This window comes from Scardinius erythrophthalmus (genome assembly GCF_964197995.2).
Source record: "Scardinius erythrophthalmus genome assembly, chromosome: 9".
NCBI classification, from domain to species: Eukaryota; Metazoa; Chordata; class Actinopteri; order Cypriniformes; family Leuciscidae; genus Scardinius; species Scardinius erythrophthalmus.
The window spans coordinates 6,337,837-6,459,659 of NC_138229.1; the positions used below are offsets into that span (position 1 = coordinate 6,337,837).

Below are 121,823 nucleotides of genomic sequence, written 5' to 3' on the forward strand. Positions count from 1 at the left end.
AGTAAGGGTCTGAAATGAAGCGAGGCGCTCAGCTAAACTTCACAGTGAGACTCATTCAAAGTCGATGTGAGAGAATATAACGGTATTTCACTCACCGCCTGATAATGACTCTCTCCTGCCTGCCACGGTCCCACTGGAGAGTCATAACCTGAACTTGTTTTCCAGCTCTACAACTTGAAGTATCCAACATCCATTAAGCAGCAGCTCCGGTTAATGGATGCAGTGCTGCTGTGTGTGTGTGTGTGTGTGTGTGTGTGTGTGTGTGTGTTTTTGCTCCAATGCAGCCAGTGGAAATGAAGAACTTCCTTAACACTATATGAATTAACTTAGAAAATGCTTTTGCATATTTGCAATTTCATTTAAAGGAGTCATAATCTACATTCTGTGGTGTTTTATATTCCTTCCCTGTCCACTACACGTGGCTGTAACAGCCACCTTTAGCTATTTTTCAACCTGAAAAACATTAAAAGGGGAATTTAAGATTTTTGAATCACCCTCATGTTACCTGGTCATTTTTCTGTGGAACACAAAAGGAGAATTTCACAAATGTTCAAACAGATCTTTTTCATTAGCATCATCCCTATTGACTCGTCAAGAAAAACACCAAAAAATCACAATAAAAACAGTTCAATTGACTTGTGCGCTATATTTCAGGTCTGCTGAAGTCATATAGCTTTGGTGAGGAACACACCACAATTTACATCAATATTCACTGAAAATATTTCCCTTCCATTAAGCTGTTGACTTCTGTGAGTTGAATTTGTGAATCATTTAGAGTTGGTTCTTTTTAGTGAACTGGTTAATTTGGTTTAATAGTCGGTCCACTTAATTGAGGGAAAGATTATCAGTAAATTTCTTCACCACAGTGCAAAGATTAAATAAAGAAATTATATTAAAGAAATACACTATTTTTAGTACAAAAGTTTGGGGCTATTTGTAATGTTTCTGAAAGAAGTCCCTTTTGCTCACCAAGGCTGCATTTATTTGATTAAAAATACGATAAAAAAAAGCAGTGTTGTGAAATATTATTACAATTTAAATGAACTGTTTTGATATATTTTAAAATGTAATTTATTCCTGTGATCAAAGCTGAATTTTCAGCATCATTACTCCAGTCTTCAGTGTCACGTGATCCTTCAGAAATCATTCTAATATGCTGATTTGCTGCTCAAGAAACATTTCTTATTATTATCAATGTTAAAAACAGTTGTGCTGCTGAATATTTTTGTGAAAATCATGATGCATTTTTTTCAGGATAATTTTATAAATAGAAACTTCAAAATAACAGCATTTATTTGAAATATAAATATTTTACAACAATGTAAAAGTCGTTACTGTCATGTTTGATGATGAATGCTTGCTGAATAAAAGTATTCATTTACAGGTGAAGCTAAAAAAAATAGAATATCGTGCAAAAGTTCATTTATTTCTGTAATTCAACTTAAAAGGTGAAACTAATATATTATATAGACTAATTACATGCAAAGTGAGATATTTCAAGCCGTTATTTGTTATAATTTTGATGATTATGGCTTACAGCTCATGAAAACCCCAAATTCAAAATCTCAGAAAATTAGAATATTGTGAAAAGGTTCAGTATTGCAGGCTCAAACTCTAATCAGCTAATTAATCCAAAACACCTGCAAAGGGTTCCTGAGCCTTTAAATGGTCTCTCAGTCTGGTTCAGTAGAATTCACAATCATGGGGAAGACTGCTGACCTGACAGTTGTGCAGAAACCCATCACTGACACCCTCCACAAGGAGAGAAAACCTGAAAAGGTAATTGCAAAAGAAGTTGGATGTTCTCAAAGTGCTGTATCAAAGCACATTAATAGAAAGTTAAGTGGAAGGGAAAAAGTGTGGAAGAAAAAGGTGCACAAGCAGCAGGGATGACCACAGCCTGGAGAGGATTGTCAGGAAAAGGCCATTCAAATGCTCGACATGGGTTTCAAATACCGTATTCCTCTTGTCAAGCCGCTCCTGAACAACAAACAACGTCAGAAGCGTCTCACCTGGGCTTAAGAAAAAAAAAATAACTGGTCTGTTGCTCAGTGTCCAAAGTCCTCTTTTCTGATGAGAGCAAATTTTGCATCTCATTTGGAAACCAAGGTCCCAGAGTCTGGAGGAAGAATGGAGAGACACAATCCAAGATGCTTGAAGTCCAGTGTGAAGTTTCCACAGTCTGTGTTTGTTCGGGGAGCCATGTCATCGGCTGGTGTTGGGCCACTGTGCTTTATTAAGCCCAGAGTCAACGCAGCCGTCTACCAGGACATTTTAGAGCACTTCATGCTTCCTTCAGCAGACAAGCTTTATGGAGATGCTGACTTCATTTTCCAGCAGGACTGGGTCTTGCCCACACTGCCAAAAGTACCAAAACCTGGTTCAATGACCGGATTACTTGATTGGCCAGCAGACTCGCCTGACCTGAACCCCATAGAGAATCTACGCGGCATTGCCAAGAGAAAGATGAGAGACATGACACCGAACAATGCAGAAGAGCTGAAGGCCGCTATTGAAGCATCCTGGTCTTCTAGCATCCATGCCATGCCGCATTGAGGCAGTAATTCATGCAAAATGGGCCCAAACCAAGTACTGAGTACATATGCGTGATTATACTTTTCAGAGGGCTGCCATGTATTTAAAATCCTTTTTTTTTATTGATTTCATGTAATATTCTACATTCTAAAAAATGCTGGGTTGTTTTAACCCAATGTTGGGTCAAATATGGACTAACCCAACGTTGGGTTAAAAATGCAATTTAAAAATAGACAAACCCAGCCGTTGGATTACATTTTTAATGTAACCAATGCAATTTGTCCTTTTTTAAACTGCATTTTTGTCCATTTTTGATTTTGTCCAAAATGCAATTTGTCCATTTTTTTAACTGCATTTTTTAACCCAACGTTGGGTTAGTCCATATTTGACCCAACATTGGGTTAAAACAACCCAGCATTTTTTAGAGTGTAATTTTCTGAGATTTTGAATTTGGAGTTTTCATAAGTTATAAGCCATAATCATCAAAATTATATATTTAAATGCTTGAAATATCTCACTTTGCATGTAATGAGTCTAAATATTATGTTAGTTTCACCTTTTAAGTTGAATTACTGAAATAAATTAACTTTTACACAGTATTCTAATTTTTCGGGTTTCACCTGTAAAAAAAAAATAATTATAATAAAGTACTGTCCCCAAACTTTTGAATGGTAGTCTATATAATAAAGGAAAAAAAAAGGAAATTAATATTATGAAAGTCTAAATTAAACTGGTTCAATTACATAAAGAAAAAATAATTTTTTTGATTAAAACAAATAATATAGAAAGAACAATTTCATTTCATTTCATTTCATTTCATTCACTGTTTCCAAGTTTTGGAACATTGAATATGTGTTAATGTGAAAATGTGAGCTGTCATTGTCATGTTAATTATGTCACAAATAAAGTTATTTTGAATGACATGCAACAAAGTTTCAAAACATCTTTCAGATCTGGGTAGGGCACTTTGAGTTCTGAAAGTATGTCCACACACTTTATTATTTTAAAAGAAGAAAGGAAAATGCTGGTTTTCCATGATAAGTCACTTTTAAAGTGACTGCATGAGTTATGCGATGGAGGCGATGACAGGATTTGACATTTCTACGACAGCCGGGATGAATGAAAGCCTTCACAGGCCTAAATGAGACAGCTTTTTAATGAACACAGAGGCCTGGGATACTAGCTCGTTTATGAATGTGACAAAAAATCATGAAAGAGAAGCTGTCTGTGCATACTTCAACTACACCAGCCTTCCCCCAAACAGATATTCTGAACAAGCTGGCTTTTACAGTCTGACACCTTGCCAGGTTTCTCTCGCTCTCTCTCTTCTTCTCCGCAGCATCGCACATATGCTTTCCGAGCCGCACGGCACCATTTGAAGTGCTAAACTTAATCCGTCCATAATCCCTCACACAGAAAAATGTAATCAAAGCAAAAAAGAAATGATGAAACACCCATGTTGCAGAAGGGATGATAATGAAAGAAGAACTGTCTGCTGAGATCCATATAATTGTGCAACACAGTCTCCACCTCTGTAAGCAGCGTCCTCTGGTGATGCTCAAAAGCATTATGGACAAAACACTCCTCAGACGCTGACATTTCTGTGTGTTTAATCCCGTTTAATGAGGCTAAATTTAGCCAGTGTGTTCCACTGTGAAGGTGACTAGTCCCCACAGGAGGTCTTTAAAACATGCGAGGGACGAAATTCATGTCCCCTCTGTCATTTAGGGCTTATAGGCTGATGTTCATATTAGGCTTCCTCTTTTAATGCGAGGAAAAAACATTTCTAGCCTATAACAAGTATCATTGATTTTTACAACGGTCGTGCCAAAAGCTCATTCGGAGTGTGCGGAAGAAACGCTTTAATTATGACAACGGTAGGTGGAAGTGACTTTGCAACACTTCGTAAATATTGGCTGCGCACAATAACGCATTTACAATAACTATTTCACACCGTAAACACGGAAAAGAAGCAGGACGTATAAGGTGCTAAATGCTTTTGATATTCTGAAGTTTCACACAGCCGCAGCAGTTTGCCAGGAGAGTAAGGAGGAAGCAGATGGTGAACTGCATTTAGCAAACACCTCCCTCCAGCCCCGACCAGACACACGCTGTTTTTACTGGCACCTGTGTGTTTGCCACGCTGACGTAACGAGTTTCATCCATTCATTCATCAATCTGTCCGTCCAACATCTATTCCATCAATCTGTCCATCCTTTAATCCATACAGATATCTACCTACCCATATATAAAAACATACAAACCGTGCCGGGTAGATTACTTACAAATTGTAGTCCGTTACCCATTACAAATTACATGGCGAAAAATGTAATAGTAACGGAATCTATTAGATTACACATTTTAGGTACTGTATTTGGATTACTTTTTGATTCGTTTTAGATTACTTTTGACCTAACTCATTTATCACATGCAGTCTTAGAAAAAAAAGGTTCAATAGGTTTCTATATAGAGGTTCTCGACAAAATTTTAAAGAACCCTTTGTGCCGGAAGGAAGAAATATTTTAAATGATTGCATGATACTTTCATGTTCAACAGCTATTTCAAATATTTCTGTGATAAAGTATGTTTATGAGCTGTTTAATCATAAAATTTAAACAAAATAAAAAAAGAAATAAAACAAAATCAATTCTTTCAAACTAAACCAATAAAATTATCCCATGATGGGAACCCCTATAAGGTTCTAGCACCTGACAGAACCTTTTAGGTTCTATATATATAACCTTTTCTTTTAAGAGTATAGATTTAAATAGGATTATTTTGTACCATATTGATATAAAAATACAAAAGACAGTGCTGGGCAGATTACTTACAAATTGTAGTTTGTTAGCAATTACATGATGAAAAATGTAGTTAATAACAATGTATTAGATTACACATTTTAGGTAATGTATTCGGATTACTTTTTGATTAATTTTAGATTACTTTCGACCTAACTCATTTATCACATACAGTCTTTTAAAAAAAAGTTCTCAATAGAACCCTATTGACTCAATTTTAAAGAATCCTTTATGCCAAAAAGGTTCTAAGGAGAAATGTTTTAAAGTCCCCCTGTGGTGAAAATCAAGTTTTTAATGTTGTTCATATGTCTATGTGATGTTTTTAATATGCTTTAAAGGATAACTCGCGCTAAAATGCAACCTAGGTTTTTTGTTAATCTGCCCGAGGAAAACTTTCGTTTAAAAGCATAATTAGAATGGAAACAACACTTTTAAGTTTGACCGTATTTTTGGTTTCAGTCAAATTGCCTTTTGAATGGGAGTGCTTGGGGCACTTCTATGATAGCATCAAAAATCACTATTTTTAAAACACTAAAAAGGCTCGACACAACATGAAACTTAGCTTGAAGTCTCACCAGGGGCTCTACACATGAACTCCAGCATTGAGAACATTGTTTGTGTACACAGAGTTTACTAAAAAGAAAGATTTTGAACTACTCACTGTGTTTCCGTCAGCCAGCATTTTGTCAGTCAAAAATAGTCGATCTCCGAATGCGAATGAACTGACTCTGATTTTTAGTATTGTTTCTTATATGAGGATCCTTTTTCAAATGCAAGATCAATATTGATTTTCACTAATGACAAAACAACAAATTATCCATGAATTTATATGGAACTAAGCTTTAGGAGCTTTCCATCTTTACTCTCCTCCCTGTTACGGATATCGACTATTTTTGACGGACAAAATGCCGGCGGACGGAAACACAGTGAGTTGTTCAAAACCTTTCTTTTTAGTAAACTCTGTGTACACAAACAATGAACTCCATGCTGGAGTTCATGTGAAGAGTCTCTGGTGATACTTTGAGCAAAGTTTCATGTTGTGTCGAGCCTTCTTAATTTTTTAAAAATAGTGATTTTTGATGCTATCATAGAAGTGCCCCAAGCACTCCCATTCAAAAGGCAATTTGACTAAAACCGAAAATACGGTCAAACTTAAAAGTGGCGTTTCCATTCTAATTATGTTTTTAAAAGAAAGTTTGCCTCGGGCAGATTAACAAAAAAAACTAGGTTGCATTTTGGCGAGAGTTACCCTTTAAGACAAACCATGTACAAATTCATAAGTCAACAACATATTTTCTCCTTAAAACTGCAGTGGAGAAAAAAAAAAAAAAACAGTCTCAAAAATGCAGTTTGAAATCACTGGAGTTTCTGACATCACAAACTAGCCTACCTTGTAAACAATCACATCAATGTGCCAGCGGGCTTTAGCATATCATTAACAGTGAACTAGCAGGAGAGTCTCAAGAGAAGCCAGGTTATCCTGGTCTATTTATTTATTTATTTTTATAATTATTTTTTATTATATATTATGATGTTATGATGAACTATATGCCTTTCTCCACTGAAGTTTTGAGTTCAAAGCGTTTCTGATGATTGTTATAAGGGAGACTGATTTAAATAAGGTTATTTCATCCCGTATTGATATAAAAATACAAAAAGAAAGAAAATATATTTCATTCTTTGTTAACAACATGAAGTGCATTAAACATTACATATTACGACAGGGTTTCCCAAATTGGGGTTTGTGAAGGAGAAGGGGGTTTGTTGATGAAAGAGCTATAATTAACTAAATCATAATGTAAAATTAAAGAAAAAAGAAATTCTTTAAAAAAATAAAAAAATAAAAAAAAATTGTTTACCTCCATGTCACATGACCATTAACCGACATGTGAATGTGTTGTTTTGTTAAGTTATTAAATATTAAAGTAAATATTTTAGGTCAAAATGATTCAATTGTGCACACAAATGCATTTTTGGCAGCTGATTCTGAGCACACAACCATTTCACAAAACTAAAGCTGACTTTACCATGCTAAAGCAGTCGGTTTGGCATGCATGCGTGGATCAAATTGTAAATAAGAAATGATGTGAATTTGAGTGCACTGCATACAAAGTGTCAATTAATCAAAAACCCTTAAAAAAAACATGGTTTTCACAATAATATTGAGCAGCAAAGCTGTTTTCAACATTGATAATAGGAAATGTTTCATACCAAATTACAATATTTAAATAATTTCTGAAGGATCATGTGACACTGAAGACTGAAAATTCAGTCTTCTGAAAATTCAGCTTTGCATCAAAGGAAGAAATAACATCCGAAAATAATTATAATTTGCTATTTCCGTTTGTGCTGTATTTTTTTTATCCAGTAAGTGACCATAAGAGACTTCTTTAAAAAAAAAATTAATGGTAGTGTTTTTATATATTCCAGTCTCTCTCTGCAGAAATCAGTGTAGAGAGAATGTTTATTAATTTCCCCTTTGAGATCAATAAACTTCATCCATTAATCTTGCATAAAGGCTGCATTCAGCTAGACTTCGTTAAGACAGTCAGATAAACATGTCTATTTCAAGAAGAGTGAAAAGGTCTTAAAGGAGTCTGTTTCATGAAAAACATTCCCCGCTCCAACTGTCAGGGGTGTAATAATCTGGGGGCTTTAATCTGATAGAAAGATAAACATTCAATCTTTCTTTTGGAAAACAAACAAACAAACTAAACATTTGCCAAGAAAACAAAAAAGCAAATTAACTTCTCTGATTGCTTCTACAGAGACATAAACCACAGACAGAGTGCCATTCAAAGGATCCGGAGATGAAGGAAAGCAAGAAAGAGCTGAGATCATCGACACACATGGAGAGTGAACGGCGGATAACAGAGACTGACTGCAGTCTTATCACAGCCAGACACACTGTAAACAAATCCATCATATCCTGTTTAAGAAGAGCGGGAGTCGTACAGCATTACAGATGATGGGGACAATCTGTAGTAGATCCACACTCTTGACATTTCTCTTGCATAACGTTCTTCACCACCTGAAAGTTTCCCCCAAACACTTGACTTTGGGATGGACTTTGAGAATATGGAAAACACAATTTTCCTTGCTATTTTAAAGTAAGCATTCAATATATGTAAACACGGGACACGGTTAACCCTAATGATCTAAATAATTAATTGGTTTGAGTAGAGTAAACTTCAATTAAACAAATACGTTTTAACAAACAACTTTTTTGAGTAGTTAGAACTTTCTTTTTCGTTTGAAAGACACATTTTAAGTAATCAGAATTGTTACATTGTTTTGAGTTTTATAAATTTAGACAAACTTAAATTTAACTGAAAATGAGATGAGATTTCCCAGCATGCTTTGCCGTGACACTCGAAAGGGAGAGTAATTGCTATATCATATAATATAATTTATATAATATATAAAGTGTTATAAGGTTGTTTTTTTGTTTTTGTTTTGTTGCAAGATTAATGTTAAGTGCGATTTAATGTGCTCTAAGCAATGCCACGTGTTTTTTAGGCCAATCTCCTCACTATCCACTAGCTGCTTGTCCCCTGAACACACTGAAAAAAACGCGGCCTCTGCAGACACCCCAGGCTCCACAAACGGCAAGAAACAAACTGGGCTCACCCGCACCACGAAACATAACAAACTGTTCCAGCCAATAACCAGCAAGAAGGATTTGGGGGTGGGGTTTGGGGAGTTAGTGCGCGGATGAAGATGAGGGAAGGTCTAGCTAGCCTCCGTTTTGTTTGACAATACTTTAGACGTCATCAAGAAGTGACGTCACCCAACATCACTTAGAGCACCTTTAATGTTTTGCTATAATTTAGAGTAATAATATAATTGAAAGGTTTCTGGTAACACTTTATTTTGATGGTAACTTTTGAACATTCTGTTGACTATAAGTAACTTTGCAACTATTGTAGACTGTCTGCTTAATATTTGCTAACTCTTTATTGTGATGGTCCTCCAACAGACATTTACTGACTATAAGTAACCCGAACCCTACCAGTCTACTAATACTCTATTAATACTCTAATGAGAGCCAGTAGACATGTAGGTGCGACATTACTTAAAGTCAACAGAATGTGTTAAAGGGACCATCAAAATGAAGTGAAATCAAGTTTCTGTTACATGTGTGTGTGTGTGGGGGGGGGGGGGGCAAATATGTTAAATATATTTAAATGTTCTATATTGCCATAATCATTCAATTGCTATGCTGTCAAAATATTTACTAAATTACCTAGTTAAAGCTAGCCGTTCCACTACTAAAAATGTAGTATTTATTTAAGTTGAGGTTACATGATTACATGATTACGTGAAAAGTTAAATGTATGAATTAGCTTACTCAAATATTTAAAGTTAAGAGCAATTAAAATGTATAAGTACACATTAAATTAACTTAAACTGAATTTCTTAACTTAAAAAAATTAATGTAATTGATTACCAATTTTTTTTTTTTTTTACATTTTTTGCCAACTTATTCGAGTTTACAGTGTATAAATGAAGGATGGGAAAGTGTTATTACTGGATCGATGCAAAGAAAGCCAATTAAAACACTAATTAACAAAGAAGTATTAAAGGTACCGTGGCAAAAACTGATTGTTTTGTGAAAGTGATATTGAAAACTGCTATGTTAAACCTTGACTAACAATACACTAACAAATTCATCAATATACAATGTGTAATTAGAATTAATTAACGAATACTTACAAATTTAGATTATATTAAATACATTTTTATTTTATACTAAATAAATACTGTGTAATAAACATAAATAAACGTGTGTAATGTAAATAAATGCATACATATGTGAGTATACATATTCACATACATATAAACGTTCCATTTTAAAGAGGTCATTTAATACTTTTGTTTTTAATGGGCGAACTGTATTCTTGAACACCGGATTGACATATTTATTTTTGTAAATATCACATTTCTGACGTTAGAAATTTATTATAAGTTCATAATCATATTTTCCAGCAATTTAGTTTGAAAAAAAAAGTGTCTGGATTTTAATGAATCTAATACCCAGTCACAGTGTAAACAAAGTAGAATAATTCATGCTACTAATGTGAAGAACATTCTGCAGGAAAAATCACAATAGCGCATTAACAACAACAATAACAGCCTCAAAACTCACAAAGCCCCTCATTTTTAATAGCAAGCTATACAGCCAAATTGAGTAATACAACACATTAAACAGGCAATAATGCTTGCATGTTTTGTTCTAACTCTCATAACAAGTAAAAATGATCGATGATCTTCTGGAATGCATTTATAGACTGAATTCTGCTGAATTCTGGAGGTGAGATCAGAGGACGCATTTGTCATTTCCCCACAAACAGTGGCGTGTGAAACGCTCCATTTACAGCACAGATCAAGAGCAGCAGCCTCAGCATCCGTTTAAAGGTTAAAAAGAAGGAAAGAAAGAGAGAGAGAATGATGTCTGGGCCAAGGAAACTTTGTGAGGTCAGCAGTGTTGAAAATGGCAGTGTTATCAACAAGCGCACCATTGCTGGTGTTTGCAAAGGGCTGGAAGATAGAGGCTGAGGTTAAGCTCCGGCTCGCTGGCACACACACACACACACACACACACACACACACACACGTGCTGAGACTCCTTACTGTTTGCTGCTAATGTGCCTATGCACGAGCCATGGACCTTTCTAGAAAGTGTTTTAAACAAGAGGTGTGTTTCAATCCACACCCTGTACTTTAGTAGTAAATACACTGCCCAGGGAGCCATTTTTAGGACTGTCCCATGTCAAAATCCTTCCAGTGTACTGAAATACTCACTAAAAATACACACAATGTGCAACAAACAACCAAAAAAAAAACCACATGATGTAATAACAACCCTATTTAAAAAAATAAAACCTATTTAAAATGCTTTTCCCATTTCATTGTTGATTATAATTGTTGTTTTCTCACAAAGAAATATGTTTCTCTCTCTCTCTCTCTCTCTCTCTCTCTCTCTCTCTCTATATATATATATATATATATATATTTTTTTTTTTTGTGAGGAAAAATAATTTTATATAAGTTTTAATTTTTTTATATCGGATTTTTATTAGGCTACGCCATGTTTTTGTTTGTCTTTTAGGAGTTTAACATTTATGAAAAAATAATACTATTCTTTTCAATAACAATTTCTCCTTTAAACAAATGATTTAATAAAAACATTTTAAAAAAATTCAATCCTATTTCACTGTTGATTATAATTGTTATGTTTTGTCACAAAGGAACATATTTTTTAAATATATTTTTGGTATTTTTTCTGTGGCAAAGCATAATAATTGCAATCAACAAACAAATGGGAAAAGCATTTTAGATTATTATTTTATAAAAAAAAATAATCTGTTTTTATTACATTATGTTTTTGTTTGTCTTTTAGTAATTTTACATTTATAAATAAAAATTATAATTCTTTTCAATAACAATTTCTGTCAGTCTGTCAAGTCTTCAAAAACATTTGTATTGTATTTTTAATTTATAAATTAAAATGTTTTATGTAAAAAATACCTAAAAAAGTGTTTAACATAAAAATTTACATTTACAAATAAAAACACACACCAAAAACTTTCCAAGAACAATATTTTCTATCAGTGAATATATTCTTAGAAATAATTTGTAATATATTTATGTATATATATATATATATATATATATATATATATATATATATATATATATATATATATATATATATATATGTATATGCACACATTTTAATTTAAGGATTTTTAAATGCACTAACACATTGTGTAAGATATCCTTGCCATTAACATAAAAAGTCAAATTAAAGTTAATATTTTTAACAGCTGCAATGAAGCTATACGATGCACAAAATAATTTATGTTACAAAAACTTGTAACTGTGTTATCAGTACACCAGTGTTTAATGAATCAAGGCCCCTTTCTAGTGTCCAAATTTGTGTTCACATTATACTGATTCACAACATAAAGAATGAAGCGATGTAATGAGACACAGCAAACCTCATCAGTCGTCACAAAGACAGGAGGAAATTCAAATCAGAGGTTAATGTCCAGATGTCAGCTTATGCAATTCTCCTAGGACCCCGTCTTCAATGGGCAGACATTAGCATAGACCGCAGGGATCGAGACTGCTGACCAGTGTAGATGCGGTCTCAAACCCCAGGAGACTTGCCATCGGCAAAATGAATTGGTAACCAGAACGTAGGCTGAATCAATGCAGCAGGCACTAGCATTAGAGCAGTGCTAGAGGTTCAAAAATACAGAGAAGGAGAGAGAGAGACTTGATTAAATGGTCTGATTACAAACCACCTGCATACTAAAACACATCAGACGGATGAAATGATTAATGAGCCCATACCAAACACATTACCGGTCAATCAAATGACAGCTTGGGCGGAGGTTGCTTATGAGAATATTATCTGAAGAGAGTGTGAGTGGTGCTTGTCTGCAAAAGCACTAAAAGCACCTAACATGTTGCTAGGGTGTTGCTAGGTAGTTGCTAAGGTCAGGGTGCGAATTACACAACGGCCTTTAGTTGGGGGGGGGGGGGGTGCACATACAGTATGTATATAGACCTAACAATATAGTAATGAATGCAACTTTCACGTGCAATTGATTGACAGATAAACTGTGTACTCTTATTTCAGTGTTGTTGTTAAGTTGAGGATATTTTCAGTGCTTGTGTGCTTTGTACATTCAGATTTAACAGCATTAAAGAGGGAAAATGTTATCATTCAACTAAACTGTGTAGGGGTTTTCTTCCAGGAACAAACATGTCACAATATTGCTTACTTAAATAATTCCCGCCCAAGGCAAATGCAAAATAAAGGGGCAAGACCAGTTTGAGTTGCATTAGTATTGTGTTGAAACTCATGGTTATGGTAAGGGCCGGGACATTTCCCAAACGCGCTCAATCGGCTGACCAATCACAACACACTGGTCCAGCCAACCAATCAGAGCACATTGCACTTTTCGGAAGGAGGGGCTTCATAGAGACAGGAACTAAACTGAGCGTTACTGACAGACTGGGACGAAATATCCAGATGTAAAATATGTGAAAAATAATGGGGTTTTCTTGTTGTTGTTGTTTTGAAAAATCAAGCTTAAAAACCCATTCTAGTAGACTCCAAAAACAAAACCATTATTAAATCCTGAAAGGTTAGGGAACACAAAATGGAATCTTCTATGGAATTGCTGCGAAAATACCCTTTTTAGAACCTTTATTTTTAAGAGAGTAGCAACTATTAAATTCAGTAAAATTTTACATGCTGAAAATGCAGCTGGACAATGAAAGTGATTTGTATAAAAAATATGAATTGATAAATGATTGAATACAGCAATATTGCCATGTAATGTGATCCAAGATGCCACACAGAAAGTGACGTGTATAAGACAGACTGCTTTTTCCTATCAGGCTGAAAAGGAGGCGGGTGGCAAACGGTAGCAGGCTGTACAAAAAGCCTGATTCAATCATATAAATGGCTTTTCTTTTAATGAATTTGACTCAAATTAAAGGAATGGGTCTGTATGGGGTCTTTCACTGGCATATCTCTTTTAATTAGATGGAAGTTTAATAATCACTAAAGACTCCTTTGAGATATGTGTTAGATTCCTGCAAAACCATCTAACAACTCCAAGGTTAAGCCTACCTCCTCTGTGAATTTCAAATGAATATGGACACTGTTATGCTGACCTTGCTTAAAAATGAATAGAAAAAAAAATCTTACACAGTACATGGCAGTGCTTCAACTTATATCATCTGCTCTGTTGAATTTAAAGGGATCGTTCAACCAAAAATGAAAATTCTGTCATTAATTACTCACCCTCATGTCATTCCAAACCCATAAGACTTTAGTTCATCTTCAGAACACAAATAAAGAACTTTTTGATGATATCTGAGAGCTTTCTGTCCCTCCATATACGCAGCTACCACTTTGACGCTTCAAAAGGTTCATAAAGAGATCGTAAAACTAATCCATATGAAACGAGCGGTTTAGCCCAAATATTCTGAAGAGACACGATCGCTTTATATGATGAACAGATTAAATTTAGACTTTTATTCACACATAAAACATGAACATGAAACGCCATGCATGAAATGTGATGTTGAGGGACTTCATATTCATCACTGTAAGGGTATATATCAAAACAACTGATCATTTCATTTTAAGGGTTTGTTCATTTTAATTATATATATATAGCTGTTTTCAAAAACATTTACGAACCCCAAACTTTTGAACGGTATTGTATATTATATATATTAATGGATGTTTGGATGTAATGGATAAAAATATTAAAATGTACCAAATGACCCCGTTAAAATATCAAATGACAGTTTATGGATATGCTCTGGTGCCTTTTGTTTACAAGAGATGGGATGATATGATATGATATGATTCTGCTTTGTCCTACAGTGTTGATTCTGCCATTTAAACTGAAAATGAATTGCAAGCAGTCTGTTTGCAGAGTTGACTGCTCCTGACAAATTTCCCATCATGCACCACAAGGAGAAATGAAAAGAACAAAGCAACGCTAAATGCCTAAAAATGAATAACAAGGGAGAACAAAAAGATTGTGTGTGAGAGAAAGCTAGAAATTGATCGCAATCTTCTCCAAAATCACATTGTGCACTGTTCCTCGGAGATGTTCCAGTGTTCCTCGCCACTTAAACAACATCACACACTTCTGAAAGTTTTAATTCCTCTCACTTTCTTCTTCCCCATCGGAGGGGGTCATGAAGCTAAACACTCCTGTGACATCTGACAACTAAAAGATGAATTTCAAGACATTTCTCTTCAAAGGCCCATTCAACCGAGTCTCATTAATCAAGTTATGGCTTCAGAACTGACACTGGAATCAAAGCGACCCGAGTTAGTTTTTCGCTCTTTCTTTCGCTCTGCCATGTGCGCTCTAAAGAATAACCCCCCGCCGCCTGTGTGTCTGGTGTCTCGGGGAGCAGGTCAGGGGATTGATGCCCCTCTCCAGCCGAGCTTGTGTGATCTACTTTCTTCGCAGATACTGCCACATTGCAGGCGCTTTTCAAAGGGGCATTAACTGTTTTCCAAAAGCCGTACAATAGCATGGTGGGGCATCCAGCATTCCGCATGTCCATGTCATAACTGGGTGATGTAGCTATTCTCAGCGTGCATTAACACATCAAGAGCAAATGCAGGGAAAACAACGCAAATGTGTATGACAAGAATGGTACATTATTTGAAACTTGTGATACTTGTTGCATATTATCATCAAACACTGTCCCAATCTTACATTTAATTGTGATAATTCTGATGCCCCATTAGAAAAGGTTAAACAGAGAACAAAAAGAGACTTTGCTCGAGTCTCCAGCAACTGAGAAAAAGAATCGAGTAATCTCACATGTCTCCGGTAGTTTCAGAAAAGAGCTCATTGCCTCTGATAGATACTCCTTCCCAAGACTGTCAACTCTGTCTTATATATATATATATATCACCTACAAATTCCACAGAAATAGAACATTAAAATATTATTGACTGCCTTATTTTTTTTGCTATTAAAATAATAATAAAAATTGATGTTGTTGGGGGGGTATCTCATAACCAGCAACATGGGTTACGTAATCAGATTACATTTTCAAGTAGCCTAACGAGTAAAGTAACGCATTACTTTTAAATTTACTGCAAAATATCAGAGATACTTTTTCAAATAAGTAACGCAAGTTACTTTGTTTTCATATTTATTGACTGACAGCTCTGTCCTCATGTTGAGAGAAATCTTGAATAAGTGCAGGGGTGTTGTGTGCGCTGTGTAAACATGATGGATATTGTAGTTCTAGACTAAATGTGAGCAGGCTTTCACTCATCTCACTTGCACAAATACAGATTCAGTATTCCTCAAAATGAATAAAAACAATGAAATGCAAACTTAGAATATTACAAAAGCCTGCAATAATTACAAATGTTAAATAATACATAGGCTATATATCTTATTTAATTTCACTTTCTTAACCAATGTCTTTGCTGCTTACCTTCGATGATGACCATACTAATTAGCAAATATGACTTTGGATAAACATCATCACATATTTTGTTTTATTGCTGAAGTAGGAGTGTTGAACTTTTCTTCTGCGACCCAGAACGGCAGCACAGCTGAAAGGTTTGTTTGAGCTGCGCCCTCTACTGTACAGCTGTGAATTTGCACTTCCTTCAGCCTGAGGCTTAATCATTTCACTTATGGGCCCTGTCCCAAATGGCACCCTAAGCACTCTCAGTCTTCCTACGAGTCTGCACTTTCGTGACGTAACGCCACTTTGACTGTCGGGAAGAAGTCTGCAGTGGAGCTCGCATCAGTGGGGACTCTGCAAAAGTGTGATGCAAAAGCAAAGGGGGGCACTTAGCACCTTTCTGAAACCTAAAACGATAAATGAGACACTCTACGATCTCATGGACTTAACGGACACGTGCGCGCGGCAGCCATTGTAAGTCCAACAGACCAAAAGTGCATATGAGGTGTGCCATTTGGGACAGGGCCATGGTGTGAAAGAGCATTTATTTTTGCTAAAAATACAACTTTTTGTTTTTTTGTTATTAAAAACAAACAAGCAAGCCCGGCCCAGCCCAGCCCAGCCCAGGTGGGGAAAAAAGTAACCCAAAAGTAATGTAGTTTATTATTTTCCCAAAAATGTAACTAATACAATTAGTTAGTTTTTTAGGGAGTACTTTTAAAAAGTAACTTTACCCAACACTGAAATATTTTTTTATATAAAATTTGATATAAAATTCCTAAATTCCTTAGAAACAGAAAACTAAAATATTTATTTATTTGATTTAATATAAATGTAAAGAATATAAGCAGCCTCTGAGAACTAACATTTTCCTTATGAATGCCTTGTTTTTGCTCATCCAAGTTAGTGTCCCTAAAAAACCTCCCTGCAAAGCATTTCAATAAAACGCATAAATGCAAACTTCAATATGTATAATATAGAATATCAAATTATTCCATTTCGTTTTTTGGCAGTGACATCAATTCAAAAATGCCATGCACACCTTCTGAACATGCACACAACAGTCATAAATAAACAGCAAAGAAACATCCTGATGGGTGAAACCCAAAAAACAATTTGAAACCTGTGGTTTTGGGCATGCCGATGACAATCGAGCCACCCTGAGAAGTCAAGGCAAGGGAGTAATATTTCGTTTCGCATCAATGCTAGCACTCGGTTACTTCAAACAGCATTTTATTTGTTTGCCCAACGCCAGCCAGCCACACGGCATGCATTTATATTCCAATAAGAGGGAGGTGAGAGTTACACAGGCTGTTACGGTCTCCTTGTTCACCACAAAACATTACGAGCGCTGCAAAACCCTCACTGGTCAAAACACAATGTTCCGAAATGATAGTGCATAATGCTAAAGATGTGCTAAATGTAGATTATTGTGGGTTTTGAAAATACATTATTAAAAACATAGACATACAGGGTGACACTTCAATTAAAGTTTTCTGGGGCACAAATAAAGAGATTTGGGAGGCCAATTCGGGAACATTGTGTGTTTAACTGCTGATGAAATTTAAGAGCTAATTGGTGGCTAACTGCTTTCAAATGAGCCCCTTATGACCAGTTGTGTCTATTTGATTTCACAGGCATGTATGCACTCTTTTATGTGGTGGAGCTTTGGGGAATACGCAGCGCTCAGAACCTGATATGTTTCAAGAGCTTCCTCTCATCTCGTCGTGTTAATAGCCTGTCATATAACCCACACATCTAGCAGAAAACAAATGAATTTAATTCAAAACTCACTAAGATGCGTTTTCAGATAATGTTTTCTTACACCGTTATTAAATAGTTTTTTTGTTTTATGCTTAAACCTCACCTAATATTGGAAGATTTATGCTTAATATAAAACAATCTACCGATGAAGTAAGAAAAACACACTTTAAAATATATACTAATGTTCAGAAGTTTGGGGTCAGTAAGCTTTGTTTTGTTTTTTAAGAAATGTATTCTTCAGCAAGGAATAATTTAATAGATTGAAAAAGACATTTATAATTTTACAAATAAATATTTTTCTTTAAGCTTTCTATTCATCAAAGAATCATGAAAAACTAAAATATGAAGCAGCACAACTCAACAATTTCAAAATTTCATAATTTTAGAATGATTTCTGAAGGATCATGTGACACTGAAGTCTGGAGTAATGATGCTGAAAATTCAGCTTTGATACATTTCATTTTAAAATATCTTTCATTTTGATCTTTCTGATCAAAGAAATGAAGCCTTGGTGTACATAAGAGACTTATGTGTTTTGAAATTGTCTTGTTAACTTTGGAAACTGGGTAGAGGATTTAGTTCCCAGCATGCTTTGAAGATGACATGACGGTAAACAGTACATTGGCTCTATAAGCAATGACTGCGCTAATGCCAGTGACAAGTAACATCTTGTTCATTACATATACTGTATGCTAAATAATTTTTATTTAGTATGTTCTATGATAGCTGTGGATTTGAACTGAAATAAAAAAGATTTATTGGTTCCAGAGCTACAACTTTGGAGCGAGCAACTTAATTTTTTTGAGTAATCGACATAAAAATTTGTGTTTACGTTACAGATTATTAAGTTTCTCTAACTGAATAAAGTTTGTTGGTTTAAAAAAATAATCATTTAAAGTTGTCATAACTCAAAAAATTTATGCAAACTGTTGCATTATTTGCTTTGTTGAGCCAACATATTTTTAAGTCACAGTGTATGTAAAACATTTTGCTTTCGTATTTTTAAAAGGGATAGTTCACCCAAAAACTTTCTTACATCCGCTGAGCACAAAAGAAGTTATTGCGAAGAATATTTCATGCTCAGAAAACTTTGTAAACCCATTGACTTTTTGCATTTGGTAAAATATATTTTTTTGTGCATAATTTAAGGATATTTTACCACAAAACAAGACTAAATACTAAAAATATATATCTATTTTTGTTTTTTGCAATGAGCAGCAAAGAAATGTCTTGCAAAGACTGTCCAGAAGATCAACTACCTCAACCAATTGTACTATACCAATAATACCAGCAAGAAAACTATGAAAAACCTTCCACCATCAGTCACAGGTTTTACCTTAATTATCCAATAACATTCACAGCAGACGCGTAGGTGAAGTTAATCGTCCTGGGCAACGTTGTCATTCACAAGCCAATGTTCAAAACTTAACATCTTTCATTTCCTGTCAGGAAACTGCTAACAGCCAGTTCTGCCAGTTCTGTCTTTCTGTGGATTCTTGTGCACTCGGTAATATTATATGATATGATCATAATATAATAATATAAAGGTAGCTTTGAAGTAGAGCTCAAACAGTACACTCTCAGAAAAAAAGGTACAAAAGCTGTCACTGGGACAGTACCCTTCAAAAGGGTTCTAATATGTACCATTTAGGTACTAATATGTACACTTTTGGTACCAATATGTACCTTTGAGGGACTTAAATGCACTCTTTAGGTACAAAAGTGTAGCTTTTGAAAAGGTACCACCACAGTGACAGCTTTTGTATCTTTTTTTCTGAGAGTGTAGAGCGTTGGCGCTTGCAACGCCAAGGTCATGGGTTCGATTCCCAGAGAAAGCAAGAACTGGTAAAAATGTGTAGCTTGAAATGCAGTGTAAGTCGCTTTGGATAAAAGCGTCTGCCAAGTGTAAATGTAATGATGTGATGTTATGGTTTTACTCCGTGACTGGCTTGAATGATCCGTGTCTGTGAAGCTTGTTAGTTCACATTCAGCTCACTGTTAGCACCGCAGATGACTCAAGGTGACCCATGTGAACTTTCAAACGGCACGTAGAGATAATTGAAGTTCTCTCAACTGCACTGGCGAGTAGGATACTGTTTTAAGAACATCAATTGGATGTGATGCAGTCCACTGGACACAGGCGTACATGTACTGTGAATTTTGAACAAGAATACAAAGCTGTGAGCACAAGGGACGTTTTACTTGCCTTGCCAGGAAAAATATCACTGCCTTGCAGTTAACCAATTGCGGTATCTCAAGGAAATAGTGAGAACAATGAAGCCTTTCAGGATCAATAAACTGTCAAATGAATTTTCTCTAAATGTGTTTGATGTACTCCCATAATTCTGTATCTCTCCCTGTGACTCTAGTCCGTCAATACTTAATGATTTAATCTCAGTCTATTCTTGGCCTCTGACATGATAGCTGGGACATATTGGATTTGAAAGCAAAAGCCGCTAATATATAACTAGCGATAGACCAGAAAACAGCTTTACTTTATTTCAACTTAAAAATACTGAAGTGTTCAGAGGAAGAAAGCTATGAATTGCAATAAGAATGAAAAACATGTCTTTAATATCGCAACTACTCCTAGACAGCAAATGAAGACTTCACACTACAATACTGAAGTTTTCAGTATGAATGACATGTCTTTAATATCACATTTGCTTCTTTTGAAAAGCACTGAGATGAAACATATGTTTAAAAATTTCTGCGAAACCCCAAAAACTTACCTATACATGCAATTCACTGCCTTTTCCAGCTGAAATAAACCCTAGTGGCAGTAAAACACAAACAACTTCTATTCCTGTTCACACAAATTTTGATTACGGGACAGACTATCAAAAATATAGACTTATTTTTGCACGGTTCCTTGCACAATACTATGTTATGACCTCAAAAACTTTTTTTGTAGATTTGCAAACTACACTGTAAAAAAATTATTTTTCAAATTTGTAAATAAAACAAAGATTGCTGGAGAATTTTTTACAAGAAAATGCTATTTCAGTTCTTGCTACTTCAAAATTCAATGTTTAATTTAATGCGTTACTTGTTACTTGTTTAGTGTAATTTTGCAGAAATGTTGCCACATGCAAGTTTTTTTTCCCAATTAGACTAGGTTAGTCTCCTATAAACTTTCACATCCATTAAACAATTAAATCTTATCAAATCTCTCATCAAATGCTTCTAAAATTAAATGATCGATATAATCCCAAAATTTCAGTCGTCTCATTTGTCTCTATTTTTATTGGCAGTTGCTTGACACTTAAAAGTCACCATGAAATCAAAATGGACAATTTTTCATTTGTATGGAATATTGCATTTTTTTTTATTCATGTGCCCTCGTAAAAATAACTTCCCCTCCCTCTTGCAGCAACATCTCTCTCTTCTCTGATGACATGTTTACTGGCGCGAGGGCGGGGCCACCTGTCACTCACATGAGATCGACCAATAAAAAAAACTCAACCATCCAATCAACTCCCTGTGCACAAAACCAAGTCCTGCCCTACAATTTGTTCTTATTCTAGAAGTCGTTTCTCTCGGATATACGTCACAATAGGGAAGAAAAGACTATCGCAACATCCGTTTCATGCAGACTTTAAACGACACGTAACCGAGAACTCAATTAACTCTCCTGAGCGATGAAAGAGAAATAAAAAAAAACGTCCTCCAGACTGAGTAGCAAACACAGACGCACACACATCCAAATAACACCTTGAGCTTTAAATCCTCCCTTATGAGAGCAATCCTTCGGTCCGCAGACCACGAAAAAGGACAAGGCCGGTCGTCACACGCAACAAGTTGCGGACAACAGCGAGACGTCACCCTTGGTCACTGGAGCTTACGGTGCATGTGAAGGAGGTGCGTGTGAAGGAGGTGCGTGCTCGGCCCCCGGGGGAGATGGGAAGGAGGACTGTGTGTATGAACCCGAACACACACCTGCTATTTTTGTGCAGCACCTGCCTGGCCTGCCTGCTGCGCTGCTGTCTGTGTGCTGCAGAGATAACAGGGGGGCTATTCACGGCTAGTCAGTCGGAGAGAGTCAAGCCCTGTCTCACTTCTGTGTGTGTATGTGTGTGTGCGTCTTACCCTCTCATACACATCCAGACCTGCTCTGTTTACCCTCCCTTTATGCCCAACAAATACACACAGATACAGACAAATTCCTCATACAAATTCACTATAAATCCTTACTAGCAATTCCAGCTCAATCCATGTTTCTTTAGGTCCTTCTTTTGCACACACACACACACACACACACACACACACACACACTCTTCAGTCTGTCTGCTGCAGACTGCGGCCAGCTGATCTTAGAAAAGGAAGCAGTTGTGTGAAAATCGTATTACCGTTTCCAGTTTTGTGAATAACAATCACTCTAACAAAGCATCTCACAATCTGCAGGCAACCAACACGTAAAACAAAATGCACTGTAAAAATGAACTTTATAAAGAGTATGTTTTGCAAGAAAATACTGTTTCAGTCTACTTGTTTAATTCAATGTGTTACTGGCTGTTTCTTTGAAATTATTTCTGAAATTTAATGGCAATCTCTCAGTGAAAATTGTTTCAAAGTAAATCCTGCACCAATTATTTTTCAGTGTGGTTACAAAATACAGATCCAACTTATCATTCTTTCCATTTCTCTCTAGTATTGCTACTTGTTAGAGGGAAACATCACTATCACGACTGCTCATACTTTAGGTTAGTAATTTAATCTAACCCTGAGTCTTTTGTGTATCTTGACATAAATTAAATCTCCAATCATTTTGGTTATTGAGAAGAGGAGTGCTATTCATTTTCTTTGTGACCCGAGATATGATTTTCACTTGGTGAACGATAGAGGCTCTTTTGAATTGGTCACCTAGCAACCATCTTAAGCAACATGATAACTACTCTGAACACCTTAGTAACTGCATAGCAACACCTTGGCAACCACCCAGATCACTCTAGCATCGTGGTGGAGAGCTTTGCACAGGCAAGCAAATTTTTTTTACAAATCTAGTTGTTATTTACTGTGCACTGGAGTCAAACACAAACATTTTAGCTCATGTCATCTGAACAACATGCAGCGAGTGGACGTTTCCACTGTTATCTGTGATTGTTATCGGCTATCTAAATATTCTGTTCTCCCCTGGAAGTCTCTAGACTGTCCTTACATATGATTTATTTTTCAAAGTCATGGAACCTTTGGGCAAAATAAATAAATAATATAAATAAATCATGCAGTGCCTAAAAGGGCAAAGAAACACGTCAGCAAAAAGAAAAACAACAGGCAGTTAAAGGCCAGCTTGATTTTACAACACCTTGATGAAGGACATTTCAGTCTTTCTCAAGAAGATACTGTCTCACACATATCTATCTATCTATCCATCCATCCGTCCGTCTGTCTGTCTCTCCATCTGTCCGTCCGGCTGTCCTATCTGTCTATCTGTCTGTCTCTCCTGTCCTATCTGTCTATCTGTCTGTCTCTCTACCTCTATCTAAGTGTCATTCTATCTATCTATCTACAGTATCTATCTATCTATCTATCTATCTATCTATCTATCTATCTATCTATCTATCTATCTATCTATCTGTCAATCTATCTATCAATCAATCAATCAATCAATCAATCAATCTATCTATCTATCTATCTATCTATCTATCTATCTATCTATCTATCTATCTATCTATCTATCTATCTATCTGTCTGTCTGTCAATCTATCTGTCTATCTATCTATCTATCTATCTATCTATCTATCTATCTATCTATCTATCTATCTATCTATCTATCTGTCTGTCTGTCTGTCTGTCCGCCCTGTCTGTCTGTCTTTCCCGAATAATGTCAATATGTATTCTGATCCCTTGTCTGCATAGTTGGCACACAACTAAAACATTACAATAAATCATAATTAATCTATTATGTATTATGGACCAACAATACATACATTTTTACAGCCCTTTTACATTAATGCTAATTTAGAAAAATACATTGACTAAAATGTTCATTTATACAACTTGAAATGTTATTCAATTTTAATAAGTGTAAATGAAATGTAGAAATTAACATTAACCTAGATCAGTGGTTCTCAAACTTTTGTGGGCCAGCTATCCTTTTGTGGCTATCCATTATCCAGGTCATTTACAATTACAATAACTATTTTAAACATTGTCTTTAACTTTCTGGTCCGGCAAGTTTCATTTACATAGAAGCCTATGGAGGAGTGAGACAGCTCTCAGATTTCATCAAAAATATCTTAATTTGTTTTCCGAAGATGAACGAAAGTCTTACATTAGGGTGAGTAATTACTCAGAATTTTAATTTTTGGGTGAACTAAGTCAATACTTTTTTAATGGCTTGTCAACTTTCCATTCCTCCGTTGCGTGATTCTAGCCACCACCGGATTGTTGTCAGCGCGAAACACATTTCTGAGCATGTGAATGCTGATTCTTGTCAGCGCTGGATTCTAGTCAGTGCTTGAGCGCTGGTCTATGACTGGAAAAATAAAAGAGTTGTTGCAAAAGAAACGATACAAAGCTTACATGTCGCATTAAACTGCCAGATTTTAGAATGTTGTAGGCAATCATTTTGCAAGTAATTACGTTTAATCTTGTCTTGCCTGGATCTTTGGTGTAAACTCGTGAACGCCCCCCATGAACACCTGAACGCCCCCCTTTCAAAAATCTTGCTTCCACCGCCCCCCGTTGTTCTCTGAACGCCTCCGTTGAGAACCACTAACCTAGATGAATAAAAGCCATACAGTATTGTCTATTATTAGTTCAAGATACCTTATGCATTAACTGTAATGTTCACGTATTGACAGTTACTGTTAGCTCCATAAAACACACTGCAATAAACTTGACACCATTTGACATCATTAAAAAAATCTATTAAAAGTAAACATTCTGAAAGCTTCTTTGGTGAAGGTAGTCCTATGGTTCCAATGTAAACCATGTAATTCTGACAGCCTCACTGTACCACGGTACGACCACCACAATACCTTTTCAAAGGTTGCTCCCAGTTAAGTTTAAGTTATAAATGGTTGGTTTTCCTTGGAAACAAAGGAACCAATTCCTCTTAACTAAGCTTATAAATAATGCAAACCTCCTAGAGCAACAAACCCAGACAAACATCACATAGAACGTAAAGGACAAAGGCTGAATTCAGGTGGCGATTGCATTTCAGTCATGCATGTTTATCCCAAACCACGTGGTGAGATACCATAGATCCCCTATCCTCCAAGCCAAAATGTGAGAGCTTTATCTTCAGAAACTCTGTTGACATGCGAAACGTGCTTTACATAAGCCCGGCAGTGGAGAGGTTTGTTTATTACCAGCAAGAGCCGCAGAATTATGAAGCATCAGCGGGCCTGGAGTGTGCATGCATTCACAACAATAGAACGATGAACCAGTGAAACCACACCGCATCAGATCACTCACCCCGCACGTGAGCGAATTACAAACTAAACACTTTTGCAAGATATGGATCTTGCATGCATGAACTATGAGGCAGGCTACTGAAATCCAACAAAACATAAACGAGAAGAAAAAGAACCCTATCAGCCAGATACACCTGGTTAAAATCCCTAAAGACATCTGAACAGTCCAAAGCAATCCTGTATAAATAATTGGAATGAAAATTAAACATTACCCAAACAAAAACTAGATCTTTCAGACCACCAATATAATCTAAGATATTTTCCATGTGATTTTCTTTAAATGTCCAATGGCAAAACATTGTTTGAGTATAAGACATACAAAGATTTCAAAATAGCCAATAATAAGACTCCAAGAATCAAAAAAATCCTGGGAATCCTACAGTATCCTGTACAATATTCAAATAGAAAGTTTTATTACTCAAGGATTTATGACTTTTATGTAAATATTACTTGATTAACTAACTTAAAGGGATAGTTCACCCAAAAATGAAAATTCTGTCATTAATTACTCACCCTCAAGTCGTTCCAAACCTCTAAGACTCGTTCATCTTCGGAACATAAATGAAGAATTTTTAATGAAATCTGAGAGCTTTCTGTCCCTCCATTGACAGCTACGCAACTACCACTTTCAAGTTTATTTACAAAATATTCATCTCCAATGTGCATTACCTCAACACTGTCTGCTTTCACATCAACACACATGAGTCCTGGTGCTCTCATGAACGTGCATTGGAGATCAATATTTTGTAAAGAAAATGGTAAATTGTGGGGTTTTTTGCACACTCACATCACTTCATAATATTGTACTTAAATGATGTCTTTCCTGTCTTTCTGGAGCTTGAAAGTGGTAGTTGTGTGGGCCGTCAATGGAGGGACAGAAAGCTCTTCATTTGTTTTCCGAATATGAACGAAATTCTTATGGGTTTGGAACGATACGAGGGTGAGTAATTAATGACAATTTTATTTATTTTTTGCGTGATCTAAATCCTTTAAGGACTTATTTTGATATTTCAGAACACACAATTCCCAAAAGTACTATTGTAGAACAAATGCCCTTCATCAAAAATAATGTAAGTAAAATGTTCCACAAACTCGTTGCTTCCATGTGATTTCCTTTAACTGCCCAGTAGCATCACATAATTCCAGTACAACACAAACAAACATATAAAATAAAAATAAAAAAAATCCTGAAAGAATGACAGGTTATCCAGTTAGGATTCTTATGAATCCCATTAAGTTTGGTTCCAAATGTTAATGCTATTTCAAAAAAAAATTAATCCAGTGTTTTTTAACTAGGATGGTTATATTGGCTTGATGAACCTACAAGATCTAATGTGCATCATTGTCAGAAATTAACAAGAGCTCGGGGCAAGAAATGCCCGATAAAGTGACATAAAAAAGCTCCAAATATTTACAGTCTGCGGGCAAAAAAAATATGTAATTCAACCACTGTTTATGTATTTTTCATAATTCCTAATATTTTAGGCCAATGATTATGGGTTTAGTTAGTGCCTCATCAGACACTGTGAAGCGAAGTGTTTGTGATGGGAAAAGATTCAATCAGCAATTAAAACCCTGACAAAATGCCGCTGCTGTTCATTTTCTAAATAAAAAAAGTTAATTTCTGACTCTGCATTAAATCTATGCCACAGTGACTGGCCGGCTCACCTGGTAAGTTGGATATCGGTGTGTTTAAATCCTCAAGGTGATGCGTTTCTTCTTGGCGCAGGATGCGGGACAAAGCTGGTAATTTCACCTGCCTCTCCTCCAAAGAGATCACGAGCACCGGGCTGACATATCGGTAAAACACGGGCGTCTCTGAGCGGGTCCGGTGCGCACCAGGCGTTTATAGATAGCGCAGTGGATCCGCGTTCTTCCACCCGCTCACTCAGACACAATGTCCCTTTCGCGACGGAATCAGTCGGGATCCTGTGTGGGGACGCTGCTGCTGCAATTCGGTGAGGATATAACGGGTAGGTGTGGTTGGGTGAACGGACGGAGACAGACAACCGTGGCACGGGTCCAAAAGAGCAGCCCTGCGTTAAGACGCACGGCGCAGTGTGTGCCCGCCCGCTGAAAGCCTTTCAAAAGCAGAAGATTCACGTGCATATGAAGATATCAATGTCTGAGGAGGAATTGGTTTAGGTGATGGTTATTAACGCAATACATCCTCCTGCAGTCTGGAACGGAACGTCTCTCCAGCGGTTCCTTTGGTGATGTTCATGAATCAGTCTGTGCGACGTATAAACTGATATTTACATCCACCGGTCAGACGCCGAGCGCTGCGTAAACACGAGCATCATCCGTGGGCTTCAGAATGAGGAACCTAACCTTCCGAGAGGGGGATGGATCTCTCTCTGCCTTTCCCTCACACACACACACACACACGCGCGCGCGCACACACACAGAGACACACACACATAACCAACAATCAGTTAAGGCAACGTATACACCCTCGGATAATTAGATCTAATTAATATCTAATTTGCTTCTTCTATAGATTAAATGAGGAGAAAATGGAGACCATCATGCTTCTCAATTTGTCCCTTGAGAAAAATACCCTGTTAAACTCACACGTCCTCAGAGATTTAGCAAGGATCTCAACAATGTCTCAAAGGTATAAGACCATATTCAATATTGGAAGCCACAATATGAACTGGAAATAATTCAAAGTCAGTTTAAAACAGATTTCACTCAGAAATTGATCATTTCATTACACGGAAATGACCAGAGTTAAAATAGCCTATACATAACATTTTAAATGTGTTCCAATACTCTGCTTTATTTGCAACTTTGAGAAGTAATTTTTACAGTATTCCATGGTCAATTGCATTAGGAGAAACATCTGAGATAAAGTCGATACTTGAATGAAGTATATTTGACATCTCCATATGTCTTCTTCATTATGAAAGAGCAACATCTGAGCAATAAGATTTTCAATACTGGAGAGCACCTCCCTCAAACTTGTATTGCTATTAAATAAAGCTAATTATAATTACAGTCTTAATAAAGATTAGTTGGATGAAAAATTACCCTTTCTCTAATATGAGAATTTAGTAAGGTGCTTTTAAGAACCTTAGAAACCATGACAGGGATCTGAAGAACCTGAAATAATACATCAAGAACTTTATAAACCTCCCTAAAAAAACACACAAATACAAAAGGTTAAGAATCGTATTGAGCAACAACAAAAAGTAGATTCCTTGCCAGAGTCGCTCTTTGTACCATGCAACCTAATGTGCAGATAACATACATTTTTAAGGACGTAGCCCAAACCCTAACCATGGGGACATTTAAACAAAATTGATCCGGTTCTTCACTGTAAGTTGCACAAAATAAGTACGCATACACACACATCAGAGGTTGAAATTATTAGCGCATAAAAATACACACACACTGAGAAAATAGAGAGAATAAATTGAGAATCACGATTCTGAAAAGACAACTTAACAAAATAACATGTCATTTACTAATGTTCCTGACAAAGCGTTAACTAAAATTTAATTAACTTGAATTAATTACTCGGTTTGAATGAATGATTCAATGCCTCAATCACTCAAGACTTCACTTGCTTAAAGGGTTAGTTCACCGAAAAATAAAAAATATGTCATTAATGACTCACCCTCATGTCGTTCCAAGCCCGTTAGACCTCCGTTCATCTTCGGAACACAGTTTAAGATATTTTAGATTTTGTTCGAGAGCTTTCTGTTCCTCCATTGAAAGTCAATGGACATGTCACTGTTCACGTCCAGAAAGGCAATACAGACATCATCAGAGTAGTCCATGTGACATCAGTGGCTCAATCTTAAGTTTATCAAGCGACGGGAATCCTTTTTGTGCGCAAAAAGTAAACAAAAATAACGACTTTATGCCACTATTCATTTCCTTCTCTCTGTGCCTCGCGTGAGTTCGCGTAGTGTAATAGCGCAGCGCGTCTGTGTTGTACGTCACACGTAGGCTCACTATTGGCCGACGCTGATCATGTGTGATGATAATTTTCATTTTTGGGTGAACTAACCCTTTAATAACAAGATGAATCAGCGATTTTGAACGAATCTCTTGAATAAATGATTCAATGACAAATACATTTTTTGACAGTCACTTGTCGCCACCTACTGGTGTAACGATGTCATTAATAGGCAACAATCCGTTATTTGAAGTGGCAGGTTACTTTCAAAAGGTGATTTACTCTATTTTGTTCACAACCGTAGACATAAGTGTTTATATATCTTTCTGTATCAGAACCAAGATCTGAATTTTCGCTGTGATCGTACTTGTCAAATAGACATAGCCGAATCGTTGTCATTAAGGAATAAGTTAAAACACATTATTGTCTGTGAACTGTCATATGTGATTGTATGTAGCCTACTATAATACAGAATGTATTCAAAAAATATTATTCAATTTCTGTTCATTTAAAGCGAAAATCCTCACCACAGCATGGACAACAAAGCCTCTTCTCATATAATTGGACCATCTGTGTTCGGTTTTTGGCTGCCACATCTGCCGAAGCAACAATAGACATCAACAGACTGAACCATTTAATGAAGAACATTGTGATCTCATCTCAGATACAGGTCATCACACTGACCCGTTTACCTGCAAATATGTCATTTAACCTGTATTCCACCAACCTGTTGGAGAAAGATTGTTAATGTTGCAGACACTTTGTTTCTAATTGGAATAAATATCAAATGTACATTACTGTTCAAAAGTTTGGGATCGGGATTGGGTTAGACTTTTTAATGTTTTGAAAGAAGTCTCTTATACTCACAAGGCTGCATTTATTTAATCAAAAATACTGTAAATTGGGAAAAAAATAAAATAATAATTCACTAGAAGTCAGTGACTTAATTTATATTATATATATATATATATATATATATTTTTTTTTTTTTTTTTTTAATATAGGCTATAAATAACACATTTTCTTATACACATGCATGTATATATACACTGCTCAAAAAAATAAAGGGAACACTTAAACAACACAATGTAACTCCAAGTCAATCGCACTTCTGTGAAATCAAACTGTCCACTTAGGAAGCAACACTGATTGACAATCAATTTCACATGCTGTTGTTCAAATGGAATAGACAACAGGTTGAAATTATAGGCAATTAGCAAGACACCCCCAATAAAGGAGTGGTTCTGCAGGTGGTGACCACAGACCACTTCTCAGTTCCTATGCTTCCTGGCTGATGTTTTGGTCACTTTTGAATGCTGGCGGTGCTTTCACTCTAGTGGTAGCATGAGACGGAGTCTACAACCCACACAAGTGGCTCAGGTAGTGCAGCTCATCCAGGATGCAACATCAATGCGAGCTGTGGCAAGAAGGTTTGCTGTGTCTGTCAGCGCAGTGTCCAGAGCATGGAAGCGCTACCAGGAGACAGGCCAGTACATCAGGAGATGTGGAGGAGGCTGTAGGAGGGCAACAACCCAGCAGCAGGACATGCTACTTCCGCCTTTGTGCAAGGAGGAGCAGGAGGAGCACTGCCAGAGCCCTGCAAAATGACCTCCAGCAGGCCACAAATGTGCATGTGTCTGCTCAAACGGTCAGAAACAGACTCCATGAGGGTGGTATGAGGGCCCGACGTCCACAGGTAGGGGTTGTACTCACAACCCAACACCATGCAGGACGCTTGGCATTTGCCATAGAACACCAAGATTGGCTAATTTGCCACTGGCGCCCTGTGCTCTTCACAGATGAAAGCAGGTTCACACTGATCACATGTGACAGACGTGACCGAGTCTGGAGACGCAATGGAGAACGTTCTGCTGCCTGCAACATCTGTGAAGAGCACAGGGCGCCAGTCTTGGTGTTCTATGGCAAATGCCAATCATCCTGCACGGTGTTGGGCTGTAAGCACAACCCCCACCTGTGGACGTCGGGCCCTCATACCACCCTCAAAAAAAAAAAAAAATTAAACTAACTGTTTTCTATTTGAATATATTTTGAAATGTCATTTATTTATGTGATGCAAAACTGAATTTTCAGTGTTTTACAGTCTTCAGTGTCACATGATCCTTCAGAAATCAATCTAATACACTGATGCTGAAGAAACATTTCTTACTATCAGAGTTGAAAACTTATTATTTATGTGGAAACTATAATTGTATTTTCAGGATTCCTTAATGAATATAAAGTTTAAAAGAACAGCATTTATTTGAAATATAAACTTTTGTAACATTATAAAAGTACTATTTACTGTCATTTTTGATAGTATAGATGTAGTATAGATTCCCTTTAAAAAACTTTTGAATGGTAGTGTATCCAATGGATTACTCTTTTAATGTTTCATATCAAAACAAAATGGCAACTAGGGATAAAATAAAATGACTGCAAATAAGAATTTGTTTGTAAGGCAGACACATTTTTAAATCTAAATAGTAAAACAAAATATGTTGTGTACCTTAATTTGTAGTTGAACCTGCAGTCAAGGAAAGTTTTTGTTAAAAAGCATCACAGTCCACAAAATGAAGTGCATGTATAAATAATCCTGGGAATCTAAAAAACATAAAAAAAAAATTTATGTGTGTGTGATTTCAACACTTTAGGTGACTCAGCAGCGTAGACGGTAGTGCTTCATCTCCCACCGTCACACACGCAGAACAGATTTTCCAGATGGATTCTCGGCTGATTCACCGAGTTGTGTGGGATATCTGCTTCCGATTCTGTTATGTGACTCATTAAAGTTTAAAACACTCTCAAAAGACTACAAACATGCTGAAGAACAGGATCAAAAGCACATGCGTGCGTTTCTCAAGGGTTGTAGCAATGCTTAAATCAGACAAATTAGCAAATTAGTACTAGCACTCGGTAGTACTTGTACTCCTTAAATAAATAATAACCAAAAAAAAAAAAAAAGGGAGTTTTGTAGAAAAACAAGCCCTTTGCAAGCATGCAAGTGCAAATATTTTTTCAGGACTGAAAACAAGACTCTGAAAGCCCAGTTTCCCTGATAACCTTCAAAGAAACTGCGATCAAAGAGAGAAAAAGAGAGGGCAACACTTTTTAGTGATATTCCGGCTGTCAGGCAGGTTTTCATCACCCTTGCTTCTGTTGCTGAGGAGATGAGCATCAGGAAACCATTACGGGTGATATTTTTAGGCAAGCATTGGAACAGATGCTGCTTTGATATGAAACGGGTGAAAAAGTATCCGATTCTGACATCTACAAATTGGACACAGGTCAGTAGCAAATCACTCCAAAAAGTGTTTTTAGCACAACCCTTGCAAAATGGAAAGCCTATGTGCAAAAAAACTTTCAAAATGTGGCAAACCACCAAAGCCAGCAGGCCAGACTAACACATTGTAGCAATTGAATGTCAATAAAACAGATTCAGCTAAAAATGAAAAATCTGTCCACAGCTCTCAAATCTAATTTGTGCAAATAGGCTACGTTCTTAGTGCTTAATTCCCATTTATTGCTCAGATCCGGTTTTTTTTTTTTTTTTTGTATTGCTGTTCACATTGTTGTACGTGTGGCCAATATCTGATTCACTGTAAAAAAATTAAATAAATAATAATATTATATTATCAATAAGTTATGACAAACTTTAACTCACCAAAAGTAACTTTTTTTTATGTTATACAAGACTTCAACTTACGAAAAAAATCGGATTTGGGCCACATTTACCTGCAGTCTGACAATAACCCATAGACTATATCAGTAAAGTTAGCTTAATGGGGTCCATCAGCTGTTTGGTATATTCTTCAAAATATCTTCTTTTGTGTTCAGAAGACAGAAACTCATAGGCTACAGGTTTGGAACAACTTGAGGATGAGTAGGCTAAATATTGAGAATTTTCATTTTTTGGTTGAACTATCCCTGTAAGAGCTGAATCAGAGGGGAAAGATTTAAATTGATTAAAATTTGCACAAACAAACCATTGATTTGATAAATCACAAAACCACGTTTCACACTTTTTTGGGAAAAATCTAGGCTACTTGCTTACCGTTGACTCTGAACATCAAGCTGGGGTAGGAGATAAGAATATTTTAACAGAAAAATAGCATATAGAGCTTTAATCTGGTTTTATTTGAAGGAAGTCATTTAACGTAGCCTAATTACTTTTTAACAGCTTCAAAACTTTGTAATCTATATTCCTACGGAGCATGTAAAAATAGACACACATATTACCGTATCCCTGGAGATGGACCTGAAAAACACAAACAAGTTTATTGAATGTGGGATGTGATTGTTGAGAAGCGGGTAGTGACTGACAGCAAAGTGGTGCATCGATCTTGAAGACAAGACAGAGGGATTCTGCCATCTAGTGGAGGACGTCAGTAGTGACGCAGATTCTGACGTGGCTGACTGCTGGATAAACCTCAGAAACAAAACTCTACTGATTTTTTATTTATTTACTTTAATATGTGAAGCTTTAATATACTTGATATAATTTAATTCCTGTAGAATTTCTATTTGTTCTGTTCGTATTCAATAAAAAGAAAATTAAAAAAACGCTACTGATGTCGATTCGTCTTTGCACTGGGGATCTTATTCTGAGAACAAGGTACAAGCAATCATGTACAAGCTACTAGCTTTGTGGAAATCACTTGTTCTGCTTTTGAGGCCTTTTGCGTATTGACATGTCTGTCAATGCACTCACATATCAACATCAGTGTGTTTAGAGGTCTGGAGGAGTTACTTTAAAACTGTAGATTGTCTACAAGCTACAAGCGTGAGTTACTTACTTTTGTCTAGAAACAAGGACTAAAATAAAGCAATTTAATATAAATTAATATTGGTTCTGGGATAAAATAGATTTTAAAAATGTAAAAAAATAAGAAAAGAAATCACAATAGTTACGTGAATGTTTTCCCAACCCTACTGAAAATATAGATAAGAAAGTAGCATCACTAGTTTTGTTTAGATACTCCTCAGTTAAAGGACAATATTGTCTTGGTCAATAAATCAGCTGATATTTAAGATCATCATCCGCGATTAACAGAAGTGTTGCAACTAAACAAGCCACTTGCTCTCTAGTCAAGAAAAACCCCATATCATTCAACCACTAATCTACCAACCTATGAACATAAATGTAAAAATACCACTGTAACTTTACAGCTTTCCTTTATTACTCAACCACAGTACATCACATCTTCCAGCTAAAAAAAAAAAGTTAAAGAAAACATTACCCAACACACACAATGCATCTTACATCATAAGGGGACATACCATAACCTCATTATACAGACGTGTACCTGGAAACATACAGTAATTTTCTTACAGATCTCGATACAGATATGTGACTCAGCGTAACTAGAAATACAGCAAATTAGCTTACAAAATTGTGAGTCGGCATACAGTATTTTAGAGTTATCAGATAAGGTTGTGCTGCGTCACTTTAAATGATCATTATGTGGAGTTTCGTGTGGGTCTGGATGAGTAAATCGACTCCGTCCAGCTCTCACAGTCAAAGGTTTGACGTTATTGCTCGGTTGTTCAGAGATGTGAATACTACTAACCCTTTTTCCTTAGAGCTCTAAAAAACAACTGAAAAAACATCCTACCATTCTTTTCATATATTATGCTAATGTGGACTATTTCATCTCGGAAAGTCATAATATACACTGAAATTTGCACACTATAATTAGTCCATTTTCATTTCGATTTATATCTTATCTATTACATGCATACTGAAAGTGGCACACCACCTGCTTTAAAACAAAGTTTGCTATGCTCATTATGACAGATGTCAACAAGCAACATTATTTTTCCTGCAGTCTGTGGTTTTTAAGACCAATATAAATCCGATTTTGTTTTACTGGCAGCATCTTGGTGATAAATATGAGATACAGACATCAGGTTAAAAAAAAACAAGCACTGCCCTTAGGTGATGCATAGCAAACAAGATGTTAAAGAGCACGCAATGCCCCTATATTTCACTCAAAGGAATATTTCACTCAAAAAAATTAAAACTCATCATTTACTCTCCCGTCAGACTTCTAACGTTGAAGAATTTCTGAGCTGTTTTTTGAAAAAGTGAAATCACATAGCAACCAGATGCTTCCAAGACCCTAAAAGGACAAAACACACTATTAAAGTATTATAAACATAAGCTGTACTGTGCTTTGTATGAGGAACACAAACATTTTTAAGGGATAGTCCACCTACACATGAAAATTGTGTCATTTACTCACCCACATTTCATTCCAAACTTGTCTGACTTACTTTCCTCTGTGGAACGTAAAAAGATATTTTGGAGAATGTTGGAAACCAAACAAGTTTCTTTTTCCATTGACTTCCATTGTTTGGACAAGAAATACAATGGGTGCTAATGGGAACCAAAACTGATTGGTTACCAACTCTCTTAAAAATAGCTTCTTTTGCGTTCTGCAGAAAGTAGTACAGGTTTGGAACAAAAAGAGTAAATGAAAACACAACTTTAATTTTTTGGTGGCTGTACCTTTAAATGTTTATTCACTAATTCATCATCTTTTCTGAGTTTGACAGCCCTGGGTCACTTTATGCTTCATTGTATGGGACTTCTAATATTCAAAAATTATCCTTTTCATGGTACATGGTGATTTTAATTTGAGTGAACAATCCCTTTAAGTGAAAAAACTACATGTCCAGGCTAAAAAGACACACCTATCCCTTTTAAAAACGTCTCTTAAACAGTGAAAGGTTTGTTTATATTATAGCAAAGACATTTCAACCTTATAAAAATAGATCTGGAAGTTCATGTTAAATATCCACTGAACACATAAGAGCATGTCTATAACAGCGAGGCTGTTTTACGAGAAGTGAACGCTTAAATAGCTCAATATACAAACCATTATGCGATAAGAAATAGCAAAAAACGTGATTCAATGACCTAGCATGCGGTAATATTAAAAAAACCTGTCACAGTTCTTCCTCTCGCAGACAAACATAGACAAGAGGTCAGCGGTGGATGGAGGTCACGACCCCATTCTGAAACGGCTCAAAAAACTGTCAGTCACACATCAGACTGGGGTTGACTTGGGCGTTTAAGTCAGAGTTCATTTATGCACCATTACATCAACGTGCACAAGCTAAGAGGAGAAATCAATGTGAGGACAGGTGTAGCGTGATCTTTTGGGGATAGAGTGAGGTTTCCTGTCGTTCTCAGATGCTCATTACATCTATTGACCTTCCACAATTCAGTGTGTGGGGACAAAGTGGAAAAAAAGGATCACAAACTGAAATATTTACAAATTCAGTCCCTATTTTTGGGGCTGGAAAAGCCAACTGCTCACGGCGATAGTTATGCCGTGATTCAATACATCGCGATGCATCACAAAATCATACTATTTGGAGCAGGAAAGAGTTTCAATCTTCCACGACATGTTCACTTTACTTTTGTCTGATAGAAGCAGCACCTTAAAAGCAGTGTTGGTACTCCTTTTTATAATGATAGGGAAGCAAGTGGACCATACCCGTCAACACTCCCGTTTTTTAGCCCCATCTCCCAGACCCCTCCCGGTTTATTATTTCTCCCGGGGAACTCCCGTAATTTGCATGGCCCAAACTCCTTTATGAATAATCGGACCAATATGTTTGTCTAATGTTGACCAGTTGCCAGATCTTGTATTAAAGCGCCGAACGGTCAGCGCACAAATCTCCCGGATTTTGAAAACCAAATGTTGACAGGTATGAAGTGGACAGATGTCAAAAGAAACAAAAAAGAATTGGAGAAAATAAAACCTGTAGAGACCTACACTACTAGTTAAAGGACTGGACAGATCCACTTATTTATATTATGACTATTTTGCATTTTAGAATAATATTAAAGTCATCAAAACTTTGTAACTATGAACTATGCTTCTTTGTCTAGATTCCAGCTCTGGACTCTGGACATTCATTAACCATCTTCACGAGGAGCATCCTGGGACGGTTTTGTAAACAGTATTGAAGGAGTCCACGTGTATGCTGGACATAGCTGGTCACATGCATTAAAAATGAACATTAATTCAGATTTTAGTTTTGTAAAGAAATTCATATGTACTGTAGGCACAGTTTATATTTTGTCAACAAAACTAATTTCAAGTATTGAAGGAGGAGCCTTTAGAGAATCATGAGAAACAAACTCAGTGTCCAAACTTTTGACTGGTAGTGTATCTCTAGATGCCTAATGAAGATGAGTTCACCCTGTTTACACCTGGTATTAAGAAGAGATTTGGACGATCGGATCAGACGAGGGAGACACTTTCCTGTTTACACCTGGTGTTTTAATCCGCATCTTTTGTCCACTTTCAACCACTTCTGTCCTGATTTCTTCGAGGGGAGGGTCTATGTATGTTTTTTCTAGATCTCTGACAGCCACGAGATCACGAGTGTGTGTGTTAGAAATCAGGAATGGTGAGAGAACATTGAGCTTGGTACGTTTTTCGTCTTCAAACAAAACTGACGCATCAAGTCAGTAAGCTGAGAGAAGGCGGTCTCTTGTGGCTGTTCGAATGCATTCGATCACATGGGTGTCTGCACTAAGAGCAATCCGGTCAAATGTGTTTTCGACTACCTCCGGAAGGAGTCGAAAATGGACAAGCTGAAAACATTTTAGTCCCCGTTTACACCTGTATTTAACGTCATCCACTTGTGATCCGATCGACCAATATTAATCTTAATGGCCCGAGGATTCAATAAAAACACATTCACACACACAGCAGATGGTCTTCAAAAGGTTGAACAAAGAACACACACATATTCTTGTACATCTATCTTTGTGAGGTCATTCATTGACACAATGCACTCTCTAGCTCCTTACCCTTCCCATCACAACATCACAAGTACCTAACCCGAACCCTTAACTTAATTATAACATTATCCCTAAAACAAAGTCTTGACCTTAAAACAGGCCTTTAAGGAGTCTCAGAAAGTGAGGACCGGCCCAAATGTTCTCACTTTACTCTCTTTGTCCTCACTCTGATGGTCTAAAATCTCAAATCAGTCCTCACGAAGATCGTTGTACAAGTATACACACATACACACACACACACACACACACACACACACACACACACACACACACACACACACACACACACACACACACACACACACACACACACACACACACACACACACACACACACACACACACACACACACACACACACACACACACACACTCTGTCCAGCAGAGAGTTCTTGTCTGAAAAGGTGGTAATGCTGTTTTTAAAACAGACTGGTCATCTGCTTACCCACGAGACCTAATAAAAGGGAAAGTACATAAACACCCACAAGATAAGAGCTTCATAAAGAGATATTACCTCTGTTCAAATGACATATAATTTGTCATGGTCAAAAAAAAAAAAAAAAAAAAAAAAATCACAAGCCAAATCAACTGTGAGCGAGTGCCTCAGATGTCCTGAGGTCCTTCCTGAGACCGACGCTCACACATTCTGATCTTTTCAGTGTGAAGTCGAGATGTCTTCTCAGTAGAAAACTCAGCTCCAGGCTGATAGAACGAAAGAGACTGCAGTTTATAGAAAAACAAACCCTCCAGAACTGAATTCTGTCTGTTTGCTTTCCACATGTCGACCATTTATGGATGTGAGCACAATTAAGTGTCCAGGCCTGAAAGATCTGCATGTCTTGATGTTTTGAAGGGTGCGTTTACTGCGCAGCCACTTCCTGGCTGATGAACCGGCGCAGGCGTTCCAGGTACTGGCTGTAGAGCTCGATGTCATTGTGACCGGCTCCTTCCACCCACAGCGGCTCCACGGCCTTCGGGCAGCGCTCAAACAAGGCCAGACCATGAGAGAAATCAATCACCTCATCCTCCGTCCCATGGATGATCAGCACTGGAGATGTGATTTTAGACACCTTCTCGATGCTGAGAGAGCAGAATCAGACACAACAAAGAGCCATTAAAAGAACTAAAAATTCTGCCACCATTTACTCTCCCTAATGATGTTCCACATCAGTATGACTTGTATTTTCTGTGGAACTTAAAAGGACATTTGGAAGAACATACTGGTCTTTTTTACAATGCAATTATACTTTAAAGGGATTGGAGCTTTCATCCTTCAAGGACACAAAATAACTATAAAAGTTCTACGTATATTCTGAAATCATATGACAGCTTTGTGTTAGGAACAGACCAGATTTGTCAGAATTTGCTCTTTTGTACTCTTCCGTTAAAAAGTTTGGGGTCTGTAATATTACTATTATTATTTTGTTGGCTGCATTCATTTCATCAATAAATACAGCAAAATCACTAATATTGTGAAATATTATTACAATTTAAAATAACTGTTTTGTATTTTAAAATATAATAAAATGTAATTTATTCCTGAGATGCAAAGCTGTATTTTCAGCATCATTAATCCAGTCTTCAGTGTCACATGATCCTTCAGAAATCATTCTAATATGCTGATTCGCTGCTCAAGAAACATTTCTCATTATATATATATTTAGATCCATCATCTTTGGTTGAACTATCCCTTTAGTTAGTAAAGAGGTTATAAAATGCTGTCATTTATCAGACCAGAATAAAAAAAGCTAGTATATGCTATCACTGCACTATTTTGCAGTCAGAAAAGCTAATTTCTTCATTGATGGTCAATGAAAATTTTGACTAAATGTGTGATTTTTCCCTCTCTATAAGCGGTGACGTCAAAGATGCACCTTTCATACTAGCAGCCAGCAGGACAATCACAGGTACATTCCTTGCATAAATGGAGACTTACAGTTCTTATTGGGTCATGAGACATGTTTGAAGACTTCTTTTTGAAGAAATAAATGATATAAACCACACCTGTAACATCAATGCATCACACCTGCACATCAATTAAGTTCCGTATTAATGCATAACCTTGAGGGCCTATAGGCTATGTGCACAAGCGTCGCGACGAACTTCCGCTATTGTCAGTTGTCGGCATATCAGTTTACGGTTTACGGCCGCTTCATCGGCATCAAACAAGATGAGTGCTGCTGTTGTACGAAATAAAGAGATACTATGTGCGTGACACATCTAAGTTTCTAAGAACTGTAGGTGGATCTTACGGCCGTTTCCCACAAACTCCGTGTGCAGTGTGTGTGTGTGTGTGTGTGTGTGTGTGCGCGCGGTGCAGGAGCAGCACGCGCTATAGTGCTTCATATATGATGCGTTTGCAGTGAATAACTGATTCACGGCTGTACCACAAACACTTACTATTTTTATTTAAAATCCAGAAGTTACGCTGCAACTTTTATTTAATAACATTTTTTTCAGCATTGCGATTCTCTTTGTAGCCTACACATATAACCTACACTCTTTAATGGACGCATGCACGTTTAAACACAATTTAAACAACGTAGGGCTATTATTCCATGCATTAAGTTGCTCAAGCAAGTGGTCAAATATTTAACTGTAAATTGACAAAAACAGCCGACTCTCATGCCTTTTCTTTTCTTTTTCCATTTAAATTTTAATATAATAAATCTTGCATGTCACAAAGAACTTGTTTTTCCACCTCCACGAATGAGACTGTTGATCATTATGTCGCCTTGTTGAAGTAAATTGTAATTTACCTTGCTTTACCCCGGTCTTCTAAAAGTAAAAAGATGACTGTGAAAAATAGTAGTAGGCCTATAGAATTAAATGCATTTATGGTGAGATTACTACAACTTATTGACAAATTACAATTTATCTAGATCGTTTCCGCACCGAGTCTATTTCTGCTGTGCTGCAAACACTGAATTAAAGTGACAGCGCATGTTTCGTGGTCAAAATGAACAAAGATTGACATGAAAATGTAGTAATTTCACCATAAATGCGTTTAATTAAATAAATTGTAGTCTCATTCGTGGAGGTGGAAAAACAAGTTCTTTGTGACATGCAAGATTTATTTTATTAAAATTTAAATGGAAAAGAAAAGGCATGAGAGTCGGCTGTTTTTGTCAATTTACAGTTAAATATTTGACCACTTGCTTGAGCAACTTAATATAAGTAATGCATGGAATAATAGAAAAAACATTTTATTAAATAAAAGTTGCAGCGTAACTTCTGGATTTTAAATAAAAATAGTAAGTGTTTGTGGTACAGCCGTGAATCAGTTATTCACTGCAAACGCATCATGAAGCACTATAGCGCGTGCTGCTCCTGCAAGCACTATAGCGCGTGCTGCTCCTGCACCGCACACACACACACACACACACACACTGCACACGGAGTATGTGGGAAACGGCCGTAAGATCCACCTACAGTTCTTAGAAACTTAGATGTGTCACGCACATAGTATCTCTTTATTTCGTACAACAACAGCACTCATCTTGTTTGTTTACAGCGGATGCCGATGAAGCGGCCGTAAACCGGAAACTGATATGCCGACAACTGACAATAGCGGAAGTTCGTCGTGACGCTTGTGCACATAGCCTATTGCTTTAAAGGGGACCTATTATGTGCTTTTTCAAAGTCTCGATTTTGTTTTTGAGGTCAAAACCGTAATTTTATTTTTGAATATGAAAAAAATGTACCAAGGTCTGGACTTCGATGACCTCATAGCTGGCATACACACTAATGAAACTTAAACGTAAAAAAGCATAATTAGGACCCCTTTAAAAATATTGTGACCGATAGAGCACATCTTTGTCATGCTTAGAAAACGGTTTTCAGTGTTCACTGACTTTGGGAAGGCGTCAAAGCAGTACGTCTTCTTGGTGTCAGGGAAGGCCACCCTCATCCCTGAGGTGAGGGGTGAGTGAAGTACCACGGCAGCACACTCATAACGGGACGCCAGGTCCACGGTGGGCACGGTGCCAATGCTCTGCCCGTAAAGGATTATATTCTCAGGGCTGATGCCATACCTGAGACAGCACAGAAGAGATTTCACAAATACAAAATGCAATTAAAACAGACCTGAATTTCCACATTGTACCAGTACAGTAGCATGCTTTCTAGTCTCAGGATTCTGACATACCTTGAGCGCAAAGCATGCCACGCAGCGTCTATGTCTGCATACAGATTCTTCTCAGAGGGTTTCCCTGTGCTGACGCCATAACCAGAGTAGTCATAAGAGAAGATGTTGCAGTTTATACGAGTCCCCAGACCGATGTAGAAGCTGCTCATCTGACCGAGATCCACAGCGTTACCATGAGAAAAGAGCACAGTGTACCTATAGTGCGCAAAACAGAGGGATTGGCGTGATTATTCTTCTTCCTTCTGCTCTGTTCTCCTCAACAGGACAATGCTCCATGCCACACTGTCAGACCAATCAAGGTTTGGATGGAGGACCACCAGATCCCTGTTCATGGCCAGCCCAATCTCCAGCCCTGAACCCGACTGAAAAACTCTGGAATGTGATCAAGAGGATGGACACAAGGTCGCAAGCCATCAAATAAAGCCAAGCACCTTGAATTTGTGCGCCAGCAGTGGCATAAAGTCACCCAACAGCAATGTGAAAGACTGGTAGAGAACATGCCAAGACACATGAAAGCTGTGATTTGGAAATCAGGGCTATTCCACCAAGTACTGATTTCTGAAGTCTTCCTAAGTTAAAACATTAGAACCATGTTGTTTAAAAATGTATATAAACGCGTTTTATTTGCATTACTCGAGGTCTGACAACATGGCATTTTTTGACCAATTGTAATTGTCTGCAAATAAATGCTCTAAAAGACAATATTTCTATTTAAAATTTGGAAGAAATGTTGTCAATTTACAAAGGTTTAATTGGCATCTTTATTTCAAACAACCCGACCGACCGCGACCCGAATATCATTAAAAATATTTTTGGATTACTCGTAACCGCGGGTATCACTGACGTTTACTGGTGCGAGGGCAGGACAACCTGTCACTCACATGACATCACAGCAATAGCAAACCACAACCATCCAATCAATTTCTGCATGGATAAAAATCAAGCCGTTTCACTCAGATACGAAATACGTCGCAATTGCGAAGAAAACACTAATGCAACCTCCGTTTCATGGCGACTTTAAGCTGCACCTTCCTCACCTTGCGGATGGGGCACAGCGGATGTACATGCATCCCACTCTGTTCCCACGGCTGGAGTGTGTAAGGAAGACCTCGGTTCCGTCTAGCTCCCTCTGGGAATACTGGAACTCTGCTCGCTCAGAGAGGCGCAGCTTCCATCGGCCTTCACCACTCCGGTCACCAGAACCTCCTCCTGCTACTGCTCCTGCTACTGCTCCTCCTCCTCCTCCTGCTCCTCCACCTCCGGCACCTCCACCCACGCGAGAGCGCAAACCTGAGGCTCCAAGGTTAGAGGTCACAGGTGAGGTGGACTCCAGGTCTGGCACAAGAGTGTATGTGGGCTCCGGGGGCAGGAAGGCCAGCTTCGCTGCAATCCGGCTCGGACAGGGCGGACAACAGAAGAGTCCGCACAACTCGCTGATGGATAACCCGTTCATTTTCTTCTGCTCAGATTAGAGACCTGTGAAAGACTGCACGGTTTAATTATGATATTTAAAAATATCATTCATATAAGCCAATGCTAACAAAGAATTCCAGCCAAGTGAGAATGTCAATTAATGTTAAGGAGGGTTGACATTTGGATTAAAGAGAAATGTAGATGTGGTCATTATGTGATTAACCTTTAGAGACATTTTAATGGGGCAACGAAATTAAAGCTGTATTCGGGTTCATCACTACAGCAAGGCTGATGTCAGGAGAGCCCATATTATCACAAAACTAAATCACAGATCAGAGCTCACCGCCTTAATTCAGAAAAACAATCTATGTGTGCAGTGGCTGAATGAATATTCAAAAGGGGAAAGTGATTTTTATGTAAAAGTTTACTGACAGCTAAGTCAAATAACTAAAGTATTGTGTGTGTGTGTGTGTGTGTGTGTATATATATATATATATATATATATACACACACACATTTTAACAAGTTTATAATATCAACTACTAAGAAATTGTGAAATGTGTGTGTTTCTTTGACTTTCCACTTCATATTAATATAATATTAATGAAATAATATTCAAATATAATTTGTAAAAACATTAGATTAAAATGATACGCAGAAAAAAAAAATTGACTGGTGATCACTATATACAAGCGAAAATTATGTACATTAAAATAATAATTAAAATAGCATTAAAATATAATTTAGATAGATAGATAGATAGATAGATAGATAGATAGATAGATAGATAGATACCATGGGGAATTGTATTGGATTAGCAGCACTGTATGATACAATATAAAATACAATAAATATAAAATAAGATAAGATACAAAATATACACAACACACCATTTGCACAATACACTAAAAGGAATCCATTGCTCAAATGCATTTTTCAAACTGCACACCACATGTATCTAAATGATTTAGAAAAGTGCATTACTTTACTCTTGATATGACCATAAATAATCCACTTTTGAAAAATAATCCAGCCAATATGAATTGATATCTAGGCAGTTAGCACTAGCTGGATTTCTGGCCAAATAAATCAAAGACATCACTTACCAAAAAGGTATTGCAATACAAAATGGGCTTTGGCTACCTAGAGATACAGTAAACGCTAACAGTTTGATCCGTATTGATTGGAAATAGGCAGTAGGATGACAAACATCTTGCTGATTATGGCAGGAATCAGCCCGGCATTAGCACTAACACTGGTGTTGTCATCTGTCGGGCAAAAAACGAAGGCAGCGCCGGATATGCCGCATTTCACAATAAAAGCCCGTTAACCGGAAAAGTTTACTATGTAAAATAGAGTTTACTTCCAAGACAAACCCATTAAAAATATTACAATTATGAGAATAATTCAACTCCTAATAATTATAAATATAAATAATACAATTAATTACTTAATTATTAAATATTTATTTTAAAAACATTTACTTTACTGGTAAAAAAAAAGAAGAAGAAAAAAAGTAATATTGCCCAGTATTAATATTAATATAAATGTGATCTTTTAATCACAAATAAACTTCCTTATTCAAAATTTGTATTAGATTTTGGGCTCGTTCAGTGCTAATGGACAATGTCTGGAAGTGGATGTGCCTTTTTTCTCAAGAGTAATCTCCCATTATGATCATTCACAATGTAAAAATTATATGATCAATAAGTTATGACAAAATATGTTTTACATTGCTTTAACTCATCAAACTTAAGCAATTTTCAACTTTTTTTTTGTTTGTTTATACACGATTCAACTAATTTTTTAAGTCAGTTTAATGTCATTTAAGTTGAAATGACTTAAACATCCAAGTTGATTGTACATAAAAATTTAAGGCAGCAACTTTTTTTTCACAGTGCAGACTGAGACTCCCCAAAGTAGAATATAAATTATATTAATTATAATTAATGTGCGGGAAGAAAATGAAACAACCATTGCCTTATTCACTAAAGTTAGATATTTTTATGACTAAAACTAAAACAAACAAAGAAAGTTAAGATGGACCTCTGTTATAGGCCTTTCTTATCTCATATTACTCTCTTAATCTAGTACTGATACTGCATCAAACATAACTTCATGACCAGATATGATATAGAATCACAGTGGCTTTACTCACTGTTTCTCAAGCACAACATTTTTTTAGATTTAACCACAACACATCTTTATGAATGTGGGATGAAATAATTCCTGTCTCAAATTATACTTAAAGTTGAATAAGACCAATAAAATTCCTATAAAATACAGAGTCCTTGACATTATTCTATCAGCATTGTGCCCTTGAGTAAAACACTGCAGCAAGTAGAAGAAAAGTAACATTGTGTCAGGGTCCTGTCATCTTGATTGGTTTTATTTTTAGTTTGGGTGACAGAATCCTAACACTCATGTGTTTGTCTTGTCCTTGTGTGAGCGTGGGGTTGTTCTCTGGGCCGTGCACTCTTACTGTATGTCTGTGTTTTCAGTGTTTGGGGCATGGTGTCTAGATCCTGAAAGTTTCGGTGTGGGGTTCCTGACACCTGTGCTTCATGCACTTCTGTATGATCTTGTTTTCTGTTTGTCCATGCAGCAGATGAGTGTGTTTGTCTGATATGTGCTCTTCTGTCATCTCTAGTTTTGGTCCCACCGTCTACATGATTATTGGTTTATTTGCCCAACCTGCTCTCCCTTATTACCATCCTGATTTCCTTTACTATTTATTCTCCCTTTGTTCTCTGTCTTGTGTCAGTTCGTTGTGGATGCTATCCTGTAGGCCTGTTTTGTCCGGCTGTTTTTCCCTCACAGGGTAGTGTTTGGTTTTTGTTACTAATAAAAGCCATTTATTTTCTCTGCATCCTTAAATCGTCGCCTCTTCCCTGAACCTCACCTGACACATTGTCTCTTCTGGTTAGTGTAAAAATGTATGCTCCAATTGAATTTTTTTAATAAGGGAAATTAATAAAAAAAATAGCAATATCAGTGCAAGTTGCTTTCGTTTAAGACAGCTTAAACATGCATTTTAGTCTGGGACTGCTCAAGCCTTTTCTATGAAATAATGCAAATATTTGTTATCGATTTCGACAATAAAAAAATTGTTCAGAACAAAGCCACACCAAAACAGTCTCTGAGCAACACAGTGGTGTTTCATTACTGAACGAATTCACGTTTTTGAATGAATCGAGTGAGTCAATGATTCAATGATTCATAAAGACCTTGGCTGAAGCTGAAATAGTCCCCTAAACCATCAATCACTATTCCTTATGTTAGTTCACGTGAAGGAGTGAATGAAAAGGAGTGCAATTCGAACAACCGTTGAGTGTAGACATCTGCTGTACAATCGTTATTGCGGTGAATGTGGGATTGAATCGGATTGAATGAGTGCACTCGATAATGTCCACTATGATTTCGAACTCCACTACAAATAGCTGTCCCTTCAAACAATGCCCTATTTGAGGGTATAGGGGGCAATTTCGGATTCAGCACTCTTGCTTCGTTCATTAGTGAATCAGCTGTTCGAATGAATCGGTTGAATGATTCAATGATTATTCATTAACACAGTGACTTGCTGCAAACTACTGGCGATTTTAATTTCATATTTAAATGATCATTTAGTTTTAACTTTTTTAAAGTTAAAAAAACCTTTTATTTATATTTTAAAACATAACTGGCAAAATATATAGGATTAAATGAGTAAATATAGGTAAATAGAATGTATCGAAAATATATTTATGTTAATATAACAATATATGTTTGGTCATTTTTTTAAATAAAAATACTTATGAAATGACATGCTTTTTTTCCATATGAGAAAGCATCCTACAATACAGTCCACAGATAATGTTACTGACAAATGTACTAATACAGGTTGGCTTACATTACTACAGAATTCCTAAATGTCAAAGCGTAACTGTAAACATGAATGTCAGGGACTAACAGATGGTCCTTTGCAAACATCCAGTGAGTTCCTGATGCCATGGTGTCCTGTGTTTGTATCAGATAACCGACAGCATATCAGGAGAGAGAAGGTTGCTTCAGGGTCTTCCACACGAAGAGAAACATGATTGTAATGACGATTGATCCAATGTGCCTTATGGACTTCAGATGAAATTCAGACATCACTGGATAGATCAATGTTGTTATTTCGCTAAATCTCATAAATGAACTCATGCCTGTATGTGGCTACAGACATCATAGCTGATCTTGGGTGACCTTTATTGTTACTCCCTTAGCCTTACCTCTGGACAAAAAAAAAAAATCATTTAACTCATTGATTGATAAAAGAGATTAGACAGTATATAATCAGAATAAGAGAGACATCTGTAAACTGGATTATATATTTCTGAACATTCACCGTTCACTGAAGCCAAAATAACAGTATACGTATGGAGCCAGATCAGCCTCAAAAATAAAATTTGTATTTTATAATGTGAGTTGTGCTGTGCATTTAAGAATTTTGTTATATGTATTATTTTTTAGGCTGATCTGGCTCCATATATAAGTAGCCTATAACAAATATATTTTCTTTTCTTTTTTTTGAACTGATAGAGAGTTAAACCCTAAAGAGAGTTAAAAGTTTCTTGAGAACCTACAAAATGTTCTATGATAAAAAAAGAATAAGACTTTTTATTTTATCCAATCAATTTATTTTATTTTCTGTTTTCTCTAAATTATTAAAGAAATTCTGTTAGTGATTATTCAATTATTCTTAAGGTTTAGGATGTTTTGACTACTGAATATTTTATCCATATATTGTACTCATGTGATTTAATCAGAGAGATTTTGTCCACAAAGACACATAGGCCTACAGATTTAAAATATAATGTAAACTTAAGTTTCACATATGTATCTACAGAGAGTATAATTAGAGAGCTGCTAAGTGCTAACACAGCATCAGATTTCTAATATGTTGATATGATTCAGATCTATTATTGATTTAATGGCTGATTTAATCATGTCAAGCACTGTTTTGATATCAGATGTTGATTTGACAAGATTTGCGTGCCTTTGTTTAGAATAAATGGATGATATGGAGGATTATATCTTATTTGAGCACGCTGTGTACTTGTTCAATACATTTTGCTGGGCAATAACAGAAGGATAAAGAAGCCTTTGTAGCCCAGACTAAGGTGTGACAACAAGCCCCACTCCCCCTACAGTAAAATAACTATAAATAACACATAACCAATAAAATAGTTAGCTAATTATGCCGTTATCTAATTATTAGAGTTAGAATTAGTCAAATAACTGGAATGGTGTCTGTGAACGTAGGTCTGACAGTGTAATGTGAGCCGACAGAACTACAGCACCCACAATGCACCGCGAGCCCATTGGAATTGAGGAAAGACGCATCCAGGACATCGACTCATAACTCGCCACTCTCCTACACATTTACTAGTTCACGGCGATTTTTGCTTCTCGACGGACCAGCTTGCGACAGAATTCAAGCGCAGACTTTCTTTTTGTACACTCAGACATCTGAATTTACTTATATTAAACGAAAACCTACCATTCGAGAAGATTAGTGTTGAGTCGAAGTGGATTTTCACAGCTAGCTGCTAGCCTTCAGCTACGAAAAAAAAAAAAAAACCACAACAAACCCGGAGCGCGATTTGTTATTTTTTGACAGACAAAACTCCGCATATAAACAACCAAACAACCTTTTTTACTTTCATGGACGACGAAAAAACACACTTATAATGCTTTATAGCTTACAACACATTTTATTTGATCGAAAATACTCTCTTTTTTGAGGACATTGTCATTTCCCCGCTAAGCTAGCAACTCCAGACAAAGAAAGAAAAGCAGCTTTCATCGCCTCATCACATCTTGTCAACTTTTCGCCCTTTTTGATTCCAGTTGTGTAGAAATAAAGCAGAAATGGCCCGTCAGAGCAGTGCTCAGGTCGCCAGCTCACAGAAAGCTTTAATGCTGGAGATGAAGTCTCTACAGGAGGAACCAGTGGAGGGTTTCAAGATCACTTTAGTGGATGAAGCGGATCTCTACAACTGGGAAGTGGCGATTTTCGGACCCCCAAACACTCACTATGAAGGGGGCTATTTCAAGGTAAGGGTTGAGGTTGGGTTTTAGGGGGTAAAGAAGCGTTATTTTTAGGAACAGATGGCTATGGTCTATATTTAGATCTGGAACCAGCTCTGGATAACTGCATCTCTTTATGTGTCCCCTTGTCTGTTTTCTTTAGACGTATTACGATATAATTGAGGTTTTTGATTGATTTAAAGCCTGGTTATGATCTCATGTCTTGTGATTTCCATCAGATGTCGGTTTGATGAGATTCTGGGGTCTTTGTTCAGGATAATAGGGCTCATTTGTTTGGTTTCTTTGTTCCTCATTGACTCATTGTCATTCTGATAGATGCAGGGTGAGATGATTTACATGACTTTGAACAAACAATATTACAATTAAATGTCCTTTATCATTCTTATATACTTTAAGTTAGCTGTAAGCTCATTACTGATTCAAATGATTTATTTACCAGCTATTTTTAAAATAATTTATTATGACAAAGTGTTTGTGATCATTTCCAATTCTGCTGAATGCAAGCATCTATCAAAACTGATTGATTAAACTTTAAAAATGTCATATTCATGACCTTCCAAACACTTATTAGGGCCTCACGTATTTAGTTTTAGTTGTTGACATCACGTTTGACCTGTATTTTGTTTTGTTCTTTGTGGCACCACAAGTTATTCTTATTATGATAATTATAAAAATAATGACAGCAAAGGATCATTATGTCCCACCTCATTCCATCAGAGCAGACAAACCTGTTCATTCACACCAGTCTGAATGCTTTATAATTAATGACCTAATAATGTCAGAAGCTTTATTGAATTATTCAGCTTCATGTTAGTTCCTCTCTGGATTGTAAAGGAAGGGGCTGGACTGTTGTGTTCGATTTGAAGTAGGTCAATGACTTTTCGTGTCTTTGTTTACAGCGAAAGCAAAGCACTCACACACACGTACAGTGGGTTTGGCAGATACAGCGGCGTCACTGTTCACTGGAGTGTCAGGATATGAGCTTGTGTTGAAACTGAACTCTCGAGTCTGGCAATGCCCGAAGGCATGGTATTCAAACCAGTAAATGCTCCCTGCTTTGAGGATAAAACAGGCTGGATTTGCATGATAGAGACTTGCTTCTCTTTGTTTGAAAGGGGAATTTTTTGCACCGTTTGTCAACAGTGTTAAAGCTCTCTTGAGTATTATGTTGGCACATTGTCAAGATCTTGTAGTCAGCCAAGAACCTGAAACCACTTGTGCCTAACTTGTCTGGAATATTTAGTTACATTAGGCTACATGCTTTCTTTGAAAGGTCAGTTCACCCAGATATGAATATTATGTAATTTGTTCACCCTCATGTTGTTCCAAGCAGTACAGCTGACGTTCGTCTTTGGAAGGCAAATGGGGAAGTGCTGATGAATGCTGTTCAACTACCAAAAAGCACCATAGAAGTCATTTATATGACTTAGACAAGTCTAGGATCAATGAGATAAAAAAAGAAGTACTTTTATGATGTATTAAGTTGAGAAAAAAAAAGTTTATGATGTTGAGTTGAAAAAAAAACCATACATTGTTACAATTTCTATATAAAATACATTTTTGAACTTTATGCTTATCAAAGAATCCTGAATCCTGCACTGTTTTCAACATTGGTAATTATCAGAAATGCTTCTTGAGCAGTAATCAGCATATTAGTATGATTTCTTAAGGATCATGTGACACTGAAGACTGCAGTAATGATGCTGAAAATTCAGCTTTGCATCACAGGAATAAATTACATTTTAAAATATATTCAAATAGAAAACCGTTATTTTAAATGGTAAAATACTATTTCACAATATTACTGTTTTTACTTTATTTTTGGTCAAATAAATGCAGCCCTGTTGAGAAACATAAAACACAAAGTAATCTTACTAACCCCCAATTTTTTATCTTTAGTGTATGTGCTGTATTTAAGATATTTAAAAACCATATTGGCTAGTTGCTTTGTGAGAGGAATGGAAAGAAATTGAAGTAATTTTTCACTGAAAATCTGTCCCTCTCATTTTTGGTAATGCATATAATAATGCCATTTTTTAAATCATCGGTGTGTTAAACCTGACATGAAGTGTGTCTTCACTTACCACTTTTTAATAAGCGGCAAATGGATTTTGAGAGCTATGGTGGAGAGGAGACGAGCAATTTCAGTGAATAAAGACTTAGCTTTTGTGTGAGGATTTGGTGACTATAAAGCCATATGGACTAAAAACTGTTTTTTATGGTGTTGTTGTTGTCTATTTGTGGGGCTCAACAGCATCCGTCCCCGTTTACTTTTTATTGTATGAGTAAAGGCCCGTTCACACCAAGCACGATAACTATAAAGATAACGATAAAGATAACTATATATGTGTCCACACCAGCGACCGATAACGGTCTTTTTATTCTAAGCACGCGCGCGCCCGGATGATCCAGGTCCATTTTAAATGCGCGAGACCTTTAAATTAGAATGGATTCTGATTGGCTGTCAGTGTTTTATCGTTTGACAGCTGGAAAAAAATCGTTCTGAAAGTGATCCCAACGATATCGTTCCTCATATCTTTATCGTTATAGTTGTGGTGTGAACTCTGTTATTCTTTAATATGGAGAACGATTTTTAGAATTATATCTTTATCGTTATCTTTATAGTTATCGTCCTTGGTGTGAACGGGCCTTAAGAACAGAGAGTATATTCAGGTTTAGACTTCTCCTTTTGTGTTCAATGGAAGAAAGTCATAGTTTGGAATTACGTAGATGTGAGTAAAGGGCCATATCCTAGTTGAACTGTTCCTTTAATATAGTGATTTCATATAATATAGTTGAATGCAAATGTCATTATGTCCACTTCCAGTAGTAATCAGCCTAAAATGTTTCAAGGGCAGTTTTGCCACGAGACTTGAAAATAATTAGGTCTGTATTGAATTGAGGTAGAGGGCATATCTCTTGCGTAACGGATGTTTAACCTAGTTGTTTTCGTGCCAAAAAATGATTTGCCCCACTTCCTGGTTATCCAGCTCTCTGTCCATTTGTGTGTTTTCTCTCAGATTTTCCCTCCTGTCCATCTGCACTGTTCCCCTGCAATGTGATGCATCTCCAATCCTATTAAGAGCAGCTGTCCTGGGCTCACCCTGAGACCGAATCCTCCAAAGCTGCTGTATAAGAAATCTCTCTGCGGTGTACCAGCTGACGGCACTGTGATGTTGATCGTTTTGAACTTAGTGTTTGGCTGCATTGTCCAGCAGGACCGAAATGAATTTTTATTGGTGGTGGAAATCTGCAGAATGTTTTTTTAAACGGTAACTGTGTTAAATATAGCTGAGGGTACTACAGTGTTTAGAAGCTTTCACTTTAGAGCTTCTGGTGTGGACCCAAGTCCATTTAATGTCAGAGTTCGGTGGCTGTGAAAGCTGTTTTCCAGTACAGGTTGCAGTTGGAAAATGGGGATGCTAGGGAGTGCAAAGGGTTTTGTTGAAAAGGTTAGAGAAAAATAGTATGTACATAATAATAATTTAAAAAAATATATATGTTTAGTCATTTTATTCTGTTGACAGCCATAGTTTTTTTTCTTTTTTTTTTTTCTTCAGGTTTATATCTATAAAACATTACAATATTAAGAGGTTGAAAGCAACTTAATAGAAACTTACATTTCTTATCTTCTTCTTCTTCTTTTTTTTTTTACAGTATGATCTTTATGTATAAACACATAGCTGTTGATTCATATTTTAGGAAGAGGGTCCCTCACAATGGGATAGTCATATTTGGGGTCTCAAAAAATGTTGCCATGCATGGTTGCTTGTCTCTGAATAAATTGCGTTTGGAAAGCAGCTCACATTTTTCACATCCCTTCTGTGACGCATCAGTTGCAGACAAATGTGAATACAATGTGAGAGACCAGTGGGTGAGTGGGGTAGGAATTAAGGGGTAGGGGGGTTGGGGGGAGAAAACTAAACATATAATTGCTTTATGTGTCTCTGTCTTTAAATGAATTCAGTAATTAAAAGTTTTAAGGATAAAAAAATGATCTCTGCTAATGCTGTATTAATGCTAACTATATAGGGAACCCTTACTTGCACATTACTATAATATTAAAGGTTAACAACAGAACCCAAGCTATTAGTCTAAATTCAGTTTCTATTATTTTTAGATATAATAATCAACACCTAAATAACGTTGTATGCAAACATGTAAACTGCACTTAAGGCAGGTTTTGCATTAACTTCTAAATTTAATTCTAAGCTCCAATTCGTTGTTGAAATATAATCATTTACACACTGGCTGTCATTTACACACTGGCTGTCATTTACACACTGGCTGACAGATATTTTAAATATGTTTTATCATTTTATTTATACATTTTTTTTATACAAACACAAAACAGATCAAAGTCTCATAAAATATATACAAAAAGTATGTTATACATAAAATAAATAAAGGAGAAAAAAAGACCCACCCCACCGAAACCCACACCAGATAAGAGTGAGAAATTTACACCTTAAAGCCATACTTAATCAAACTTAAAGAAAACATTAACAATGGAGTGAAGGGAGAAAAGAGTGAAGTTATCCATATTACATATGTGCCCAAACATATTTCAACGCTTAAAAAGATACCTAAGGAAGGGGCCCCAGATTTTATCACATTTTTTAGAAGCATCAGCTTTAGAAAAACATGACAGATATTTTAACCACACATTAAATAATCAAAACAGGTTAAGTAAAACATAATGAATATATAGGCTAATATAGTGCATATATTTAGCAAAAGAGTTGATTTCTCTAGCTGACTAACAAACTGTGGACACTGGATGACTTGCCTGAGGTAAATGTAGCCTAATGCCACATGGGATATTGTTTACAAGCTGTTTTACTGATGTCTTTCTGCCGTTCAAACACTGACTGAGCTATTACACAAGATATCATGTGTTTCATTTGGGCGGTTGAGAGTTTCTGTTTGGTTTAATATCGTTACACCTCTCTAATCAATTTAGCCATAATACTTAATAAACGAGTGTGCATTGGACAAAGTTTGTGCTGACGTTTGTTTTTGTCCTGTTTTGCAGGCTCGCATTAAGTTCCCGATCGATTACCCCTACTCCCCACCCACGTTCAGATTCCTCACCAAGATGTGGCACCCCAACATCTATGAGGTAAGAGGATTGTTTCAGCCCTCACACTGTGTACTGTGGCACGTGGCTTGTCTGTTGTGCTTCCTCATTTCCTTCAGTTAAGCCCTGGATTAATGCACCAGGCAAACATGAACCTTTGTATCTTGGCTATTGCCACTGCACAGTTAGGAACAGATATTATAAGTAACACATTATTTGAACTCTTGATATAATTGAATATAAATGGCTGCAATGTGTTAAATGGGAAAATAAGGTAAGCAGACATCTTAAAAATGAGGAAGAACTGTAACCCTCATCGGCAAGCACCAACAGGTGTGGTTCACTGAGCTGCAGTTCAGACCTGTGTGTGACCTGGAAAACATCAAGTCATGTTGTGTAGGTTGGAAATTATAAGCATAACAATAGCAAAAACCACTTCACAGATCTGTCAATAGTTCCTTACCCTTTTTGCGTCAATTTTGCATCATATTTTAATTAATGCTGTTATATTTGGTACATTTTTCTCATACCAAAAGATACTTGGTAGATTTGTAGTTTGTGCGAAAATGTAAAAGATGTTACAGTTGGCCCTCCCCTCAAAAATGTCAATCATTTTTGAAAACGTATATCGCAGGTAATGTGTGTGTGTGTGTGGTGTGCTGGAGACATGATATCGTGACAAGCACTTGTAGTGAAGTGGAGGCAGCTTAGTTGATTAAAATGGGCATTATTATATTTTTATGCACTGCCAGCATGTGTTCTGCTGTAAATGTGCTGTAACTATGTTGTTTAATGTTGCCAGGCACATGTAACAACTTGCCACAATAATATTGAATTCAACTGCTGTGTGTATATTTTACAATGTCTTTAAACGGGGCTTTATGTAGAATTCAGAAACCCTTGTTATTAGCGACACCGATGGCCGTTAATTGAACTGCTGCTAGCAACTTCTCGCATTCATGCACACGTAACTTGCATACAAGAGACTGAATGTGGTTCAACGCCCCTATATACCCATGGCGAAGTTCTTTTGTTCTTCGCTTTGAACTAAAAAATAGTTAGAAATGCCTTTGCAGGGAACATCCCGACGCCATACACGCTGCAGAGAGCAACATTTAGATGAATTTGTAAATATGTGCTTGCTACGCGCTTTTCTCTCAATAACAAAATAAACACACAACAAAAATGACTGCGGTGAAGCAGTTAAAGGTAAATTTCTATTTAGCTTTAATCATTTTTTTTGTTTGTTTTTTCAGTTTTAGTTAGTTCATTTTAGTATTTTTAACTAAAACTTACAAAACAAACAAAAAATGCCTCAGCAACTAACTTAAACTGTTTTTAATCTAAATAATTGTATTTAATTCCAGTTTTATTTCAGGTAACACTTAAATTATTTTTAGTAGTTTTAGTATTTTTAGTTTTAATTAATACAGATAATCTATTACTGTTTTTAGATTATTTTGAACTGAAGTGTTGCATAATGTGAAGCAGCTGTTTCTGGAGCCAGATGTATCTTTGATTTGTTTACAATAATGACTGGATTGTTGGATGATTATTTAAAAACTGCATTAATACATAGTAATCTATTTATATAAAACATTTTTGGTGGAATTTACAGGAAGTATAACTATATTGTGACACACAGCATTACTGTGAGTGATATAAAAAATGACTCTGGTTTAAGATGGTGGTCATACCGCCTACCCCATGCACCAGTATATTTCCTTGTGTTGGATATATATGCAGTGCATGCACAAGGCTTTTCAGAGTTCTGCAGAGATCGTCCTTCAGTTTTGACTGGCTTTTTCTCCTTATCTCCCTTTCACATGCCTCGCTGTGACTCTGAGTACTCACAGAAACAGCAGTGGTGTGGAGGCGAGGGCTTCACTGAGATGCTGCTTTTGCTTCGTGAAAGCATGATGATTGTGTGATTGATTTGATTCTCTGCTTGTGCTTTCACAGAACGGGGACGTGTGTATCTCCATTCTGCATCCTCCAGTAGATGATCCACAGAGCGGAGAGCTTCCCTCAGAGAGGTGGAACCCCACGCAGAATGTCAGGTATGGAGTAATCTCTAAAGGTGATGATACACAGGGCAACTTTTTGATTTGGCTGGGCAATCTTGCCGAGCGATTGTTGCTTGGGCACTTACATTTCTATGTGGATAATTTAGATCGGTCTTGGGCCCTGTGTCTCATCTGGTTGCCCGTTGACTGCAACATTGCCCAGCAACATGATACAAAGTTGTATCATCACCTTAACAGCCAGACCTGTTTGATTATTGGCATGAAGTCTTGTCCACATTGCAGCTTATTCTTGTCTTTTTCCACAAATAAATGTTTGTTTGTTTTGTTTTTTACATTGTGTGCTGTGCAAATTAATTTCCGTACTACAGGCTAGATCCTCAACAGTAGCTGTCTCAAAGTGTGTCTGCGATCATGTATTTTCCCCACTAACAGAATTATAGGAAGAGTGGCCAGGATGGGTTTGTGTTCATGAGTTTCATGTTGCTTGCCTTAAGGAAAGCATCTCAGTGGAGATCTGTGTATTTGTGCGTTTCCTCCCCCGAGTCTGATCTCTATTCTAGTTAGTCTGGTGTTTTGTTTCACTGGGCTTTGTGCTTCAGTGGAAAAGCTAGTGTCTTCCTGGAAGCTCATGTCACTCATGTCATGAACACCTGTCACTGTACACAGAGAGACGGGCATATTTTGACCCCACACTGAATGTTGCATGGTTTACATTATCAAAACCTAGTGTTCACCCCGCTCGGATGTAGCTTGTTGTTTTTAGTGACTTATTTTGTTTGAGTATAAAACAAATGTAAAAAAAAAAAAGAAATCTGATACTGTATGTCAGAATATATCTATGCATTAAGTCTTGAAGTGTTTAACTAATACTCCTGCCACTTATTCTATTTAATGTATAGAAAATGTTTAATGGCACATTGAATGTCGTCAAAATTTGGGAAAATATCAAGATTTATTTACACGTTTTTGTACTGCCCAGTCCTACTTGTAACTAATGTGTAGAACTACTCTTATTTTATTTCTTTTTGACATATTAATTACACCACCTAAATATATGAATTATTATTATTTAATAACCATAATAATAGTAATACTATTTATTGTTGTTATAATTATTAATGCTATTATAATTTTTTTTTTTACAATCTAAATTGTTGAAGAATTATTTTGGCCTGCATCTAATTGCTAACTTTAAAAAACTTAGCTCATTTGACAATGAATAAGAGTGATTATGAAAACAGTATTTCAAAATAAGTTACTTTCCCAGTGAATACTGTTGATTCATTACCAACTTGGAAACTGAAGTTACTCTGTATCTCTATTGCAAATGTGAGGTCACCGGAGTAACTTTAAGTAATGCATAAAGACTGATCCTCTTGGCTAAAATCTCTTCACATCTTTAAGAGAATGCAGCACAAAGAAGCTCTAGGACAGATGAGCTTAAAGGTTAATGCCATTATAACATTGAGTGTCTGTGTGTGTGTGTTTCAGAACTATACTGTTGAGTGTCATCTCTCTACTGAACGAGCCCAACACGTTTTCTCCGGCCAACGTGGACGCCTCTGTCATGTACCGCAAATGGAGAGACAGTAAAGGAAAAGACCGTGAATATGCAGAAATCATTAGGTAACAAATTATTGTACAAAAATAGAGAATATTTTGGTCCCTTTAAGAGATCAGCTGTGTTTAATGTTTATTTGTTTAATGCGTGTTACATTTTGATGGCTCTGTCAGAAGCTATGGTGATAAACAACACTTAAGCCAATGGAAAACCCTTGGAAACAGATTTTGATTTATTTTCTGGATCAGCGGTGCCCTCCTGTGGTTGAATAAGTCACTGAAACATGATCTCCTCTTGGCAATCTCTCTATTGCATGTTTTCAGCCATCTGAGTCGGAACATTTGACTTGCATCAGATTTCATCCTTCAGGACATAAGTTGTTTATTTCTCTGCCTTGGCATCTTAAAACCTCAGGGCAACAACTCCAATGGAGAGCTTAAATTACATAAAATGTCAACATGTCTCACTGCCTAAGACAGATGAGTCTGACTCTGAACGTCATAGAAAGAGAAGCTACATGGTTAATGTTTCAGCTATATAAAAATGAAGCTAAAAGGAACATTCTGAGCATTTGCAAAGCGGTGTCCGTACACAACCTCAAATGTAAAAACGAATGGAATACATGTTTATGGTAATGTGCCCACAATTGAAGTCTAGCCTGAAGGTTTAAAAGCACAAATGTGAAGCCGAATATTCCTTCAGATCCGATAATGAGGTGTTTGTGTCTGTTACAGAAAACAAGTTCTGGCCACGAAAGCGGAGGCAGAACGGGACGGAGTGAAAGTTCCCACCACCCTGGCAGAATACTGTGTGCGCACGCGCGCCCCCGCGCTGGACGAGGGGTCCGACCTGTTATACGATGATTACTATGATGACGAGGACTTGGAGGATGAGGATGACGATGACGAGGACTGTTGCTATGACGAGGACGACTCAGGAAACGAGGAATCATGACGACATTCCCATTCCCACCTTCATCCTCGTCTTCATCAGCATCAGCCCAAAAGTTGAAGCGTCAAGGCATGCGCTCTGCATTTACACTCACTCAGATGGCCATTTTTGTTTAACTAAAGTCTTTGACTAAAATTCGAAAAAAATTTGTATTTAATTTTTTTTTTTTAAATAAGCATTATGTTGTTTTCCCTCCTTGTCATAATTGTGCTGGCCTTCAGGCTTTTCTCCAAGCTACTCTTTTATTATTTATTTGCTTTGCGCTTTCAGACAGCTCAGTGAAAGTTTCTTCTTCAAAAAAAAAAAAAAGTGCTCGACTGAATTGAGGTTTGAGTGAGTGAGTGAGTGATTATTTGAATGAGGCTTTGTGCTGAATAATGCTTACTACGTCACAGTTGTTTTGAATTTCTTAGAGCTGATCACTTTGATCACCCACGCTTACTTTTTTGGCCTTCAAGCACATCCAAGCAATAACATGCTTGGGGTCAAGGTTTGACTTTCTGTTTTTATTCCCCCTCCGTTTGAGTAGAAATTACATTGAAAAGCCCTAAGCAAAATTAAAGGATGATGCATATTAAAACTGTTTTGCAATGGAAAAAAAATCAAAACATTGCAAAAGAAATGATGGCCTAAATTCTACAATGTGTTTAAACTCCACACATTATTTAACTTATAGTGTCACTTTAAATTATTGCATTTATGTATTTCTTCATTCCAAGATGTAGAAGCTTATCAGAAAATCAATGTATTCGGGTAGGTTGGCAAGTCGATGTTGTCTTTTCTGTTGAGCTGTTTTAAATGTTTTTTAAGCAATGCTGATACTCCTGTGTTGTCCTCTTAAGTGAATCTTATTTAATCCGTTTTTTTGGCGTGGTTTTATTTGGGATGTAGGGTGACTTTTGGACTGATGGAGGATTTTTTTTTTTTTGGTACCTTTCTTTTGCATTATTGCTCTGTGAAACAACGCCACGTCCTCTGTTGTGATATCGAGATCGAAACTTTCCTTTACGCTGCCTGGAGGCTGGTGAGTGCTGGCGTCCATCTCACATTTAAATTTGAGCTCATACCGACTGACTCTCAGGATCAACCAATCTGGAAAAAGGAAAATCCTACCAACAACAAAGTGTTTTTTCACACCTGCAAGTCATCCGTTTTTTCAATATTGTTTTGAGGACAATTTACAACCGTATCCCAAGAGGCTGAGATGCGCACGAGGAGCTGATTTGTCATTTTATTGACCTTTATGTATTTTTACGATTTGTTGGCCTATTTAAAACTGAATAAAGATCTTTATTAGAATATTTGCCTGTTTACTGTTAACTACTGTTACGTTGTGTGACACATGTATTTTATTTGATATATGCGTGTGAGCTTGTTTGTTTTCTTCATTTTCTCTCAGTTGTCTGTGCAGATCCCGGACGAGCCCCCAAATTGTTACGCTCTTAAGGGTACATGACAACAATATACTAAAAGCAGGAAAACATTTATTTTGCGTTTTTCATGTATGACGTCACCGTTTTGACAAATTCACGTTTTTGTTGTTTACAGGCAGACTATAACGGGTATTGGTTTCAACAACTTGCACTATGAATCCCGTTTTCAGGTCCCCAAAACACAGTTGTCATGTAAATGAATGGCCAAAATGCATAAAAGGTTTTCCGTTTTTAGTTGAAAACTGTGTCGAGTAAACGGCCCCTCATTTACATTCTAAGGGTATGGTAGGAACAAACAATAACGGTTAGGGGAGACTTTGATGTTCCCGTCTCCATGCAGATTCACGATACACAACACATTTTTATTCTCAATAATGACACCCTTAAAGCGGTCTTTTATTTTACATTACACTGAGAAAAAAAAATGGTGTAGGATTTACTTAGACTGAAATGGAACTTGTAAAATGTACTCCAGTAATCTTTGTTTTATTTACAACTCTGAAAAATCAAACTACAGCAAGCAAATGTAGTCAATATTTATTGACTAAACATTTTTTTGCAGAACTGTTCTCAGGGGTTTCACTTAATAGAAAAATAGATGAATTTAATTAGAAATGTGACTTTCATCACATACTTTGGTGTCTAGGCAAATCTGAGTACAGTGTGATCCACAGATCTGCAGCTTTCTGGAAGAGACATTTAAGATTATAGGTTATTTTTCTCAAAGAAAAGTCTCCCTTTGCTCGCTAATTATCTCTGCTGTCAGGGAAAGTGGACATGACAGAGTTAGATTTCATTGCTCAATTGAATATGGCATTATTTACCAGATAAGACATTAGGCACAGCTGGAGAGGGTCTCCAGGCATTCCAAAGTGCAGTTGCCCCGACTCTGTTGCCATGGCAACCCTCCGACTGGCATTCAAGGTTTGCCTGGAAACACTGTGCTTGAGGCTTGTTCAGACAACCTGAACACTCACCGGCTACACCGTGAACACACAGAGATGAGGGGGCCCGTGAGATGCAGTTCCAGCGCTGACACGTCTAGAAGGACTTTACATGCCTGAAACACTGTAAGAATAAAAAGGAGGTAATGTTAAATCATGGAGAAGAATCACTTAAAGGGATAGTTGAAGCGTGATCATCAGAAGCGTGAGCATGTCGACATAAGACCTCCCACTTTTACATAGTCTTTTCAGGATCAGGCAAGTTGTTTCACAAGCATGCAGAGAATTTATGGAGATCATTTTGTATTTATAGTGCAGTAGAAAAAACACTAAAGACCAGAGAGAAGGTGCAAAATGTGACTAAAAGCACTGAAGGTGTATTGCACCTTAAACACTGAATCACTCAATAACATTCCCACTCGCTGTTATATGTTGGTGGAACGAACTCCGGACCTTCATGTGAGCAGCAGTTCAATCTTCAAAAACATCTGAAAACACACATTTGAATAACTTTTTTTTGTATGAAGTAAATAGGTACAAATTTGCAGTTGTACTTCTGCACTAAAGCTGCATTACTCTGGTGCTTGCAGGAATTTTGGAGTGATAATTTAGTTGTATTGTGTTAATTCCTTTGTTTCTTGCTCCGGGACATTCAGGATAAAAGGACACAGAAGCAGTCAGACCCTTATTTTAAAATTCTGAGATTCAAAATCTCTTTGTGTATTTGTACACTATGCTAACAGACTTTCATGAAGATGCCACAGTACAGAGGAAAGAACCCTCCTTCATTTAGACAACAAATCATTCAACAGTTATCACATATGCAGACCTATGCACATATAGGTCTCTATTTTAAAGGGCTACCCTTGAAAAAAATAAGTAGTGTGGGTTACTTTATTTATTTATTATGGAAATAATATAAAAGAATATGCTTAACTGTGAACTGAATGTAATGCTTACAGAAGCTTAATCGCAGTTACGCTAAAAATATATAGTAAATATATGGAATGCAATTGAGTGTTTTTTTTTTACCTACTTAAGTAGGCTATCTTTATTTGTAATTTCATAAATATTGTTTTTTTAAATATGGTTAAAGTCTACTGAAAATCAAAGGTAAAATATACTTTAATATGTTTTTTTTAATGTATTTGTGATATTTAAGTATATTTTTGTTGCAGTTTTTTGCAGTTTTAAATATATTTCTGCAGTGAAGTTACAATTTAGTACATTTAAAATATTTTTTCTGTAAATGTAATATCGGATAAGAAACACACTAGAGGTAAAATTATAATCAAGTCCTTTACATGTGTTTTAAAATGTTATATAACACACCAAACAAGTCTACTTCTTTATAGAAAGTAGAAGTAGTGCTTGTAAGAAGTACACTTTAATATATATATATATGTGTGTGTGTGTGTATAAAAATCTAGTAAAATATTTAACAGTATCCTAGTTTTTCCTGTTTTATTTTCTTTATTAAATAAATGCAGTCTTGGTGAGCATAACATACTTCTTTCAAAAACATTTAAAACATCTTACCAAACGTTTGAATGGTAGTGAGGGATATTTTACAAGTTACTGAAATCATTTAACAACAACAACAACAAAAAAAGATCTCCGTTGCGCTTGAAATGGCTTCATCCTCTTAATACCATTCAGCTAAATGCAAACAAAAACTTTAAGCTGCTTATAGAGGTAGAACAAAACAGAGTCTGCCAGCTCAGTGCCCTGCTGAAAATAAAAATAAAATAAAAAAATAAAAAAGCTAAAACCAATCCAAGATGGTTAGCTGGTCTCCCAGCCTGGCCAAGACTAGCTAAGGCCAGCCTGACTATAAAAAGAAGTGCCAAACCCCCTCCAGAACCAGCTTGCTAAACCAGTTATGACCAGAAGGCCAGCCCACCAGCTTGCCTGTCTAAAAGTCTCTCCATTCATTTCATTTCTTGGGTGAGAGCAGTGAAGAGCCCACCCACACACGCTGGCCGTGCGCTAACAGATTTGTCCTCCATTAAGACATACAGAGCGTCTCTCTGTGCTTGATAGGGATTCTCTCAGGGAGCACAGAGATAGCTTGTGCCTGCATATGTGTGCGCACCAGTGTGTCAGCGGATCTCTGGCTAGCTGCCCGAACGTCCCACAGCGTCCCACAGGCCAGCAGGAGGCTGGGGTTAGCAGTGTGTTTCAGCGTAGTAAAGACTCCATTTTTAAGGCTCTGCTGGAAAGAAAGTAATGATTTTGGTTAAGGGATTGTTCAGAATGGACAGCCTGCTCCATACTACTCTTATTTTAGAAGTGTTTGCTATAAGGCAAACCACTATACTTTGAATTCCAAGCACTAGTATTTAGCTTTTATTATTGTTCAATATTTCAATATTTACAATATGCAGTATGCAAGTGACATATTATATCATTAGCAATAATTAAAACCAGAGAGCAATTTATAGGCTCATTGCATTATTTGCAATCCCACGGAGAGCGTTTGATGACACTTAAGTAGTTTTTAATGTGATATCTGTGATGGTTGAGGAGCACCACGGTTTATGACAATGATAGACTGCTACCTATAAATCAATCATCCGCGTCGAGAGCTTCTCTTCAAGTGGTCGTAACTGTTAATGCCTGAGACACAGTCTCATATATTCCTTTATGATTTAGTGACAGAGCATTACAGAGGCGTATTACTTTACAGCAAATCAATAAGGCAACCGGCAGAGATGTGAAAGTATAGTCCAATGGAGTAGATTACAAATGAAACAATCTAAAGATAAAATGCCAAGCCAATTCCATTATATGATATTTATTTATAGGTATGATGGCATAAAATACAGCTGGCTTCTTGTGTAAGTGTTTTTGCGCATGTACCTCATAACCGGCTAGATCGATGGCAGTACGATGTGAAATAATGCCCAGGATGTTTGAGCCAGTGTAGGATTTTATGCCTTGCCTTGCCTAGTGGTCCTTGTTGGTCCTAGTTGATGCTCTGGCTGGTTTTAGAGTGTTTTTGGGCACTTTTCAGCTGGTTTATACTTTGTATCTATGCAATCTTTTTTGTAATGATAATTTTTACTTAGCAACATTATCTTTCTGCCCTGTTGTCATTGTGATGTAACAGATGTCTGCTTTCAAGCAGAGGGTGAGTAATTCTTCACTCGTTTATTTGATTACTAAAAGCCTATTGCAGTGTTTATAGTGCATTTTCAACGTGCTTATTGCTAAGTTTAGTGAGGCGAAACAGACTAGTTTGGCTAGTTTAGTTAAATCAATTCAATATTATTGTATATGGAGTTACATGGAGTAGGGATACTATAGAAAAGCTAAATGTGATTAAAATGGTGACTGACTAAAGCGACTGGCTCGGTCTCCCCATAGCTCACTTGTCAAGCTACACCCATGAATAAATGTAGTTCAACTTTAATGGTAGGCCTTCAAGAGGGAAGTTTCCAAGACAGCAAATGCATTTTCAAACGCATAGTGCATAATAACCAATTGCCTATGGTTATCCTTTGCTGGAAATCCTTTTATATCAGACTGAGACTGAGCAATTTATGTTCAAACCCTTATTCAGAATCTCATGTGTTCATAGCCCTACATTAAGTATAATAATGTATTATAACTGTGGTTAATATTAATGAGATCATACAATGCATTATCAGGTGCATTACAAATATTAATTAATGCATTAGAAATACTTTTAAAAGGCATTATATATATAAAAGCTTTAAGTAAAGTGTTTTTCAACCCAAATTGCTCATGTCCTGGATACTGGTCCTGCAGTTTCTCCAACACCAGCTGCTTCCACCAGATCCCCGAGGTCTTCTCCTCCTCCTTTGTGTCCCTGTTGGGAATGGTAAGCCTGTCGCCAATATCCAGCACCTGCCATAAATGCAAAATATGACCATGTTCATATCTGAAACGCTATATAAAAAGATCAGAGACTGTTAACAATGCAATGCATCACTAAAATGAGACCAAAAACATTCTAACTGCATTTTTTCTAGTTCAGCATGCCATAATCATAGAAAATAATGTGGACTTGTATGCAGTTTGTTATGTTTTGACAGACATGTACTTACAAAGGAAGTCTATGGAGCAATTTTTGCAAGTGTGCCCAATAAGCATCTGTTATTCATGCAGTAAACTTGTATTTAATCTGACAAATGTCTGTAAATAGTAAAATTCAGATGCACAATATTGACTGCTTGAACTATTTTTATATCTATACATTTTTTAGGGAGAATATATTTTTAGGCATACATCAAGACAAACACAATACATGGAAATATATATACAAAAACATTTGAACTTTGTGAAACATTTCAAGATATTGTGTATTTATGGACAGAATAGTGTTTTCATTGTCTGCGGATCTCTTCCAGGTCAGTGTCAGTTAAACTGTCCCCCCAGTCCATTGTCATCAATGCTTGAAGAAGACCTCAGGAAACCAGAGGGGTAATTTAACACAAAAACATTCTTTGCATATTGCAGAACAAAAGTGTATACAGAGAGAAATATATATATGACTGTTAGAGACTGTTCATTTCATTTCCAGCTCAGTCAGTGACTGTTTCATCTCAGACGCGTCCAGATGGCCAAACAGCAGCAGAACATAAAAGCAACTCATTAGCTTTCAGCAATAGGGCTTAATCAAACCAGGGCAAAACTCAATCAACGTAAATGATCCTCTTCCCGAAAAAGGAACACACAACTCATTTAATCAAGGTGTTTCAAAACTGCCAATTAGAAACTCAAGTACTCAAACACTCCAAACACAAAATACACATCACTTTGCAAATCAGATAATACTGTGCTCGTGTAACGGAGGCCAGCTGCTAGTAAAGAGCTGTGCAAGTAAACCTCACTCCCCTGGCGTCAAACTTGTTAGCACACCTGCCTCGCATGCTGGTGACGGAGGTTTGTATCCCGCTTGGAGCGGGTGCGAGTAGGGTCAGTCAAATTGGTGCCGTGACCCGGATTGGAGTGAGGTTTAGGGTGGAACACTAGTAAAGAGCTCCTCTGTGACGCTGGTTCCAATCCCACTTGGAGAGGCTGCGAGTAGGACCAGTTACATTCAAAGAAAAGTAAATGAAGCCTAACATATTGACTGATTTAAAACCCTCTGAGGGTGTGTGCAGAATGTCCTAACATTATTTAAGCATACTAATATTTGTAGTATGCAGTATGTATACTGTCAAGTCACATTTATTTATACAGAGCTTTTTACAATACAGATGCAGTACCCATGCACATTAAATTAGCCAAAAATGTCAAGTATGTACTGTAAGTAGGCCTACTGTACTTCCATGTAAGCGGTCATTTGCAGAATGAGGAATCAGTAGTTATATACCTGTTTTTGTAATGTTTCTTGAATCTTTGTTGACATATTAACACAAAATGATTGTATCTAAATATAAAAAAAGTACAAATATATATATATATATTTAATGCAATGCATTAGTCACGAGATTGTGGAACAATTAAAACATTTAGTGTGGCATACTGTGTGTGTACTGGTTTACATTACATTATAAAAGTAGGCATAATACTGCAAAATATGCAGGGTGTTTGTAAGGACATTTTCTTTGTAGTCTCTGTTCCAAAATGACATGGACGAAAAGTTACTGAACAAGATTCCCAACAGCGAGATAAAAAAGAGGTATTTTCACCTGTACATTCAGCACTGTCTGGAAACAGCAAGATGCACAGATGAGACATTCTCTTCTGACCTTCTCAGGCTCACAAATGTACACTCGTTTTAAATTCACCTGTTATATGGGTATCATTAAAACAGAGATAGCTTAAACAAATTTACATTTACAAGATGTGTTCCAACTAATGACAGGGTACAGAAGAGTAATTGCAAAGTTGAAACTACCCAAGAGTCTGGCATATAGGTGACACGGTGACAGAGGAGTTGTATTTTTAGAAGCTCTTGAATTCTTAGTAGAACCTTCAGTGATTAAGCATCATGTTTTCTTAAACATTGGGCGTATGCCATTATACGATGATGTATTAACTTCACTTGCAAAAAAAGTTCAATGGAATTACCATGTTTTTGTCATTTACTTGTGGCTTTCCTTATTAATATATGTATTGTCACTTACATGTTTGAATGTGAAGATACACATCAGTTTACTTCAGTACACTATCACGATATATAAACTACATACTCTCAAATGATATATTCTATATTATTTTATGGCCTTTTTTAATGTTACAGTTGACAGTTGTCTTTTCTGAAAAGATTATGCATCCTGCCAGCAGAGGGCAGGATATATTTTCCATGAGTGTGTGTGTGTGTGTGTGTGTGTGTGTGTGTGAGTGAGTGAGTGAGTGAGTGTTATATTTATATATTTTATTTATTTATACAAATATAAAAGAGGATATATATATATATATATATAAATATATACACTGAACAAAATTATAAACGCAACACTTTTGTTTTTGCCCCCATTTTTCATGAGCTGAACTAAAAGATCTAAGACTTTTTCTATGGACACAAAAGGCCTATTTCTCTCAAATATTGTTCACAAATCTGTCTAAATCTGTGTTAGTGAGCACTTCTCATTTGCAGAGATAATCCATCCACCTCACAGGTGTGGCATATCAAGATGCTGATTGGACAGCATGATTATTGCACAGGTGTGCCTTAGGCTGGCCACAATAAAAGGCCACTCTAAAATGTGCAGTTTTACTGTACTGAGGGGGTCAGGGGGGTCCGAAAACCAGTCAGTATCTAGTGTGACCACCATTTGCCTCACGCAGTGCAACACATCTCCTTCGCATAGAGTTGATCAGGTAATAATTTGTATTAATTATATTGTGTTATAGCCTAATATAATATAATATATTGTAATATATAATTCAATCATTTAATAAAATATGTAGGTTAATTAAAGCTGCAGTCGGCAGTTTTTCCTCTTTGTCGCCATCTCTGTTTGAAATCTGCAATTACAGTTATTCGCGGAATTATTAACTTTACGTGCGTTGTGCCTCGGCATGGCACAGCGCAGATGAATCCAATGTTTTGAGGAGAATGTGCTGCTGTCAATCACCGTGTGTGAATTCGGAATCACAGATTCTACTTTTTGGAAGTATGGCCAACATAAGAATCTTCACCGGAAAATGTTGTCTGAACAAGTATGTAACATCCACTTTTGTTCTGACTAACTAATGTTAAGGGAAAAAAAGCATTGCAGTAAATCACGCTGATTAAACCTAACGCTTGCTTATCATATCACGTCAAACCGTGCAAATTATACTTTGTTATCAAATTGTTAAAGGTCCCGTTCTTCGTGATCCCATGTTTCAAACTTTAGTTAGTGTGTAATGTTGTTGTTAGAGTATAAATAATATCTGTAAAATTATAAAGCTCAAAGTTCAATGCCAAGCGAGATATTTTATTTAACAGAAGTTGACTACATCGAACGGCTCGTTTGGACTACATCCCTCTACTTCCTTCTTTAATGACGTCACTAGAACAGTTTTTTGACTAACCTCCGCCCACAGGAATGCTCCCTCAACTACCGAAATTCGTTTATGTACTTGCGCACTTCTTATAACTTACTGTGTTTACTCAGCTCTTACGGTGATTTTTACGGTGAAGTAAAACTGACGCTTCATCTTTTGTGTGATGTACAATAAACTTTATTAAACTCATCAGTATATATTTGATAATCATTCAGACAGCAGACTTGTAGGCTATTAATAAATAATGGATACATACAAGCAGATGACAAATACGTTATAATAACCGTAATTAAACTACTAAACTATACCTGATTCATCTCTATACAGCACTCTGACTCTGTAGTAGGCATTATTTTCCGACTCGAAATGAACACCGTTACTGAGGGTTTCTGATAATTATCATCATTCCGTGAGATGAAATTGTCCTGAGAGACTGTGCGCGAGGCGAGCTCATGAAGCTTCGCCCCCTGTGCCGTCCAGCAGCAGCTCATTTGCATTTAAAGGGCACACACTAAAACAGCGCGTTTTTCTGAGCCCCAAAAAATGACAATTTAAACATGTTGTAAAAAATTATCTGTTGGGTATTTTGAGCTGAAACTTCGCATGCACATGTTGTACCCCTGAAAAGGGGGAGAAGATTAATACACACACAAAACTCGCGCAGTTTCTCCACTGGAAGCTTTATGTAGAATGTAATCAAAATTAATCATTTGTATAAACAAAATTAAACATTTCTATTATAAATTAACTTCATTGACATCTTTCATATCAGTATTCAGCAGTTTTTACCATATACGTATATAATTACATGAGTACACTCTTTTATAAAAGGCTATTTGAGACTCATGACACTATAAAGTACACACAGAAATACAATAAAGCATTTTAAAGCATTTAACGGTTACCTTACCTGAGACTCAACTCTTTTAAATCTTACTCTTTTTAGTCATCTATGCATATTAACTCTATGGCAAATCAGTTATACGCATGTAAATGTACAATTCCAGCTAGATTGGAACATTCTCAAGTCACTTTTACTCTACACATCTTTGAAACAAGTCGACAAATCATCACCATATAAACAGGATTACACATGAAATACACAAATTGAACATACACGAGCTTCGCGCCATTATATAGGCCTAACGCTATTCCCAACGCGCACAAAATGGAGTCTTGAGCTCGCGCATTTCTAAACTACACATTTTAAACATTTCGGACACACAATCAATATAATAATCGCGTCTCTATACTCTCAAACATATTATTAATCCTATTAAAGTATTTTAAACTAATAATTACACTTAATACCTGAAAAGGGGGAGAAGATTAATACACACACAAAACTCGCGCAGTTTCTCCACTGGAAGCTTTATGTAGAATGGAAAAAAACCCGCGAGCTCTCCCCCTAGTGTTGACGCAGACCAGAACAATCGATCATCCAACTTATCGTGCCCATAAACTGATAACAGATTAACTAAGTAGAACTATAAAGTAACATATTTATATTTTATAGACTTTTCTACGTATAGTAAATAGTGAATATATTTTTATTTTATTATATATAATTATATATCACAGTGTACACAGACTTATGCATTTAAATGTACATGTTCATTTTCAATCTGTCACACACACTCTGGGGACATCAGATCAAGGGCGTAGATTTGGTTTGAACATTGGGGGGGTTGAAGTTTGGGTCTGCGTATTTTTCATGTGATCATGGTATAAATATTGGGGGGGTTGTAATGCATAGATTTAAATATTGGGGGGGTTATCTCCCCCCCAACCCCCCCACAAATTACGCCCCTGCATCAGATACTTATTTTACATCTTGTGAAAAGGGGCATACGGGACCTTTAATGTTCACAACATCAGCATTGCGTGACTACATTTAATGCCCTCCCGATATTTATCCTTGTTTTTGCATGGGCCAGTTGCAGTCTTTTTTTTTCTCCGAAGTCTTTTGTTTTTTTACAACGGGTGAATCTCCAGTTGTCACTTGTGATTGTCGTTTGAACCTTTCTGGATCCGCCATTAAATTGACAAGTTTAATTATATCAAGTGCTGTGAGAAAAGGCTATAAATCTCAACACCAACATTCTCACACGCAACATAGCCTAGCCTACTAGCCGAGACACCTTCTTTATGTGTACAGATGTGACGTAATGACGCAAAGACATGCTCGAATTTCCCGCGGAAATCCACCAGTACCACTGGAATTAAATACATTATTACAAGCTTACCATTTTGAATCGAGCTAAGGCAAGCAGATAGTTTTGAACACTGGCTGGTTATGTACTTGCTCAAACATTTATTTTGGATAATTTTTAACCCAAAAAAAGCTACGGACTGCAGCTTTAAATGGTTAATAATTAATAAATTAAAAGAAAATCTAAATAAATATAGGCCTATCAAATGTATGAAATATTGTAGGCTATATGGTATATTTAAAGTAGCCTAATAAAACATTATAGTGGCTCTGGCTCATGTGTTTTACAGTTTCTGAGAGAGCGATTTTTGTGAGACTGACCTCATCTTCACCACCTCCCCCCTTCTTCATCCCACCTCTAATTGCCCATTTCTCCACGCTTTCTGCCTCTCTCTCTCTCTCTCTCTCTCTCTCTCTCTCTCTCTCTCTCTCTCTCTCTCTCTCTCTCTCTCTCTCTCTCTCTCACACACACACACACACACACACAAACACACACACACGAACACCTGCGCAGAGCCGGTGAATCACGCCGACGCCGCTTCGCTCTCCAATCTCTCATCCATCCGACAGTCAGATGGCCTCCATTTTAATCAAAAGACTCTTCGCACTGGAAAGAGGATTCATTGCCATCATCTGCAGCACGAGATTGCGTTTCGATTAATATTTCACAAGTTCCTTCTTGCTCTGTGTGGATTGGCTGGCTCTCTTTTGTTTCCTGGAGGTGAAATGATGCTCGAGTGATGCTGCGTCTCTGTTCCCACCCGCTGTTGAACAACATCACCAACATCGTCATCCCCATCGCCGGCATGAGTCTGATCGAGGAGCCCAACATCAGACATTAGGACTAACAAACCCGCAGATCTCAAGTATTTAAAACGCGTAAGTTAATGTGCTGGAGAAAGCCTCCGTGGCAGGTAGGGTTAGTTGTACGGTAGGTACTACGTATGTTGGTTAATATTCGTTTGTTGATCAATCGTTTGTTGATCAAGACATGCTATCAGTTCAATGCCAGTAAATGTGCATGCATTATATGGTTATTTTTCGTTTACGTGACTGCATGATTGCTTGTAAGTATATTGACTGGAAGCCAACAATTAAATGTACGCAACAAGAAAAACAAGAAAAGCCACATAAAAAGAAAACATTTATTAAGAAATGAGTTTGAAAGGAATTTAAATGTTATAAATTCATCAATGAAATTGTTGTTGTTATAAAAAATAATTTAAATATAAGGACATGCTATACGTGCTAAATTAAAAGCATGGGATTTAAAATGACTTACAATAAAAAACGTGTAATAATATCCCATTTGTCCTTTAAAATGTGTAATAATAGTGATCTACAAGATTTAATATATATATATTTATAAAAAAAATAATATACAGTCCGACTTATTGTTATGCACATACACAAATTGTCTGGTGGTCTTTAAAATTCAGTTTCAAAAAGCTTTGTGTGTTTGCACTGATTTATATCCCAGGGATGCTGTAATATTCATATAAACAGCAGGCTAGTGAGCCTGAGGTCTCCCAGACAAACATAGGCCACTGGTTGTGTGTGTGTTTTTTCGTGTGCGTGTAATTGCAGCTTTGTGTCACATCAGACACTCTTTTCTCCCAAAAGACCAAAATTAGAAAACATGACAATCCCACTTACCATCAGGACTGTGAATAAACCACCCACACAAACAGACAGACAGAAAAACAGAGACAAACACAAATACACAGATATAGCATTTTACTAACACATTTTTTGTTTAATTATACACTATTATATAGGTCTAGCAAGGTATATATCTGACAATAAGTTACTATTTTGCTGTTGTGCACATATACACACACACAGCCAGTTTGTTCCCAATGATGGTCATTTGTCATCTGTGCTACCTGCTCCATTCAGACTAATTCAAGTATTATTGATTTCTTTGTGTGTGTGTGTGTGTGTGTGTGTGTGCGTGTGTGTGTGTGTGTGTGTGTGTGTGTGTGTGTGTGCCCTAGCTGATCCCTGCAAATCCTGAAATATGGCTGTCTAAGATATCCTCTTTTGACAATAATCCGTCTCTTTAACATTACTAGAGTTTTGTGTTTTGAACACATGAGCACATCTCAACGCAGATCCATCAATCCGTGAAAGATTCATGAGTCTAAATGTGGCCCAGACCAGAAAGGCAGATCATGATCCATCCTTGAGTAGGTGTGATTACTACTGCCAGACTATCAGAGCTAAATATAGCGCCTCGCTGGACTTCGCACCCTAACACCCTGTGTAAACACGGCAAACAGGATCAGACTCAGTCAGACAGATGTTACCGCTACTGTGGAGATGATGCAGCAGTGAAATATGTCATTGTAGATGAATCGATAGTGCAGGATGTTGAATATATGTGCAATGAAAGCAAAAAGATGGTTTTCAGTGCAGTTCACGTTGATGTCGCTCTTAAATAGATTGCTGCAGATATGACGTATTTTTGTAGGCGAAACACGGAAACAAGTTAGCATTTTAGCACTTCTGGTTCTGTCGTCCTGAACTCAGTATGTTTTTGAATGGGTTTTTTGGTTAAATGCCTGAAATAAGGTTAACACAAGCTTAATATGCTTTTACGTTTTATTCCATGACATAAAATACATCAGTAATGGGACTAGGCTGTCAGGGATATGTCATCACACCGAACTGGTGAACTCATCTACTCACTAGTCCACTTTTATACCTTTGTTGTGTTTATAATCATGCACTTGCAAACTATTCTAACTCAAAATTTCAGGGATTTATTTACTTTTTTTAAATTAAAGGTAGAAAGAGTTGTTGGAAGCTTAAAGGTAGGGTCGGGTATTTTCGGAAAGGCTAGCAATAGCGAGCTAGCTTTAAAGATCCCGCCCTCCTTTCAAAACACATGAATGCGTACAGCAGGGAGCAAACAAAAGCATCACGAGAGACAGCGCTAAACTACCTCATGTCTCAAAGCACATTACATTACAATAATAATGAACATTAACAACTTAAAGAGCTCTGACCTGTACCACCTGACTGCTGCAGATTCATTTCGGCGTTGATAGTGTTGCCATTGAAACATAAATTTGAGTCACAAACCGCTCCGAGTATAACGTCACTGGTTTCCATCTCTTCCAAATTACAGTATTTATGCCGTGAATGGAGCATAAGCTGGTTGCTTTGGTCCAGGAGGAACTGTTAAAGGTGCTGCAGTTTCTGTTGTGGTGCTCAGTGACTGACGTCTGTCTAACTCTACAGAGCATGAAACACGCTGATGACGTGTGATGTCTGCGTGAGCAGGTGTGCGGAGGTATAGAATACATATGTTGACAGGCAGGTAGCATCGTACCATTGCTTTCGGACTGAATTCAATGATTGGACGAACATTTTACGTTCCTACTCCTTCAACAGACGACATATATATATACATATAAATACATTTAGACCACTTAAATTAGTGATTGCTATCAGGATGTGAAGAGACTTTCAAATGAACAAAACATTTGAAGATGAACAACATTTTTAAGAATCATCTGCTATAATCCAAACGCCAATGGAAAAATCCTATTTGGTTTTTAGGAGTGAACCAGGGTGATGCTAACTTCCTATTTGTAGCACTCTATAAGTTAAGGCTGATTGTGTGATTTCTGAGCCAGTAGCTTTGCAAAAATAACTATTTTCAAACAGGTTTCCTGAACACTCGCCCCATCTACATTTGAGGACAAGCAGACATAGGTTGAGACTGTTAAGATGGTCAGGGTTTTCTAATTAGTTACTAATTACTAATGCTTTGATAGCGACCACAAAGACAAAAGCAAAAATCTTTGTTTAAGGTACTGCAACTATAATGGAAATCTATGGGACAGTGCATCAGGAAAAATGTTAAAATGCACAGTTTTGAATTTATTCAAAATGTTAACAAGATTAGTATGATAAAATCACTTACTAGCATTGTCTTTTCAATGTAACATCTCTTTTTCTCCTGTCTTGACCATTTCAAGGCAGTGAATTCTTCATTATACGCACAAAAATACTAGAAGTGGACTATTTACCACCTACCAGAATCCGCCTCGATTAGTAATCCCACTGCTAAAAGGACAATTTAGACAGCTTTATAGATCGTGCAGCACACATTTTTATGGAAAAAAAATTATATTTATTTTCACACAAAAATCACAGACTGCAAATTTATCGACTATCTTGCCGCATAGAATTACATTGTAAATGCATTACTGTAAACATAATGAAACAAATCAAATAGTTTGGTGTGGTAATCAACAGCATCTTTGGCATAGATCTTAACTGGTTTTGAACCTCAAACAGTCCATTATTTATACACGGCTGCATTTCTTATAAGCATCGTAAGCCTAAAGCCTGTTTTATATTTCTGCGTCGGACCTACGCCGAAGCCTCTACGCTGTAGGCAACGCGTTGGTTTTCATTTATACTTCTGCGTCGTTGTCCGCGTTGACGCGCAATTACACTTGCAGAGGGAGCATGTGAAACCTGAGGGAGGGGTTCTAGCAGACCAATCACAGCGCTTGCGTCCGCGTAGAGTTGACGCGTTGTTACATTTTTGGAGAGGTGCACGTCAGGGTACGCCGAAGGGTACGCGCGCTACACACAGCCTACGACGTAGCTACGGCGTGAGTTCAACGCAGAAGTATACAGTAAAACAGGCTTAAGTAGACCATAGAGACAGTTGGTGACAATGTGGGAAAAGCAGACCTGTATGTTTAGAATTACATGGACAGTCGCCCGTTTCTGGGTGGATTTGTATTTGTGTGGGCATTAGAGCTTATGTTTTATTGTGGATTAAATGCAACACAAAGCTAGCCTAAATCTTCTTGCTTTCTTTATGATCACTTGCTTGTAAAAAAATTGTTTAGCTGTTTTATAGCTGTTGAATTTGGAGGTTAATTTAAGTCAAGTTAGAGTTAGACTCATATTTAAGTCTGCTTCTTGGGTTTGTGTGTTTTGGTAGAGCCCTTCTGATAACAGATCAGATGTTTGCCTGTGCATTAAAGCGGCCTCCAACAGCATGTTTGATGTGGAAAATGTTTTTTAAAAGGTTGAATTGCATGAAGTCATCAATGTAATCTACTTAAGTTAATTTCAGCCAGTTAATTGGATGCTTAATGCATAATGGGGGAAGTGAATGAAAGGCCTGGTTCAAATTAACGTTAAGCAATAATCAGCAGTATAATAAAGCTGTTATTCTCTTGGTTTGAGCAAATTACTTCGAAATCTAGAGAATGTCTTGAGAGAATGTTATAAAACTTTCAGCCCATTGGTAAAATGTGTTAATTAGGTCTATTTTGGTTTTATCAGTGTCTGTCTCTCTGTCTTTTTTGCAGAAATAAGACAAAGGCACAAATGAAACTCTTCAACTGATTATAAGGTATTGAGGAACATTGTTACCACACACACACACACACACACACACACACACACACACACACACACACACACACACGCACACATTGGCTTATTATTTAACACACGCACACACAATGGCACTGGACAACACCGCCTTCTCCTCGTGCCCCGAATCCCTGTCCCTCCCAGTTCCAGAGAAAGGGGAGGAGCCTGTGGAGGAGGCCCCAAAGGATGCTCCGCCCACTGATGTACAGAATTCATCTGAGGAGCTGGGAAATGTGGTAACCACGGAGACGGCCCCTCCCACACAGCCATCATCCAATAACAAAATGACCTTCCAGGCCAAGATGGCTGCAAGGGAGGCGCAGGCCAATCAGCCGCAGAAGAAGGTTCAGGGGTCGGGGCAAGAGTGGAGCAAGTTTGGATGGGGTAAGACTCAATCATTAGATGCTGTAGGATTGCAGTTGGTGGTTGTCAAAGATTTTGTTCTCCATACATGCATGATGAAACAGACAGAGCTACTCTAACACCTCTACAGGAACAGCATGTCAGTGTTCTTCCACTTGTTCATTTAGAAAATTTTTTTTTTTTTCCTTTTTGGATGTGTCACTCAATTTTACATTGGATCTATTTTTAAAAATGGATTGCGGTAAGCTGCTCAGTGACAGTGTTTGATGTTTGCCTACTTTTTTGTGTCCTTTTTTCCTCACTGTCACTTGCTCTAATTTTGCTCTCTCCAGCACGCAACAAGCGTAAGAGGCAGCGCTATGTGGAGAAAAACGGCCGTTGTAATGTGCAGCACGGTAACATGCGCGAGACGTACCGTTACCTGACGGATATCTTCACCACCCTGGTGGATCTGAACTGGCGCTGCTCTCTGTTTGTCTTCGTCATGGCGTATGCAGTGACCTGGCTCTTCTTTGGAGCAATATGGTACCTCATCGCATACTGCAGGTATGAATAACGCACACAAACACACATTTTTATACCTTTTAAACTTTTAAATCCTAAGTGGCCATTCACACAGAACGCGTTTTTTTCCATTCCACTGCGCTTCTTTTCCATTGTTTTTCAATGTAAACACGTGCTAGACGGATGTCTTTAACCGTTGCGCTTGTGTCTTGCATCTCACAAATGACATGGCAGTCTGAAAACACGACGCTCAAGTTAAAAGTTTTAAAAAACACATCTCTACCCTAGTGAAAAATAAATATACCAAAATTTCTTTGAAATACATTTTATTGTAGGTATACTAAAAATATGTTTACATATTTATGTACTTAATCTAAATACCCTGCAATTGTACTTATTGTATACTAAATTGATATACTTAAAGTCAACAGCTAATTTTGTACTTAATCCACTTTAGTTATCCAGAAGTAGTGTTATATATATTTGATTGTGCTAAAGTGGAACTATTGCAAGTATACTTAGATACACTTTAAATATCTTGCATTTAAAGACTGATATTATACAGAGATCATATTATCCTTACTAATAGTGATTTAAAACATATTTATGGCTTAATATTAAGAAATGTGCATTGTGCAATAAGGAAGTACTCCAATTAAAGTTTAATTATAATATTTCTATCAGTAAGTCTCAAGCGATGTCAGTAAAAATGTTAATGGATTTTTAATGTATTTTAAATACATTTGGGTATGGGTTTTTTTTTCTCTAGGGTAGACCTTGCGCTTTTTTTTCTTACCACTGACCTACGTCTCACGTTTTTAACAGCAAAAATACATTCTGTGTTAAACGGCCCTAAGACTCTTTTATATATGCAAAATATGAAGCATTTGTATTTAATATGTGATGCAGAAAATTTTGGTGACAATTAGTATTGGCCAATATTAGTGGTTTTAAAAGAAAAAATATTATCAGCATCTGAAATGGCCGATATTAATAATAATAATAATAATAATAATAATAATAGTACTCATTCAGTATTGTCTTTTTCTTTACCAGGTTCAGAAAATAATAAATAGTTATGAAACTTGTGTACATTATAATATATATAACGTGTACATTATAAGGTTTTGAAGCATGTAAGATTATAGGTTGCAACTTGGTTTGAAAACAACAGACAGATTTATTATACTGGCCATCATATCAGGTCAGCGTTGTTACCGTTAACTAAAAATAAAACTATTAAAAAACATTTTCATAAAAAAAAAAAAAAAATAAGCTGAAAGAAAATTAAATATACAAAATAATAACAAAACCACATAACAAAATGACTAACACTAAAATTTAAATGAAAACCAAATAAATAAATAAAAAAGCGAATTCAAAATATAAACAAATGCTATAATAGTATATAAATAAAATAATCGTTTTTTTGATTTCGGCAAAAATAAATGTATTCTTCCCTTACAAATGCTTCTCAATCAAGTGTTTGTATATCAACATTCAATGTACTGCTCATAGATCCTGTGCATTTGTGTTGTCCACGCACTGTCACGTTCATCCACACTAGATATGAACACAAGTAATGTGTGTGGGTGGACACTAAGCGCTTCTCCTTGTGCTGTAAGATGCAAGAGCTAATTTACTAAAAGAGACTGTGTGATTTAAAAAAAGCCAAGGACAAATTGTCATAAACAAAACATCTCCTTCGCTCGCACTCCCTTCCTCTTTCTTATGGCAGGGGTGATCTGGATCATTTGGAGGATGATGCATGGACTCCATGTGTCAATAATGTTAATGGATTCATCTCTGCGTTCCTTTTCTCCATTGAAACGGAGACGACTATTGGCTACGGATACCGTGTCATCACTGACCAGTGTCCAGTGGGCACCATGTTACTCCTGCTACAGGCCATCCTGGGATCTATGGTCAATGCATTCATGGTAAGAACACAAAACATGTTTTGTGAAATCAATATTTTGTACATTTTTATACAAATTGTAATGCTGATTCAGATTTTTACAAATACATATAAAGATTAGTGTTTTGTTCTTCCCTCATATTTAAAATATAAAATATTTTCCTCATATTTTGATGGTTTAATTGAACATTGAAAACAAATATATGCTAAATATACCCTCCAGAGTATAATATATATACTGTGAGTGTGTATATACTCTTTTTGTAGAAAGTGCAGCATGATTCCCATGCTTGATGTGGTTTGGGAAAGGAGTGTTTTCTCAGCGCACATGGCTTTCGTTTGTTGATCTGAGTTATATCATCCATAACCGAGAGCAAATGAGTCATGCGTTTTGGACGACAGATGTGTGTACCCTATCCCTCTGTTTCTGTGTATGTCTTTTCTCCTTTTCTAATTCTTTCTTCTTTGCCAATTTCAACCCCCTTCTCAACCTCTTTTCTGGCCTAATTTCATGTGTTTTTTTACGGTTGTGATGAGTTCATTTATATCTCTAATGTCCTGGTTTAAATGTTGCCCCCGGGGGCTGTTTCACACACACACACACACACACACACACACACACACACACACACACACACACACACACACACACACACACACACACACACACACACACACACACACACACACACACACGTCTGGTTCACTATCTTTGTGGGGACTCTCCATAGACGTAATGGTTTTTATACCGTACAAACTGTATATTCTGTCCCCTTACACTAACCCTGCCCCTAAACCTACCCATCACAGAAAACATTCTGCATTTTTACTTTCTCAAAACATCTCATCCTGTGTGATTTATAAGCCTTTTGAAAAGTGGGGACCGCTGGCTGGTCCCCACAATGTAGGTGATCTCAGGTTTTACTATTCTTATGGGGACATTTGGTCCCCACAATGTAATATAAACAAGGGCACACACACACACACACACACACACACACACACACCAGACTCTGTCTAAATGCCACGTCCTAGTATCTGCATTTCTAAACTCAGATTAAACCTTTGTTCTCATGTCTCACTTTCTTTTTAATTAGTGGGGTATTTTACGAAGACTAGCATTACTACAACAATTGCTCATATTTGGGATCAGAGATTTGTTCCTTAGCATTGAATTTATGCATATAATTCATCCCCCTCCCTTATAGTGCTACAGATATAAATGATACCTCAAATTGTGGGTGACCAGGTTTTTACTTGCCACATGATAAAATGGCAAAAAACGTTTGACTTCGTCCATTAAGAAACCATCTAGCATAAATCGTAGCAATACCCTAGTAACCACCCACAACATCTTAGCTGTTTGATTTTTTGCATAATAAATATGAACATTATATAGTTGGTTATATATACTCACTCCATTATATTGTTAAAAAAAACATGTTCCTCTTAGCATTGTGGCTGGATTCTTTTGGACAGACTAAAACTAAAACTAAAAAACAACTTAAATGAAAATTAGAAACTTTGCCTTGGCAGTTAACTGAAATATTAAGTTGAATCTGAAGTAGAAAAAAATATAAGTTTTTAGAAAAAAAGCAAAAACGAAATATCAAAAGCACATAACAAAATCACTAAAACTTAAAAAAAAAATTATAATGAAATTATAAAAATTAAAGCTCAATTTAAATATTAATAAATACTATAAGTAAGGCATGATCCACGGTTAGCTGTACATTTAACAATTTTGCACGACGTGGATAACAAAAACGGCCGACGCGACTCGGAGTCCATTCAAATGGTTTAATGCACAGCTAGCCGTGGATTAACCTTCTTATATCATGGTCTTTTGCCAGCATTGACAAGTTAAACCTGTTATTGATGTGTGCTGCACTTAATTTGATTGGAGGGAATAAAACGATGGTTAATTCATCAATTACAGCTCATTAGATCTAGCATTCTGTCTGCTTTAAATCAGACAGAGATAAAGTAGTGCAGCTAGGTTACATGATTGAAGTATAACATTTATTTGAATAAATTAGCATATTAAGAGAGAGATGCGTGTGTGTGTGTATTACCTGCATCTGTGCAGCGTCTCTCTATTAGCAATTAAGCTGTGAGTTAAAATACTTCAAAAACAGCTACGTTACAACCTCCTTGCTGAATAATATAATGTAGCAATTCATTATCAAAGTTAATTTAATAATAAAAGTAGTGGGGCAGTGTTAACAACAAGTTTTTGTGCTCCTGTTTTTGTGTGTCTGTGCAATCTCCGATCTCTGTGTGCAAGTGACACAGGGTGCTCTGATCAGGGAAGCGGGCATTTTAAGGGCTGTCTCAATCGCAAAATCCTTCCGTGTCTCAAGCCTATTAGTGATCCAACGCTGGATACTCCTATAGGTTACGTCCGTGGATCACGGCTGAACGCGTCTTCTCCACGCTCACTTACAAACAAACATTTTTTTTTCGCCTATCGTGCGTCTACTCTACACCCATACCACTAAAAAGACGGATTATATCCAAGAGTTTAGTCATAAATTAGTATTAATACTGATAGCATCACTGGTAGCGTCGTTGCTAACTTACTGTCCATCTGTTAAAATGGTGAATATATCAGATGCAAGTAGTCAACCTTTTGGTGCAGGTGAGGACACATTTGAGCTGCACGCATTGCAGTCCGAGCTGGAAGCTGTTGAGAAACAGATCCATGACCTTTTAGTGAGACAAGCCGAGCTAAGAGACCGGCGGTTAGCTCTTGAAACATCATGCGCCAATGCACACAAATCAGAGATTAACGTTACTAACTCGCTGACTCCGACCTCGTCTACTCCGTGCGTTACTCAGCATCGATCCCGAGCGCCGAGGTCGCGATCAGCCATGGTCTCGTTCACTCCGGCTCCAACACGCCACCACGAAGCCTGGATAGTTCCGCAGCGGAAGATGCGAGTCAGGTCTAGACCAAGACTCTCTCCGACCCTCCCGGTTTTCGAGTTATCCACACAAAACCGCTTCTCCCCTGATGCTATGATCATCAGCGATTCCATCATTCGACACGTACACGCTACGTTAGGTAAAAGTAAGGTGCACAGTCACTGCTTTCCTGGTGCTCGTGTTTCTGAAATCGCCGCTCGCGTTCCCGAGATTCTGAACAGTGACGAGCGCGTCGGAACTGTGGTCCTGCACGCGGGAGTGAACGACATCAGGCTGCGCCAGATGGAGGTTCTGAAGAAAGACTTCAGGAATCTGATCGATACGGTACACAGCACATCGCCCGAAACAATGATTATTGTGTCAGGACCGCTTCCCACGTACCGACTAGGACATGAAAAGTTTAGTAGAGTATTCGCGCTAAATGAATGGTTAATGTCATGGTGCAATGAGCAGAAACTTCTCTTTGTAAATAATTGGAATCTGTTTTGGGAGCGTCCTAGGCTTTTCCGTGCTGATGGCTTACACCCAAACAGATTCGGAGTGGATCTTCTGTCGGATAACATCTCCAAAATGTTAAATACCGTTAGATGACTAGTTACCAAAAGTCCAAATCATAGTCTCTGCTGCACCAATTTAACTGATATAAATACTAGTGTAGAACATTGCATAGAAACTGTGTCTATTCCTCGTTTAGTGAGATCAAATAATAAATCTACTGCAGGATCTAGGAAAAATCTAATTGTTATTAAAACAGAAAATGTTGCTATTAGTAAACAAAAACAATTTCTAAAGCTAGGTCTTCTAAACATTAGATCACTCACACCTAAGGCAGTTATTGTAAATGAAATAGTCACAGATAATAGCTTCGATGTACTTTGCCTGACTGAAACCTGGCTTAAATCAAATGATTATTTCGGTCTAAATGAGTCTACTCCATCTGGATACTCCTATAAGCATGAGCCCCGTCTGATTGGTCGTGGCGGCGGTGTTGCAACAATCTATAGAGATATTCTCAATGTTACTCAGAAAACGGGTTATAAGTTTATTTCGTTTGAAGTACTTGTACTAAATGTTACGCTCTTAGATGTTAGAAAAAAATCCCTATTATCTCTAGCCTTGGCTACCGTATATAGACCGCCTGGGCCTTACGCTGATTTCCTAAAAGAGTTTGCAGATTTTCTCTCAGATCTATTGGTCAATGTCGATAAAGCATTAATTGTTGGAGATTTTAACATACACGCAGATAATCCAAATGATGCGTTAGGGGCTGCGTTTACAGATTTATTAAATTCCTTTGGGGTCAAGCAAAACGTCACCGGACCAACTCATCGTCTTAATCATACACTCGATTTAATTATATCATATGGAACCGATCCAACCGATATAGATATCATTCCACAAAGTGGAAAGTGTCCACAAAGTGTCACTGACCATTATATGGTAACTTGCATATTACGTACTGCTGTAATATGTCATGCGGCGCCGCGTTATCGACCAGGCAGAACAATCCTTCCATCCACCATAGATAATTTCTCAAATTGCTTATCTAATCTGTCTCAGCTGCTGCCTGAACCCAAACAAACAGATGAATTAGAAGAACTGACTAGCACTATGAGCACCATTCTCTCTAGAACACTGGATATTGTTGCACCAATTAGATTAAAAAAGGTCAGAGAGAAAATTAAAGCACCATGGTACAACAATACTACGCGTGTTCTAAAGAGAGAAACCCGTAATTTAGAGCGTAAATGGAAACAAACTAATTTAGAGGTCTTTAGAATCGCGTGGAAAGACAGTATGTCACGTTATAAAAAGGCCCTAAAAGCGCCCAGGGCTGAGCACCTCCGCAAACTAATAGAAAATAACCAAAATAATCCAAGGTTTTTATTTAACACCGTGGCTAGACTAACAAATAAACAGACATCACCCGAACAAAATATCCCGTTACAGTTTAGTAGTAATGATTTCATGAACTTCTTCACTGAGAAAATAGAAAACATCAGAACCACAATTGTAAACGTTCAATCTTCAATCGCGCCTTATTATTCAGCCTCAATTATCACCCCGCAAGAACAATTACAGTGCTTTACAACTATAGAACAAAAAGAGTTAAATAAACGTATCATTTCATCTAAAACAACAACATGTTTATTAGATCCTATACCAACTAAACTATTGAAAGAAGTGTTACCTGTAGTGGAAGAGCCTCTCCTCAATATTATTAACTCGTCTTTATCTTTAGGTTATGTTCCAAGAACATTTAAACTGGCAGTTATAAAACCTCTCATTAAGAAACCACAATTAGATCATAATAATCTAGCAAATTATAGACCCATTTCAAATCTTCCATTTATGTCTAAAATACTAGAAAAAGTTGTGTCCGCTCAACTGGGCTCTTTCTTGCAAGAAAATGACATCTATGAAAAGTTTCAGTCTGGGTTCAGGCCGCACCATAGCACTGAAACTGCGCTCGTTAAAATCACAAATGATTTACTTTTAGCTTCTGACCAAGGCTGTATCTCAATACTAGTTTTACTTGATCTTAGTGCTGCGTTCGATACTATAGATCATACAATACTCTTAGATCGACTACAACATTATACTGGTGTTCAAGGACAAGCATTAAGCTGGTTCAGATCATACTTATCAGACCGCTACCATTTTGTCTATTTGAATGGAGAAAAATCGAAAACGCTAAATTATCCAAATTGACAGAGTGTGTTAAAGATATAAAAGATTGGATGACGCGTAATTTTCTTTTATTAAATCCAGACAAGACAGAGGTAATACTTATCGGTTCAAAAAACAGCCCACAAAACCTCTTACAATACAACTTTAACATCGTAGGATGTCCTGTTACTGTATCCTCTAGTCTACAGTAAAAGACCTGGGTGTTATACTTGACTGTAACCTCCTGTCTTTTGAAAATCATATTTCATATGTTACAAAAACTGCCTTTTTCCACCTTAGAAACATTGCTAAGCTACGTAATATCCTATCAGTTTCTGATGCAAAAAAGCTAGTTCATGCATTCATGACCTCGAGACTAGATTACTGTAATGCTTTATTAGCTGGTTGTCCTGCATCCTCAATAAACAAGCTACAGTTAGTCCAAAATGCAGCCGCTAGAGTTCTTACTAGATCAAGAAAATATGATCATATAACACTGATTTTATCATCACTGCATTGGTTACCTATAAAGTTCCGTATTATTTACAAGGTATTGCTACTGACTTATAAAGCCCTAAACGGCTTAGCTCCAGTCTATTTAACGGATCTTCTATCGCCCTATAATCCATCGCGCTCTTTAAGATCAATAAATTCGAGGCTTTTGGTCATACCTAGGATGTCCAGATCAACCAAAGGAGGGAGAGCATTTTCACATTTAGCTCCAAAACTCTGGAATAGCCTTCCTGATACTGTTCGTTGCTCAGACTCGCTCTCCCAGTTTAAAACTAGATTAAAGACGCATCTTTTCGGCCAGGCATTCATATAATATTTTTAATCTTACAGTTCAAACTACAATCCGGCCTCTAGTTCATAAACGCCAGAGGAGAACTGGCCCCCGACTGAGCCTGGGTTCTCCCAAGTTTTTTTTTTCTCCATTAGGTCACCTGATGGAGTTTTAGGACACCATTAGGTCACTTGATGGAGTTTTTCGGTTCCTTGCCACTGTTGCCTTTGGCTTGCTCAGTTGGGGATATTTTGGGGATATTTAATTTTATTTTATCAATCAATAAATTCCACTAGAAACAAACCTTGTTGTATTATTTTAATTTAATACTGTGAAGCTGCTTTGATACAATCTGTATTGTGAAAAGCGCTATACAAATATACTTGACTTTACTTGACTTGACTATGTTCCCTAAATGGAAGTTCTTAAGTGTGAAACTTAAATCATGTGAGCCAACTCACTACACATAATGACACGCAATAGATGTTTCTTAAATACACACCGTTATTTAAACATACATCACTAGACAGGTAATGAACATAATCTAGCTAACATTTATAATTTATTTACTGCTGAAATGTTGCACGTGTGTGTAACAAGCAAAGTATGTCTCATAATGTACTTTAAATAACATTAAAATATAATGTCAGCTCTGCTGTTGTTCATAAATACCAGTAGTGATGATGTACACTGAGGACGTTGTCATGTCACCGGAAATAATGTCATCAGTGTCCCAATGTTTAGTGAGCCGGTGCCCTGTCCCTGTACTGTCCTTACCAGTGCCCGAATTCGTGAACACGATGTACTGATTCACAGCCTAGGGAGCTGATTGAGATGCACCCATAATGTGTGTGTGCTTCAATGAAAGCAGCGCATTAATATAGATCGCACGCCTTATTGCACACCTTCCAGCCAATTAGAATAGAGTATTCAGACAGACCATGGTATAATAGTCTATAAATTACTCTGAGAATAACACTGAGCACCGTTTACATTTTCTAAAATGTAAAAACCACATCGTTTTCTTCCCTTTTCTCGCTCTCTCACTAGGTTGGTTGTATGTTTGTGAAGATCTCCCAGCCGAATAAGCGTGCCGAGACATTGGTGTTCTCTCGTAATGCTGTCATCTCACTGCGGGATGACAAGCTCTGTTTGATGTTCCGCGTCGGGGACTTGAGATCCTCCCACATTGTGGGCGCTAACATGAGAGCTAAACTTATCAAATCCAAACAGACACAAGAGGGTAAGATAGCATTCAACACCCTCATCTGCGCCCTCACATAGACCTAGTTAGTGATGAAGTGGCGCCACCTGGTGGTGATATTGTACAATGAGTGTATTATGATTTTAACTGGTTACTTCTCTTTCTCTCTTTAGGTGAGTTCATTCCACTGGATCAGACGGATATCAGTGTGGGTTTTGAGACGGGAGACGATCGTCTCTTCCTGGTGTCTCCACTGGTGATCTCTCACGAGATCGATGTTCGCTCTCCTTTCTGGGACATGTCACATGCTCAGCTGGAGAAAGAGGACTTTGAGGTTGTTGTCATCTTGGAGGGGATGGTGGAAGCTACAGGTGCATACACACTAAATATATCATGTAAAATGAGTTGTGTTGATTTGTGTTTAGTAATCGATGGATATATTCTGATCTACAGGTATGACCTGTCAGGCACGGAGCTCCTACTTGGCTGAAGAGCTCTTATGGGGTCACAGGTTTAGTCCCATGATGACGCTAGCCGAGGGATTCTTCGACGTGGATTATGGGGCCTTTCACCACACGTTTGAGGTATGTGGCGTACAATGGGAATTTCTGATTGGTTAATTGCAGTTCTGTGGTCAAATATTTGTATATACTCTTTTAAAAATAAAGCTTCATTATTGGCATCTATCTGTGGTTCCACGAAGAACCTTTACCATCCATGGAACCTTTTTGATTCACAAAAGGGTCTTTATTCATAGATGCCACCTACGTCACTACAAATAGAACGCCGCCATATTTGCGACCGACTCGCCCGGTATGGCCGCCCAAACTGCCCATTTGAATGAGAGAGAGAGACAGAGATACCTGGAGAAAATTTCTATTTTAGGCTCCGATCCTTATTTTTTACCCCCAGTTTTCTTTAGTCCATTATTATCTGCCCCAGGCTTGCCCCAATTGGCCTTTCATGATATAGAAATACTTAAGTCATAGAGCTTCATGGCGCGCGTTCATGAGAGTCGAGGCGATGTCATGAATGAATCTATGAATCTGCAGCTGTTCGGCTGGCATGAATGAATCTATCTAATCCGTCCATCAGCACAGCCAGAGACATCAGCCGAATATCATAAAAGACTGCCATATCTGTCCGAAAGAACAGATGTTCAATTACAGAGAGAAATGCACACAAATATCAAAATGAAAGAATCTTTCGAGTCGAATCTTTTTGAATGATTTGGCTGCGATTAAAAGCTATCAAGAGGTAAGCTCAGTGATTATAATATAACGACTTAAATTGCAGTTTGTTCGTCACATAAAGCTATCATATGAATAAATAACGATATAAATATAACGGACGAGTCGTATTAGATCACTTTTATGATACTTTTGTGATGTTTTTTTTTTTTTTTGTCTTTTATTATTATTATTTTTTGCGTGACAGCCCCCAGTAGGCTAATGTTACTCATTCACTTCCATTACATCGACAAGAAGAGTCTCCATTAGGCTACATATTAAAAATTTTCCCTTTGTCTTCCACGGAAAGTAAACTTAAGGATTTGCACATGAAGGTGAGTAAATGACGGCAGAATTATCATTTTTGGAAGAACTAGTCCTTTAATATGCATTTCAAGGCTGAGATTATGCATCGTCTGCAGAGCTAACGTTAACGTTACTTACACAAAATAACATATAAAGCGCATGTGACGAAGACAATATCTTTATGAACTTCAGAAAAATATTTATTAGATTTAGGTAGGTATTAACTAACAGACAGACAGACAGACAGACAGTTATTTTCAAAACAACCCCAAATCCTAACTTACCATGATAAAGTGCATTTAAACAGATCCAACAATAAAATGAAGACAAAACATTATCTGTCGATATCTGTCTATAATGTTGGCCACTGAGAGTATAGGATGGAAATATAATTAACCACAAACCAACATGAGACTTCAAGTCTTTTAAATAAATTATTCTCTCTTCTCTCTTCTTTTGGTATAGAATAAAATACCAGTTCAGGGTTCCTCTTTCGGCTGTTGTTGCAGCCAACTGCACTACATATTGCATTACTGAGACCACCGTGATCGCAAAGATGGCGGCACAAAGCTACAGTGACGTCATGTGAATCGAATGAATAGTGGAAAAGGTTCTTTAGTTCAGACTACGTTGAACTAAGTTGCTACTTACAGACTGCAGACAAACCAGTGGCCCAAACCGGATTTTTTTCTTTTTTCTCATGCTACTCAGATCTGCTTTTTTCATAACATTGTGAACAGCACAAACCACATGGAATCAGATCTTTGCAATTCTGACTGTCCTAAATTAGATACAGGATGTTTTGCAATGCGACCTCAGTACGAACAGTAATATCACAATTCATGGCATGCAACTTTTACATCATTTTAGTCTAGATCAACGTTCGTCACAGTTCTGCACTGATGGGAGTCACTCCAAAGATTTTAAAACCAGCAGTTCTTTGGTCACTCTGTGAATATGGAAGGATGGTGTTGAAGCTTGTCAGTGAGGCATAATGAGCTGTTATACTCAAGTATTACAGTGACAGTTCTATACAAGCAAATCTTTAGGAAAAACTGTACGAGAAAAACTTTTTTTGCAGTGATTTGCTTCATTCTTAGGCTAACTCAAATCGGTATTTCATTTGCATTAATTTATTCAATTGTATTTATTCATAAAAAGACTATCACCATATGTAGGTCTCATTTTGCACAATCTCTCATACCTAAATCCCTTACAAAGTTTCCAACTTATGTCTATGGGCTCTATAATAATCATCTTTCTGTGCAAGGCTGACCTGCACTTTATTATAGAGCAGAATCAGAGATTTCTAAATACAATTCTGAGTGAAAACTGCTTTAGGTGTTGCTGTAGTTCTGGATGAGTCATGAATGTACATCACTGGGTAAAAAAACGAACTACTTACGCAATCACATTCTTATTTTCTGTCCTTCAGCCAAACAGCACTTTTGTATAAATGCTACAAAAAGTATAAAAATAATAATAATAATAATAATAATCTGATAATTAATTGATATTTATATTTTGAAATGTTTTTAGATATTTAGTTAATATTTAATTGTATTTAATTAATATTTATATTTAGATCATTTATGTGGAAAAAAAATGTGTTTTTGTAAAATACTTAATTAGGGCTGCACAATATATAGAAATTATCGATATGCATATCGCAACGGCTTGCAATAACTGGGGTCATGAATAAAATACAAAGAGAAAATCACTCACTGCTCTTGGCTGAATAACTTTTGTAGCTTTAATAAGAATCAGTATAAATATTTAATTCATACAATCAAAACTAAGCAGTGTTTATTTTTACATTTGATTATTCAGTTTCTGTTGTTAAATAATCCTAATGTAGGATAACCTGAAACCCTGAACCCCGTGGTTTACACTGATGTTAAAATAACACTTCTTATGCTACAGTAAAACACTGATGTTCACTGTCAGAAGTTGTAGGGATGTTTTCTTGTCACAAAAAGAATGTGAAACACGTATGTAGGTTATATCATTTTAAATATATTTTAAAGATAATTTAAGTTTATTTAACATACTTTAAGCATTATCGTATCGCATATCGAATATCGCATTATTTAATGAGTTATCCCATATGGCATTTTTCTTCAATATCATGCAGCCCTAATTAAAATGTAAAATGTTTGCAAACAGAGAGATACAATCAAATTTATTAGGATTTATCTGTTTTAGCTGTCGTTCACAGGATGAGGATCTTGATAAATGACCTTGTTCCTCTAGTATTAACGGTGCTCTAAGCGATGTCACACGTTTTTTAGGCCAAAACATTTTTTGTCACATACAGCAAACATCTCCTCACTATCCGCTAGCTGCTTGTCCCCTGAACACACTGTAAAAAAATGCGGTCTCTGTAGACACCTCAGGCTCCACAAATGGCAAGAAAAACAAACTGGGCTCACCCGCACCACGAAACATAACAAACTGTTCCAGCCAATAACCAGCAAGAAGGATTTGGGGTGGGGTTTAGGGAGTTAGTGCGCGGATGAGGAGGAGGGAAGGTCTAGCTAGCCTCCGTTTTGTTTGACAATACTTTAGACGTCATCAAGAAGTGACGTCACCCAACATCACTTAGAGCACCTTTAAGTATACTAAAGCCGGGTGCACACTGTATGATTTATAATAGTCCTTTATGATTGTTGCTTGTCAGACTGTACGAACATGATCATCGCTGTAAGCCGTGTCACACTGTAGGATCTCAGTTGTCATTAATGTCAGACTGTATGACAGTCAAGACACGTTAAAAACAGAGACTCGTCCAGAGTTTCACATTATCAATCCGTGACACGTTCAGTGATGTGAGCTGCATTTACATGCGGGATAGAAATATTGGCTATCAAACATAAACAATCTCTAGCATTACTTTTGATCTTGGCTTCTGTTGAAAAGAAAACTGTAAAAAAAACGAAGACGGTGTGTGTGGAGCAAGTGGTGGTTTGTTGTTGTCTCACTAATTGCATCATCAGGTTCTGCACTCCTATTGGTTTTTGATTTGACTGTTGTCGTAGGCGAAGTCACACTACAGGACTGTGCCTCAAATCTTCTGACACTGCCAGAATTTCGTCAGAGGTAAAATTTGATAGCAACGGTAATTAATCGGCTGTCGGCGAACATGTCAAGCTAACAAACAAAGACTTCAGTTTTTGGCCTTGGATCTGAGAAATATTTTAGGATTCACAAAATTTGGCCAAAATCGCAGAGTGTGAACCCAGCTTCACTAAAGTTGTTTGTATTCATTGTCTTTCAAAGGTGGACACGCCCTCCTGTTCGGCGAGAGAGCTGGCATTGGCTGCCGCCCGTTTGGATGCTCATCTCTATTGGTCGATCTCCAGTCGGCTTGACGAAGAGAAATGGGAGGATCCTAATGTGACTGAACCGACGGGGAAGTCCACGGATTCAGAATCTATCAGGGAGGGAGACAGGCCAACATTTACTGTTGGCGGAGTTACACACACCCAGGACCAATCCGTTGTAGGGGAGCAGAACGGCAGTGTCGCCACTGACCAATCAGAGTCTGAGGCTTAAAAGGATGCAAGAATGTGAAAGGTACGGAAAATGTTTCGAAGAAGTCCACAGTTTGTGTAAATTTAACTTTAGACTGGATTGTTCGGCGATCCAAGCCTTCTACTTCGAGTTAAATTTTGAAATGTATAGTCGCTAATGCCTAGCATAGAATACTTTCCCCAAGGGGGAAATCCTAGCATCTCCTTGCTGTGTTTGCAGTCAGATTTAATCTTACCTTCTGATGTTTTACGACAACACTGCCTTTGAATTCACACCGTAGCTCTGTTTCCAACTCTAGTGAGCTGCCTCACTGTCTCCTGTCTATATAGGCAGCTAACGTTACTTTCTAAGGCAGCATCCAAACTGAAGCATGCAGTGTTGTCATAAAATGTGGCCAAAACAAGGCATCCTTATTGATGTCTTGGTAGGCAACTCACTAGGTTTTGGAACTGGGCTAACATGTCTGATTTGTATTAGTATCAATCATTTAACGGTCTTAAACATTTCCACTGCTTTTCTTTCATAAATGTTCAGGCAGTGCGGTTCTGAAGTACGAACCGCTACTATTTTTAAAACCATCATTTAGAGCAAGTCTGTGCAAGTTGTTTACAGTCACGTTGGTTAGATTCACATGTACCTGAAAAAGAAGTGAACATGTTACTATGGAGACAAAAGTCTGCATTCCAATTTGCAACATCACAGCAGAGTTTAGCATTAGCTTTTTTAAGAGTCAGCCGGTGGTAAATTTAGCACACTCTCATGACTGCCAACCAGAGTTTAGCCATTCGGTTTTTACCCATGTTTCATGCGAGTGGATCTAGACGGCTCTTGGATCATTTAATCTAGATAAATAGATTAAATGGAGATATTGGATGCTATTAGGCCACTGCATCATTTCAACATCCTAATTAAATCGATGTAGAAAGTAGCATCATCCTGTGATTGATCAGCTGTTGCCACCAAATGTGACTGAATACAAATGCATTGCTGTTCTTTGTATTTGTTATTTATTCTATTCAAACGTGTCCATAGCAACAAATAACTCTTTGCTCAGTTACTGCAGCAGTTGAGAAGAGTGAGAGAAAGTGAGAATTTTTAAAGTGGGCATTAAATGGAAGAAATTAGTTAGTGAATATTTCACACATCAACAGGCCATTTTAACATGTTAACTATATTAGATATAATGCAACGAGGGACGTCTTCAATCAGCTGGTTCAAATGTCTTCTCATGCTGGTTTAGACTTGTTTATAGGTGGTCTTTTTGGTGAAGCTGGTTGACCAAGGAAGTCTTGCTGGTTAAGCTAGTCAAAAGTTAAGATATTTGAATTAGCAATTCTCCACATTTTCCATATGCATATTAAGGGTTAGTTCACCCTAAAATTAAAATTAAGTCATAATTTACACACTCTGGAGTTGTTCTAATGCTGTATGTATCTTTATTTTATGGACCACAAATTTTTTTTTCCTGCTTGTGTTAATCCATATAATGGCAGACCAGCATCAAGCTTTTTAAAAAAGTATGACAGTATGATCCAAGTGTTCTGGGGGTTTACGACAGGGTTTGGTGAAAAACAAACCGAAATTTTAACTATTATTTAATGAAATTCTTGACCTTAGCCTTTGGTCTTATTTTCTCACATTTTGAGACTGTATTAGCGCTGCAGTTCACTCCGTCTCGCCCAGAAAAAGCACACAAGTTGTAAGAAATTAAGATAATAAAAAAAAGCTTGATGCTATTAGTTGCTATTATATGAACGAACACGATCAGGACATTTTTTTTTTATTCTCCTTTTGTGGTTGCATAAAATAAAGAAGGGCATACAGCATTAGAACAACACCAGGGTGAGTAAATCATGACTTGATTTTCATTTTAGAATGAATTATCCAAATAAAGGTTCCAAAAAGTTTTTTTCTCTCTGCAGAGACGCCATAGAAAAAACATTTTTGGTTACCCAAAAAGTGATCAGTTGACATAAATAAGGAAACCCGTTAAATAAACTTAATGTGTAATTGAAAAAAAAAAAAAAAATAGGTTATGTGGAATTGTCAAGTTAAAGGTATAGTGGAGGATCTTTCTGAATTTTAGATAAGACCCGCCCTCTCCACTTTTTGAAAAGTTTGATTGATTCACCAGAATGATTGACAATTAGCAGGACCAATGGTATAGGTGATCCACCCGGAAGTAAAAAATCCTCCGCTATACCTTTAACTTAATTTTATCAAGTACGCAAGTTTATTTACTTAATCATTTTAAAGCAACGGGTTTCCTCACTTTTCTTAAGTGTCTTAAGTCTTCAAATGATCACTACCTTTCAGTGAACACTTATTAAAATAACCATTTTTTTCTTAATGTGAAGAACATTTTATAATCTAAAGAACCATTTTCCAGTATAAAGAACCTTTTGTGCTATTAAAAAGGTTCCATGGATGTTAAAGGTTCTTCGTGAAACCATCAATGCAAATAAAGAACCTTTATTTTTACGAGTATACAACAAATCAGTACAATCAAAATGTACATAACAAAGAAAAGAAAAAAGAAAGAGTACCTCTTTCTGTTATCCTTAAGGAATAGAATAGAAATGAATAGAAATAATTATAATAATATAATGAAACAGAAACATCTGCAAATAAACAGGGTTTTTTTTACGTTCACAGAAACTTTTATCTCAGTAGTTGTATTGGCCATTTTTAAAGGTTTAAAAAGAAATAGATTTTAAAATATAGTTTTAAAATGAGTTTTACGTCACAGGCTGCTGTTTAAATTTTTTCCTGATGGTCTCTTTAATACCAAAAAGAGTTTTTAATTCATAAAAATTATGACATGTTTTCATTTAGACACTATGATTAAGTATTTCTAGTTCTCTTAGTTTCCTCTGGGACAATCGTGTTTAATGCTTTGGGTTTGGAACTTATCCCCAACCTGACTTTAAATATTAATCATCATATGTTGAAGAAATCATGTTTCATGTTCTATTTACATACACAGACACTAATTACGCTGACCCCCCCACCCCACAAATTGGCATGTGATGTAGAGCGCACTGTCATGAGCAATGCACTGATGTGTGTTTATGTAGCGTAATGTGTGTGTGGTGTATGTTGACATAGAACAGTCAGGCTGGACCTTTATATGACATACTGTATTATTAATGAAAGCTTTCAATGCATCATTATAAAGACTTCCATTTTAATATACTCCATTCAGAAGGTAAAATGTTCAGAAGTATTTGAATGAATTGAAGGTTGACTCAGTAATATTTTTGTCCTGGTTCTGTTGTTGTTGCAACTCATGTAGATACAGAAGTTCTCAGTTCTTAATGCCAGTGTAGAAACGTTTGCCGTCATCTATGACTAAATTATTCTGAATGTGCACACTACTGTTCAAACGTTTGGGGATCTTTTCATGTTTGAGAAAAAAAGTCTCTTCTGCTCACCATTTATTTGGTCAAAAATACAGTAAAAACAGTAATGTTGTGAAATATTTTTACAGTTTAAAATAGCTGTTTTCTATTTGAATATAGTTTAAAATGTAATTTATTCCTGTGATTCAAAGCTGAATTTTCAGCATCATTACTCCAGTCTTCAGTGTCACATGATCCTTCAGAAATCATCCTAATATGCTGATTTGCTGCTCAAGAAACATTTGTGATTATTTTCAATGTTGAAAACAGTTGTGCTGCTTAATATTTTTGTGTAAATCGTGATACATTTTTTGATGAATAGAAAGTTCAAAAGTACATCATTTATTTGAAAGATTTTTTTTGTAACAATGTAAAAGTCTTTACTGTAGTTTTTGGTCAATTAATGTGTGATTGGTGAATAAAAGTATAATAATTTATTTAAAAGCAAAAATCTTACTGACCTCAAACGTATCTCAAAACAGAGATAAAGTGAGTAGCGTTCAGCTGTGATCATTGTTTTACAGTTTACATTTTTTTTTAGTGAGGGAAAATTACTGAGTGCACCTTTAAATTTGAGTTCGAAACATTGAGATCATGAATATTAAAGAGATAGTTCACCTAAAAGTAGATATTTTCGAAGAATGTCAGCCAGTTGACGGTAGCCATTGACTTCCATAATATGTTTTGTTTTTTTCATACTATGGAAGTCAATGGGGTCCAGCAACTGTTTGATTACCCATATTCTTCAAAACATCTTCTTTTGTGTTCTGCAGAAGACAACTTGAGGGTGAATAAATGATGACAGAAAAGGGTGAACTATCCCTTTAAGTCACTGAGAGAAACTGTTTTTCCCCGAGGTGTTCTAGTAGCCTATGTGCTTTCCTTTATGTGATTTGTAGCTCACTTGAATGTCTTTAGCACATACGATAAGCACAGACACTGCTCTCATGCAGGTTTTCTCCTCTTGCTTTTCTGCTGTTTTTTTTTAAATGTATGTTTTTAAGCTTTACTATACGGCATAATAAACCTATATTCAACCTAATGTCTGGTGATTCTGGACATGATTGTGTACAGTTTTGTTTCTTTTTTAAAGACTAAGGTGAAGTGTGTAATTTTGGCGCCACTAGTGGCACCAAACGGAATTGCGAGACAGAATTGCTGATTGTCCCACCCCAAACTCACTTATACTGATTATATTCTATATAAACTGTTGAGCTAATGAGATAGATTTCTGCATGTTTTGGTATTGTAAAAGTGATTAATTAATAATAATCAAACTGTTCAGTTCTAATTGTGGATAATTGAATTTATATATTCACCATCACTTCCTGTGTGGGAATCACGGGTAGCTACTTCACATGCACCAATGTGTCCACTTCATAACCCAGTGGGATTATGGGTAAATGTTAAGGTATTGACTGTTCTCTAACCTTCTGACTCTTTCGTCCTCTGCCATCTCCCTTTGTGTTTTGCTGATTTTCTCAGTGTTTCACCATATCTGTTTCCTTTCCCTGTATTTATATCGCATTGATCGTTTAAAAATAGAAGTTTGCACTGTTCCTTTAAGATGCAAGGTTATTGAACGAAGTCTCCATGAGCACGTGTGTGTAGGGTAGGCTATATGACCAGCTCTGCAGTTTAGTTGCCTTGCAAGGCCTGGAAGTGCCACTAGAGGGCAGTGATTCGAGTGAGGCTGAGTGCACAGATTCATCATTTCACTATTCTACATAGTAACAGACCTACAGATCTGTATTAAGCCCCAAAGCTCAGTAGGGTTGTCTTTGAAAGGCTTATAACCAGGCCCACACAGAATCTGCACCCGCAGCACTCCGCAGAAAGCTCAGCACAACCCAAACGCCCATCGTTTACAAAGTTATACACAATCCTTGACCCTTGCGTGCTCGTTTATGAAATATTTTGGGTGATTTTATTGTGCTTTCAGCTATCAGTAAGAATGTATGTATCCTTGTAAAATGTTTAAATGACAGATTTACTACAAGATACAACAGAGAGTGCTTTATTTTTCCATTACATTCCCCTTGCTCTCTTTCTTTTCCGTCTAATACGCCCCTCCTTGCCTTTCCTCTTCATTATAATACTGACATAGTTTTTCATACATGAGCCTTTCAGAAACCCTACAGAGGCCTCGTGCAACACACTCTTGTTGTCTATTTATATTGTTTGTGTAAACTGAGTTCATTCTGACAACAAACTACAATCATGTATAAAAAAAAATAATTGCATAATGCAAATTATGGTAGCAATTTATTTTACAGTCCTGTTCCCCATGTACATACTACTTATTATAATAACTGGGTAATGAACCTTGCCCTTAACCCATGTAGTTATACCTTATATTGCCCAGAAGCCTACTTTCTTAGGTAAGTGCACTGTAAGTGCATGTACTGTAAAATAAAGTGCAACCTAAATTATTATTGTATAACTTTTTTAAGTACACTTTAAGTATGCACAATATTTGATTAAGTTGATTTGCTGTTTTCATGACACCACCTCTCATATAGGGCATGCTGGGAGGTTTGCATGTGAACAACATCCAGGCTCTCTCTCTCTCCCTTCACCTCTAGCATCTCTACGGCGTGTCATTGTGGATCGCACTCACACCGTGCTGATCTGATCAAGAGCACCGGGAATTCTGGGTCAGTGTTCCATGGTGATGAGGTGTGTGTGTGAGAGTGTGTGTTTGTGAGGGTGGGCTGGTCCCTGAGAGAATGTGCACAGTGTAAAATGCACGAGAGAGACGACGCTCAGATCAAAAAGCACAGAACTTTGGACCTTTTTCTCTGTCCGTCCATGTGGAATATTATATAATCTCATCTGCTTTCTGAGAGCAAGTCATTTACATGCATGCAAAGATGGTCATTTAGACTTAATGCACAATTTTGTCTTTCTTGAATGCACTTTAAGTTGTTTTCGACAATAGCATCTGCCAAATGCATAAATGTGAATGCGAATAATTGTAAATAAAGAAATATTTCCTGTCTTCAGTTTGACGATTTACTTCTTTGGAGCTAATTAAAGTTCTTGGCAATACATTACAGCTTCTTCAGATCTGTGTATTAGCGTTCTTTAGAGCATCACACACAGAGGTTCTTAATTTGCACAAGCACACACACACCACAAACTTGTTTTTCTATCTTTACGTAGACTTTCTAGATGTAATCATTTTTATATTGTACAAACTGTATATTCTATCTCCCTACACTAACCCTACCCCTAAAAATACCCATAAAAGAAAACTTTCTGCACTTTTACACTGTCAAAAAAACATCACTTAGAATGATTTATAAGCTGTTTTCCTCATGGGGACCAAAAATGTCCCCACAAGGATTTCGGATATTGCCATCTTTGTGGGGACATTTTGTCCCTATAATGTAGGGTTTACCAGGCCACAAACACACATTATTTTCTTACCAATATCCATTTTTCACTCTTGTGTAGGACAAAATTTTGCTTATATAAATATATAATACAAATATAATGAAAAATTAAATATTTGTATAAAAATCTTTTCACTCAATATAGTTTTATAGGCTAAAAGTTCTTGATGTTACATTACAGGTTCTTCATTCGATGCATTGTTTCTTTTTCATTGTTTTTCTAACTCAAGTTTTTTTTTTTTTCTTATAGGTTCAGTAAATATCTTCCTTTTTTTTTATCAAGAACCATATTTGGCTGTGTAGGGTTCTTTGAAGATAAACTAAGTTCTTGATGTAATATTACGCGTTTTTCAGATCCTCATATTGGGTTTAGATGTTTTTCCAACGAGCTAGAGGATAAAAAAAGTTCTCTGTGGAACTTAAAGGCTCTCCTTAAAAGCTGGAACCTTTATTTCTGAGAGTGTGTGCACACCTAGCATGAACTGAACCCTGCTCACATCAGAACACACTCGCCACCAGCATGGAAGGCTCCGCATTAGTGCTGGCGCACCGAGCTCCACTAAATGTCAAATCAAGCAGCAATTTCACGCACGTCTGACGTCAACAAGGGCGAAGGAAGGAAAATAAACTTCGCGCACACTTCGGGAGAAACCATTGTCGCCAACGCCGTTTTTTTCCTCCTTCCGCGTAGAGAGGAGGAGAGCCCGCTGATCTAGACATGCTCAGCTGAAGCGTCCTGCAGCCTCTGACGCTGGGCGCAGGCGAACTGCGACGGCCGCGCAAACGAGCACCAGGTAAGACATATACATTTGAAATGACATCCGAGCGCGTCGCGCCTTTTAACGACCAAATACATACATCTGCAGCCGGCGCGTGCATGCATGTATTTTTTTCCATTAAGGAGCAGTATAACGCGAGCGCGCGCGTGCCTGTGTATTTTCCACCTAATGCAAAAGATAAACACACACTCAAGCAAAAAGACGCATCTGCAAATGGTGCGGAGAGCCGAGAAACGCATCCAACACCTTGCGTTTGCGTTTACCGGTGCGAGTCTAGGCCATTTATGTGTTTATGTTGATATGGGAGGATATGTAAAATTTGAAATGGGATTATGACAGCGTATTTTCCCCACTCAGTCTATGCAATGTGTTTTCTGTACCTGCGGCGCTGCGCTGCGCTACGTATGCGTGCGTTTTTTTTTTTTTTTTCGGGGCGTTTTGACTTTTAAAAGCATTCTTGAGCGGCCTGTTTGATGTATACCGTGGCACACACTGCAGTATGGCTTTGCCAGCATAGCACGTTTGCGCTGCTGATGCTGCTGGTGCTGATGCTGTAGGTCATATTACGCGCTTGTGCGCCGCGTTGATGCTCATCAGGAGCTGCGTGTGTTTGTGGCGCAGTGGAGATGTTCAGCGAAATGAAATAAGTGAGAGGTGGAAATTGCATTAGAGTTGGGCTTCTTGCTCTAATATTAACATCCCCTCTCATAGGGTAGGGAATGGCTGGTGCGTTTGGGTGTTGCTCTGCTTTGCCCATTCTACCCCACCTCTCTCCCTCTGTGCTAAGTTCTTAATTAATTATGGCACGCTTAACTTAATAACTCAATCTTTGTCCGCCCCCTATTAAAAAGTGTATTCTGTAAAAAGTGATGGAGGGGTGATTTTATCACCTGCTCATGTGCTGACGGAAGCTACCTGCATGTGTGCCCGACACTAGAGCATCGAGCGGGGCCTGCTCCTTAGAGACAGTGCATTCGACCAATGCGTGTGTGTGAGTGTGTGTGTCCACAGGGAGATTGTGTTGCTTAGACGTTGCTCATTTACAGCTTTGATATCTTAACATGTTCAGGTGTTTATGTAATCCTTTCACTGAGATAAAGGTAAACATATTAGGCTTGTTGTCCATGGTGAAGTGCTCAGGCTCTAAATAGACCCGCTGGACTTCTTAATTAATGAACGCTATGATAGAAGTGAGCAGAAATAGAAGTGGAGGTGATGTGATGTTGGAAGAATTGTCACAGCATGCAGTGAGGAGACAAGTTGTTTGTTTGACAGGATTAAATTAACTTTCATTTAAAAGTCCATTATGGTTTATGTTTCAACTTTGCTGCAGATGTTTTTTTTTCTTTCTGAAAGTAGTTGGTTGAACTATAAATTAGAGGATTGTTGGGTTTATGAGTATAGAATTAGAAATGAACGTAAATGACATGGTTCAAATAACTTGGAAATATAAAAAAAATATTAAAATAAGTTCATATACGAGGCGTTTCATTGGTGGTGAATCTGAGCACAGTTTGTGAGACTATTGAGAAACTACATGTGCGATTACATGCATCTTTTTCATCAAATCCTATTTTGAATATTCTGTCATCATTTACTCGCTTTCTTCCGTGGAGCAAGACAGCCTCAGTCACCATTCACTTTCATTGCATCGTTTCACCATAATGAAAGCGAATGGTGACTGAGATTATCATTCTGCCCAACTTCTCCCTCTGCGTTTGATGTAAGAAAGAAAGTCATACAGGATAGACACAGCATAAGGATGAATACATTGTGACATCATTCACATTTTTTGACGTGAACTGTCTGTCTGAGTGACTTCCTTAATTTGCTCCCCATCTAATTGCTGACAAAGAGAAACACTTGAGATATTAAAAACATTTCCTTGTGATTTGTCTTTCCTGTAGGTGTGTGTTTATGAAGTTTGTGTTTGTTAACTTACACGTCTTAAGCTGCTGTTGTCATGATGATAGGCATGTAAAATATAGCCCATCTTTATGTCTTAGCATTTATGTAATGTAGACCAGAAAAAAAAAATACATAAAATCATTAAAAAACAATTTTAGTGATTTTTTTCTCATATTATCTTTCAACTTTCTAAGTTTTTCTAAGATCAATGTTAAAGAAAGGATAAATTATAAGACAAAAATAATTTATTTACATGTGAACGTTTTTTTTTTTTTTTGCATAATGCACATACATGATACCTGTTATAGGGTGCAAATTGATATGTTAGTTGGACAGAAGAGTTGAAAATGACGAGATTAGATAAATGATGTCAGATCAGTGTTTTGTGAAGTCCCCCTCTGGGATACAGTCAATGGTTGTAATTATGAACCTCCATTCCAGTGGTGATGCTGTGACACTCTCATATTCAATCAACATGAGGCAGCAACACCCCTTTTTCTACCCAGCAACACCGATGTGCTATCATTGACAGCAGCTGTCATGGTCAAATCACACTTTGACTATTGCCGTCTCTCTTCCCTGATCCTTCCGACTGAATAGGGAACACTACTTTGTGGTGTGATACGATCACGCTGCGATGGTCCCTTCATTCGTATTCGTATTGTTCAGAATGCAGTACTGGAGGGAGGTGGTTAGTTTAACTGTGTCACAGGCAGTATAAGAGCAAGAGCTGTGTATCAAACAGCATTGTTTAGTTTTTCACTCTTTATTTATTTTTACTCAGAATTGCTTACAGCTGATTCAGACTCAGTGGAACATGATTGGCTGCTCACAGTGATGATGTCACTCCCATACCACACCAATCACAGTTGCAGCTGGCAGGGGAAATGCACTATCAACCTCACTCTAATTTCAACCCCATATTTGACTAATTTACATCGGGTATTAAAGCGTCAGTAGTTTTAATGATTTTGCAATGTGATAACCTGCCCACAACGAGGTTTTCAGACGACCAACAGAAACAAAGTGAAAAAAGTATGCATGTTTTATGCATTGCATGCAGTTTTGTAGTATCATTAGACAGGATAAAGTATACACAGGTTGCTGGCTATATCATTCATCTAATACACTGTAAGTGCAGAATGCATGCACGTATTTTCCACAGAGGTCATCCAGAGGTCAGGTGTATGTGTGTCTGTGTGTGTGTGTGTGTTGACAACGAAAAAAAAAAAGTGCAGAGACGGTAAGCAGGCTCCTGCCTAGTTAGAGAAGGATCTAGCCAAAGCCTCAAGCGTAGCTGGCAGTATTGCATGGCTCACTGTGAATTCAACCTGACCGAATGCCACTCATCAAATCGGTGTGAGCGTTACTCAAGAAAACAAGATAGTGTTTCGGCACACACACACACACACACACATGCAAACATGCACACAGAGCTCCTACGAGCATGAGTCAAGGTCATTGTCTCTCCTTTTCTCGAAGCATAGTTCAAGGTCAAGTTAAGGTCACTGTGGGGACCAAAGGTTACTGCTAGGATACATTCAGCACCGAGGTGTGGTTCAGTAATTTAAAAATCACCATGGAAACACAGTGTTGCTCTCTCAACTATGCAGATAGAGTGTTTTTATATGATTATTTATTGAACAACTATTAAGATATAAATTCATCCATCAGTATTTGCTGATTTGTGAGTAGGTAGGCTAAGTCTCTTGTGTGTGTGATTATTACTGTATTAAATATGCATGTTAGTAATAGTAGTTAAACATTATTCATTGAAACTTAGGCACTTATGTTTTTTCTTATGAGAGAACTGTTGCTCCTGGTTAAAAGTCAACATGAAATGAAAATGACTTATTATTATTTTAAATGCATGCTCTTGGTTTTGGTTTACATAATAAAAACAAGTTCCACACTACATTATTACTTTTTGAAAGTATTATTATTTTGCAGTTGCATTTGTGGTGCAGAAGTTCACCCAAAAATGAAAATTCTGTCATTAATTACTCGCCCTCAAGTCGTTCCAAACCTGTAAGATTTTCGTTTATCTTCGGAAGACAAATTAAGATCTTTTTAACGAAATCTGAAAGCTTTCTGTCCCTCCATTGACGGCCTATGCAACTACCACTTTCAAGGCCCAGAAAGGTAGGACATTAAAGTAATCCATGTGACTCCAGTGGCTTAACCTTAATTTTATGAAGCAACGTGAGTGCTTTGTTTGCACAAAATATTAATCTCCAACACGAGTTCACGCAACAATGTCCGCTCTCGTGTCAACACAACAACATGCGTTGGAGATTAATATTTTTGTAAAAAAAAAAGCACCTGCGTCAATTCATAAAATTAAAGATTAAACCACTGGAGTCCCATGGATTACTTTTATGATGTCTTTACTACCTTTCTGGTTGTTGCATAGGCTGTCAATGGAGGAATAAAGCTCTCAGATTTCACTCAAAATATTTTAATTTGTTCAGAAGACGAACGAAAGTCTTATGGGTTTGGAACAACATGAATAATTAATGACAGAATTTTCATTTTAGGGTGAATTATACTTTTAAGCTTCAGTAGCAAAAATGGCATTAGAGTTAGATTTCTGTGTATCCGGTTTAACTGTCTGTTTCAATGTATTGATTGATTCAAAACTAATTTGTTTGCAATGCATTTAAAAAAACAACAACAAAAAAACACACTGAAGTGCCATTTTTTTCCATTTTAAAAATGCTTTATTAAAAATCTGTTAATACTGTAAACATTGCTATTTATGACTATGTATTCTTATAAAATTGTATATACAGTAAATAAAAATGATTAAATATATTCTTCTGTTTTTTTACAGAAACAGAGTGAAAAAGACACCTTGGTCTTTTTGAACCGGATCATTACTGTATTTTATTTCTTGCATTAAACATTTGAAATCTGCTTGGCAACAATGACTCTATGATCAAAGTTCGGGTTCCTCTGATACGTTGAGTATCATGTTGAAGAATATCACCCATGCAGCCCTAGATTATGTTAGTAAGATGGGAGCAGAGCATCACAGTGACTTTAAGCCGCACCTCTTAAGCATTTTGTGCATTGGTCATATAATAACCTGACGGGGTGTGGCCGCATCAGATCATACGAATAAATACTGTATGTAGCTTTAAAGTTTCATGTGCTCAACCAAGAAGATGGTAAGGTCTCTGCAGAGCAGATGGTTATTGTTTTAGAGTGTAATGTTCTCTCTCTCTCTGTCTCTCTTATTCTCCAGTGATGGCCTCTGCTGAGCAGCTGTGTCCCCGCCTGCTGCACCAGCACTGCCCATAGGCCACACACACACACACACACACACACACACACACTTACACACACCTTTGGGCTCCCTTTCCAGCTCTGTTCATACACACACACACACACACACACCATGTACAGTGTGGAGGACCTGCTGATCTCTCATGGATACAAACTGCCCAGGAGCGGCCCTGCCTCCTCCTCTTCCTCTGCGCCTTATGACAATCGAAACAACGAATGTCGCCGTGACAACGTAGAGAACCGGCCGCCTGGTGGTGGTGGAACTCTGAATGGATTTGGGACAACAGAGGGGGGAGCGGAAGCGGGTACGGTGGTGTACAGACCAGCACCGGTGAAGGCTTATCCAGAGAACAACAACAACATCAATGAGGGCCATGAGAGGATTCAACGGAGATTGGAGGTTCCTGTTGCTTTCCTTGGTGACCTGCAACCTTTGGGTGACTCTCTTGCTACAGACAGTGGGTAAGTGTGCACTGTCATAAGGGTCCACATTAAAGTGTCATGTTGAGAAACTAAATGTTTCAAATATTGGTGGCATCTGTTTTAGGGGCGTTCTTGCCAAAAACCATAACCTTTTAATAATCGTTCTAATTCTTTGAGAACAGGGAAGTCCTATGAACGAAAATGTCACAGACATCATTGGAATCACTTTTTTCTATTTTTTTTTCAGCTGATGAATGATAAAAACATTAAATTATGTTTATAATTATCATTCTTGGTGTGAATGGCTCTTTAGATTGAGGTGACGTTTACACGACAACAATGTACTAAAAATGGTAAAGTTTTTCCTTTCCATTTTTCACGTACAAATGACAACAATGTCAAAATGATCCCAGTTCACACGGATCTGTGAAAATGATTAAAATGCTGTAATATTCATGCCAGGCCAGTAGCTGGCAATGTCACTTTGTAAAGAAACACTTGAAAACACAAACTTTTCACACAGAACATTTAACGTTTACCTGAGACATCTATCATTATCTGGTTGATACGAGAGATGCGGTAAAATCATGTCGCAGTCTGGATGCTTACAGTTACTTTCTTAGCGGAAAGGTTGGATGCATTTGTTTGTACAATGTGGACGACATTTGCCTTGTGTTTGGTGAAGCTGAAGCAAGTCAAACAGTGTCAAAATGTCGCTAAGATGCCCAGGGAGGTTAATATTTTATGACGCCACCGTTTTCACAAATTCACATTTTTGTCGTTGCTTGTGCTTTTGTTGTTGGAAAGAACAAGAATCAACAGGAATCAAATATAAGCTGATTTCCCTGTGTATAAAACATATAATATGCTTCAAATGGTTATTCATGTAAATATGCAGTACTTCAATGAAAAACCAAGGCAAAGTAGCTGTTGTGGAAAAAACAATTAAAGAAACCACTCACAGCAGCAAACGTTCTCCCCTCTGTCATGTTTAAATTTTATGGTGCGCCCAACTTGGAAACTCGGAAGACAAATTTCTGTTTTAAAGACAAGGCTTAAGCTAGTCCCAGACTAAGATGCATGTTTGAGCTGTTTTAACTGAAAGCAACTTCCACTGATACTGTATATCCATTTTTTTGTCTCAAGTTTATAAAAGCTAGTTAAATGTCCTAATTTAATTAAGGTCTAATCCTGGTTTAATCTAAGCCCTGTCTGTGAAACTAGGCCTGAGTTTCCCAGCAGTAAATACGACTTGAGAGGGCATTCATGTCCAATTTTTTACTCGAAAAATTGTATTTAGAGTTCAAATCCTCACATAACCTACTTTTTAGATGGTCATCTAACATAACCCATTAATATGTCTCCAAAAGTTAAAAGGAAAGAAATTGCAGCAATTGAAATAAAAATATTTTTAAAAACAGTAAATAGGCTACAGTCTATTTCCAGTGTTTTCTGTCATCTTTTTAGAATCAGAACTAGCGAATCAATGCACATTTCGTGAGTGAATCACTCTTTTAAATCGTAAAGTAGCAAAAACTCTGGCTGCATCCGAAAACATCTCAGGTTACGACTGTAACCTATGTTCCCTGAGAACAGGCGAACATAGGTTCCCCATAGCGTTCTGACACTGTGTCAGAACGCTATGGGGAACGCCTCCACGTGAACCGGTGTCTGAAATGCTTATCTAATCACGGCAATCCTATTTGCTGGCAACAGCCTATGACATCATCACTAGTGCGACCTGGAAGTATATAAGGGGAGCCTGGAGAACAAGTCAACGACTTACCCACTTTCTGAGGGGGACATGAAGTCAACCCAACATACCACCAGGGAGGCTGACCTGGTCTAATTTAATGACCTAGTCTTGCCAACAACCTGTCTGTTTGTTGAGTCAGAGTCTCTAACATATTTTGCACAACAGAGTCTCTAACATATTTTGCCTCACTTGTGGAGGCATCCGATAGGGAGGACTGCAGATAGTGATCGCTCATAGACCGGATCATAGAGATGGGCATCCTGGAGACTAGAACTCAGCATAGCGCTTTCTAACCCTTGCGAACGAGGGGAGTAACTCTACCCAATCCTGGATCTACACAGTGCTTCAAAGCCATGTGGAGGCTGGGCACTCTGAAAGGGATCCTAATAGGGGAGCGCCTCCAGCTCTAGGGCTGATCTAACAGGGAGGCCTTGTGAGAGTCCTTTGACCTTCAGACCAGACTTAGGGAGCTAAGTATTCATACAGAACGATCCTCAGATAGATTCTGGAACACTATATTCAAAACCTGATAAGAATTGACCAGGCTCTGGGCTAGGTTTTGCCTTTGCAATGCTAAGCATCCAACTCGTTGGTGATCTGCCTTTAAGGGGGCCTGTCAAGGCCTAACTACTTGATAGCGGGACTGTTAGCAGAGCTAGCCACAGAAGTCAGGTGCTCTCACAGACATCTCTGTGGGCCTGGTTATACTTATTTCACATTGTCAACAGGCAGTGTACTCAGAAAAAGTTCCATCGACCCTTTAAAGCAAGGGGAGTACAATCTTATGCTACCGGATTATCAAGGAGGCCTACAGTAAGGCCTACAGCTTCGGCTTTCACGGACTTCAGCCCAGGCAGTGCTTTTTTAAAACACGGAGTCTCTAGTATTACTTGCCTTACTTGTGGAGGCATCCGATAGTGAGGACTGCAGGTAGTGGCAGTAATCACTCACAGACCGGATCATAGAGACGGGCATCCTGGAGAGAAGAACTCAGCATAGCGCTTTCTAACTCTTGCAAACAAGGGGAGTGACTCTATTCAATCCTGGATCTACACAGTGCTTCAGAGCCCTGTGAAGGCTGGGCACTCTGAAAGGGACCCTAATAAGGTTTACATTGCCAACAGGCAGTGTACTCAGCAGAAGTGCTATCGACCCTTTAAAGCAAGGGGAGTACAATCTTACGCTACTATCGAGGAGGCCTATTGTAAGGCCTACAGCTTCGAATGTCATGGGTGTCAGCCCAGGCAGTGCTTCGGCTCTAAGGGTGATCCACCAGGCTCAACCATTCCAAGAGGGAGGGAGTAACTAATCTGTCTCTACCTGAGCCTGGGTGGTGAAGGGTGATATCATACGAGCTATGGGTAGCAAAGTACTCTAAATAAAGACCCTAACAAGGGGAGTACTATCAGCATGATCCTGAGGAATGTATCAGGGTCGAGGCCTATTATCTTGTAGTTTTACAAGACAGATTTTACATTCTCTAATAAACCCAAGGAAATGGAAGCCACAATAAGCGGCCAACGACATTCAACCATATGACTTGAATTATAATATTCAAGGGGCTCAGCAGAATTTTTTTTTTTTCAATTTTAAGGCCTAGCTGGATAAACTAGCTACAATACTCAGCTCTAAAGGGTGGAGGCCTGAGTATACTGCTTCTTACTTTCTAGAGAGAAAAGACCTGACAATGCCCATGAGATATATGCATGGGAGGCTTTTTGAAGATAGCCTGCTACCTATGCTGCTATCTACCCTGTGACACCACTAACATTTTTACGCCTAGAGCACAAGGCGGGCCTTGTCTAGACAACTCTTGTAGTAAGAGGAGGTCAGTACTAGGAACAACTAGATTTACAGGAATAAATTATGATGATGGGCTCTAGCTCTAAGGAGCCTACACTCAGATATTGAGAGGCTTAGCAAACCACCACCAATTTCCTAGTTACTAAGCCTAAGACAAAAATCGAGGCGGCCCCATGAGGGCCGACACACGAATATAAAGTGACGGAAGTTCAGAGCTATAATATCAAAGACTCTCTAAAGTGAGAGGAGAACTGCTGCTCTAGTATAAGGTGGCTATCAAGGAGGCCCGAAGAGGGCCAATTATTGACTTTGTAGTTCTATCTGGAGCTTGACAGAGTGGTGGCCTCAGTAGAATAACTCCCAATAGGGAGGAAGCCATCTCACACAAAAAATGTCTATTAGGTGCTCGGATGAACGGTGGCCTCACTAGAGAACAGCCAACCTGTTCACTACTACAGATTGGCACTACCCGTTATATAAGCCTGACGACTCTAACATAAGAGGAGGCCTATGGGAAGGGTATGCATAGCCTACCTATATATGGGAACTTAAGGGCCCTAATTTCACCATCCTATGAAAACCATATTTAACACCCCCTTAATACTTCCTACTTCCTTAATACTTCGATGGCCTAAACGACATTCACAAAATGGAGGCCTAACACCATAAGAGCACGAAAGAGCGCACTTACTACCAAACCCGACGCCAGACCTACAGGAGGGTTCCAATTTAAAGGAATAAATCATAATAGGTCCAGCCTCAGGCTGATGCAAGAAGCGCTTGGGGTGAGATTTAAATGCTTCAAATCTGTCAGCAGATCAGCCTGGTATGCTTGCAAAACCGTCATTGTGTGCAAGTCATCGCCAGACCCGCCACCGCGTATGCCCTAATATTTAAGCGTGCTGTCATATTTTAGTGGCTTAAGAGGCAGGGCCGGAGCACTTAGTGTCTATGCCCCTCCAGCCGTGAGACAGTTCGTGAACATCTCGTCAATTGGAGCATCGACACACACCCGTGTTCACGCATCCCCTCAACATCAGCGTAGTTCACTGATGACGATGAATGGGTGCTGAATACGGGTTCTTCCATGCCTTCCCGATCTCATTGTGTAGATCCGGCAGGAATGGAAGGCTCACGAGAGCTGGAGCTTTATTGCTGGAAAGAAACCATTTGTGAAGTCTGTCACGAGCAGTCTCTTCCCTCACGTGCTCCAACTACAGCAGAAGCATCGTTGAAGCGCATTCCATAACACTCAATAGCATAACATACGCGGTGCAGGGTGGCCGTGAGGGTTTGGGTTGGATATCCTCTTCACCCTCATTAGCCATCTCCCTCTGTCTTGGGCTGGTTGTTTTTATACACAGCAGAGCACTCGCTGCTAGATCAGAGTATGTTAGTGACAGCACATCCTCATCCTGCAGCTCACTCTTGCGAGTCTCTGAAGGGCGTGAGAGATTAACAACTCTCTCAACCTCCTCAGCGAGCTCCCTCTGAAAAACCCCACGATTCCAGTCTCTGCTTTGCCTCAGCGCGAGCGGGACCTGAATCGCCTGGTACAGATGTTTGTCCCCCTTTTCCTTCGTGAAGAGAGCAGACGAAAGGGAAAAAACTCAGTGGCACATCAGATCCCTCGGGAACTGATTGTGCATGCTCTGAGCCCAAACAATAAACACACAAGTTGTATCTCATCAAGTATCAGTATCTTAGATATGGATGCACACACTTCCTGAAGCGTTTTTCACAAGCCATGATTACCTTTTTGAAGTTTCAGGTTGAAGCGTACAAACAAAATAGTCCCTGAAGACGAAATGATGTTGCCATGTTCTCCAGGCTCCCCTTATATACTTCCGGGTCGCACTAGTGATGATGTCATAGGCTGTCGCCGGCCAATAGGATTGCCGTGATTAGATAAGCATTCCCCATAGCGTTCTGACGCAGTGCGAGTTCCCTTTCGAAAGGGAACATTGGCAGCTGACTTGTTGCCTCGCTGCCCTACCAGGAAATGGTTTTCTATGCACATTTGCAGATGAATGTACCTCATGATTTCGGACAGACATCTGAGGAAGTGTAACGGTTTAATGATCTACTGCAAAATAGGGAGAGCTTTGTTGACAACAAAGCGAATATTTATTTACTACAATAATAATTTCTCGCTAGAATTACTTCAAAAAACGTTGGTCAAATACGTACATTTACACACAAACTGACCACCGACCATGACTTTTTCAGCTTAACGGTCACGGAATGGAACATACTTTGATGTCTTCCTACCTTGCGATGCAAAATGTCCTTTGCTTAGACTTTCTTCTCTGTGAAAGGTGCAAGCTTTGACAACTTTAACAGAGCTACCAGGTATTTTGGATGCATTCTCGGTGTGAATCATTTGGAGCAGTTTCTTTCTCAGTAAACAGACAGTAATACGTCAAAACTGTGAGACCAAAAAGAGTGCTGAATTAAGTTGACATTGACCTGAAAATGCGAATCCTGATATAAAACCTGAAAATACATTCTACCGTTTGCCAGCAATGAAGAAGTTCTTTATTAACATCGACAGCTGCACTAGCAGGTAAAAACACTTTACAATTTTACAAAGCACATACTCAAACAAATGCTCGACAACTGAATTAAATATAAATGTGTAAGTATAGCTATTTAAAAATATGATTGATCTAGTGAAAACCGATCTTGGCAAAAGTGGTGGCGATAACCTGTTAAAGCATTTAACATTCCTTTTACGTTGATACTAATAAAGGACATATATTTTGTTATTAGCAGATTTATTTTGGGCTATCAGTATTTTGTATGCAATGTTCTATCCATGTTTATGTCCCAAATATTCTTTTGTAACATAAACAGTGGCTGGGTGCTGTAAAAGTATCTGGGCTCTTTGGTCACAATTAAAAATGTATGAACACCATTGCATTAAAGAAAATATCAAATTAAGTGGTATTTGCAAACAAATGCTTTTCTCAGAACTACTGTAACTTCACTTTTCAGAGCCAAGAATTTAGCATCTTGTGGTGATGTATTGTTGATGTTCAGTCAGTTCCCATCATGGTTCACATAGGGGTAGTTCATCACATTAACAACTGACATGTGCCCAAATATGTTTTGAGACCACTGAAATATTGGTGGATGTCATGCCATGTGTGTGCTGCTGTTGAAGGCTGTCCTAAAAAAAGAAAAAAAAAAAGAGAAAGATTTTATCCATATTTCATGTTGTTGGCTAATCCATTCCACTGTGATTTATCACAAAAATCCAGACTGGCAACAACATTGATGTAATCTGAAAGGAATCGGCCATGTGAATGCAATCACACATATAGCTCTCCCAGAGGTGCATTTTGTGTATGCAAAAAGTGACAGTGAATGAAACCTGAGTTATGCAAAACACAAACCTTTTTCGTCAACAAAAGTGTTTTATTTGTCATTATGCATTATCTTCATTGCTAAGTGTTCTTTGCTAGTTTGAGCCCAATGCAGTTATCATTTTCATGTCCAGCGCCACGTTGTTTAAAAAGCAAATGCATTTGCGCCCATTTGTGCACCCATGGGCGTGCTGGTCTGAAAACGAGGTGTGTTCTGGCGCATTGTTGGCGCGTTGCTATTTTGAGGCAACAGAAATAGACTGCGCCATTGACCAACTGAAACCTGGCCTAAAGTCAATGGCACAAAATATTGTAAATATTTTGTTATTTAATGAGCGCGTTAGTAATATGCGCCTATAGGCAGGTCCATAACGCGCATACACTCTGCTTATTAAACACACAGGGATGCACAGCAGTACACAAAAATGCCAAATATTTAAAATAAAAGGATTACAATGTAAAAGATTATTATTGTGCACATAAAGATATGGTGGAATCCGGCTTGTCCCGTATATGGTCTGCTTGTGCACTTTTACCTCGCGCACGAGCAGTTAATAATAAGACCCCATACAATTGTAGGAATCCCCCAGGGAACCATCTTAGGTCCTATTCTTTTCAGTCTTTATATTATTAATGACTTCCAGAAATATGCCCCAAATTAATTTGGTAAAGATTGTGTTGATGTTGAAATTTAAAAAAAAGTGTCAGCTTTGCTTGATGATTCTTGCTTGACCTTAAATAAATACTACTACTAAAAGAAAAAAAAGTCTTTAAGTTTTTCAATTAAAAAACTAGAATAGAATTAACTTGAATTAACGGTGAGGTTATTGAACAATTATTAGAGAAGAAATATTTAGGAATGATTTTAGATTTTTAGAAAAAAGATATGTAAAATGATTAAGGCCAATCTTATTTTTTAAGATGATAAGAAATTGCTTAAAATTTTATTGTTGGTGACTGATTGTTGTTTTCAAATTCAGTGATATTCTCATTGTATGTCATATGTATTGACCATTTGGTCTCAGACTAACCAGTCTATAACTAAATGAATGTCTTTACAACTGGGCCTTGAACATTTTTCAATAGGAAGCCAAAAATGGATCATCACTGTCATTTCTTAAGTAAATATAAAAGTTTAAGCTTTGTTCATTTTCACTGATAAGCTTGTGTTCACTGCAGTGGTGCAGCAGATCCACCAGAGCAGCTTCTATTGGGCAAAATTTTGAAACTTGCTACCTAATTATTTGAAACCTTCTGCAAGCTTTAACATTTTTAAGAGAGCTACAAGTCTTGGTTAATTCAGTACTCTTGTTTAGGTTTAGGGTTTCTTGTGATTCTTTTTTTTTTTTTTTTTTTTTTTTTTTTAGAGTGTTGAAAATTTCCTTTCACTACAAACAATATGATACTTACATTGGATTTTCTTTTCAGTTTTATGTATAATTTATCGGTCCCAAGTTCTTGGTGCATTTAGAAGTGTATGTGAATGAAAGTTTTGATGACTTGCAGTTCAGTAATTCAGTAACCAGTGCAAATCTTGCAATTCAGTGCAAGATTTGTTAGAGTAAGGATTTGTCAAACCAATAATGCTGGAGTTTGTGAGTCATTCATTCATGAATAGTCAAGATTGTGGTGACACACTGTTTATTTTTGGGTAGAATTGGCAACATAGTTTAAGACTAGTTTCAAAATTGTTTTAGCTGGAATATAGCAAATCACAGTGCAGAACATGTCAACTTTTCAAACATATATTATGTCTTTTATTATTTTGACAGTGTTACTACTAGCATGCTTTCAATGTTGTTGACAGCCACACTGCTATTTTTTGATGCAGCAACTATAATTAGCATATTGTTTAATTTTTTTATTACATATTGATTTTCTTTAAAGACTGACTGCTTGTAACGCATATAAAAGTTTCTCTCTGTCAATGTTGTTAATCAGCATTAATTGTTGGCAGATTTCAGATCATTTTGTTATTGGCTGTTATTGCAAATATACAAATATCTACTATGTTCTACTCCCTGTTTTGCCTGTTCTAAGCCCATTGTCAACTATGACATATCTGACATAAAGTAACCCATGGTGTTACAGCCATACTGGTTTCCTTGACTATACTATAGAATTTTTATTCAGTTCTGCAACCTAATCTGTTTGTAACATTAAAGATACAATTTCTGATTGCTAGAATAGCACCATTTTAATTTGTGTAAGCTTTATATTTCAATATGGAAAAAGGCCACAAAAGTGAGGCTTTTTCATTTTTAAAAAGCAGCTGTTGTAACAAAAGTTATTCATTGCAAAGTTTTTGAATTCATTGTCAAAGTTTTTGAAAATTTAATTAACTGTTTTTGTCTCTGTTGCTAGGTTTTATGATGCTCCCAGCCTGACGTTCTCTGAACATGCAGATGAGCGAGATATTTCATTCTGGAGAAGGAGGGGACAGGATTTCAGTGCTCTATTGGACTATGCTGATCCCAGGGAGCTCAGAGTGTCTGGAGGATTATGGCGAGGTCCAGTGCTAGCTGTTGAGGAGTTAAGAGCTGAGAGACCACTGGCACGCTGGGAGGAAGGCCCATGGATACGGGAACCAATAGACTCAGGCCCAGAGACTTTACGTGTGACTGCAGAGAGAAAATGCCAGAGCCTGGGCACAGAGGAGTGGCGCCCTGCAGTGGGCTTGGGCCGGCAGCTGTCAGATGGGGAGGCTGAACATTGGTCTCAGGAGCAGCAACACCGCCTGCGACCAGCAGAGGGCAGTGTGTCCGCCACAGTGCGAGCTAAGTCCCAGTCTCTCCCTCGAGTCCTTTCCCCGGAGGATCCTCATTATGGAGATCTGCCTCAAACTGGTGCTGCAAATCAGCCCCCTACACAAAGAAGCAACAGCTCCGCTCCATATGGTCGATACCACAGTGAATGGCAAGCAGGGGAGAGGTGGAGTGGTCAGACACAAAGTCATGCTCCCTCTGCAGTTGTACCAAAGCCACGGTTCAGCCGCCCCGTCAAGCCCCCGTCTTATGAGACTCACCAGCAAAACAGGGGGAGCTGGGAAACGTTGTCCTCTGAACCTGTGTCCAAATCCAGAGACCGCTCAGTGTGCTTCTCTCAGAGTTTAGAACCATTCAGAGACCGGTCTGGTTGTTATTCTCAGAGTGCAGAGCCTCTAAGAGATCGGTCCATTTGCTTTTCACAGAGCGCAGAGCCAATTCGAGACCGCTTGGTCAGCCACTCTCAAAGTGCTGAACCACTAAGAGACAGATTTGTTAGTCATTCTCAGAGTGCGGAACTACTGCGCGATCGTTTTTTCAGCCACTCGCATAGTGCTGACCTGTTAAGGGACCGATCTCTTTGTTACTCTCAGAGCTCAGAACTGCTACGAGACCGGTCCATTTGTTACTCCCAAAGTGCTGAGCTCTTAAGACCAGAAGCATATAGGGCAGATCTGTTTTACCATGAACTGACTGGCATGGAGCCCCCTGGTTACATCCCACCCCCCTCCTACAGGAGATTCCTGCCACCCAGGAGTGGACAGAACTACAGAGCCGATTCTGCTCTTGTCCGATGGAAACGCGAGCCTGTGAGTGCAGAGATGGGCCAGTGGTTTTCCAGGACTTCAGGATTGTCGTGGTCAGAACGGCGTGAAGACAGGAGCATGGCAGTAGTTCCAAGAAGGCCTGTGCATCCAGGGCCTGTCATACCTAGCCGCCCAGGACTCGTGCAGTATGTCCCATTTGATGACCCGCGTATCAGGCATGTCTCAGGGGGGCCCTGTGGAAACTCGCTCACAGACGCGGACAAGATCCGACACGTCAACAAAGAGCTTCCCTGCGCTGCAACTTTAGGACAATCCACACATGATAGTGCCTTTCTCCCTTCACAGGGACCGAGTCTTAGCATGGACACTAACAAACCGGCTCTCACTGAACAGGAGAATACTAACCGCTGGCACAAGGGGATGAACAAGGGCAGTGAAAATGTAGCATCTGACCAGAGCTGTGCCAAGTACCCCATAGCGTTTCAGCCCAGACCCCTGCAACCAATCATTAAAACAGACAGAAGTATAGACCAGCAGATTAGAGCTGACAGAGTCATCGACCAAGTCAAGGTTGAGAGAGTTACAGAGCCGGTCAAAGTGGAGAGAGGTGCTGAACAGACAAGAACAGATCAAGTCAAAGTAACAGAGCAAGTGAAACTAGATCGAGTTACAGACCTAATAAAATTGGATAAGCCTACAGATCAAGTAAAGCCAGACAGGTTTACAGACAAACAAATAAAGGTGGAAAGATTAACTGACCAGATACAGGTAGACAGGACCCCAGATCAAGTCAAGGCCGACAGATATACAGACAAACAAATTAAGCCTGAAGTCAAGGCAGAGAAAATCCCTGAAAAGCCCATTAAAGCAGATAGAATTTCAGACAAGCAAAGTAAAGCTGAAAGACTCTTAGAGAAGCACTTGAAGATTGATAGAATTTTAGAAAAACAACTTAAAGCAGATAAAATTTTAGAAAAACAGTGTAAATCTGAGAAATTCACTGACAAGTTGATTAAGGCTGACAAGCAGGCAAAAGGAGATAGTAGTACAGACCAGACAAAAGCTGAGAAAAACACTGACAAGTCTGGTAAGGCTGATAAATCCATGGATAAAGGTTCCTCAGAAAGTGTGTCAACTGTGAAGATGGAACCAGTCCAGGAACCTGAAAAAAAGAGTGTGAAAAAGAAACTCAGTGAGACTATCTTCTGTCTCGTGTCTGTGCCCCTTTCACAGTCCAGTGCAAAATCTCGAGATCAGAACAACAATGAAGAGAAAGAACCAGTCTCTCCTCCAATTCCTCCTCCTCCTCCACCAAGCTCCTCCAGCGAAAACAGCAACACCCTTGGCTCCCTGCCAAACCAAAGCCTCAAAAGCACATCCACCACCTCCACTGATTTGGAACTACAAGCACTCACACTTGGCAGTGGGTCCAGTAGCATAGCCACAAGGAGAGCCCATCGCAGAAGGAACTCACGCTCTAGGATCATTAAGCCAAATCCACATGATGAGCTTCGAAGGTATTCTGGGGCTTGGCCAGGGGACCAGTACCGTGACCAGGAGACCCAAACAAGCCCTGAGCCCACAAAGAGCAATGCAAATCCAGGTTCCGCAAATACAGAAGCACAAGATGCTCCTGCTGCCCCAGAGGTAACAGCTACTGCTGAGACTACATCAGTGGCTCCAGGGGCTGCCCCAGGGGCTGCCCCAGGGGCTGCCCCAGGGGCTCTTGGGGCTTTGACGGCTCCATCAGTTCAATCAGTGCCATCCGTTCCACCGACTCCAGCAGCTCCACCGACCTCAGGAGGTCCTGACCCCAGCACCCCTTACGGGTATCCCATGAAGGGCCAGAAAAGCCTAAAACCATCCAGCAACAGTGCTTTTTCACGGACAGGTACCTTCACCAAGAGCACAGGTTCTCACAGACCTCCATTACATCCCCCGCCACACCCCCCACCCCCACCTCCAACCCAACCTCCATCTCAACCTCCACCCCCCCCACCAACACAGCCTCCTGCTCAGTCCCCACCATCAGATCTGACTGAAGAGGCAAAGTCAGCCTCAGGGCCAAACCCAGAGGCATTTGGCCAGTTCCTGCTGAAGCCAGTGTGCCGGCGACCATGGGATGCCATTGAGGAGCTTGAAACCATCAATAAAGAGGCCCAAGACCAAGCAAGTAAACGCCCCAGTGTAGACCAGTGCATTGAGGATCTTAATGAGGCCTACAAAGATATCCTGGAGCTCAGCACTGCCAGCAATAACCTTCCAAACCGTTCCTCCATGCAAATCCCCGACCGCATTAAATCGAGGCTATCTTCAGATCCGATTGGAATTCCTGCAACCACTCTTCGGCCAAGCTTGGTACCCGGAAGTGACCCAGAATACCGGGAGGTGAAAAGTGCCTTTTCCCGACCATCAACTGGGAAGAGTGTAAGCTTCAGCAAACAGCTAAGGGAGGAGATTTGTCCTGCTCCTCCACCACCAGAACCAGGTTTCAGAGATTACAAAACAGTCATGTCCCAGATAACCCAACGCAAAGCCTGCAGATCAGTAAAGCTGGAAATCCCAGCCCCCAAAGAGACCCAAAGAGATGACGATTTGACTGCACAAACCTCCTCCACCTCTTCCATGGCAGCCGAGGTCCCATGGGCTGACAGACAGCCCATGCAAGATGCCTCCACTCTAACCAGCCCCCCAGACTACGAGCACATCTGTCAAACTCTCCAAATGGCCAGAGAATCTGGGGCCGTTAGCCGAGCTTCTGTCAAATCCAAACCAGGAAGTGCCATGAGCATCGAAACCCCACAGCATGTGCCCATACCTAGTAGGCCTCCCATAGATTCTGAGCAGCCATGTTGTTCTTCAGCATTAGAAGTTAGACAGGAGCCTGTCTCATTATTCAGAGAGGAAAGAAGCTCAGGCTTTAGGAGGGTAACAAGCCACACTAACAGGTTTCTTAATAACAGGGGTGTGCTCTGTAGCCTTGCAACCGGAAAGCCGGTTGGTGACAAAGCAGGTTTAGAGGCTAACCCTGAGGTTCCTGCTGACTGGCAGATGCAGCTTTCATTAGCTGAAAAGCATATTGCTACTCTGATTACAGGAGAGGGTTCAGCAGTAGACCTTGATGAGTCAAACAAGCTTAAAGGTGATAAAGACATTCCTGGCAGTGAGTCAGTTGAGAATGAAGCGAACAACATTTTAGCCACTGAAATAAAAGACGATGCTACCAATACTGTGCAGAAACATATAGAAATAAAAGAGACCGAAATAGAGCAAACAGAGACACCTGAAAGCCAACAACCTGAAGTGACAGAAAAAGTGACAGAAGAGGACACTTCTAGGGAAAAGACAGAAACAGAGCAAGAGAAATGCGAGCTGAAAGACTTTGTTACTGAAGGAACAGAGCAAAAGAGTGATACTGCCTCAGAGGCAAAGAAAGAACCAAATGTGATCCTGAGGCCAAATAAGGCTGCAATGTGGACTCATTCAGGTTTGGATTCAGAGCTACGTCCTGAATTTCCCCCAGATCACCTACCCCTTTCTGTGCTACCTTACACTAATCGTAGATTGTCTCTAGGGTTAGATTGGGAGAGAGCTGGGTGGGAAGGGGAAAGTTTGGGCCAAGGTGGATTCTGGTCCAGAGAGAGACGGTCTCTTGATGCTGAAAGATGGGGTGTTGGTGAGGAGGGGTGGGGTTTAGACAATGACAGACAGGAAGGAGGTGGTGAAAAACGAGGTCTCGGGGGTTGGCGTGGGTGTGGGATTGATGGACAAGGCACAGATGATTCAGACTGGGAGTTAGATAAAAATACCCAAGACACTAACGACAAAGAGGTAGATTCGGACACGAAACAAAAAACACTTAAGCATGAACAGGGTCTCGATGACGATCATAGCAGTCTTGCCTCTAGTGCTGATAAAGTGGAGCATACACAAGTTGCTGCTGGCGAATGCATTGATAAGGGCCAGAGTCAAGGTCCAGATGAAGGTCAGGTTTCAAGTGTAGATAGACGGAGCCGTGGACTTTCCCAAAGAATAGAGGCTCTTTTTATAGCCCCGCCCGGGCATGGCTCAGAGGAGAGACTTGCCCGCATGAGAGAGGTGGACACTGTCTCACGAATGAGACGCCTAAGCCTCCGTAGCTCAGACTCTTGGGATGGACTGCAGGGGGTGGGAAGGTGGGGAGACTGTGGAAGGGAGGAAGAATTCCCCCTTCCTGGCCCACAGGATTCTTCAAACATCACTCAATTAGTGGATAAAGAAGGCAGCACCCTCCCTGCAGTCACCACTGAACCTAAAGAAACGAAAGACGATCAGGCAACCCTAAAAGGTGAGAAACTTTTACAGCAGCATTTGTCCTACCCTTGACCTTAACTTCAAAATGAAATGTACTTTTTAATATGCAATTTATTCTAAGATTGACTAATATTACTAAGAATATCGACTAAGACTAACATAATTCAAAAAATTGGTTGAGAAAATACAATTATGAGGGTGACCTTTGTAAATGTTTTTTTTTTTTTTATAAAATAATCTTACTTTTACAAGTCCTGGTTGATTATGCTGAATGGCCACTAGAGGGAGGCCTCCTTCTGAAGTTCAGTTGCCTACCAAACTTGACTCAGAATTCAAGCCTATGTGCCATCAATCATTGATTATTATTATTATTTTTCACAAAGACAAATTTGCAGTGAATTGAATCTTAAAACTTGATTGAATTAAAACTTGTTTTAATTGGAGGACACATTTTCATCTTATTTACATCAAGTACATGCACACAGTAATGCTATTTTCACACTTTCAGATATTTACATTATGTATTTCTGCTCTGTTGGCATTTTCAGAGTCACAGGAGCCCAGCCAGGTGGAGAGGTCGTAGCCTAGAGGTCAGAGGTCATCCAACTAAGGGCCAGCCTCCAGCACTGTGACCTGGCTGTCTGCTAAATGCCTTCATCCTCATATGCTATTGAAACATACTCAGACATTAACACACACACACACACACACACACACACAAACAACATTAGACACTGAGCGATGCGTCTCTCTCTAATACATGTCTGTGCATAAACATACACACACAAACTGACACGGAAACACTCAAAGTCATCGTCATGTATACAGACACTCACGTGCATTCAGAACACATTTAAACACCTCACCACACTGAGACATCTGAAATGGCCTTCTACTCCGACAAGAGCATTGTGTATCAACTCCACTCCACGCCCACTCAGTTCCAGCTTTGCTGGCTTTCTAAGTGTTGCTGTTCCACTGCCAGAAGGAGGTTCCCAACTATGCCCCACCCCTTTCATATGTTACGGTTCTCATCATGGCCCATTTTCACCATCCTCATCATTCTTCTTTCCCTGCAATTCCCTTAAAAGATTGGTTTATTGGACGTTGTCTGGTGTGTTACTCAGCAACAATGAAAATGTTGTTGTGTGACCAAAAAAACACACACACACAAAAAAACAAGTCACCTTCTTTTGTAAAGAAGAAAGTATTGACTGTTCAAAAATTACAGAACAATCAGTGAATTTTAAAACCAGCTACAATCTCTTATACCCCTTACAAACAACCTATCATCTTCACAACTTTGTCTTTCTTCAAACCATTTACTTCCCCACATCTTAGCCTGCTCCATCAAAGTTTTTTTCAAAGACTCAGTCTTCACACTAACCCTTTACTACACTAACCTTGTGTACATCTCATTAATTTCTTAATCGTCTAGACAGTGTTATCGCTGCGCACCAATGTTTGCTAATAACTTGCAATA

At 37.9% G+C, this 121,823-nt stretch overlaps 3 protein-coding genes across 4 annotated transcripts; 2 read left to right on the plus strand and 1 right to left on the minus strand.

The window, feature by feature from the left end:
• Positions 1-38,720: 38,720 nt before the first annotated feature.
• abhd17aa (abhydrolase domain containing 17A, depalmitoylase a) lies at positions 38,721-45,082 on the minus strand. Its single transcript, XM_081374940.1, has 5 exons — positions 44,896-45,082; positions 43,414-43,852; positions 42,377-42,571; positions 42,084-42,263; positions 38,721-39,309 (listed from the first exon to the last, which is right to left on the minus strand). Exons 2-5 carry the CDS (start codon positions 43,827-43,829, stop codon positions 39,090-39,092), a joined length of 1,011 nt encoding a protein of 336 aa, XP_081231066.1. The 5' UTR covers positions 43,830-43,852; positions 44,896-45,082; the 3' UTR covers positions 38,721-39,089.
• A 3,986-nt stretch (positions 45,083-49,068) lies between these two features.
• Positions 49,069-60,783, plus strand: cdc34b (cell division cycle 34 homolog b). The gene is made up of 5 exons (XM_081373557.1): positions 49,069-49,867; positions 54,897-54,983; positions 56,904-57,001; positions 58,460-58,594; positions 59,264-60,783. The coding sequence occupies exons 1-5, from the start codon at positions 49,682-49,684 to the stop codon at positions 59,481-59,483; spliced, it is 726 nt and encodes a 241-aa protein (XP_081229683.1). The 5' UTR covers positions 49,069-49,681; the 3' UTR covers positions 59,484-60,783.
• Positions 60,784-77,040: 16,257 nt separating this feature from the next.
• Positions 77,041-98,793, plus strand: kcnj9 (potassium inwardly rectifying channel subfamily J member 9; the record flags this gene model as incomplete). Of its 2 annotated transcripts, XM_081373342.1 has the most annotated exons (8): positions 77,041-77,335; positions 77,647-77,860; positions 79,557-79,758; positions 87,169-87,361; positions 87,496-87,693; positions 87,776-87,906; positions 92,137-92,433; positions 98,315-98,793. In XM_081373342.1, the coding sequence occupies 7 exons, from the start codon at positions 77,041-77,043 to the stop codon at positions 92,410-92,412; spliced, it is 1,509 nt and encodes a 502-aa protein (XP_081229468.1). In that variant the 3' UTR covers positions 92,413-92,433; positions 98,315-98,793. The 2 variants fall into 2 exon arrangements, with proteins under 2 accessions (XP_081229468.1, XP_081229467.1); XM_081373341.1 differs by lacking the exon at positions 98,315-98,793 and having other exon boundaries at positions 92,137-94,524.
• Positions 98,794-121,823: the final 23,030 nt, after the last annotated feature.

Bases quoted from the DNA above. Each gene is read 5' to 3' on its own strand.
- abhd17aa (XM_081374940.1), bottom strand. From the start codon at position 43,829: ATGAACGGGTTATCCATCAGCGAGTTGTGCGGACTCTTCTGTTGTCCG. The intron at 42,572-43,413 runs GTGAGGAAGGTG...TGCGCACTATAG, and splicing joins CGCTGTGCCCCATCCGCAAG to GTACACTGTGCTCTTTTCTC. The intron at 42,264-42,376 runs GTATGTCAGAAT...GTGCTGTCTCAG, and splicing joins TGGCATGCTTTGCGCTCAAG to GTATGGCATCAGCCCTGAGA.
- cdc34b (XM_081373557.1), top strand. From the start codon at position 49,682: ATGGCCCGTCAGAGCAGTGCTCAGGTCGCCAGCTCACAGAAAGCTTTA. The intron at 54,984-56,903 runs GTAAGAGGATTG...GTGCTTTCACAG, and splicing joins GGCACCCCAACATCTATGAG to AACGGGGACGTGTGTATCTC. The intron at 58,595-59,263 runs GTAACAAATTAT...TGTCTGTTACAG, and splicing joins GAATATGCAGAAATCATTAG to AAAACAAGTTCTGGCCACGA.